The following is a 121,896-nucleotide window of genomic DNA, read 5'->3' as shown; positions in this document are numbered from 1 at the left end:
CATATGGAGGTTCCCAGGCTAGGAGTCAAACTGGAGCTATGCTGGACTACACCACAGCCACAGCAACGCTGGACCCAAGCCACGTCTGCAACCTACACCACAGCTCACAGCAATGCTGGATCCTTAACCTACTGCATGAGACCAGGGATGGAACCTGCATCCTCATGGATACTAGTTGGATCCATTTCCACTGCACCATGACGGGGATTCCTTTAATTTTATATCTATATGAGATGATGGATGTTCAACTCATAGGATATGTAAGTTCCCAGGCCAGGGGTCAAATAAGAGCTGCAGCTGCCAGCCTAAGCCACAGTAATAGCCATAATAACACCAGATCCAAGCCGCACCTGCGACCTATCCCACAGCTTGAGGCAACGCCAGATCCTTAACCCACTGAGGAGAGCAGGGGTCAAACCCACATCCTCACAGAGACTATGTTGGGTTCTTAACTCACTGAGCCGCAATGGGAACTCCTGTTCACCAAACTTATAGTGATAGTCAGTAGACCACTATCTCATACCATACACAAAAATAAGCTCAAAATGGATTAAAGACTTCAATGTAAGACCTGAAACCATAAAACTTCTAGTAGAAAATTTAGGTGGATAAGCCCCTTAATTTCAGTCTTGGCAATGATTTTTTGAATTTGACACCAAAAGCAAATGCAACAAAATAAAAAATAAGCACGTGGGACTATATTAAACTAAAAAGTTTCTGCACAGGAAAGGAAACCACTAACAAAATGAAAAAGCAATCTATGGATTGGAGAAAATACTTGCAAATCTTTGCCAAGAGCTCATAAAACACAACACCAAAAGAAAACAAAACAAACAAACAAACAAAAAAACAAAAAACAATCTTGCCAAAAAAAAATCTTATTTTAAAAATGTGGAGATCCCGTTGTGGCCCAGCAGGTTAAGAATCTGACTAGTATCCATGAGGATGCAGGTTCAATCCCTGGCCTGTTCAGTGGGTTAAGGATCCAGCATAGCTGTGAGCTGCAGTGTAGGTGGAAGATGCAGCTCAGATCTGGTGTTGCTGTGTCTGTGGCGTACGCCAGCAGTGACAACTTGGATTCAACCCCTAGCTTGGGAACTTCCGTATGTTGCAGGTGAGGCCCTAAAAAGAAAAAAAAAAAAATGGGAAAAGGATCTGAACACACATTTTCCCAAAAAAGATTTATAAATGGCCAACAGGTACATGAAAACCCGCTCAACATCACTGATGATCAGGGAACCACAATGAGAGACTACTTCACATCTGATAGAGCAGCTATTATCAAAAAGACAAGAAATAATAAGTGTTGGCCAGGATGTTGAGAAAAGGGGAACCCTCATATACTGCTGATTAAGAATGTAAATTTGCTCAGTGGTAATGAAAAACAATATGGAGGTTCCACAAAAAATTAAAAATAGAATACCATATGATCCAACATGTCCACCACTAAGTTATTCATCCTAAGGAAATGAAAATACTAACTGGAAAAGATAACTGTGCCCCCATGTTCACTGTAGCATTACTTACAACAACCAAGATATGGAACAACCTAAATGTCCATCAATGGAGGAAAGGATAAAGATGTGGTCTATAGATACAACTCATACTATTCATCCATAAAAAGAAGGAAATACATGGATTGACTTTGAGGGCATTATGCTAAGTGAAATAAGAAAGAGCAATAAAAATACTGTTATGATCTCATTTATATATGAAATTTTAAAAAAATGAAGTCATCATTACAGAGAATAGATTAGTTACCAGAGGCAAAGGGTGGGGATATCAAAAGGTACAAACTTCCAGTTATAAAATAAACAAATCCTAGGGATATTATGTATAATATTTGTGAAGATAACAGATCTTTAAAGTTCTTATTACAAGAAAAAAAAAGTGTACTGTATGTGGTGATGAATGTTAACTAAACTTGCAGAGATCAATGTGCACTATATACACATACCACCTGTTTCACACCTGAAACCAATACAATATTATATGCCAATTATATTTTAATTAAAAAGAAGAAATCGAACATATCTAAAAAAAAAAAGGACACCACAGTAATAACTGCTTTAGGGAAAATGAAAATTAGTGAGTCAAATTCTGGGGTGAAATAGGATATCTGCAGAGCCTCAAAATATTTACTAATATGCTGGTTTTAACAGATGTTCACAAACTCTGTGATACTCTTCTCTCTAGGTGAACCTCTCTTTCCCTCTCCTTCGTGTGCTGGACTTCCTTCTGAGTATAGAAACAGGAAAATAGTAGCTTCGTCATGGGGAAACTTGGCAGACAACCTTAACCAGGTCATTAAGGTTAACACCATCACTAACAGCTGTTAATCATGAAGCCCAGATAGGCCACAAGATGCACCTTTCGCCTTTGTAGTAGTCTTTGCAAATATCCTTAACTCTTGCATAACCATGGGAAAACATGAGGTATACATAAATTGAAGACCCCAGTGTACAAAATATCCAACCAGTACTCTTCTCTTCAAAACTATCAAGGTCATGAAAAACAAGGAAAGCTGAAAAACTATCATAGACAACAGAAGACTAAGGAGATGTGATTGCTAGGTGCAATGTGGTATCGTGGATTTAATCTGGAATAGAAAATGGACATTACTCAAAAAACGGGTGAAATCTGAATAAAGTATATAGTATAGTTAGTAGTATTGTATCAGGTGTGAATTTCTTAATTTGATAAATGTACTATGATATGTAAGACGTTAGCATTAGGGGAAGCTGGATGGAGGAGTACAGAGGAACTCTACCCTTACAATTCTTCTGCAAATACAAAATTATTTCAAAATAAAACATTACATGTATATAAGCTTTAAGAGTAATTTTTAACCATTCCTTTTACTTCTTGAGCTTCTCTTTCCATTCCATGTTTCTACTCACATTTGATCCTAATGTAATTATATATATATATATATATATATATATATATATATATATATTACTTAGTTTTATTTACCATCCTTGGCACACCTAGCAACAACATTTGAATTTAATGCCCTGTAAGCAAAAGTTTTAAATGTTAAGAAAAAGAATCCCTGGAGTTTCCGTCGTGGCGCAGTGGTTAACGAATCCGACTAGGAACCATGAGGTTGCGGGTTCGATCCCTGCTCTTGCTCAGTGGGTTAACGATCCGGCGTTGCCACGAGCTGTGGTGTAGGTTGCAGACGCGGATCGGATCCCGAGTTGCTGTGGCTCTGGCATAGGCTGGTGGCTACAGCTCCAATTGGACCCCTAGCCTGGGAACCTCCATATGCCACGGGAGCGGCCCTAAAAATGGCAAAAAGACACACACACACACACACAGAAAGAATCCCTAGACTAAGTTATCATTACAATTATTAATGAGGACTTGATCAAAGCATCATAAGATATTCTGATAGCCACTAAAGAAAAATATGCTGCTTTTACTGAAAATGCATTCCTTTATGAGAAAAATGAGGCAGGTTTTTTTCGCTCAATTAGCCCATGTATTTGTGGATGGCTATTATTCTTGCTATAATGAGGTACAGTACAATCAATTCAGCTGTTATTTTTCCATTTTCTCTAAAGCCATTTAATCCTTGAGAAACCTTTCCCACATAAAAAAGTAGAAGGGCATTTAAATTTTGTTACAACAATGCCACTCAATTCCTTTAAGTCATTGTGGGCTACAGGCCAAAACTTGTTCAGTAATTTACAATTTAAAATAGTTTCAATATCTATCTTCTAATACCTCCATTAGCCTCTGCTTCAACTTTCAGAGGAGCCAAGAACTGAGAACACCCACACAGTCTGTCGTGCATATATCATAGCTATTAGCTTTCAAAGCCCCCACCTGTTTTCATGATTCCCTGCGTGGCTCCAGGTGAGGCTTCAGCAAGAGTCCAGAGTGGTTTTTCGTAAACACGAAAGACACTGTGAGGTCAAACCTTGTCCACAGGCGCCTCTTCAAAATATACATGGGGACAAAGCGAAGGGTTTCCTTGAAACCACCCCCACACAGGTACCCCAGCAGCACCTCCAGGCGGCCTAGATAAAGAGGCCCCATTACAGTGCTCTGTCGGGAAGGTGGTGGCTGAGGCGGGGGAACGGAGGGCAGCAGCCAAGAGGGTGAAGAAGCACAGAATTGCACGAATTTACCTATCTACACCCCCAGGGAAGGCGGCCAATGGGCCTGGATACCACGCTCGGTGAACTAGGCTAACATCACACGGCCTTGAACGTGTGCTACGTTCGGCGGCGTCAGTCGCGGGGCTTTGCAGGCGGTGGGGTGCGGTGGGCACGCGCTGGCTCAGGCGCAGGCGCAGGCCTGGGCGCGGGCGGGGGGCGGGGCACAGGCCACGAAGACGGTTGGCGATTGGATGAGGTAGAGCGCCAGGACAGTCGCGAGGCCATTTTCGAAAGAAGCGGACCCGGGCGCGTGGCTCTCAGGCTGAGCGGTCTGAAGTGAGAGGTTGAGGCCGGGAGGAAGAAGCAACGGCGTCGTCGTCGGCGGCTGGCCGGCGAGCCCCTGGCCTGCGGCCAGGCCTGCGACTCGGCCAGAGCTGCCCGGCAGAGGGATCAGGCCAGCAGGGCAAGAAGGCCGATATTGGTGGGTGGGAGTTGGGCTGGGACTCTGGAGGCCGCCCACGGGCCACTGTGCGTCTCATGCTTCTGTTTTTTCTCTTTTTTCCCGACTTCCGAGTAAATGTAGGGGCTTTTTCCTGCGGACCACCTCCTCCCTTCTTTCCTCTCTGTAGTAGTGTTTAGGGGAGGGATTCAGGACAGACTTCTGTTGCCCATAAAACTCTGGCCACAAAGCCGTCATGACACATTAGAGATTTAGTGCTTGTTATGTGAATGTGTGTGTAAATTTATGGGAATGTGGTGGTGTTCTTTAAATTATTATTGTATTTTTACTGCCCTTTTTTTTTTTAAACAATTTGTAGGTGAGAAAATGTCTGGCAGCAATGACTGGTTTCAGAGTTCCCGGGTCCCTAGCTTTGCTCAGATGCTGAAGAAGAACTTGCCAGTTCAGACATCAGCCCAGACAGTAACTACACCCACAGGATATTCCTCGGAAAGTTACAGCATGTCGAACATGGCATCCAAGGTTACACAAGTGACGGGTACAAACTTAACATTTGTAATAATGCCTAAGCTCTTGAAGATTCTGGGTTAGCCAATGGGTTTTGTTGAGCCTCTGGTTTAAATGTTTCCTGGATATATATCCATTCACCTGTGGATGTCCCAGCTGAAACTTGGATTGGATGCCCAACACAGTAGAAATCCTTCCACTGGCTGCTCACTTAATTGTTGTTTACCACTTGAGTAGTCAACCACTTCCACTGTGTCTTGCCTTTTTTGATAATGAGGCTATATTATCCCCTTAACAGAAGGACTGGATTTATACTGGTTTGTATTCCACATATCATTTGGCATAGTGTTAAGTGCAAAACAGGGATAGACAGCCTAAAAATTTGAACTCAGTGAGAAAGGTTATATAAAATAGTTAATTGGAAGCAGGAATTAAGTTCTAGTCCCAAATTTGTCTTACCACATTCTAGGCCTTAGTGACATCATATGTAAAAATGGCTTAGAGTCTCTGAAGACTTGATTTTGCTAAAATTCTATGATTCTTTAATGTCACTTAATGACTTTACAAAATAGTTTTAGTACTCCAAAAGATATATGAAATAATATGAAATAATAAGTTACACTTCTTTAGAAGTAGAAACTTTTAATGAAAAGCTCATGACTAAGTGTATCTGGGACAATCTTACATTTTAGGGAAGGGCTTGGTGCTTTTGCTTATTATTCTTTTAATTTAACCAGATTGACAAGTATAAAAATTTATTTTTAGGTAATTTTCCAGAACCATTGCTTTCCAAAGGTCTTTCATCGATTTCAAATCCTGTCCTTCCTCCGAAAAAAATACCAAAGGAATTTATAATGAAATACAAACGTGGAGAGATAAATCCTGTATCAGCCTTGCACCAGTTTGCACAGATGCAGCGGGTTCAGCTTGACCTTAAGGAAACAGTAACAACAGGCAAGTGCAAAGTTGTATCTGGTTACCATATTACTAGAAAATCTTTTTCCTGTTAAAAGCAGAGTATATAAATGGTATTAAATTTGATTATTTTTTTGTTTACCTAATGTTCTAATTGAATTTCTACTATTGACAATTATGTTTCAATTTATATATATAGTTTTTTGGTTTTTTGAGGCTCTACATTTAACTTATATAAAATTTTTATAGTCACCAAATTTTAATTTTTGTGTATAGCTAGTTGAACGTAAATCTCGTCAGCTTTGCAGATTGTTTTCTGGTATGGATGAGTACTTTTGTAGTGTAAAGGTGCTTTTGTAGTCATGGTAAATATTTGGACTATGATTATTTTATGTCTATTCTGTGATGATGACTCCCAACAAAAGTTTTAGTCAAATTTGGCTCATGGAATTTAAAAATTAGAAGTGAAAGTAGCACTTACATCCTTGATTCTCTCTCTGCAGTCTTGTCCATGACTGTTTTCTCCATTTTCTCTTAAACTGCCCCCTTCCCCTGCCAGCAGAAGAATCTGTTACACCATTCATTGGGCCTGTGTAAGGCTACAGGAGTACAGATTAGTAAAAGAAAGAAGCTTCTGATAGCCTTACCTTATGACTAGTCTTTAGGAAAGTATAGGGATAAGAGGATAAAGTGCTTTTAAGAGGCATTAACAGGTTAAAGGCGTGGGAGTCACAGGAGCACAATCTTTAAAAATTTTGGAGTTCCTGTTGTGGCTCAGTGGGTTAAGAACCTGACGAGTATCCATGAGGATGTGGGATTGATCCCTCAGTGGGTTAAGGATCTGGTGTTGCTGCAAGCTGTACTGTGGGTCACAGATGTGGCTGCAGCTTTGGCCAGCAGCTGCACCTCTGATTCGCCCCCTAGCTTGGTAATTTCCCATATGCCTCGGGTGCAGTCCTTAAAAAAAAAAAACAAACAAAAAACAAAAACAAAAACCCTTAACGTGTGTATATGTTTGTATACACACACATTATCAAGTAGTTTGGTTTCTTTAATTCTCTCTTCCTTATGTTAACTTTTGCCAATAGGGGCCTCAGAGTAAGTATCTTTACAAAAGAATTTAAATCTGTTGAGATTTTAGTAAAAATGTCATAGTGAAGCCAAGTTTCTAGTCACTGTTTTGGATAAAATAACAGTAACAGGTGGTAAAAGTAAGGTCTTAATATCGAAGGTGGAATTTTTTTAGGTCCTGTCACTGTAGGTTGGATAACTTTAGTGGTGAATACTCCAGACTGAATTTCTGTGTTAACTAGTTAACTTTCCTCCATTCTTCTCAAACTCCTCATAGAAAATGTAAACTATTGGTTACAGTAAGAGAAAACTTATCAGGCTACGTCTCCATTGAAATGAGCAAAAACTGCTCAAAAACACAACCCAATGATTGTTAGTGGTATTCATTTTATGTGCATAGTACTAGTTGAATAATCTAGTTCAGTATATTAGGTAGAAAAACCAGTCTCGGTATTTATTTTAACAAGCTCTTTAGTATGGATTTAGATGATAAGTTTGAGAACCTGGGTTATAAACATGATGAAGCTTAAGTCTTAGTATTCTGACACAGAGTACTTGTTAACAAATTTGATGCATAATATCTCACAAGAATCATCTGGGCCACTTGTTAATATATTCTCAGGTCCATTAAATTTAGATTGGAACTCAGGTGATCATGAAGGAAGGAACTTGGGAAACTGAGGTCATATATGCTGGGAGGAAAGCAGTTTACCCTGATGCAATCTGGAGTTGCTTGTGAAATCTTAATGTACAGCTTAAAAGAAAAACCCAGAAGTTAATGTAATATGTGAGAAGATAATACAATAATGAAGCTTGGTGCTCTTTAATCTGAGTACCAACAAATAAAACTTGTACCAGAAAAATCTTTGATCAGTAAATTTATGAGATGATTCCATTTCATTTTTCATCAGGTAAATATGAAAACTAGGTAAATGTAATTGTGTGAAGATAACTTTTCTGGGAATTTTGTCTGACTGGATGTTCAGATATTGGCATGTCTTTTTTTTTTTTTTTTTGCCATGCCTGTGTCATTCAGAAGTTCCTGAGCCAGGGATTGAACTCCAGCCAGTGATGTCAAATCCTTAACTACTAGGCCACAAGGGAACTCTAGCATATCTTTTTGATTATCATTTATGTTTTGATTTTCCTCTTGAATCTCCCCTACCCCCCCCACCCCTGTCATCTCTGCCACACCAGCTACACCCCACCCCTGCCAAGGCTATGATGGGTTGGATTGCTTATCTTGACTCCCTGATAGAAGCACAAGATATCTTCAAAGGAATTCCTTCTGTTCTGGAGCTTATATAAGAGTATCAAGACACTCAGAGGATAGGAGAAATTCAACTGTATTGGTATTGAAATTTGAAGGAAGGGAGTTGTTGCCATATGCTGCACATTTTCCTTCTTGATGGTCCTTAGATATTTGAATGCTTATCATTGCCAGGCATTATGCAAGACACTGTCACTCCGGGTGTGACATGTACTCTAAAGCTGGAACTGCTGTTCATGCTGAATCTGGGAAACCAGCTGCTTGAACGGTTCCTCAGAACTGGTTCAAGGACCCACAGGCTTTACTTTTAACCAGTATAAGCCCTCAAAAAAAAAAAAAAAAACTGGTAGGCTAAGAGGGTTTTCTACAGTTGTCCTGGGATGTTTTCTTATATAACAGACATTTTTTTTTTTTTTTTGCAAGATACACTGTGAAGTATTACAGTATTCATTCTGAGTTATTTTTCAAGGTAATGTTATGGGACCATATTTTGCTTTTTGTGCTGTGGTTGATGGAATTCAATACAAGACTGGACTGGGACAAAATAAAAAGGAGTCTAGATCCAATGCAGCAAAATTAGCTCTTGATGAGCTTCTACAGTTGGATGAACCTGAACCAAGGATTTCAGAAACATCAGGTAAATATTCTTGCTTATAAAGTAATGTTTATAAAATATGTCATTTTCCAGAAAGGATTACCTTAAAGATGTGTATTAATGAAGAGTTGCTTGGCAACTATAAGAAGTAGCAAAATTTGAATAATTTCCTTCCATTGCTGATTGCTGACTTATTAATAGCAGTTAAAATGCTCTTGTATATTTCAGCATCACAGATGTAAACATGTTGCTAATCTCTGATAATTTGTCAGATTGTCATTGGGCCTTTTGTGTCCTAAAACTTAGTTTTCTCTGTAATTTATTGAATTCTTATTATGTACTTAACACAGTACGTTTAATACATAGATGTTTTTAACACAATTTTTATGAACTTACCCCATGTTAAATTTGGTAATGGTAGGGTTATTTGAGAAAATAAGGGCCTAAGATAGCAAATAGGTTGAGAGTACAAACTTTGGAATTAGATTACTCAGGATTGAGTATTATTCCTGGACAGACAAGTTTTTTGCCTTCTAAACCTAAAGTTTCATTATTTGAAAAATAAAGACAAGGATAGATACCTCCTGTGGCTGTCATTAGGATTAAATGAGCAAGGCATGCAAAGCCTTTAACCAGTGCCTGGTGAAGGGTAGCATAATCAAATGGCAGTGGTTCTTATTAAATATTAATCAATTTGAGGAGTATATATGTTAGTATAGTAAACAGTTTTGTCAATATTCATTTCATGTTAGATTACATTTTGGCTTACTTATAAATGAGGCAACTTTAATAAAAATAGTTAAATTTGATTTAAACAGTGACAGTAACTTCTTTTAAAATTCACATCATCAATTTATTTCACTACGGGACTTTTCTTGTTTGTAGCCTATTCATTTCTTTTGTAATACTTTTCTTGATGTCATTTGTTCTTTCTCTAAGTTCAGTTCTTGTTTTATATATTTTAATTTGTCTGGTGTTTAATTAAAACTATTTAATAATTAAAAGTGATTTATTATGCCACATTTCTCTTTAATGTGTAGTCTTATTGTTTCTAAATAGCTTGTCATACTTTGTATTTAATAAGTACTTAGGAAATTATTTTGTTAATTTTCATGTTTCTGTTCACTGTTTTTTTGATTAATTTTTTTAGGCCTATTTATGATGATTTTGGTATCTCATACATGCTGGCAGTTAATTAATGGAAATTCTTTATATGTGATTATTTTATCAGCTATTAATCCACCTAGATATGTCCCCAGCAATATTTTCCCAGTTTTCTTCCAACCATAACATGCATTCAAATCTGTAAATCTATGTTTTGAGGATATGCTTTGTTCCAGGGACTGTGGTAAATACTGGGAATCTAAAATCAAATAAAGCCCACCTTCTACCCTCAAGGAACTAAAATACTTTGTTGAAATCAAGTTAAAACATAGCTGGAGAATTTTCCAAGCATCTTATTTAATTATTAGAAAAGGATATTTATGATTGACATCTCATGATAAATGCATTTTTTTCTAAGGGTTTTCGAAATGTTTTATGTAAGGCTAGCAAGTGTTCTCCTCTGTGGGCTACAATTTTTTTGTTCTAAACATTTTTTCTCTTTTTGTGAAAATTAAGGTAACATTTTCCCACCTCCACTCCTTCACCATTGTTTTCTCAAAAAGTGCCAGTAATGCCTCAATTATAACTAAAAGTTATTTCATAAAACATTTTCTCTTGGCATAGAGCCTGATTCTTCTGTAAAATGTTTGTCCTAGTCTTTTTAGGGCCACACTCACGACATATGGAGGTTCCCAGGCTAGGGATCTAATTAGAGTATAGCTGCCAGCCTACACCAGAGCCACAGCAACGCCAGATTCAAGCCGCGTCTGTAGCCTACACCACAGCTCACAGCAACGCTGGATCCCTAACCCACTGAGCGAGGCGCAAGGGATCAAAGACGCAGCCTCATGGTTCCTAGTCGGATTTGTTTCCGCTGTGCCATAACAGGACCTCCGACAACTACATTTATTTACTTGTAAAGAGATGTGGAAGATAAATGTTGAGGATTTCTTTTCTTTGCTGTTAACATTACATTTGTTTTTCTAGTCTCCTCCCCTTTTACAATGTAAAATTTTAAAAACTTAATTTTTTCAAAATTCTGAACCCATAAGTACTTCTCATGTTTTTTTTCTTTCATATTTTGTGCATGTTTTTAAAAGTATAGTCTTATCATTTTATTAACTATAAACTTTTTGCTCTGACTTTTTTTCAAGGGCAGTATGATTAATGGTGCTATGTTAGGTTTTGAAAATCTAACACTTTTTGACACAGTAATTAAAGAATCTGACTCTTCAGTTTATTTCAGTACCTCTTAAGTCATTTAATACTGTGGTAAAAGAAACATGAACTTTTTATAATGCATTTGTTAAAACATAAAATTTACCAAGTTAACCATTTTAAGTGTACCATTCAGTAGTGTTAAGTACATTGACTTTTGCACATCTGATATCCAGAACTCTTGATCTTGCAAAACTGAAATTCTATACTCATTAAATGGTTACTCGAACCCCCCACCCGAACCCCCCACCAAGCCCGTGGCACTTAGCATTCTACTTTCTATCTATGTGAACTTGGCTAGGCTAGGTATTACCTCATATAAGTAGAATCATATAGCATGTATCTTTTTGTAACTGGCATATTTCTCTTAGCTTGATGTCTGCAAAGTTTACCCATGTTGTGGCATATGTCAGAATTTCCTTCCTTTTAAAGACCGAATAATAATTCTGTTATATGGATATACCACCACATTTTGTTTATCCATTCATCTGTTGATGGACATTTGGATTGCTTCAGCTTTTGGCTGTTGTGAATAATGCTGCTGTGAAGATGGGTGTACAATACAAGTATCTCTTTAGAACCCTGCTTTCACTTGTTTGAGTTTTATACCCAGAAGTGGAATCACTAGATCCTATGGTAATTTTATATTAAATTTTTTTGAAGAACTGCCATTTTATTTTCCATAATGGCTGTACCATTTTACATTCCACCCAGAGTGCACAAGGGTTCTAATTTTCCACATCCTTGTCAACATTTGCTATTTTTCATTTTTTCAGTCACCATCCTAATAGATGTGATATCATATTTCATTGTGATTTTGATTTGCTTTCCCTAATTATTAGTTATGTTGAACATTTTTTCATGTGTTTGTTGTCCATTTGTATATCTTCTTTAGAGAAATGTCATAATCAAGCCCTTTGCTCATTTTTGAATTGGGTTGTTTGGTTTTCTCTTGAGTTTTAGGAATCCTCTTTATATTTGCAATGTGATTTGCAAGTATTTTCTCCTTTTCTGATTTGCATTTTTATTCTGCTAATAGTGGTCTTTGATGCACAGAAGTTTGTACTTTTGAAAAAATCCAATTTCTCTTTTTTTGTTTCCTATGTCTTTGGTGTCATAGCCAAGACATCATTGCCAAGTCCAGTGTCTTGAAGCTTTTTGCCCATGTTTTCTTCTAAAAGTTTTATAGGTTTAACTCTTATGTTTGGTTCTTTGATCCATATCAAGTTAATTTTTGTATATAGGGTTAGCCAAGGGTCTAACTTCATTTTTTTTGCGTGTAGATACTCAGTTTTCCTAGTATCATTTGTAGAAAAGGCAGTCCTTTCCTCCAGTGAACATATTGGCACTCTTGTTGAGAATTGTTTGACCATATACATAAGGATTTATTTCTGCCCTTTCTATTCTACTTCATTGGTCTGTTTGTCTGTTCGCCATTACCACGTGGTTTTCATTATTGTCACTTTTGCACTAAGTTTTGAAATCAGGAAGTGTGAGTTCTCCAACTTTGTTCTTCCTTCTCAGCATTATTTTACCTGTTTGTATGTGATGTTTCTTATACACTCACATTTTCTAATTTATGAAAAGTATTTGCACTTGATGAACAGTTTTCATTATCTTTACTTTTCATTCCACTTGAGATCCTTACTCACTGATTCACTGAGTAAAAGGAAAAAATCCATCTTTGTGTGAGTTTTTGAAGTTCTGCTTTTTTGAAGTTCAGAGTATATATATCTAACTAGAGTCAATATTTGCTTAACTAATGTGAACTCCAAGATGACTTTGTCAGTCTTCCTTTGCTAATTTTTGTGTATTCAACTGGTTTCTCATTTTACTCAAAATGAAGTCCAGAGTGGCAATTGTATTTACTTTCTTTGTCTTTATGGATGTTTCTTGAGAAATATTTGCTACTTAAGTTGACACTTTGCTCCTAGAGTCTCTCTCTCTCTTTTTTTTTTTTCTTTTTGGGGCCACACACGTGGCATATGGAAGTTCCCAGGCTAGGGATAGAATTGGAGCTGGCAGCTGCTGGCCTATGCCACAGCCATACAATGCTGGATCCAAGGCCACGTCTGCAACCTACACTGCAGGTCATGGCAACGCCAGTTCTTAACCCACTGAGTGAGGCCAGGGGTAGAACACGCATTCCCAGGATATTAGCCAGGCTCATACCTCTGAGCCATGACAGGAACTCTTTTTTTTTTTTTTCCTCCCCTGCAGTCTCTTAATTTAAGCTTACCTGATCTTTTTTTGTCTCTTTGGTTTATTGTCATGTTCTTTTATTGTTTTTCCTGGATTCCCTACTTTGGAAAGCCATTGCAAAAAATGGGAATTAAAAGCTTGGAAAATTTTGAAGTATTCCCCTGCAAAATACCTGGCAAAATAGCATTAAAATAGTTGTTTTTACTTGTTAACTTAAATTCTTGGTGGAATATTAAGTTTAAACATTTTACCTAGTAATACTATACATATATAAAACATTTTACCTAGTAATACTATAAATATAAAACTGTTCATAAGCATTTAAAACAGGGTTTCATTTTAACCAACTTTCAGAATGTTGTATCTACTACAAAGCAAGCTATATAGTAGCCTAAGAATAGGGAACTCAGAAATGTGTTTGGTATTTGTATAGTTGACTTTAATATTTAGCACGGCTGAGCTAATGGATAATTGATGACCTAGAGTTGGCAGAAGTATACAGGAAAAAATAATCATTTTTGGATTGCTGTTTTATTACAGAATAGTATGATATTTGCTCTTTGGCGTTTTGAAACTTCATTTTTTCTTATGTTTTGTTTTAATTACAGGTCCTCCTCCTATCCCTGCAGAACCTATTGTTTCACCTGAACCAGTATATGTTTCAAAAGTACATTATGGTAGGAAAGTCCTTTATGATAATTTTTAAAGAAGATTAACCCAATTAAAAATAACAGCATATAATTAAAATATGCATAGGTATGAAAATATACCTTAGTATTTCATTATTCAAACCTGTCACACTTCTACAGAAATGAGTGTTTCCTTCCATATATGCTAAAAATTAGAGAAATAATAAAGTTGGAGAGGAATGATTAAAGAAATGGCCTTTTTCCTATAAAGAGATGATTCATTGATATCATATAACTGCTTTTTTGACAATTCTTCACTTTTGTGGGTGTCTCATGAATGAAAGCCAGTGGCATTCTGGTGCTTGATGGTTGGGGAATGCATTTCATATAATTTATTCACTTTGTTTTAATGTTAGTTATTTGTCACTCAAGCCCAAGAAAACTATAACTGCAGTTGAAGTTACTAGTGGTGTGAACTAGGACCAGTTACTTCTCTAGGCACCTTCATTGCTCTGTCTGTAAAATGGCTGTAATAATAATTACCTCATGGGGTTAGTATGAGGATTAAATTAATTTATACATCTAAAAAACTTAGATCATAGCCCAGCACACAATAAGTGCTTACTAAATAGTAACTACTCTTCCTGTAACATTTTATTATATTCAACATTATGTAGTGATTATTGTATGCTTTTCTCATTAGACTGAATCTTCCGAAAGGCAGGAAATCATCCTTAATTTCTATATTACAACATAGTAGTAACACTTTAGGCTTTCTAGTTTAGAGTGTCTGTAGAAGTAAAATGAAAAAGAACATTTCTTACTTCATCTTTTCCAAGTCTGAGGATCAGGATTTGAAAATACTTTCATCCCTAATCAGGCTTGGTTTCCATTGTCTTTCTGAGACAGAAAAAAACTCTGTACATTTGTGTGCTTGTTTGGTAAAAGGACCAAACCAGGGGATATTGGAACATTCAAAAGACAAAGTATAACAATAGTTAAATATAGTCAAATATAGTCACTTGACCTAACAGTAATAGGAACTGATTGAACAGAAGGGCAGTGAATGATCAGTCTAAGAGCAATTATCTCTTAATATGGAAAGGATCTCTAGTATTTCTTTTTAGCTTCTGTGGACATCTTTAACGAATGATGAGATATTCATTGAGGTGAGTGTTTCACAAATAATATAGATTACTATCACCCTAAGAAAACGGATCAATTTATGAGAAGAAAGAAAATGTGGTTATCAGTATGTTTGAAGAAATATATGAGTAGAGTCATATTTGGTAGGTTCAGGTAAGGTGTTAAAAAGTTTAACAGTTTTCTGTTAGAAAAAGTAGAACAATCATTACTCTTTGGGCTTATGGGTAAACACAGGAGTTGGATATTACCATTTTTTAAGGAAAGAAAGATCTGAGACACACAAAAATCTCCGGAACAATTCTTGTTGGGCCAGTTATGGAGGGTGTCACTATTTCACAGCCTCTCTACTTTGTTATGTTCCTTCTGGACTGTTTCTTCATTTAATATAGTGATATTTTGGCTCTGAAGATAGGTTCAGGATACTAAAGATCACTTGAAATTAGCAACTGGAAATAAAAGTGGTATTAATCAGTATTAAGTATTCTATGTTTTATCTTTCACTTCCAATAATTTGTGAGAACATTTTATTTCCTCAGCAACGTACATATCTAGGAAAAATGGTATTGCACTTTGTTCCTTATTCCTTCGTATCCGTGCTAATGAGGTGCATTTAGTAACTAAGATTTGATCATAGTCACGATACTCATTATTTCCTTCAACGCACTGAAACATTCTCTTGCCAAATACATAATTCTTATTGTCAGTATTAATTGCTGTGTATTTTCTTATTCTATATCACTGCACAAAATAATTGCTAAGTATGCTAACTATAAATAGGACATGATTAAATAAATTATAGAATGTTCATTCTGTGGAAGGATTAAGAGAAAAGGAGGTAGCACTAATGTCTACCCTTGAATGATGCCCAAGACCAAGTAAGTGCAAAGTGGTTTTTCTCATGCCTCAGTTTTTATTTTTTAAAGTGGTGTATGTTTGTGTTTATTTGTTTAATTTTTTTGTTTATCAGAATGTCCTTGTAATCGTTGTATTTGCAGAGAGAGACTTCTAAAAGTTTATCTCTTGTTTTGCTGTTTCAGTGGGGAAAAAGTCTGATTTTAAAATACCATTAAATGATATGCTTCTTCTGTATCAAAAGTTTTTGGTGAAAGGGAGTTCCTATTGTGGCACAGCAGACCCAAATCCATGAGGATGCAGGTTGGATCCCTGGCCTTGCTCAGTGGCTGGGGGATCCAGCATTGCCAAGAGTTGTGGTGCAGGTCACAGATGCGGCTTGGATTCTGCATTGCTGTTGGCAGAGAGGCTGGTGGCCCTAGCTCAAATTAGACCCAAAACCTGGGAACTTCCATATGCTGTGTGTGTAGCCCTAAAAAGGAAAAAAATGTTTTTGGTGATAAGCAGAGGCAAGTTGTTGAGTACTTCATGGTTTTACCACAGAAACACCTAAAATTCATTTTTATACCACATGTTGATGGTTTTACCAATTTAAGTGAAATACATGCTAGCATGCAGTTCTAATAATTTGTACCTTCACATCATATGCTTTGGGGTTACATAAAAGAATATAGCCAGTAGTTCATTCTTCTTTTCCTCAGAGTTTCATTTTGTGATTAGATTTATAATAGTCTTTAAATTTTTGATAATGTGACTTCACCTGTTTTTGCCAAGAAGAGAATTAACAAAGAGAAATTCAGGTTTGACAAAAACTTGGAAATGGTTGACCTAAATTGAATTTTATTAGCTGAGTCTATAAACATTAAATTTTTATCATTTGTGTGCCTTTTTAATGTAATTATTAAGCAGGTAAAAAGAATTTTATAAAAATATAGTTATTTCATATATATGCAACACATGAAAGCAAAATTATTTCATTACTTTTTTCCTCTGAAGATACAATGAACTATGACCCACCTGATAGACTACTTGGCAACCATCATCAAGAGCTATCAGTGGTTTAGTAAAAAACTAAACTCTGAGAAATATTATATTAAATGATTCTACAACCTCTCATGTTCTACAATAATGGTTTTTCCATGGGGATATACAAACATACATACACAAAGCAACAGATGGCCAGGGCCCTATCTCAGACCTCAAGCTCTTGTCATATTTTTTAATTCAATATGTAACTTTTGGTGTATATTCTTTTTTGGGAGGGAGTGGGGAGGTGCAGGTTGGCATATGGAAGTTCCCAGGCTAAGGGTCGAATCAGAGCTACAGCTGCTGGCCTACACCACAGCCACAGCAATGCCAGATCTGAGTCACATCTGTGACCTACATACACCACAGCTTGTGGTAATGCCAGATCCTTAAACCACTGAGTGGGGCCAGGGATCAAACCCGCATTCTCATGGATACTAGTCCAATTCCTTTCCACTGAGCCATCATGGGAACTCCTTGATGTATATTCCTGGTTAAAACTATTCTATGGTAATCCTAATTACTTAAAACAATCTTTATCTCCTTTCAAAGTTTGGGATTTTTTTTTTTTTAGGGGAACACCAAACTATATCAAGAGTGTAAGAATTTACAGCTTTGCAGTGGTTCTCAATGGGGCAGATACTAAAGAATGTTTGCATTTTTTTTTTTTTCTTTTTATGGCCTTACCTGCCACATATGGAAGTTCCTGGGCCAGGGATTGAATCAGAGCTTCCAAGGCAACATCAGAACTGAGCTGTGTTTGCAGTCTACGATGTAGCTTGTGGCAACACTAGATCCTTAACCCATTGATCCAGGCCAAGGATCAAACCTGCATCCTCATAGAGTCACTGTTGGGTCCTTAACCCACTGAGCCATGACAGGAACTCCTTTAAGAGTGTATTTTGATTGTCCCAAGGACTGGAGAAGACTACAAGCATTCACTGAAATGTTGCTTATCAGGCAGTGTGGGACAGTCCTATGCAACAGAGAAATGTCTTGGGTCCTGTATGACTTTTAAATAGATTCATCAAGTAGGAATTAGTAATTCTCAAATATGTAATACTTAATACATCTTTTTACAATATATCCAAAAAGCTTAATAACTTGTGTCCTTTTAGAATGGAACCCTTTAAAATCTTAGTCATGATGTAAAATAAATTTACTTAACATATCTCTGTGAATTATTAACTCATTCACTTGAAAGGTTATAAGAGGAATAATAGAGGCCTCTGGGAGAAGGCACACAGTGTTCTTCAAATTCATATTGCATTTGATTTTTTTTCTAGAAGGGAGACATATTCAGTTTGCAAAGATTTCACAGATTGTTAAAGAAACATTTAATCAACTAATTTCTAATCATTCAGAGTACCTGAAATGTAGCAACTCATTAGCTGCTTTTGTAATTGAAAGAGGTAAGTGCGAGTGTTTGGAATGTGTTAGTTTGTGGAAAACCTATTAAATAACTTAATGGTCTGAAATGTACAAAGTAGCATTTTAATTAATTGTCTTCCCCCCTCTTGACAATGCTCTGGCATTGATTTGAGGTGGTCTTTTCTAGTAGGTGTGGGTCATTAAACACATTCTCAGAGGTCTCTAGAAGTAAAGTATACTGATGAGGAACAACAGAAAATTTCAGAATGGTAAAACATCTGGTAATTAAAAAAAATAACTGTGTTGGAATCAGTACCAACCTGAAATCCAACCCCCTCATGACAAACATTGAGAAGAATGCTATATAAAAATTAACGTATTTTCTTCATTTTTTAAGAAAGAGAAGATTAAAAAATGAAAAATCACGAATCAAATTTTTCTTGTAAATATGTGATTTCAATTATATTTTATCTTTTATTTATCATTTAAGGTTCTATATTCATTAATTAAAAGTATTTGAATTTTATATTAATCTCTGAGTAAAATTATAAATGATATAAAAAATTTGGTATTTTGTTCCTTAAGGATTTTTTGTGACATAAGTGTGAAGAGAAGATATATATGATTGTTCAAGGGTCAACTTTAGTTTGAAATCATTGAGCATGATACCTCCATGCTTTTTTGTTCTCTCTCAAGATTGCTTTAGCTAGTTGGGTGTTTTTGTGTTTTCATTTAAATTATACAATTATCTGTTCCAGTTCTATGAAAAACACTGTCGATACTTTGATAGCAGTTGCATTGAATCTGTAGATTGCCTTGGTTAGTATAGTCATTTTAAGACTATTATTTATTCTGATCTGTGAGCACAGATATGCTGTCATCTTCAATTCTTTCATCAGTGTCTTAACAGTTTTCCTTTCTTTTCTTTTTCTTTTCTCTTTTTTTGTTAGGGCCGCACATATGGAAGTTCCCAGGCTAGGGGTTGAATCACAGCTGCAGCTGCTAGCCTGCACCACAGCCACAGCAACGCAGGATCCAAGTTGTGTCTGTGACCTATACCACATCTTAACCGAAACTCCGGATCCTTAACCTACTGAGCAAGGCGAGGGATCCAGCCCACATGCCTATGGATACTAGTCAGGTTCATAACCCACAGAGCCACAACGAGAACTGCACAATTTTCTAAGTCTTTTAGCTCCTTGGTTGAATTTATTCCTGTGTATCTTATTCTTTCTGATGCAATTTTAAATGGGATTGCTTTCTTAATTTGTGGTTCCGATAGTTCATTATTAGTGTATAGAAATGAAACAGACTTCTGTGTATTAATTTTGTATTATGCAACTTTCCTGAATTCATTTAATAGTTGTAATCATTTTTCAGTGGTGTCTCTATGGATTTCTATGTATAGTATGTCATCTGTAAACAGTGACAATTTTACTTCTTTCTATCCAATTTGTTTTCCTTTTATTACTTTTTCTTATCTGATTACTGTGGCTAAGACTTCCAGTACTGTGTTGAATAAAAGTACTGATGGTGAGTATCCTTGTCTTATTAATTCTTAATATAAGAAGAAATGCTTTTAGCTTTCCAGCATTGACTATGATATTGACTGAGGATTTTTCATATATGACCTTTATTATGTTGAGGTATGTTTCATCTATCCCCACTTTTGTTGTGAGTTTTTTTCCTATCATAAACGCATGTTAAATTTTGCCAAAAGCTTTCGGTGTGTTTTGAAATGATCATATGCTTTTTAGTTTTCAGTTTGTTAATATCATATATAACGTTAAGTTATGAATATTAAACAATCCTTGCATCCCTGGAATAAATCCCACTTGGTTATGGTATATGATCCTTCTTTTAATGTATTGTTGCATTTGATTTGCTAATATTTTGTTGAAGATTTCTTCTTACATCCATGTTCTTTGTGGATATATGTGTGTAATTTTCTTTGGTATCTTTGTCTGGTTTTGGTATCAGGGAAATGCTGGCCTTATAGAATGAGTTTGGAAGTGATCCCTACTCTTCAGTTTTTTGGAATAGTTTAAGAAGACTAGGTATTAACTCTTCTCTAAATGTTTGGCGGAAGTCACCTGTGAAGCTCTCTGGTCCTGGACTTTTGTTTGTTGGAAGTTTTTAAATTATAGATTCAGTTTCATTACTGGTAACTGATCTATTTATGTTTTCTATTTGCTCCTGGTTCAGTCTTGGGAGATTATATGTTTCCAGGAATTCCTTCCTTCCTTCTTTCCCTTCTTTCTTTGTCTGTTTCTGTCTGTCTATCTGTCATTTTAGGGCTGCAACTGCTGCATATGGAATTTCCCTGACTATTTGTTGAATCGGAGCTGTACCTGCCTGCCTATGCCACAGCAACACTAGATTCAAGCTGCATCTGCAGCTTACTGCAACTCTGGATCCTTAACCCACAAAGCAAGGCCAGGGGTGGAACCGGCATCCTCATCCTCGTGGACACTAGTTGGGTTTGTTACCATTAAGCCAAAATGGAAACTCGTGGAATTTACCTTTTTCTTATAGGTTGTCCTTTTTACTGGCATATAATTGTTCATAGTAATCTCCTGTGACTCTTTGTATTTCTGTGGTATCAGTTGTAACTTTCATTTGTGATTTTATTTATGTAGATCCTTTCTCTTTTCCTTGATAGGTCTTGAGGGCTTATCAATTTTGTTTATCTTTTCAGTGAACCAACAGTTTTATTGATCTTTTCTATTTTTTTTTTTTAGTCTTTATTTCATTTATTTCTGCTCTAATCTTTATCATTTCTTCTAACTTTTAGGTTTTGTTTCATTTATTTCTGCTATAATCGTCATCATTTCTTCTAACTTTTGGTTTTTATTATTTTTCTAGTTCCTTTAGGTGTAAGATTAGATGTTTTATTTTAGATTTTTCTTGTTTCCTGAAGTAGACTTGTATTACTTTAATTTCCTTCTTATATTTGCTTTTACCATGTCCCATAGATTTTTTTTTAATTGTTTATTTATTTATTTATTTATTTATTTATTTATTTGTCTTTTTGCTGTTCCTAGGGCCGCTCCCGCGGCATATGGAGGTTCCCAGGCTAGGGGTTGAATCAGAGCTGTAGCCTCTGGCCTACGCCAGAGCCACAGCAACTCGGGATCTGAGCCACATCTGCGATCTACACCACAGCTCACGGCAACACCGGATCCTTAACCCACTGAGCAAGGGCAGGGACCGAACCCGCAACCTCATGGTTCCTAGTCTGATTCATTAACCACTGCGCCACAACGGGAACTCCCATGTCCCATAGATTTTGAGTTGTGCTTGCATTTTCATGTTTTTTGATTTCCTCTTTGCTTTCTTCAGTGATCCATTGATTGTTTAGTAGCATGTTGTTTAGACTCCACTGTTTATGTTTTCTATGCCTTTTTCTTGTATTTGATTTCCACTCTTATAATGTTGTGGTCAGAAAAGATACTTTATATGATTGTATTCTTCATAAATTTATTGAGATTTATTTTTGGCATAGCATGTGATCTGTCCTGGAGAATGTACCACAGACCCTTGAAAAGAATGTGTCTTTTGCTATTTTGGTTGAAATGTTCAATATAGGTTTAATTGCATCTGGTCCGGTGTATCATCTAAAATCAGTATTTTCTAATTGATCTTATGTCTGGATGGTTTGGCCATTGATATAAGTGAGGTGTTAAAGTCCTCTACTATTATTGTATCATTGTCAGCTTCTCCTGTTATGTTTATTACTATTTACTTTATGTATTTAGGTGCTTCTATGTCGAGTGATTTAAAATTATTATATATTCTTTTCAGATTGATCCCTTTATTGTTGGGTAATGGCCTTTTTTGTCTCTTGTTACCATTTGAAAGTCTATTTTGTCTGATAATAAGTATTGCTACTGCAGCTTTTTTTTTTTTTTTTTTTTTTTTTTTGATTTGCATGGAATACCTTTGTCCCCTTCACTTTAGTCTCTGTATGTCTTTAGATCTGAAGTAAGTCTCTGGTAGGCTGAATATGTGGATCATGTTTTCTTACTCATTCAGCTACTTTATGTCATTTGATTGGATTATTTAATTCATTTACATTTAAAGTAATTATTGATAAGTATGTACTTATTGCCATCTCGTTAATTGTTTTCAGGTTGTTCTTGCAGGGTTTTTTTGTTTGTTTGGTTTTTTTTTTTTTTATCCTTCTTTTGCTCTCTTCCCTTGTGATTTGATTGTCTTTAATAGATGTGTGTACGTGTGTGCACCTGTATTAAAGGTTTTTGGTTTATGTCTACCATGAGGTTCATATATAATATATGTGTATTTATGTATGTATGTGAGTGATTTTTTTAAGTTGACGATCTCTCAAGTTCAAATGCTTTCAAACCACCCTATATTTTACAACCACCCCCCAAGTTTAATGTTTTTGGTATCTTATTTTTCATCTTTTTGGTATGTGTATTCCTTAACTACTTTATAGCTATTGATGATTTTACTGCTTTTGTTTTTTAACCTTCCTACTAGCTTTATTTTTTTATTTTATTTATTTTATTTTTTATTATTTTTTTATTACTCAAATGAATTTATCACATCTGTAGTTGTATAACGATCATAACAATCTGATTTCACAGCATTTCCCTTCCTACTAGCTTTATAAATGGCTGGTCTCTCACCTTAACTGTATGTTTGTCTTTACCACTGAAAATTTTCCTTTCATAATTTTCATATTTGTGGTTGTGATCTTTTCTATTTAGAGCAGTCCCTTTAATGTTTTTTGTAAAGTTGGTTTTGTGGTGCTGAACTCTTTTAGCTTTTGCTTGGTTGTAAAATCTTTATCTTCAAATCTGAATGATAAACTTGTTAGGTAGAATATTTTCTACTGTAGGTCTGTTTCTTTGATTGCTTTGAATATACTGTCTCTCTCCCTTCTGGCCTGCAAAGTTCCTTCTGAAAAGTCAGGTGAAAGTCTTACAGGAGTTCTCTTGTATGTAACTAGTTACTTTTTCTTTCTGACATTCTTTATTTTTATTTAATATTTGCCTTTTTAATTATAATGTGTCTTGGTTTGAACCTCTTTAGATTCATCTTGTTGGGATTCTGTGATTCTTGGACCTGGATTTCTCTTTTCTTCCCCAAGTTAGGGAAGTTTTCAGTTATTATCTCTTCGAAAAAATTCTCTGCCCCTTTCTCACTTCTCTTTCTGGGACCCCTACAATGCAAATAATAATTTGCTTGATGTTTCAGAGGTGTCTTAAACTACCCTCATTTTTTTTTCTTTTTCTTTTTTTTTTTTTTTTTTCTGTTTGGCTTAGGTGATTTCCACTACTCTGTCTTCCAGATCTCTTGATTTATTCCTCTGTACTAGTTAAACTACTATTTACTTTTTTCTAGTGTATTTTTAAATTTCAGTTATTGTATTCATCAGCTATGTTTATTGGTTCTTTATGTTTTCTACCTATGTTGAAGTTCATACTGTGTTCATTCATTTTCCCATTTACGGTGAACATCTTTATGATCATTATCTTGAACTCTATCAAATGTATTGCTTATCTCCTCTTCATTTAGTTCTTCTTGTGAAGTTATATGTTGTTCCTTGGTTTGAAATATAATTCTCTCTTTCCTCATATTGTCCAGTTCTCTGCATTTATATCTGTGTGTTAGGTAGTTCAGTTACATTTCCCCCTCTTGGAGAAGTAACCTTATGTAGAAGATGTACTATGGGACCCAGCAACACATTCTTCTCTGGTCACTAGGAGTATTTGTTCTAGGGGTGCCTGCCCCTTATCTAATTGTACTCTTCCACCTTTCTTTATCTCAGTAAATGACATCCACCCAGTTGCTAAAAATTTAAGTCTATTATTTAGTGCTTTCCTTAACATCTTATTTATCATTAAGTCCTGTTTAATATATCCCCAAACACTATTTCAGATCTGATCTTTTTTTTTTTTTTTCGTTTAACTTTGGTCATTTGAGTCTTACATCATTGTCTATTACCTAGACTATTGCAGCAGGCCCCTAATTCAGCTTTTTTGACTCTACAAAAAGTGTTTTCCACTTAGAGGAGTGAGCTTAAAAGGTAACCCAGTATGGTTTTTGCCCCCTTACTTTTCAGTAGCTTCACCATAGCTCTTGCGTAGAATCCATAAACTATTTCGCAGGGTTTGTCATACCTTTCTCTAACCTCATCTTATGCCTTTCCCTACATTCCCCTTTATTGGAGCAGCTACACCAGTCTCTCTTTGCCCAGAGTCTGCCCAGATTATGTCTTTTGATTGTATAGCTTTCATTTCACTCCTTATGCTACTAACTCCTCATAATGACACTTAAATTTTAGTTTCACAGGGAGATATTCTGGAACTAATCTGCATGAGGCAATCTTTCCTCTTGTTACCCTTTAACCCTGTATTTGATTCCCTCAAAGCTCTTATCACAGTTTGTGGTTTGTTTGGTCTTTTCTTTTTCTCTCCCATTAGAAGCTCCGAAAGGGCATGTCTTATTCATTGTTTCATTCCTACCATCTACTTAAGTGTCTAGTGTTTGGTAGGACCTCAACAATTTTGTTGGATTAGTGGACTAGCTTTGAAAGACTAAGTCCAGAAATATTCTGAATCTCTAGCCTTAAAGGTAAAATATAAAATGAGATATTCAGAGAATATTTTTTAAAAAATGAGCAATGGGGGAGTTCCCGTCGTGGCGCAGTGGTTGACGAATCCGAGTAGGAACCAAGAGGTTGCGGGTTCGATCCCTGGCCTTGCTCAGTGGGTTAACGATCCGGCGTTGCCGTGAGCTGTGGTGTAGGTTTGCAGGCGCGGCTCGGATCCCGCGTTGCTGTGGCTCTGGCGTAGGCCGGTGGCTGCAGCTCCGATTGGACCCCTAGCCTGGGAACCTCCATATGCCGTGGGAGCGGCCCAAGAAATAGCAACAATAACAACAACAGCAGAAAAAAGACAAAAAAAAAAAAAATGAGCAATGATCTAGCAACTAGGCTATATAAAGGCCACATAGTTAGAATATAAAAGGAAAAAAGAAATATCTTCTAAGCATAGAATTTCAGGAGTTCCTGTTGTGGTTCAGTAGTTAGCGAATCTAACTAGGAACCATGAGGTTACGGGTTTGATCCCTGGCCTCACTCAGTGGGTTAAGGATCCATCGTTGCCATGAGCTGTGGTGTAGGTCACAGACGCTCAGATCTGGCGTTGCTGTGGCTGCGGCGTAGGCTGATGGCTACAGCTCCAGTTAGACCCCTAGCCTGGGAACCTCCATATGCCGTGGGTGCAGCCCTAGAAAATCCAAAAAATAAAAATAAGAATTTCGATGAAATCTCACATGGAGTATAGCAAAAAAGTAAAAGAAGAAAAAGTACTGAAGAGAGCATACAGTGCTAGTTTCTTTTTTTTTTTTTTTTTTTTTTTTTTAATTTTTTTTGTCCTTTTGCCATTTCTTGGGCCGCTCCCACGGCATGTGGAGATTCCCAGGCTAGGAGTCTAATCGGGGCTTTAGCCCACTGGCCTACGCCAGAGCCACAGCAACACGGGATCCGAACCGTGTCTGCAACCTACACCACAGCTCATGGCAACGCCGGATCGTTAACCCACTGAGCAAGGCCAGGGATCGAACCCGCAACCTCTTGGTTCCTACTCGGATTCGTTAACCACTGAGCCATGACAGGAACTCCAACAGTGCTAGTTTCTTAAGAAGAGCTGTCTCAATAGAACAGAGAAAGAAACTATAATCTGGTTTGCAGAGCGTTTGAGTGGATTTCAAAAAATTAGGAACATTATATATAGATAGAAGTAGAATGGCAAGCGAAGTCTTTTAGCAAGGCAGATAAATCTAGATGTAGAAGAAATCAATCCATATTTGTAAACTAGTGCTATCTGTTGATTCTGTTGATTATAATAAAAATTTGAAGTATAATATTAAAAAAGCTTTTCAAATTGAGATGTTATTTAAGTACTTAAAAATTTTTGCTTATAAGATCTTCAAACTCTTGGAATCATGGAATTATTTTTCAATCTTTTTGTTTAATACATTTTACTAAGTTTAAGATGTTAAGATAGAGATGGAGATGCAACGTAGGGAAGAGGTTGGTGAGAATAACCTGCTTCTGTTAACCTTTTCAGCTGGACAGCATGAAGTTGTAGCTATAGGCACAGGTGAATACAATTACAGTCAGTGTATTAAGCTGAATGGAAGAGTGTTGCATGATACTCATGCTGTTGTTACAGCAAGGAGGTCTCTCCTTAGGTAAGTAACTTTCAATAATTGTGCTCTTAGTCTAAAGTTATCATATATGTATATATGTCTTTATTTACCAATGAAATTTTACCCATTATTTTACCAAGGATGTAACCATCTCTTACTTATCCAAGCCCTCTGATTATTTCCGTGTTACTTTTGGAAACCTTATAGTAATTGCAATGTCTGTGAAATTTAGTGGCTTCTGTGATCAAGACCTTATTAACTCAGCTTTAAAAGTCATATCTTTTTAAGATTAAAAAAAAAACCTGTCTTTTTTACTCATTAAATAATCGGAGAATATAGCTTTATACCAAGTAGTCTTGATAATAATTCACCCCTGAATTAGCCATACATAACAACCAAAGGCAGAAATCAGTGGGTTTCCGTAACAGCAGAATGTCAGTAAAGTATTCTTTAGATCTCAGAAAGAAAGGGGCTGAGGTGAGCAAGCCTAGTTTTTTCCAAACTTATCAGTCACTCTGCTCCCTAAAAGAGGCGTGAGTAGCAGCTAGTGGAGAGAGAAATCAGGACAGTTACTCTTTCGAAGTCCCTTTCTATTAAAAACATGAAAAATAGGAAATAAGCATTTCCTATTGTATCAGCTTTTGGTTCTTTTAAATTATCGAGTTTACTTTTTATAAAACCTTTTCTTTAATTTTTCATATATTCATAAACCAGATAAATAGTTCCATCATTTAGTTATCAGCATTCTGATACCAATATCCAGTGATTGTAGACAATTATTATATCCAGTTACTAGGATTCTTTTCTTATTTAATCTATGCATTGTCACTTTTTGTTGGTGGTGTTTTCTTTGCTGGAGTATTTTTTTTAATTTAAACATTTTATCTAAATAATATTTTATTTCTAATAATAAGGATAGAATCCTATAATCTTGAAAGCTTTTGGGAAGTCTTTGAAGATAATACATCTTGATATCCTCCCATCATCCTTGGTTCTTACTGAATTATTTGACCTGTTGAAAGATACCTTTTTTGTATTTATTTCTTCCCATGCTTGAAACTATTGTATGTTATTGGTGCTTAATTTTTTATTACATATTTCTGACAATAGGATTAAAATCATGTTTTTTAAATAAACAGTATTTAGGCCAGCACATCTCAGAAAGAGAAAGGGGCTGAGGTGAGCATGCCTGTTTTCTTTTTCTAGACTTATCATTTACTCTGCTTCATATCAGAGGTGTGAGTAGCAGATAGTAGAGACTACATCTGACTTGATAGTAGTTATCTTTCAGGAAGTCTGTTTCACTTCTCAATACAGCTTATGGGCTTAATTATATTACTCCTGCGTTCTTATATTTTTGTCTTCAGAACCAGTAAGTAGCAAGAAACAGTTGTTGTTTTTCAGCCTGTTTTAACAGGGAAGGGAAAATCGAAGTAAAGCAGAAAATAGACACTTTAGTTTGAAGGCTGGAAGCAGAACTGTCTGAGAAAGAAGGGAAGAATTAGAGAAGTGAGTCTTTTGCAGGAAGTGATAGTTGAGGACTTGAATGTGAAATGGGAATGGAATGGTAGTTGAAGAATGATTCTTTAAGGCAGGTCACAGGGCAGATTGGGATCTAGTTAAAAACTTCTCAGGGGACTTAATTCTTGATTAAGTAGGGCTAAGGTCATTTTAGAAGTTCCTAGGAATATCAAAACTTCTGACCTAAAGGAACACTAGTCATGACATGTTTAAAATACTTCGTTTTCAGGGCGTTACTGTCGTGGCTCAGCCAAAATGAATCTGACTAGTAACCATGAGGACGTAGGTTTGATCCCTGGCCGCACTCAGTGGGTTGAGGATCTGTCATTGCCATGAACTTTGGTGTAGGTCACAGACGTGGCTCAGATCTGGCACAGGCCAGTAGCTACAGCTCCGATTGGACCTCTAGCCTGGAAACTTCCATATACCACAGATGCTGCCCTAAATAGACCAAAAAAAAAAATATATATATATATATATATATATACTTTATTTTCAAATTTTCTTACTTGATAAAATTATATCATTTATTTTAGGTACTTTTATAGACAACTTCTACTCTTCTACAGCAAAAATCCTGCTATGATGGAAAAATCAATATTTTGTACAGAACCTGCCTCTAATCTACTCACTCTCAAGCAGAATATCAACATTTACCTCTATATGAACCAGGTGCCTAAAGGATCAGCCCAAATTAAGTCACAATTGTAAGTATTGTGAAGCTATTTTTTATTTATTTATTTATTTTTTTGTCTTTTTGCCATTTCTTGGGCCACTCCCATGGCATATGGAGGTTCCCAGGCTAGGGGTTGAGTCAGAGCTGTAGCCACCGGCCTACACCAGAGCCACAGCAACACAGGATCCGAGCTGCGTCTGTGACCGACACCACAGCTCACAGCAACACTGGATCCTTAACCCACTGAGCAGCGCCAGGGATGGAACCCGCAACCTCATAGTTCCTAGTCGAAATCGTTAACCACTGAACCACGACGGGAACTCCATGAAGCTTTTTTAAAAAGTAACTAGGATGGTCATGTCATACATTCTGAATCCATACAGCAAAAGAATAAATAAATTCCTGTCTATCCATATTCTCCTTCTAGCCTTTAGGTGTTATTTGTAGGCTGCAAGAAGCCACATATTCTTCCTCTCTCCCCTCCATTCAGTCTGATCTGTTACTGCTACTCAAAGATCCCATGTTCTTCACCACTTTCTTTTCTATTCTGTTGAAAATCTTCTACTCCTTTTTTAGTTGTAAGACTATAAAATTTAGTAAGTATGAATTTATACACTCTTCACCTACTAACACAGGAGTTAAGAAATGCAGTCTATTCTTCTAGTCAGTCTGTGGCCAAACTTCATTATATTGATGAATGGGTAGCATCAGTTAGCATGAAATTTGAGTAACACAGACAAGCACAAAAAGAAAGTAAAATTCACTTCAATTCTAACTGTCTGGAGATAACTGTGCTTTATCGTACTTTGTTAAAAGTCCTTCCAGTAACACCTTTGAAAACCAGGGTAATGAGTGTTCCTAGAGAAAAAACTTAAGAAAAGTAATTTTAGATTCTGTTGTTTTCACATGTTTTACTGTAAATGAATCTTGAATACAAATTTTTGCTTTTCTTTATTTCATTCCCTCATTTTGTAGTCTAAATTTTTTTCATATGGAGAAAGGAAATAATTCACAAACTATGATAGGGACAAAAATTAGATTTCCCTTCGATTTCAAGGAATGTAAAGAATGGTAATAATATGAAATTTATTCTTGCCAAACACTCTAAATGTTGTTGTTAATTTCTGTTTGTTTTTAATCTTGTGGAATGAAGTCACTCCGTCTTACCTTGCTTTGGGTTTGCATCCATTTCTGTTACTGAAATTAAATGTATACTGCTGAGTTAAATATGCTTGAGAAAAATTCTTAGGTACATGCAGATTTTACTTTGTCAGCTTTGTTTTTTAAAGGAAGAAACTATTTTCTTTCTCTAGACGTCTTAATCCACATTCTGTATCTGCATTTGAAGCCAATGAAGAACTGAGTCTCCACGTGGCTGTTGAAGGCAAAATTTATCTGACTGTCTACTGTCCTACAGATGTTGTTAATAGAATAAGCAGTATGTCCTCAAGTGACAAATTGACAAGATGGGAAGTGCTTGGTGTGCAGGGAGCATTGCTGAGTCACTTTATACAACCAGTTTATATCAACAGTATGCTTGTTGGTGAGTGGAATTTCAGTACCTCTTGGCCTCTTTCAATAATTATGCTTTATCAGCATAAAATCAGATTTTGCATGTGTGAAGCTTTATATAATGTAAAATTCCGATCCACTGTTTTGTTGAGGTTTTTGTTTTATGGGTAACTTGTAATCACACTTGGTATAATAGGACTTTTGTCATCTTGTCAGGAGCCCGAGAATTAATGTTTTAAGTCAGGCAATTCACTTACATGTATTCTGTCTTGAACTTACACCTTTGTTTGCACAATATTCAGTTTATCCTCTTTCTTTTGGAAAATGTTTATTTGAACTTGTCAAATTTAAAAGTTTATATTTAGTTATTCCTGAAGTAATAAAAATATTAAATGCCATTTTGGTTCTTTCCTAGTTTTATGCTTTTTTTGTACATTTGGTTATGATTTAGATCCTTTGGATTTGTGAAATGAGTAGGAAATAACTAGAGCACTGTGTCTGTTAAACTTGACACTCTTGAAAGGAGGTGCTTTGCCACACTTGGTCTGGTTTGTACTAGGAGATAAGTAAATGTATGAATAAATGCTTTGAGTCAGCATGTTTACTTTTGAAAATGCTTTTATTTTTCTTCTTAAACTAATTCTGCTGACTAGAACACTTGAAAAATAAATTTTAACTATTATTCTTTACTCTTGTTGCACTTCATGCTCAGCTAGAGAGTGTTTAACATAATGTGGGCAGTTCCCATCATGGTGCTGCAGAAACGAACCCAACTAGGAACCATGAGGTTGCAGATTCAATCCCTGGCCTCACTCAGTGAGTTAAGGATCCAGCATTGCCGTGAGCTGTGGTATGTAGGCCACTGACATAGCTCAGATCCTGCATTGCTATGGCTGTGGCGTTGGCTGGCAGTTGTAGCTCCAATTTGACCCCTAGCCTAGGAACTGCCATGTGTCGGGGGTGCGGCCTTAAAAAGCAAAAATAATAATAATAGTCATATGGAAATGGAATTGGTACTAATAGCCCAATTCCTAATGCTTCTAATGTGCATCCAGAGTTGATAATTACTGTTCTCTGATGATCTAGTCTTTTATATTCCTTTTTCATCAGGTGTTTATTGAGCCACTTACTATATGCTAGGTTCTGTGCAATGTTATTACATAACTCTCAGGGGCACCATTCATATAAAATACAGAATTAACATAAGGAATACAAAGATGAGATGATTCTTGCCTTTATGTCCTCTCTCATCTAGACATCATTTGTGTTTCATAGGAGCATGATTTGTTTTCTCCAGATATTCTGCAATATATGGATGATAGTGTTAAAATATAATGCCTCAGATCAAATATATGTTCCACATGTGATATGAGCAGTGCATTGTTCTACAATAATGTTGTATTCTTTTATTATTATTATTATTATTTTGCTTTTAGGGCCGCACCCATGGCATATGGAGATTCCCAGCCCTAGTGGTCTAATTGGAGCTACAGCTGCCAGCCAGTGCCACAGCCCACAGCAACATAGGATCCAAGCCGCGTCTGTGACCTATACCAGAGCTCACGGTAATGTCAGATCCTTAACCTACTGAGTGAGGCCAGGGATTAAACCTGCAACTTCATGGTTTCTAGTCAGATTTGTTTCTGCCACACCACGATGGGAACTCCAATAATGTTGTTTTCTTTGATTTAGACACTTTATTTTTGTTAATGCAGCCTCAGTTTATATGGGCACACTTCAAAGATATTGTGGGTTCAGTTCAAGACCAGTACAATAAATTGAACATTATAATAAATGAATCACATGAATTTTTTGGTTTCCCAATGCATATAAAAGTTATGTTTATGCAATATCTGTTAAGTGTGCAGCAACATTATATCTTAAAAAAGCAATGTACATACCTGAATTAAAAAGAACTTTATTGCTAAAAAGTGCTGTCATCTGACAATGCAGGATTGCCACTAACCTTAGTTCGTGAAAACCATAATATTAGTGAAGTGCAGTGAAACAAAGTACAATAAATTGAGGTATGCCAATATTATGTGTTTCAGCAACTGTTTCTGTTGACTTCTATTAATTTATGGTACACTAAGGTCCTGAGATCTTCTCTGCATGAAAATCTCTCAGGTCAGGTTTGCAAAAGTCTTTGATAAGATTTAACCTTTGATTTAGTCTTTGACAAGATTTAACCTTTGATTTGGTCTTTGACTTTCATGTCATTATTTCAAATCATTTTAGATGAATCAAATAGAAATTATATGATATAATTTTAGAGATATATTTTTCTAGAAACAAGATTTAACCTCAAAATATAATCAGAATCATACCTCAGATATAGTTAAAAATTAAAGCATACACATAAAAATGAAAAAAGTAAAATTTCTAATATAATATTAGCATACCTGATTTATTCTATTAAATTAACTTTTCTACCACCATGTTAAAACATCTAGGTGAAATAGTTTGATGTTTAGGGAGTCTTAATATGGAGTTTTACTGATAGGGTCTCTTTCTTTTTCCAAATGTGGTTTTGCTATTTTAGGCACAACTAGTGTCATTATCTTATTACAGTATGCCTTAGTCTGTTTGGGCTGCTACCAAAAAAAAAAAAAAAAAACCATAGACTGGCTGGATTAAATAATAAACATTTCTCATAGTTCTGAGAGATAGGAAGTCCATAATCAAGGGCCGACAGATTCAGTGTCTGCAGAGGGCTTGCTCTCTGGTTCAAAGTTAACTGTCTTTTCAGTGTGTCCTCATTTGGTGGAGTAAGGGTCTCTTTTATTGTAAGGGCAACAATCCCATTCACGAGAGCTTGAACCTTCATGACCTAATCACTTTACAGTGACCACCTCCAAATACCATCACATTGGGGATTAGGTTTCAGTGTATGAATTTTGTGAGGACAAGTTTAGTCTATAGCACAGTGTGTAATACATGACATTTTCTTTTGAATCCATGTCTTCTGTTCATTATAGATACAATGACTAATCCTCAGACCTTATTTCTTACCTTTTTTCTGTGTCTATCTTTAATTTAACTAGCCTTCATTTGTCAGTATCTCTTGATTTGGAATGTTCAACAGAGTGCTTAGAAAAAAAGTGTTAAAAGCAAATCATATTCTTTTTACATCATTTTATAGTTCCCAAATAATCATAATGAATGTAAGCTATGTAACCATCTCAACAATTCCAATAATGTAAACACAAAACTTTGTGAAATGTATCTAGTGACATTATAAAGAGTTGCTTGTTAGAACTTCAGACCCTCTGAAGAGGAAAGAGATCTGCTTTGGAATTACTAATTTTTAAATAGGAATTGACTATTCTCTAACTTCTGTTTCAAGTTTGATGCAGCCTATTATTTTATACTAATGACACTGCATTTTTTTTAACTCTCTTCAATAGTTTAAACTGAGAACTCAAAGTTTTTGGCATTGGCCACAATTTTAATCAGAAATAGTCATTCTTTAGTTTGTGTTATGAAACTGTAATATTTGGTTACTAGAACAGTTGCAATATGTGGCTCTCAGATGTGGAAAAATAACATACCTTAATGAGCTATTTCTGAGCCACATATATCTGCTACAGTATGTGTTGGTTTCATGCTGTAATTTCAGAAATCAAGACTGAAAGCCAATTCTCTTTGGCAGAACCCTGTAAAAGTATTGATTTGTTTCTGGTCAGCTCTGGCTTTTTGCTTTTTTATTCACTGGAATATCAATTCATTATTTTCTGTAGAAGATTCTTTTTCGAATGGAAATTCTGTTATTACCTTGTCTTGGTTCTGGTAAAAATTCTAGAAGTGGCTAATAGAATAGAAATAGAAAAGAAAAGGTTACTGGGTAAAGAAGAATGTTTACAATTATTTATTATCATATTGTGTAGTCTTTGATATTGAACTTCTGAGTATTTTGTTTTTGCTCTCTAGGTGATGGGAATTGCAGTGATACCAGAGGCTTAGAAATTGCTATAAAGCAACGTGTTGATGATGCACTCACTTCAAAACTTCCAATGTTTTACTTGGTGAACAGACCTCATATTAGTTTAGTACCTTCTGCGTATCAATTGCAAACAAACTTGGAATATAAATCCCTGAGTGTGAATTGGGCACAAGGGGACATTTCTTTGGAGATTGTGGATGGCCTAAGTGGAAAGATCACTGAAAGGTGAGCTTTACTCATTTCTTCAGAAATCACATATTACTTAAGAATACATTTTAATACAATTTTTTAAAAAACTTAATTTTTTAATACAATTTTTTGAATTCTGAGTAAATAATAATAGTTATCATTGAGTATGACTATGTTGCAGGCATTATAAACTTTTTTTCTGTTAAGATGACAGGCCTGCAGAAGTTATATAACTTATCAAAGTTACATAGAAAGTGATGGAGCCAACATTGAACATCGGTCTCCAGCACCTTTGTTTCTCAAATGATCATTAGCATTAGAATTATATAATTTATTTGTTTTAAAAATTCAGTTTTTCCTACTGAATCTGTATGTATGAATTTATGGTTTAGAAATCTGTATTTTTGATAACTTTTCCCAAATATTGTTTATGTGCACTTGAGTATGAGAACTGTTGTACTATGTTATACTACCTTCTTATTAAAAACCCTGTAGGTTAGGTGATACTGTTGTGTTTTTATAGAAAAAGAAATTGAGATTCAAGCTAGGTTAAATGTCTTAAAGTTACCCAACTATTAAGTGACACAGCTAGGATTCTAATCTGGGCATTTTATTTCCAAACCCTTTGTTCTTGTCCACAGTATGTTGTGCCTTTTAGACCTTTTTTTTGTAATATATCTGGCACTGATTATCAAGTAAAACTAAAATCCTTCTTTTAGTGTGAACATCTCTTTATAATGGAATAATGAATAATGTTAAAAATTTAAATGCCTAAATTTGCTTTCTTAGTGCAAGTGAATTTAAATTAAGATCACATACAAACATTTCTTGGTGTGAACTCAGAAGCATACTGTTGATAAATTATTTATGCTTTGAATTAGTGTAAAGAAGTTTATCACTATTAATAACAGACTACACACATGAAAGACATTAAAAAGCTGTTAACTGAAAACACAAAGATGAAATTAGTATACAAAGAGCTTAACTCATTTAAGGCCAAGTGTTTGCTAGGTGATTACAAACACAAAGCAGACATGCTCTAATTAGAATTACATAAAGTGAAGAACTATTTAGTAATATAATTTACAAGGAAGAACAGTTACAAGTAACCGTGCAACATTGCATAGTATCAAAACATTCATAAAGCAGAAATTACAGAAAACAAGAGGAAAAATGAAAACACAACATTAGTTGAGGCAATAATTCACCTCTTTCAGTTCCTGGTAGATGGAGTAGACAAAACAATAAGCAAGAATATAGCAGTCTTAAATAACAAGGTAGATTTGATTAATTTCTTTAAAATTCTGCATCATAAAAATATAAAATATACCTTCTTTTCAGGAACCTGCAGAACATTAACAAAAATTGACCGTATATTAGACAACAAAAGAAATTTCAAATTCTAAAAAGTAGATATGATGTAGACAGTATTCTCTTATTGTGAGGCAATAAAGCTCTAAATAACAAAGTCAAAATACTAGAAACTTCTTTCACTGGGAAAAAGTCTCTATGACTTTTGTATAATGAAAGCCAAGAATGTTTAGAAAACAAGGATATTTAATGTATTGCATTTCAGACCTTGTAGGATATATAGTTAAAAGCTGAATGGAAAAGCCAAATCTTTAAATGCTTATATCAACAAATAATACAAAAAAAAAACAGAAGAAATGTATAAAACTAGAAATTTAAAGTGCTAGAGAATATAAGTTAGAAAAAATCATTAAAAACTGATTCTGTGAAAACACTAGCTCATCTCATGTAAAATAATGAGTTAACTACAGAAAAAATTAAATCTTAAGAAACTTCTTTGATCAACCATACAAATATATTTGAAAATCTGGGTGAAGTGCATACATTCCTAGGAAAAAATTACTTCTAAAATTGGTACAGAAGAGGAAAATAATAATACCGAGAGGATGCCCTACCTCTTTCCAAAGAAAGCACCATTCTGAGATGTTTCAGAGAAATTTTATAGAACTTTAAATAGAAAAAACTTCTAATTCTGTAAGAAATTTTAATGCTGTCTAAAAATATGGAAAATGTTCATATGCTTTTATGAAGCAGTGTGTCATTTATACTTAAACCTTATAGAAGATTGCTGCCCACCTCACCACAAAAGTTAAAAGACCAAGTTCACTTTTCTATCCAAGCAGAATTGCTAAGTAAAACATTAGAAAGCAGAATCTTAAAATAATAAATGTTATACAATAATACCAAGTGGTATTTTTTTCTGGAAATTCAAGGAAAATGCCATAATAAAAATAATACCAAATTAGAAACTCTTACTAATATAATTGGTCTTATTAATTGATCTAGAAGAAAACACCATATATTCATCTCAGTAAATTCTAAGAAGGCATATAATACAACTCTACAACTATTCTAAATAAAAATACTCAATAAAAAATACCCTTTTGTAAAGGGTAAAATGTATCTTTATTAGTCCAAAAGCGTCGTCATGATTAATGGTGAAATCTCAGTCATTTATACTAACATTTGGCAGAAGGAATGATTGTTTACTGTTATTGCCATTAACATTTAATGCACTTCAACAAGAGAAAGAAATTAGAGAAAACATTGGAAAGGAGAAGGTAAAATATGACTTTATATATGGTATCATTTGTGAAAAATGCAAATTATGATTCTTTACATATGGTATCATTTTTTTTGTGAAAAATTTCTGAAAAACCACCACCACAAAAAAAAGTCATGATGGAAAATTGATATACAGAGATCAGAACATTTCATTACAGGAGTGTTATGTTAACTATTGCTGCCAATAAACTATCTCAAAACTTAGCAGCTTTAAACAACAACCATAGGTCAGCTGAGCTGGATTTGATCTGGCTCTCTCATGTGTCTGGAGTCAACTCTAGATCATCTAAAGGGCATCTTGGCTGGTCTTAGAGAGTCAGCTGGGCTCTGGTCCATGTGTTCTCTCATCTTCTAGTACACCAGTCTCAACTGGCCCGACATGGCAGAAAAAGGGTCCTAAAAAAATGAGAACACAAAGCCTCTTGAGGCCCAAGCTTGGAACTGGCTTGGCATCTATTTTGTTCACCAAAACAAGTCACAAAGGCAGCCCAAATTCAAGGGGAGGAGGAATCAACTATAGTTAGTGATAGAAGAATCTGAAAAGATACATTCTAAAGAGCATGGAGACAGGGAGTGATACAGGATTTTGGCAATTTTTGTCATCTGTCACAGGAACAACTAGCGAAAAGATATAATAAAGGGATAGAGTTAAAATAGCAAGAAAGCTCATGATCTGTGGACTTTTATTAGAAACATAAAAATTCAAGTTCCCTGGTGGCTCAGTAGGTTAAGGATCTGGTGTTTTCACTGCTTGTGGCACTGGTTGCTGCTGTGGCATGGGTTTGATTCCTGGCCAGATAACTTCTGCATGCTGTGGACGGAACCAAAAAAAAAAAGAAAATGTATATCTACATGCATGTACATACACATATATATATGGCGGGCGGTGAGGTGAGTGTATATATTTTACTTTTTGTAGTGAGTCAGAATTTACATACAATTAAATGCACTGTAAAATTTAATGAGTTTTTGATGTATTTATATACCTTTATAACCATACACCTTTCTTCATCTCAGAAAATATTTCTGTGCCCTCTTCTGGTCAAGCCCTGTTAGAACCACTCTTTTAATTTGGATCACCATGGATTAATTTTGCCTCAAACAATAGAATTGTTCCAAATATCCATTTCTACTTTAATTTTAATGCAATATTTTGATAAATTATAATTTTATAAAAGAAATTTGCTTAGAAAGCAGTTAAATATTCAGAATAATTTTTTGTAAAGAACTTCATTATATGCACTGCACATAATTGAGAAATATTTGTAGATTCTGTGCTGATTTTAATCCCTGCAGTTTCCAACATAAATCATTGAATAATGATTAGTGAATGTTTCATTCCTTTCTACTTTAGTTCCCCATTTAAAAGTGGTGTGTCAATGGCAAGTCGGCTTTGTAAGGCTGCAATGCTAAGTCGATTTAACCTGCTTGCCAAAGAAGCTAAAAAAGAAGATTTACTTGAAGCTAGTTCATATCATGCAGCTAAGGTAAGTCTCTAAAGAAATGAAGTTGATCATTGAAATAAAAATTTAAGGATAATAATGTAATATGATGATGGTACATAGCAAAAGTTGGTTAAATAGTTGCTGAAAATAAGACACTGCCATGTAGTGATAAAATCAATTTTTAAATGAATATGCCAGAAATTGGATATGTTTTGCCACTTAAAGTAACTACCTCAGTATGGTATGTACCTTTTTTGACAATACTGCTCAAAATCTACTGTTATACCCAGAGAGACAAAATGGTAGTAAAATTTCTTCTGTGCATAAAACTGACTATGCTAATTGTAGCACTTAAGTATTCTAAAATAATACATTAGTATATTCATACAAATTAATTTGCTTATTTTAAAATTGTGAAACACCTTTAATTTGCATATATGATTTGGGATTAATTGAGCGATGTAAATAGCCTTTTACTATCTTTAAAAATATTTTTATTCTTTTGTCAGTATTAAAAACATAATGCTTAAGTAGAAAATTCAGAATTTTTTAAAAGTACAGAAGGGAGGAGTTCCTGTCATGGCACAGCGGTTAACGAATCCGACTAGGAACCATGAGGTTGCAGGTTCGATCCCTGGCCTCACTCAGTGGGTTAAGGATCCAGCATTGCCTTAAGCTGTGGTATAGGTTGCAGATGCAGCTTGGATCCCGCGTTGCTGTGGCTCTGGCGTAGGCCGGCAGCTACAGCTCCGATTCGACCCCTAGCCTGGGAACCTCCATGTGCCACGGGAGCAGCCCAAGAAATGCAAAAAGACAAAAAAAAAAAAAGTACAGAAGGGAAATAATATAATGTTACATACTATTCAAATATAATACTCCTAATTTTGTAATGTAAGCATGTTATTTCAGTTTCTTTCATGTTTTTTTGTATATGCATATATTTTAAAATATTAAGCTCATATTAGATGCTTTTAATCTGTCTTTTTTCATTCAACATACTATGACCTGAGCCATGTCATAAGATGATATATCCATGTTATCAAGTTATTAAATACAAATTGTTTCTGATAACCTAATTTCAGTTCCAGTAAACATTATAATGTTGTATGAAAATCTCTTAATTTAACCAACATCTTAATGTTCAAACTGTATAATTCCAGCCTCTAAAGCAAGTGATATCACATACAGGTTTGTTTGTATGTATACATGTTTTTAAGTATAAAAGCTTATCTAAGCAATCTCTGGTTTTGATGACATAAAGAGGTTTCAAAGTCATCTCTGTAAAAACAAAAAGTATACAGTTGGAAAAAATGTCAAAAAAAAAAAAAAAACCCAAAAACCTTTCCACAACTCTGGAAAACATTGAAAAAACATATATTCTTGGGAGTCTCCTGGTGACCTAGTGGTTAAGGACTCAGTGTTGTCATTGCTGTGGCTCTGGTTGCTATTATGGCTTGGGTTAGATCCTTGGCCCAGGAACTTGTGTATGCCATGGGTGCAGCCAAAAAAAAAAAAAAAAAAAAAAAAGTGTCTATTCTTGGAAAACATGAAGAACTTGAGGTAAGAACAATAGGAGTTTCTGGCATCTTTGCCCAAAGTTGTTCCTATTTTCTCTCCTCCCTCTCAGCTACTTCAAATGGCAGGAGCTGTAGTCTTATCAGATTGGGGATACCACCAAAAGTAGTATATTTTCTACTACAGGGTTGAATTGAATTTGGGGGCAGAGGGTGAGAAATTATGGCTTTTTTAGCTAAATGTGCCAAATCAGGTAGGGAGATAAATGGGGAAAACAGTAACTTTGCCAGCCTAAAGTTTCAGTCCTCTTTGGGGCAAATGGTGTACCAAATAGTAACTGAACATGTAGGTTTTGGAAATGAAAGAGCCATGGAAGAGGTGAGAGAAATTCTCGCTGTATCCTTGGTTGACTGAGAAATTGCATTGATTCGCAAGGGAGCCCAGTAAAGAGTGAAAGTGTGAAGTAGAACTATCTGCAACATTAAATACACTCTACCACCTACCCTTTCCCAAACAAATTGATCAGAAGAAGGTGGAAGGTTTATAGCTGTAAGGTGTTTGAGCATAATGTCTACTGAAATTATTTTCCTATCACTAAGCTACTTGCTTTATCACTATGCTATGCAGATATACGGGGTAACCAATAGGAAGCCAGGCTAAAACATTAAAAAACTGGGAAAAGACAATGCACATCATAGGGAAAACAGAACTCACAGTTTTAGCAAGCTAAAAAAAAAAAAAAACTTAGAAAAATAAAACAGAATCCAGAGTTGCTATATCATCTTAAAAGTCATTTTCAACCAAAAATTATGGGATACTTAAAAAACAGGAAAGTAAAATCTCTACTTAAATAATAAAATTCAGTAGAACCTGGTTCTGAATAGATTCCAATCTTGACTACAGGAAAGTCTTCAAAGCAGCTGTTATAAATATGTTCACTAGTTAAAGGAAAATATAACAGTGTTTCAGTAAATAGGTAATCTCAGTAAAGAAATAGAAACTACAAAAAAAAAAAAAAAAGCCAAATGAATATTCTAGGATTGAAACAACATGTAATAACTAAAGGGAATAATTCTCTAAATGGGTTCAGTAGTACCTTTGAGATTGCAGAAAAATATCAATGGACTTTGAAGATGGTAAGAAATTATTTTAAAGGACACAATGCAAACAAATTAAAGAAAAATTAACAGAGCTTCAGAGATTTCTGGAATAGCATTAAGTGTACCAACTAATGTATACTAGGAATCCTAGAGGAAAAGGAGAGAGAAAAAGCGCCAGAAAAAATATTTGAAGAAATAATTGAAAAAAATCCACATATTAGGTGAAAACCTTTAATAGATCCAAAAAGCTCAGGAAACCTCAAGAAATAAAAAAAATAAAGATTCACACCTAGATACATCATATCAAACTACTTAAGACAAAAAGAAAATCTTGAGAGCAGCCAGAGTGAAAATATCAACCATGACCTATGCATTTGAAGGCTAATTTCTTATTAGCAATAATTGAAGCCAAACCAAAATAGCCAAAACAATCTTGAAAGAGAACAAAGTTGGAGAATTCATACTTCCTGATTTCAGAGCATACTGCAAAGCCATAATAATAAAGATAGTATTATAGCAGTATTAACATAAACATGTTTGTAGATCAATGAAATATAATTGACAGCCCAAAAATGAACTCTGGCACTTAAGATCAGTTGATTTTTAACAAAATGCCATGATTATTCAGTAGGAAAAAAGTCTTTTCAGTAGATCTAGGACAACTGAATATCTCTATGGAAAATAATGAACTTGGACCTCTGTGTCATACCATATACAAAAATTAGCTCAAAATAGATAGACCTGAATAAAAGCTAAAACTGTAAAACTCGGGGGGAAACAAGGGAGGAAATATTTGTATTTCTAAGTTAGGAAAAGGTTTCTTAGATCTGATAACACAATGCATAAGAGAAATATTTTAAACTTTATTAAAATTAAAAATTTTATATTTCAAAAACTATCATTAAGAAATCTGCAAATCAGATATTTAATAAGGGACTTGTATCCAGAGAATACAAAAAAATTTTGCAACTCAGTAATAAAAAGGCATTACCAAATTTTTTGAATGAGCAAAGGTTTTGAACAGACATTTCTACAACATTTTAAAATAGCCAATAAGCATATGATATTCAATATATCACTCATTAGAGAAAGGTAAGTGAAGACCTCAATGATATATTCTTTACCCACATTAGTATATTCCATAATAAATAATGGCATTTAAAAGTATTGTCAAGAATGTGAAAAAACTGAAAATACCATGCATTGCTAGTAGGAATGGTACAGCTCCTTTGGAACATAATTTAACAGTTCCTCCAAAAGTTAAATATGAGTTTATTTGTAACCTAAGCATTTCACTCCTAGCTATAGGCATAAAAGAATTGAAAACATTTATCCAACCAAAACTTGTACATAAATGTTCACAACAGTATTCATAATACAGAAAAGGAAGAAACAATCCAAATGTTCTTCAACTGATGAATGGATAAACAAAATGTGTCATGTCCACACTGTGGACTGTCATTTATCCATGAAAGGAACTCTGAAGTACTGTTAGGTTCTGCAACATAGATCAACCTTGAAAACATTAAGTGAAATTAAGTTACATTAGGTGAAAGAAGCCAGACACAAAAGGCTGCATATATAATATAGAATAGGTTTGAAGTTAGACAGAAAACAGGAAAATCAGTAGAAAAATCTATGAAATCAAAAGTTGATTCATTCAGAAAATTCAACAAAATATATAATCCCTTAGCCATACTGAGAAATAAGAGACAACACAAATGATAAAAATCTAGAATGAGAGAGAAGCCCCCAAAGAGCTAAACAAATTATAAGAAAATATTACAAACAACCTTTTGTCAATAAATTAGTCAAGTTAGCTGAAATGGACTCATTCCTTGAAAGACAAATTATAGAATTTGACTAAATAGAACATCTGAATTGTGCTCAAGTAAAGAAATTCAATTATTAATTAAAATTATTTATATAAGGAAAAGCACAGGTGCAGTTATGGCTTCACTGATGAATTCTATCAAACATGAAAGCAAAAGTTAATAAAAATCCTAAAAAAAACTCTTTAAAAAGAAGGAGAGAATGCTTTCCAACTCATTTTATGAAGCCGGTATAATAACCCTGATGCCAAAAGTGGGCAGAAACATAGCAAGAATTAAAAACTACAAATCACTATTTCTCAGGAACATAAGTGCAAAATTTTATCAAGAAATTGACAAAGCAAATCCAGCAACATATAAAAGGGATTATACACCATGGAATACAAGGTTGATTTAACATCAGAAAATCATTCGATATATTATATGAAGATATTCAAGTTCAGAAACGATATACTTATCTCAATAGATTAACATAATGTGTTTAACACAATCTAACACCTATCCATAATAAAACACTGAACAAAAAGAAACAAGTGAACTTCCTCAACCAGATAAAGGGTATCAATGAAAACTTTCAGTTGACATGACAGTGCTGAAAGGCTTCTCCTTCCTCAGAGTTTGGGCAAGAAATTCTGCTCTTAACACATCTAGTCAGCTTTAGTCTGTAAGTCCTAGCCAGTGCAGCAAGGCAAGAAAAAGAAATAAAAGGCATCTGCACTAGAAAGAAAGTAGAAAAACTCTTCTTATTTCTAAGTGATCTTGTATGTACAATATCCTATGGAATCCTGCCAAAAACTACATCTTGTGTGAATTTAGCACACAGTTTTAAGAGTAATATAGAAAAATAAATTGTATATCTGCATACTAGGACTGAACACTCCAAAATTAAAATTGGGAAAGCAGTTTCATCCACAAGAGCATAAGAATAAATTTAGGAGTAAATTTAACAAAAGAAGTCTAAGATATATACACCAAAAATGATGAAACATTGCTGGAGAAATTCATAGGTTGGGAAAGTCAATATTTTTAGAACGTCACTTGTCTCAATAATCTGTGAATTCAGTGAAAACTCCTATCAAAATCCCTATAAGATTTTATGTAGAAATTGACAAACTCATTTTAAAATTGATGTGTAAATCCAAATGACATAGAAGAACCAAAACAATTTTTCAAAAGAAGAAAATTGGTAAGAGTTACCCTACCTAGTTTCAACAAGTTATAAAGTCACAGTAATCAAGACAATGTATTGATATGATAATAGACAACTAAATCAATGACACAGAGTAAGAATCTAGAAATAAACCCACACACTTATGGTCAATTGATTTTGTACAAAGGTGCCAAAGTAATTTAATGGGAGGTCAAAACATCTTTTCAACAAAGTGTGCTGGAAGACTTGAGTATCTGTGGGCAAGCTAAAAAAATAACTTAGACTTCTATCAGTCATACAAAACTTCAAAATGGATCATCAAACTTAAAGAGCTAAAAACAATAAAACTTCCAATGATAATGGAGGAAGAATTTGTTTTCTTAGGCAAATTTTTCTTAGATATCACACCAAAAGCACAATCCATAAAAGAAAAATTGACAGACTCCAAATTTTAAAACTTGGATTTCAAAAGTCATGTTAAAAAAAAGTGAAAATACAAGCCACATAATGGAAGAAAATATTTGCAAATCATACATTTGACAAAAATCTTGAATCTAGTATAAAGAACTCTTACAACTCATTAAGTGGGCAAACAGCCCAATTTTTCAAAGTAGTAAAGAATATGTACAAATGACTGATACACATAGAAAAGGTGCTCAGGAGATAAAAACTGAAAATCAAACCACAGTAAAATACTACAGTAGGATACCACTGCACACCTAAAATCCAAGAGCCTAACTGTACCAGGTGTTGTGAAGAAACTAGAAACCTCTCATGCTGTTGACAGGAATGTATAAATAGTATAAGGTGCTTGGGAAAGCAGTTTGAATGTTTGTTTCAGAGATAAACTTATGCTTACCATGTGATCCAGCACTTCACCTGGTATCTATCCAGGGGAAACAAACTTATGTTCATACAAGACTGATTTATTAATGTTTACAGCATTATTATTTATAGTAGCCAAAACCTGGAACCAGTTCTGATGTTCAGCAGCCAGGAAAGCATAAACATTATGATATATCCATATGATGAAATAGTAATCAACGATAAAGAGGAAATAACTGGTAATCAAACCACATGAAAGAATCTGAAAATGTTATGCTAACTGAAAGAAACCTGATAAAAAAAGAGTACATGCTAGAGTTCCCATCATGGCTCAGTGGCTAAAGAATCCGACTAGGAACCATGAGGTTGCGGGTTCCATCCCTGCCCTTGCTCAGTGGGTTAAGGTTCCGGTGGTGGTGTAGGTCGCTGACGTGGCTTGGATCCCGCGTTGCTGTGGCTCTGGCATAGGCCAGCGGCTACAGCTCTGATTAGACCCCTAGCCTGGGAACCTCCCTATGCCACGGGAGCGGCTCTAGAAATGGCAGAAAGACAAAGAGTACATGCTGTGTTAATCACTTTTTATAAAATTTTTAGGAAAAGCAAAACTCTAGAGACAGAAAGTAGATTCATGATTGCCTGGGGCTGGGGCTAAGAATCCATAATGACTATATATGAGTGCAGAGGAACTTTTTGCAGGTGATGGTTGCAGACCTATATAAATTTAGTTTTAAAATATCAAACTAAATACTTTGCAGTGGGTGAATTTATGGTATACAAATTATACCTGAATAAACCTGTTTTTTTAAAGTTCATCAGTATGTTCATTTATTAAAATATGAAAGAGAATAAACCAAAATATTAATGTTGGTTATCTGTAGTTTGGGGATTACAGTGATTTTTATTTCTATTTTCTTTATTTTTCAAGTTTTCTGTAATGAGTATGATTAGTCTTTAATTTTAAAGCTTTTTAAAAGAATAAAAATTATCTTTTAGAAGTATTGGGGAAAATGGGAATTCAAAAGAATTTTTATTAGTTTTTAACATTAAAGAAGATTAGGGCTACTTAACTTTTCATAAGCCAAATTCTGCCTATATTCTATAATTTAATATTTTTTCTTTCTGTAGCATATGTCTGGATCCTATCAAGAAGCTAAAACTTTGTTGAAATCCTACTTACAGCAACATGGCTATGGCTCCTGGATTGTGAAATCTCCCTGTATAGAGCAATTTAGTATGTGAATTAAGCAATCCATTGTCATATTAAAAACCTTTTTTTTTCATGTGTTTTGACTGCTAAAAGTGTTTTTTAAATATTAGTGTTTTCAGCTCTCAATATCAGATTCTTGCAACAACTGTTCAGAGATTGCTGAAAATTTGTAAATATGTCAATTTACATTGAAACATTAGGGTTTTAAATTTTTTTTTATTTTTTGAAAACTAATTACCTGCTTCATTTTGTAGTCATTTTGTATATATATTCTTATAGACATTATAAAGCTATTACTCTTTTGTAATTTAAAAAAATTCATTTTCTTTCAAGTTTTTGCTTTAGAGTTATTTGTTCAGCAGAGATACTCAAAATTGTGTCTTGGTATCTCAAGTTTTTGGTTTTGTTTTTTTTTAATTAAAAATTGGAATCTAAGGAGTTCCTGTCTTGGCTCAGTGGTTAATGAACACAGCTAGTATCCATGAGGACACAAGTTTGATCCCTGGCCTTGCCCAGTGGGTTAAGTATCTGACGTTGCCACAAGCTCTGGTGTAGGTTGCAGATGAGGCTCAGGTCCAGTGCTGCTATGGCTGTGGCATAGGCCTGGAGCTACAGCTCCTATTTGAACCCTACCTGGGAACCTCCATATGCCATGGGTGCGGCCCTAAAAAAAGAAAAAAAAAAAATGGAATCGAAGAATACAAATAATAATTCTTGCTCATTTGTTGATTAAATCAACAGACAGTTGATTTAATGCCTAGTATTTTCCAATAACGATAGTAAAAAATAGTAATTAAAACATAATTTCTTTTTTTAAACATCATTTCTTCTGTCATATAAGCTCATGAATGCAGACTGAACATTATAAATGAAAAAAATGATAGCCATGTTAGGGAATAACTTGATAAATTAGTTTTTCTGATTAATAGAGGATTATAAATGCTTTAAGATTGCCTGTTTTCAGGTATTCTGTAAGAACCATTCAAATGTTATTCCTTATAATTTACATTAATCAGTAGGGATTTCTAATAATAGATCAATAAAAGATTATTGACCTTGATATTTTGGTTTATACAGTTAGATGAAAAGGGAAAGTTTAGTTATTCTTGAATTGGGATAAATATCTTTAGTGAAATTGTGAGTCTGTTCTTACTTCAGCCACTTCAGTCTTTTCCTTAGTTTCAGTCACAGGTGAACTAAACATTGGCTGTCTGACTTTGTCCCTATTAGCTTGAATCTTTTTTAAATTAATAAGTCTTACTCCAACTTCAACCCTTTTGAACTATTATAATCTCTAATAAGGTTAATTTAGGGTTTTTGTTTTGTTTGGGGGTTTGTTTTTTGTCTGTTTTATTTTTAGATTTTATTGGGGTATAGTTGATATACAGTGTTGTATTTGTGTCATGTTGACAGCAGAGTGGGTCAGTTATACATGTATCCATTCTTCCCCCCACCAATAGGTTATTGAGAACTTTGAGTAAACTTCCTGCACTGTGTAGTAGGACCTTGTTAATTATTTATTTTATATATAGTAGTGTGTGGATGTTAATCCCATCCTCCCAGTTTATCCCTCCTCCCTGCCCATGGTTTCCCCTTTGGTAATCCTAAATTTAATTTTGAAATCTGTGTGTTAATTTGTGTTTTCTAAATAAGTTATTTTATATATTTTTTACTAAATTCCACATGTAAGTGATACCATATGATATTTGTCTGGCTTACTTAAATATGATAATCTCTAGGTCCATCCATGTTGCTGCACATGGCATTATTTCATTCTTTTTATGGCTGAGTAATAATCCATTGCATATATGTACCACATCTTCTTTATCCAGTCCTCTGTCAGTGGACATTTAGGTTTTTTCCCTGTCTTGGCTATTGTAAATAGTGTGGCAATGAAGTCTTTGAATAATTATTTTCTCTAGATGTATGCCCAGAAGTAAGATTGCTGTATCATATGGTAGTTCTGTATTTGGTTTTTTAAGGAAACTCCATATTGTTCTTCATAATGGTTGTACCAGTTTACATTTTCACCAACAGTAGGAGGCTTCCCTTTTCTCCACACCCTCCCCAGCATTTATTGTTTGTAGAGTTTGCGATGATGGCCATTCTGACTGGTATAGGGTGATACCTCATAGTAGTTTTGATTTGCATTTCTCTAATAATTAGTGATGTTGAGCATCTTTTCATGTGCTTTATGGTCATCTGTCTGCTTTGGGAAATGTCTGTTTAAATATTCTGGCCTTTTGTTTGATTGGCCTGTTTGTTTATTTGATATAAACCTGCATGAGATATTGGTACATTTTGGAGATTAATCACTTGTTGGTTCCTTCATTTGCAATGATAGATTGTTGCTTTCTTTTGTTTATGGTTTCCTTTGCTGTGCAAAAGCTATGAAGTTTACTTAGGCCCCATTTGTTTATTTTTGTTTTTATTTTCATTATTCTAGGAGGAGGGTCAAAAAAGATATTGCTGTGATTTATATCAAAGAGTGTTTTGCCTCTGTTTTCCTCTGGGAGTTTTATAGTATCTGGCCTTATGTTTAGGTTTTTGATTCATTTTGAGTTTATTTTTATATATGATATTAGAGAATGTTCTAATTTCACTTTTTTTACATGTAGCTGTCCAGTTTTCCCAGTACCACTCACTTGAGAGACCTTTTTCCATTGTATATTCTTACCTCCATTGTCATAGATTAGTTGGCCATAGGTGCATAGGTTTATTTCTGGGCTTTCTATCCTGTTCCACTGATCTATATTTCTGTTTTTATGCCAATACCAAACTGTTTTGATGACTGTAGCTTTGTAGTAAAGTGTGAGGTCTGGGAGCCTGATTCTTCCAGTTCCATTTTTCTTTTTCAAAATTGCTTCAGCCATTTGAAATCATTTATGTTTCCATACAAATTATAAAACTTTTTGTTCTAGTTCTGTGAAAAATGCTATTGGTTATTTGATAGTGAATTACATTGAATCTCTAGATTACCTTGGGTAGTATAGTCATTTTGACAATATCAGTTCTTCCAATTCAAGAATATACATATTTCATCTGTTTGTGTCATCCTTGATTTCTTGTATCAGTATCTTGTAGTTTTCAGAGCACAGGTCCTTTTGCCCCTAGGTAGATTTATTCCTAGGTATTTTATTCTTTTTGATGTGATGGTAAATGCAATTGTTTCCTTAATTTCTATCTCTCTTTGATCTTTCATTGTTAGTATATAGGAATGCAAGAGATTTCTGTGTATTAATTTTGAATCCTCCAGCTTTACTGATTTTGTTGATGAACTCTAGTAGTTTTCTGATAGCAAAAGTATGGTGAATTTAGTTGATGGAACATTGAGGTCATTCTGGAAAGACACACATGTCTTTCAGTAGACTAGATTCTACACTTATTAATAGGTTGAACTGTGTGAAATTGCTATGGGGGTAGGATAAAAATGGTCAAATATGGGCAGTTTCCTGTGGGTCAACATAAATATGCCATTATTAATAACTTTCGTTTCCATTAATTAGATGATATTTATTGCTGTTCCTCTAAATTGGTATTTCCTTGTTAAATCATTTTAGTGTCTTTTCTGGATTGTTTCCTTCTGAAGCTAATTTCCATCCTTTATTTCTATTACTTTACGTCCCTTTGATTGTAAATTTCCGTTGAAAATATAAGATCTTTCATATTCTCTTGTCTCTTCATATTTTAGATATTTTGCTTTTGGCTGACACAGAATTAAAAAAATCACCAGGTGGTCAATTTTGCCTAAATACTTAAAGGTCATATGTTAAGACAATTTATTGCCTCAGGAAATTTTTTGTTTTAAAGGTAATATAAAACAACTTTACTGAACTATTTTACAGGCAGAGTCTACTATGTGCCATTTATTTATTCAACAGGTGTTCACTAAATGTCTCTGTGTAGTATGTCTAATTATATATGGTGTTTTAATTTAAAGAAAGGTTATATCTAGAAGGAGATAAGCTATATAAAGGATAAAGGAGATGAAATTTAGTAGAAGGTAGTCATTTTAGTAGAAGGGGCAGGCTATAAATTTGAAACCCAACATTGGCTATTTAACTGTGTCAGTTGTAAATGTTTATTCTCTTTTAGCTTAGTTTTTTTATCTTTTGCAAGGGTGAAATTGGTACTTGGGGTTGTTATTCTCTGTTCAGGGATGGAAGCTTGATAGAAAAGGCTCTGGGTTGCCTTCATCCAAAGTGGCAGTGCTAATTATTTCTTCTACATATGATTTATTGGGGTTGTACAAGATATTTTGCTTGAGGAAAAGAAAACTTCTTTTTCTTACCATGTAACATTTACTTTATAAGCATGCTGAACACATTATTTAATTTGTAAATAATACATATTTATGGCAAATATTTGTCAAAGACTTTTATAAGAAAGGTTGATAATTATGAAATACTTCATGGAGAAGGATCATGGGGTAAGGTGTTTTTCGATAGGTAAAAAAACATTTTTTTTGCAAAGTTCTATTTATTTTTAAATTTATGTTGTCGGAAAAGCAAAATTCTAAATTTAGACTTCCAAACTTCTACTTCTGAAGTTGTTCAAAACCCATGAAACTAGTTGCATCTAAATTTAAGTCCTCTTTTAGCTCTAAAGTTCTGTTCTCTGAAGTAAGCATTGAATGATGGGTAAAATTTAGAAGACTGCAATGGGAGAGAGAATGCATTCCACTTGGAACTAATAAAGCAAAGGTTAGAGGGGAAACATTACAATGTTTGAGGCTAGAGTATAAAACACTGGATGGAAGATTTGAGAGTTGGAGTCTAGCAGATGTTTGCAATTTAGTAGGCAGAAGGGAGTTCTTAAAGAATTTTGTATAAGGAAGTGACCAACCTTAAAACATGATTTTACAGCATTTTCTTTGTTTGCTTATTATGGAAATTTTCCAACATAGAAAGGTAGAGAGCAGAGTAAATGAATCCCCATGTATCCGTCATACTAGCTTATTTAACGTGGCGATTGCATTTTCATACATACCTCCCCAAAGTGGGTTATGTTAGAGCAAATATCAGATGGGTTCTTTTATTTGGAAGTACTTTGATACGTATCTATAAAATGAGGACTCTTTAATACACATGTGTGTGTAACCATAATTTAGTTAATATACTTTAAAATTATAGTAATTTTCTCATCTCATAAATGTTATATACATTGTTGGGAAACAAGGTAAAAATTACAACCATATATAGGAATTTGAATTTTGTGAAGTATCTGTTAATCTGTAAATTTCCTCTCATTTTTTTCTTTTAATTTAGTTCTTGAAAAAACTGCATCATTTCCCACAATCTCATTTCGCTGCTTACACCTGTCTCCATGACATCTAACATGTTTGTCTGTCCTCTATATTTCCAGAAAATAGTAGATAATCTAGAGCTTTCAAATTAAGGTTCAGTTTTTTAGAAAAAATACTTCATAAGCAGTATTGTGCATTTCTGGGTTGTCTTTCTTTTTGGGATATAGCAGTCATTGATGATTATTGCCTAAATCCATTATTTTATTAGGGGTTGCAAGTGATAGTCAGATTTTCTCATTAGCTGGAATACTTCTATTAAAATAAGTGTTCACTTACAAATTAGTTGATTATCCGGAGTATAGTTGGAACAGAAAAACCTGGGTTATTTCTGTTCATGTTTTTGAAATGATTGATTCTGGGTAATCCTTTTTAACATTGACTAATGAGGATTTATTGTAGTGTCATCATGAATTTAAACATATTTGTGTTTCAGTAATTACAATTCATATTCAGATTTTTCTCTTTCACCAATAGGCACCTTTTCTAAATATATCTTAGTATTTTTCCCCAAGTTCAAGTCTCTGATGCTAATTTAAGTAATATCATTTTGTATATTTTATTTTGTCTGTTGCTGATATATAGGCACACAACTGATTTTTTTTTACATTGACTTTATATCCAGTGACCTTTCTGAATTAATCTAATAGTTAATCTGTGGAGCTTTGGGGGTTTTCTTCATACACAGGCAAATCATATGTGAATTATTTAATCGGTCCCAATGTTTTTCTTCTAATTTCACTTTCTTTTTTTCCACTGGCTATGACTTTCCAATTCAGTGTGAATAGAAATAATGAGTGTGTACTTGTCTCATGTGGAAGCTTTATAATATTGGTGCCTGTATCTTTTCAACATGATCCCAATAGTCTTTGTTGGCTCCTTTTTTTCTCTTAGGATGGAATTTTCTTGCCTCATCTTGTGCATTTGTCCCCCCATACTTCATATTGGCCATTTCTCTCAAGACGCCTAGTTCCTTTTTATGGAAGGTTGTGTTTGAAAACCATGGAGTTCCCATTATGGCTCAGTGGTAACGAACCTGACACGTATCCATGAGGATGCGGGTTTGATCACTGGCACCCTGCTCAGTGAGATAAAGATCCAGCATTGCCATTAACTGCAGTATAGGTCGCAGATGCACCTTGATCCTGCATTGCTGTGGCTGTGGTGTAGGCCAGCAGCTACAGATCTGACTCCACTCTTAGCCTTGGAACTTCCATATGGCATGGGTATGGCCTTGAAAAGAAAAAAAAAAAAAAAAAGAAAGAAAGAAAGAAAAGAAACTGTAACTCAGATGCTGAGGGTACCTGTTACTGGCTTGGTTATTTTTCCCTAGGTCTTTTAAGAGAAAAGAGCTTGGAAATATATGTATTAATTTAAGATAAAAATATATTTACTTTGTATTAATATTTCTGTTTCCAATTCAGGTCCACGGGGTTTTAGTTGATTCCTATTTATACCAACATAATTTCTTTTTTTTTTTTTTTTTTGAGGACATGTTCCACATTTTAGTTACAATTTCAGACTAACTTTAATCTCGGAATCACATTTCCATACACCTATTTCCTTTTTGTTGATTTCACTTAAACATAAATGAACAGAAATTCATTCACCTCCCCCACAACATTTTTTTATTATAAATACAGGTATCAAAACAATCTTGAACATATTTTTTATATTATTAGTAGTCAGCACCCATACCACTTCAAAACTTAACAGTTTGTGACAATATTCATTGTACCTGGTACTTTAGACAATTTTAAATAAAGCTCTTTCACTAAGCAAGATGGATGAAGCATGCCAATTCAGTTTTTACCCACTTGAGATTTTTTACTTTTCAGAAACACACATGCTTCCACAGCCATCTGATACTTCTTGCCATGCTTTCATGTATAAACCTGAGTTCTATTCGGAGTACTCCAGATTTATGCTTAAATGACAGTGCCTTAACAAGAAAAAAAATGTGCTTCATCTTCCTTCTATTACCTGAAAACATAATGGGTGTACCTATATTAAATATAATCTTAAAAATGTCCAGGTCATGTTTACCAGCTGGAATTATCTTAATGTGTGGGTATTGTGCATCGTGATACTTAAGACATTAACATGAGTAGAAGGTTATTGATTTAACAATAATTTAACCATATTGATTTAACAAGTTTGAGATCCACTGAAATTAATTGTTGTATGTTTGTCCTTCTGGTGTCTGTGGAAGCTTCATATTTTCTTTGGACCTCGTTAGATGTCTTAGCTCTTGAAGTACAACTTTAATACTATGTGAATTTTGTCACTTTGCTAAAACTGGTATGCTCTATGCAACCACAATTCCACTGGAATTATTTATTCCATTCATGCTAATTTTGGTTACAAATCTAACTGATGGAGGAGTTTCTGGGTATTTAGGTCCACATTCTATTTTCAGGCTATATTCTGTTTTCATAATTTATGTATGGAGACCACCATTTTCTCTTGCAGCCCGATGCACCACCTGAACGTAATTTCTTATTTACATTTTTTTAAATGGTTGCACCCTGGGCCAGGGATTGAATCTGAGCCACAGCTGCAACCTGGGCCAGGGATTGAACCTGAGCCACAGCTTCAACCTACACTGTAGCTGTGACAATGCCAGATCTTTTAACCCACTGTGCCAGGCCAGAGATCTGACCCGCACCTCTGCAGTGACCCAAGCCACTGCAGTTGGATTCATCACCCACTGCACCACAGTGGGAACTCCTTTATATACTTTTTTTTTGTAATTATTTATTTATTTTTTTTTTGCTTTCCAGGGCTGCACCTACAGCATACAGAAGTTACTAGGCTGGGGGTCGAATCAGAGCTACAGCCACCAGCCTACACCACAGCCACAGCAACGTGGGATCCAAGCCTCATCTGCGACCCACACCACAGCCCACGGCAACACCAGATCCTTAACCCACTGAGCAAGGCCAGGGATCAAACCCGTATATTCAAGGATCCTAGTCACTCACATTCGTTAACTGCTGAGCCACGAAGGGAACTCCCTAAAAAAATTATTTTTTCAATTGAAGTGTTAGTTGATGTACTTTATATGTTACGTGTGTAAAATATAGTGAGTCATAATTTTTAAAGGTTATACTACATTTATAGTTATAAAATATTGGCTACCTTGTGTTGTATACTGTATACTTGAAGCTTATTTTATACACAATAGTTTGTACTTCTTAATCCCCTAAACCTCTATTGCCCTTCCCCATTTCCCTCTCCTCACTGATAACTACTGGTTTGTTCTCTATATCTGTAAGTCTTCTTCCTTTTTTATTATATCACTGATTTTATTATTTAGACTCCACATATAAATGATAATGATACAGTTTTTATCTTTATCTGACTTATTTCACTTGGCATAATACCCTCAAAGTCCATCTGCATTGTTCCAAATAGTAAATTTCATTCTTTTTTTTTAGTATTCTACTGGATGTATATAACACATCTTCTTTATCCATTTATCTATTGATGGACATTTAGGTTGCTTCCATATCTTGGCAATTATGAATAATCCTGCTGTGAACACAGGGGTGCATGTCTCCACACTCTCTTCTATAGTAGCTATTACCAATTTATAGCTACTGTGAGGAATCACACTCCCTGATTCAGTTTTATTACTGGTAATTAGTATGTTCATACTTTCTGTTTCTTCTTGGTTTAGTCTTGGGAAATTGCACATTTTTAAGAATTTTTCCATTTCTTCTAGACTGTCCATTTCATTGGCATTTAATTGTTCATAATAGTCTTTTATGATCTTTTGTATTTCTCTTGTGTTGGTTGTAGTTTCTCTCCTTTTTTCAATTTTCGATTTTATTGATTTGAGCCTTCTCTCCTTTTTTTGACAAGTCTGGCTAAAGTTTTATCAATTTTGTTTATCCTTTCTTCTTTTTTCTTTTCACAGCTACACCTGTGGCATATGGAAGTTCCCAAGCTAGGGGTTGAATTGGAGCCACAGCCACAGGCCTGTGCCACAGCCATGGCAACACTAGATCCAAGTTGCAGATGTGACCTACACAACAGCTTCCGACAAAGTGGGATCCTTAACCCACTAAGTGAGGCCAGGCATCAAACCTGTATCTTCATGGAGATTATGTTAGGTTATTAACCACTGAGACACAATGGGAACCCTCTTGTTCATCTTTTCAAAGAATCAGCTTTTAGTTTCATTAATCTTTTCTGTTGCTTTTTGGGGTCTCTGTTTCATGTTTTTCTCCTCTGGCCTTTTAAGATTTCTTCTGCTAATTTTGGGGGTTTTATCTGTTATTCTTGCTGTAGTTCCTTTAAGGTATAAGGAGATTTTTCTTGTTTCCTAAGATAAACTTGTATCACTATAAACTTTCCTCTAAAAGCTGTGTCCTATAGGTTTTAGGTCATTGTGTTTTTGTTCTCATTTGTTTCTTGGTGTTTTTTTATTTCTTCAGTGAATCATTGGAATGTTGAGTAGCATATGGTTTAACCTCCATGTGTTTGTGTTTTATGTAGGTTTTTTTTCCTTGCAGTTGATTTCTAGTTTCATAGCAATATGGTCAGAAAATATACTTTTTTTTTTTTTTTGTCTTTTTGCCTTTTTTTCTAAGGCCGCCCCTGCAGCATATGGAGGTTTCCAGGCTAGGGGTCCAATAGGGGCTGTAGCTGCCAGCCGATACCAGAGCCACAGAATGGGGGACCCTCAGCATAGCTCACAGCAATGGTGGATCCCCAACCCACTGAGCAAGGCAAGGAATTGAACCCGCAGCCTCATGGTCTCTAGTCAGATTCGTTAACCACTGAGCCCTGATGGAGACTTCAAGAAAAGATACTTAGTATGATGTCACTTGACTTAAATTTACCTACGCTTAAATGTTTTTTGGCTTAGCATGTGATCTGTCCTTGAGAATGTTCTACATGCACTTGAAAAGAATGTGTGTTCTGCTATTTTTAGATGAAATTGTTCTGTTTATATCTACCAAGTCCATTTGGTATCATGTGTCATTTAGGCCAACATTTGCTTATTGATTTTCTCTGTATGGTTGTAAGTGGGATGTTAAAGTCTCCTACTATTATTGTGTTACTGTCAGTTTCTCTCTTTATGTCTGTTAATATTTGCTTTATGTATTTAGGTGCTCCTGTGTGCATATATATGCATATATATATATATGCACAATCATTACATCATCTTCTTGGATTGATCCATTAATCATTTATGTGCTGTCCTTCTTGGCCTCTTGTAATACCCTCATTTTCAGTCTATGTATGTCTTTAAATCTGAAGTGAGTTTCTTGTAGGCAGCATATAGACAGATCTTGTTTTTGGATCTGTTCAGCCACTATGTGTCTTTTTATTGGAGCATTTATTCCATTTACATTTAAGGTAATTACTGATATATGTCTTCTTATTGCTATTTTGTTAATTGTTTTGGAGTTTTTTTGTAGGTCTTTTGTTTTCCTTTTTTCTTTTGTTTTCTTGTGATTTGATGACTATCTTTAGTGCTATGTTTGGATTCCTTTTGTGTGTGTATGTGTGTGTGTATCTGTTTTAGATTTTTGGTGTGTGGTTATATAGTTTTAAGTTGCTCATCTCTTCATTTCAAATTCATTTCGATAACCTTGTATTTGTACTCTCCTCCACCACAATTTTACAGTTTTTTATATCATATTTTGCATCTGTTTTGTGTATCCCTTAACCACTTATTTGTGGGTGTAGATGATTTTGTGACTATTGTCTTTTAACTTTTCTATTAGGTTTGTATGTGGATGATTTCCTGCCTTTACTGTATGCTTTGCCTTTGTGGGTGAACTTTTTAATTTCTTAATTTTCATGATTCTAGTTGTGGCCTTTCTTTTGTGCTTAAAGTTCCTTTAATAATTCTTGTAAATCTGTTTTGGTGGTGCTGAATTCTTACAACTTTTTCTTGTCTATAAAACTTTTGATCTATCAAATCTGAATGAGAGCCTTGCCAAGTATTCTTGGTCATGGGTTCTTTCCTTGCATCAATTTAAACATATCATGCCCCTCCCTTCAGGCCTGCAGAGTTTCTGCTAAAAAATCAACTGATAGCTTTATGAGAGTTCCCTTGCTGCTTTTAATATTCTCTTTATAGCTTTAGTTTTTGCCATTTTAATTACAGTGTTTCTTAGTATGTTAACTCTTTGGGTAAATCCCGTGTGGGACACTCTGTGTCTGGACTTCGATGTCTGTTTCCTGTCCCAAGTTAGGGAAGTTTTCAGCCATTATGTCTTTAAATATATTCTCAGCACCTATCTCTTCCTTGTCTCCTTTTGGAACCTTTGTAATGCAAATATTAGTGTTCCCAATGTGGTCCCAGATGTCTCTTAAAGTGTTCTTGTTCCTTTTCATTCTTTTTTTTTTTTCTATTCAACATCAGTGATTTTTACTACTGTTTTCTAGCTCTCTGATGCATTCCACTACATCATTTAGTCTACTGTTGATTCCTTCTAATGTATTTTTCATTTCAGTTATTGTATTCTTCATCCTTTTTGGGTGTTCTTTATATTTTCTGAATCTTTTTTTTGAAACTTCTAACTTCTTGCTCTATACAAACATTCTTACATACATCCCAAGTTCTTTGATCATCTTTATGATCATTGTCCTTAACTTTTTCTCAAGTAGGTTGCCTAACTCCACTTCACTTAGTTCTTCTTCTAGACTTTTATCTTGTTCCTCCATGTGGAACATGTTCCCTGTCACCTCATTTTACTCATGTTGCTGTTTGTATTTTTATGTATCTGGTAGGTTAATTATGTTTTCTGACCTTGGAAAAGTGTGCTTTTGTGTGAGACGTCCTGTGCATCCCAGCAGCACACTCCTCTCTCATCACTCAAACTGTGTGTTCCAGGGGTTCCCCTGTGGGGCGATGCAGGTCCCCAGTCCAGTTGGTGTCCAGGTCTTGTCTTTTAATAACCTGACAGCTCCTAATTGTGGGGGATGGGTCACAAGGCAGCAACTGCAGAAGGCCAGGGAGCCACAGGGTCAGTGCTGGCTTACTGGTGGGCAGCATCAGGATCCAGAAGACTTTTGAGGCAGTTGTCTGCCCACTGGTGGGTGAAACCAAGTCTTAGGGTTAGAGCCAGACTACTGGAAAGCAGAGCCAGTTCCTGGAGTCTGGTCATAGGACCTAGAGGTCCCAGTGATGGTGTCAGATCACTGGCTGAGGGAACTGGTTCCTGTGACACAGTTGGATATAGGACCCAGGGTGTCCCAGAGCTTGTACTGGCCAGTTAGTGGGCAGGGCTGTTGCCCAGCTGTTCGCAGGAAAATGTCTGGTCTGTTGATGGGTAGGCTGAGGCTGCAGGATTGTGTTTTTCTTGCCTCTGGTTTCTGCTACCTGGTGGATGAGACTGGTCCAGAGGCTATAGCAGGTTTCCTGGGGGCAGGGCTGGGGCTCAAGGGATTTAGGCCTGGTGCCTGCCCACTGGTAATTGGAGCTGGGTCCTAGGCCCTCTGGTAGACAGGGCCATGACGGAGCAGCTATAGGTTCAGCAGATCTTAAGGAAGCCTATCTGCTGATGGGTGGGGCTGTGTCCCTGCCCACTTAGCTGCTTGGCCTGAGGCATCCCAGCAGTGGCACCTATACGCTTTTGGAACAAGGCAGCTGGGTCCTGGGGCTAACGATCTAGAAGGATGATTCTACAATGGCATCCACTAGCACCTGTGTTCACTGATAGAGCGAGCTTCCAAGCATGGCTGTTGTCAGCATCTGTGTCCCCATGGTGAGCTGCAGCTTCCTGCATCTCCAGGAGACCCTCTAAGAGCAGCAGGTAGGTCCCTTTCAAATTACTGCTTTTTTCCTGGGTCTCAGAATGTGTGAAATTTTGTGGGTGCCCTTTAAGAGTGAAATCTCTATTTCCCTCAGTCCTTTCAGTCTCTCTAAATTAAGTCCTGCTCCCTTCAAAGCCAAATGCTTTGGGGGGCTTATCTTTCTGGTACAGAACTCCTGGGTTGGGGTGTTTGATGTGGGGCTCAGACCTCTCACTGCTGTGGGAGAACCTCTGCAATGTAATTACTCTCCAGTTTGTCAGTTGCCCACCTGGGGTGTAGGACTTGACTATATATATCATGCATCCACACATCCTATCCATCTTACTGTGGTTCCTTCTTAATGTCTTATGTGGTATAAGATCTTTTCTAGTAGGTTCTGGTCTTTTTTTCAATGATTTTTCTGCAAATAGTTATGGTTTTGGTGTACTCATGAGAGGAGGTGAGCTCAGGGTCTTTCTACTCCACCATCTTGGTTAATCTCGTCTTCTTTCTCTTATTTACTTGTTTCCACAACACACAGGCAGCAGTCTCAGAATAATAACAGCATCACTACCATCAGTAATATGATTTACTTGAAACAGTTTTAAAATTGTTTTGCTCTTTAGGATATAGCCTGCCAAATATGTAACTTGTTTCTGTGAGGTATGCCTCCACCCGCAAGACACATTTCAGATTGTTCATTTAATTTGAACTTTAGTATTTAAAAATTGCAATTTAAAAATTACTGTATAAAATAATAACATTTATAATACATGCTATATGCAGAGAAATCTAGCTATTATATTTCTTCCTTAGAATGTGTGTCTCTATCCACGCAGACACATACTTAAGTACATATACTTTGCATGTATGTATATAAAATTATTTAGGATTTGCATTTGTCTTTCCATTATTCTTAGTGTAACACTCTAAACATACACACACTCACACACACAGATATACATATCAACATTGGATTTTTCTCTTTTGATTTTTATTTTTTGCTTTTTTAGTGCCGTACCTGCAGCATATGGAAGTTCCCAGGCTAGGGGTCGATTCGAGCTACAGCTGCTGGCCTACACCAGATCTGAGCCACGTCTGTGACCTACACCACAACTCATGGGAATGCCAAATCTTTAACCCTCTGAGCAAGGCCAGGGATCCAACCTGCATCCTCTTGGATATTAGTCAGATTTGTTTCCACAGAGCGACAATGAGAACTCCGGGGGTTTTCCCTTTTCTTGATGTTATAAGGAGTGTTCTGGCCACAGTGTTTTTAGGTTGTTTAAAGAGGAGATTGTAAAGTCAGAAGACTATGACAGTAGCCTGAGCAAGAAGTTATGGTAATTCTAACCTGGGTTGTGACCCATTATTAGGGAAAAGGTAAATTCAAGCAGTGGTGGGGAGGTAGGACTAGAAAATACAATATATGAGACAAAGGACGTGTATAAGTCACAGATGACTCAATGGATAACTATAGGTACTTTTTTTTTTTTGTCTTTTTGCCATTTCTTGGGCCACTCTCGCGGCATATGGAGGTTCCCAGGCTAGGGGTCCAATCAGAGCTGTAGCCACCAGCCTACACCACAGCAACGCAGGATCCAAGCTGCATCTGTGACCTACACCACAGCTCACAGCCACGACGGATCCCTAACCCACTGAACAAGGCCAGGGATCGAACCGAAACCTCATGGTTCCCAGTCAGATTTGTTAACCACTGAGCCACGATGGGAACTCCAACTATAGATAGTTTAAATAGAAGTACAGGAGTCAAGAATTGAGTCTGATTTGTCTGAAAAGATTTCAGGCTTTGACATTTTTTAAGGTGTTGGTAAGATTGTCAAGTGGAGATACTCAGCAATTGTGAGAAAACATTTGCCTCTTCTTAGGGAGTGTAAAGAGACATTAGGAGACATTAGGGTTAGAATCTGAAGGAACACTTATATTTTGAATTTGGAAAAAAAAAGAGGAAACATGGAATTATTAGATAGGTGAAGAGTGAGGATAACAAAAAGAGGAATTTCAAAAATAGAATAAGCATTTTCAAGTGCTGCCACAGGGTCAATGAGAATAAAGACTACAGAAGTGTTGAATTTGGCACCCAGGAGTCCACAAAACTGCTGTAACTAAAACAGCAGTCCTCAAACCTGGTTACTTAGTAGAGGCACCACTCCAAGTTACTTTGATTCAGCAGAGTTAATAAAAGGCCCCAAATCTACATTTTAATAAGTTACTACAGATAATTTTATGTGTGTTGTACTTTGACATCACTTTAAAAAAATACCACCATACAGAATGAAAAATTGGTGGGATCAGGGATAAAATTGCCTGCAGTCAAGAAGTAAATGGGAGTTGAGGATTTGAAGGCCATGACTGAATTCTGTTCTTTAATAGCTTGATGGTGAGAATAATATGACTTTGGTTAGGTGGTTTTTCTTTGTTTGTTTATAAGACTGAGGAGATTTCATCAATATGCACTAATTTTATTTATTTATTTATTTATTTATTTAGTCTTTTTGCCTTTTCTAGGGCCACACCCGTGGCATATGGAGTTTCCCGGCTAGGGGTCTAATCGGAGCGGTAGCCACCGGCCTACGCCAGAGCCACAGCAACATGGGATCCGAGCCACATCTGTGACCCACACTACAGCTTACAGCAATGCCAGATCCTTAACCCACTGAACAAGGCCAGGGATGGAACCCGCAACTTCATGGTTCCTAGTCAGATTTGTTAACCACTGCGCCATGACAGGAACTCCAATATGCACAAATTTATAGTGGAGCCACCTAATGTTATATTTTTGGCTTGTTTGAGGGGATGGTGAGTGTTAGGTCAGAGAATTTTCCCAGTTGCATTTGGGTCAGATCTGCTTAGGGAACCTTGGGTGATGCACATGCATTGCTTGAAATGACTTAAGCCAAAATGGAGGAGAGAGAAAAGAAAGGAATTGAGTAGAAGTAAAGCAATTTCACTGAATAAGGGACAGATATGAGAGAACAAGAGATTGTGTTTAGAGTATTTTCAAAGTTCGAATTCTTAGGAAGTTTAACTCTGGCTTATATCTTGTCATGCTCTTCTCACCCTCACTCTAACTCAGTTATTAGTAGAAATAGTACAGTAGTTCAAATGTCGGCATAAATGGTGGATTATAAATGGAAATTTAGTGTTCAGTCTCTTCAGCCTTTGAGGAGTCTTTGTGGACCCAGAGACAGGTAGAGGCCTGGATAGTCAACTCTATACTTAGGCACCCTGTTATGCACCTTCATATTCATTGTCTGAATATGCTAGTTTCTTATCTGTGCCATGATATGAAAAAGCTAGCTTTTTTAATAAAAATATTAGGTGGTGTTGATTGTGAATTAAGTCATTGCCTATTGAAGTGGAAAAGACAATTATAGCTGTTATAAGAACTTAGAGATTTTTAGTTGGGAGGTATTTTTAGATAGTTACATTTCATTTTGCACATGAGGTAAAGTGACATGACTGAGCATTATTTTAAGGGAGCCTTGGATGAAACTTAAAAATAATTTGAGGAGAATGTATATATGAAATAGGGAAAAAATGCTTTAAAAATAATAATGAGGGCTGGATATGAGTATTGTCAAGCTTCATGATAACAGTTAATGAAGAATCACTGTGACTTTCAAAAGCGAGTTTATTTTCTTTGAGAATGAGCTGAAGTTGATGGTTCCTAGATAAAGATAACCGTACTTTGATGTGAGAAAGGAGAAAGAATATTGTTAAGTAAACAGGAAGCATGAGAATTTCCTCTTTATAAATCTTTTGATCCTGATACCATCATCCTATATATTAAGTTGATTTAAAATACAACTTACTACTCTGTTACTTCTTATGTTTTAGTAGATGTCAAAAATATTTTTCTTTAGTTTAATAGTTTTAATAGTAGTACCAAAGGAGCATACTAACTACCAAAACAGTATTTGTTCCTAGAAATAATATACATGCTTCTATTGTTAAAAATTCTGCTGAGCATGAATTCCCTTTCTTTATGTATTTTAAATCTGGATTATTTTCTTATAAGCTATACTTTTTATGTGTTACATAGTGGTAGAGGTTAAAAAGGTATACTCCTACTAGAATGTCAGTATTACCATTTAAAATCTTTAAATGGGTTATTTCCTGAGAGTTGTGGTAAATTGTTCTACATGTATTAATACATTTGTCAGAGTTTTGATCTTGGTCATCCAAGCAGCCTTTTTTATTTTGTTAATTTTTTATTTTTATTTTTGTCTTATTAGAGCCACACCCATAGCATATGGAGGTTCCCAAGCTAGGGGTCTAATCGGAGCTATAGCCGCCAGCCTACACCAGAGCCACGGCAACATGGGATCCGAGCCACATCTGTGACCTACAGCACAGCTCACAGCAAGGTCAGATTCTTAACCCACTGAGCAAAGCCAGGGATCAGAGCCGCAACCTCCATGGTTCCTAGTCAGGTTCATTAACCACTGCACCATGACGGGAACTCCGCCTTTTTTATTTTGAATAGCTCTCAGTGGTTGGTGGTGTTCCAAGACCAGTTTATATCCAAAAGGGGAAGATCTTAGCATCTAGAATCTAGACTGATTAAAAGCCAGACTAGCAACTATGGAAGTATGCAAATATATATTGTCCTGTGGGACCACAAGCCTTAAGCCCCAGTGGCTTCCAGAGCCAGACAATCTGGAGGTGTCCCCTGGGCAGCAGTCACAAAAATCAGGACTCCAGACAAGTGTATAAGCTCCTTTCTGTGAGATATCATTGAGATGAAGTGAGACAGAGGGAGAGTTCAAAGATGGTATCCCCTGGCCTATGTTCCCTGAGAGCACCTTTGTATCCTTTAGATGTATGCCAAACCTGAAGCCTGCCCCTAAGGCCAAAGGTCCAGGACTATCAAGTAGGCCTCATTCACAGAATGTCTGGGGATACTACTCTGCTCTCTGTGTAGTACCCTGGGAAGTGACCTGCCAAGAATTATCTCTTCAGTGTTACAGTTCCATGGTACCTAGGAATACAAGTCCCCTTGGTCATTAGAGCCAGGCATTCAAGGGCAGCAACTACTAAAACCAGAGCATCACATCAGAGAAGGGTATAAGCTCCTTTCTATGAGACACCACCAGCAAGCTGAAGTGAGTCAGAGTCAGAAAGCACAAAGATTATATCCACTGACATTCCCTGAGAGCACCTCTTTAGGTCCCTGTAAGTCTGACAAATCAGAAGCCCCCTCCTCAGACCAAAGCTCATGAATAAGGAAATAGACCTCTTAGAAAGACTGAAGGTGTGTTTCAGTCAACAACCTGTACAGTGCCTGAGTGTGATAGACTTCCAAGAACCATCTTTGTGATTGTTACAGTCCCTTCAGACCAAGGAGTGTAGGCTTCTGGTTTCTCTAGAGCCAGGTGATCAAGGGCCATCCCCTGGGGGGCAGCCACAAAAACTGGGTATAAAAAAGCAGAGCACCAGATATAAAAAAGCAGCGCACCAGGTATGCGTAGAAGCTCCCTCCAGGAGGTACTGGTCTTCCGAAGCAAAGCAGAGGAAAATGTGAGGTGAAGATGGTGCCCTCTGGCTTTAGCAAAGCAGTGCGAAAGCAAGAAGATGGCACCCACCAGCCCCTATTCCTGGAGTGTGTCCCAACAGGCCCCTTCCCCTCAGACCAGTGCTTTAAAATTAGAACATGCATCTCCTTTATGTAAATTCTGGCACTTTTCAAAGGACTACTTCTACACTGGGCCCTGGGACAGATAGGTCTGTGCACAAGCCCTCATTTTACCACAGCTCCACAAATCTCATGGGTGTGACCTGCACTGGTCTTCAAAGTCAGATGTTTGGAGGGCTGATTCCTCAGGTTCTGGCCTTAAGAGTTGAAGGTTCCTGTGTGGGGTATGATCCCTCTGCCACTCAGTGGAAAACTCTATGTTTTGAGTTTCCTCCCAGTTGTGGGTCACCTCGCAGAGGATGGGGTTTATGGTGAGATTGTGTCTTAGCCTTTCCTAGCCACTTTGGTGTGGTATCCCTCTCATTTGCCCAATGTGAAGGGACAGACTGGTTTTGGTGGTTTTTAGTTTTGTTTCCAGAGCAATTATTCCTTATATAGCTATAGATTAGGTGTGCCCATGGGAGGATATGAGTTCAGGAGCTTCCTACATAGCCATAGCTTCTTGAATTGGAGCCTTTCCACTCCATCTTTTTCCAAATTCTCCCTATTTTAAGGATAGCTCCATTATAACTTTTCCATGAAATTTTTTCTGAAACCACCTAGTTTTAAATATCCTTCCTATCTCTGAACTCATACATCCCATCCCTCTCTTAATACATTTATTTTTCACTGTTATTAAATTGTTAATGTATTCATTTTTTACTTAATGTTTCCTGGGCAATGACTTTCCTAGTAATTAGTTAATAAATATTTACTTATTGAAAATTTACCAATGGAGTTCCCATCATGGCGCAGTGGTTAACGAATCCGACTAGGAACCATGAGGTTGCGGGTTCGGTCCCTGCCCTTGCTCAGTGGGTTAACGATCCGGCGTTGCCGTGAGCTGTGGTGTAGGTTGCAGACGTGGCTCGGATCCCGTGTTGCTGTGGCTCTGGCGTAGGCCAGTGGCTACAGCCCCGATTGGACCCCTAGCCTGGGAACCTCCATATGCCGCGGGAGCGGCCCAAGAAATAGCAAAAAAAAAAAAAAAAAAAAAGAAAATTTACCAAGTTTTTATATTTTTCCCCAAGAATGAAAGATAGACACATATGTAGGCATGTGTGGAAACAGCTAAATTTACCGCTACAGAATTTGGAGTATCTCTGGATCCTTAGATATATATTGTTATAGATAAATTATATTATTTGGTCATTTACTGTTAAAATTTTAATGATTTTACCTCACTTATAACTTCACTTATCAAGATGACTGGTAATTTTAAAAGCCAAGAACTTTCTGAATTAAGAAAGTATATGAAGGAGTTGCTGTTGTGGCTCATTGGGTTAAGAACATGGTGTGTCCGTGAGGATGAAGGTTTGATCCCTTGCCTTGCTCAGTGGGTTAAGGATCTGGCATTACCACAAACTGCAGCATATGTCACAGATGTGGTTGAGATCTGGTTTTACTGTGGCCATAGTGTTGGCTGGCAGCTGCAGCTCCAATTTGACTCCTAGCCCGGGAATTTCCATATGCCTGCCACAAGTGGGCCCCCCCCAAAAAAAGTATATGATAGCAAATTTAATGTGTTTTTTGTGTATAAACTAGAAGTTTTATTTTTAATTTTTTATTATAGTTGATTTACAATGTTCTATCAATTTCTGCTGTACAACAAAGTGACCCAGTTATACATATATATATTCTTTTTCTCATATTATCTTCCATCATGTTCTATCACAAGTAATTGGATATAGTTCCTGTGCTATACAGCAGGATCTCATTGTTTATTCACTCCAAATGCAATAGTTTGCATATACTAACTGCAAACTCCCAGTCCATCCCACTCCCTCCTCCTCCCCCTTGGCAACCACAAGTCCATGAGTTTGTTTCTTTTCTGTAGATAGGTTCATTTGTGCCGTATTTTAGATTCCGCATATAAATTATATCATTTGGTATTTGTCTTTCTCTCTGACTTCACTTAGTATGAGAATCTCTAGTTCCATCCATGTTGGTGCAAATGGCATTATTTTGGTTTTTTTTATGGTTGAATAGTATTCCAGTGTGTATATGTACCATATTTTCTTAATCCATTCATCTGTCAGTGAACATTTAGGTTGTTTTCACGCCTTGGCTATTGCGATAGTGCTGCAGTGAACATAGGGGTGCATGTGTCTTTTTGAATGAAAGTTTTGTCTGGATATATGCCCAGGAGTAGGATGTGTTTTTTACTAAAAAAAAAAAATTTTCTCTCAAGAATTTTAAAAACCTTTTATTTTGAAATAAGAGCCTATTTCTTATAGGCTTATAAGAAATTTAACTAGACCACAGAACTTATATTTCAACAGTTTTCGTATGTGCTCCTTTTATATGTGTACAGTTTTATGAAATGTTTTCATATGTATGCATGAAAATAAATACCATCACAAAGGAACTCTCTCAGGCTTTATAGTCAAACCTTTTCCTCCAACATCGGGCAGTCTGCTCTCTCTGTATATAAAATCTTGGCATTTTTAAGTATTATATTAATGGAATCTCATAGTATGATATTTGGATATTGGCTTTTTTTCACTCATTTATAATGACCTTGAGATAAGTCCAGCTTGTTGCAGGTTATCAATAGTCCTTTTTAAATTGCTGAATAATACTTCACTTCATATATTACCACAATTCGTTTATCCCTTTATCTATTAAGGTGAACCCATTTGGGTTGTTTCCAGTTTTGGCTATTATAAATAAAACTGCAGTGAACATTCATGCATTTGAATTGTGGTAAAATATACATAACAAAATTTGCTGTTTTAATCATATTAGGTGTACAATTCAGTGGTATTAAGTATATTTACAGTGTTTTGCAACCATCACAATTTATCTATTTCCAGAACTTTTGTATCATTCCAAACAAAAACTCCGTACTCATTAAACAATAATTCCTTGCTCCCTTCTCCCAACCACCAGATAAGCATGAATCTGTTTTCTGTCTCTATGAATTTGCCTATTCTAGATACCTCATCTAAGTGGAATCATAACTATTTGTACTGTTGTGTCTGATTCATTTCACTTAGAATAGTGTTTGAGAGGTTCATTCATGCTGTATTATACGAGTTTCCTTTGTAGACATGAGTATTATTCCATTTCTGGGTATACTGCATTTTTGTTGTTGTTTGTCTGCTCATCTGTTGATGGATATTTGGCTTATTACTACCTTTGGGCTATTGTGATTCATGCTGCTGTGAACATGCGTATACAAGTATGTTTGAGTTCCTGCTTTCAATTCTTTTGGACATACATCTAGAAGAGTAATTGTTAGATTATATGGTAATTCTCTGTTTAACTTTGTGAAGTTAAACCACTGTGGCTACATCATTTCATGTTCCCACAGCAATGCATAAGGGTATCAGTTTCTTCACATTGTATCAACACTTGTTATTTCCCTTTGGGAGATGGGAGACGTAATGCTCAAGGATTTAAAAAACATATATCCAATTGTCCTGGCAGAATTTATTGAAAAGACTATTTTTTTTTCCCACTGAATTATTTGCAGTTGTATATCTGATGTAACTTTATATATGTTGGTCTTTTTCTTTGCCACTGTTCTGTCCTAATGTCAATACCACACTTAATTATTACGTAGCTTCTTACTGCTATTTGGTAATATGAGCCCTCCGTTTTGTTTTCTTCAAGAATATCTTGGCTATTTTACATTCTTTATCTTAACATACAAATTTAAGCTTCATTTTTTAAATTTCATTCCACCCCTCCATCACAAACATATACACATTTAAAATCTACTGAAATTTTGGGAGTTCCCATCATGGCTCAGCAGAAACAAATCTGATGAGTATCCATGAGGACATGGGTTCAATCCCTGGCCTTGCTCAGTGGGTTAAGGATCCAGCATTGCTCTGAGCTGTGGTGTAGGTGGAAGACAAGGCTGGGATGCAGTGTGGCTGTGGCTGTGGCGGGCAACTGTAGCTCCGATTCGGGCTCCTAGCCTGGAAATTTCCTTATGCCACAGGTGTGGCCCTAAAACAAACAAAAAAAAAACTCCTGAAATGTCAAATAGATTGCATTAACTCTATTGATCAGTTTAGGAAGAACTAAGTCTTAAGTCTTAAATTCACAAATGTAGTAGATACTTTCATTTATCTAGGTCTTTTTTTTTTTTTTTTTTTTTTTGCTTTATAGGGCCACACCCAAGCATATAGAGGTTTCCAGACTAGGGGTCCAATCAGAGCTACAGCTGCTGGACTTCACCACAGCCACAGCAACGTCAGATCTGAGCCGTGTCTGCAGCCTACACCACAGCTCACGGCAAGGCCGGATCCTTAACCCACTGAGCAAGGCCAGAGATCAAACCCACAACCTCATGGTTCCTAGTCAGATTCATTTTCACTGTGCCACAACAGGAACTCCTTATTTATCTAGGTCTTAATTTCTCTCAGTAATGTTTCTTTTCAAGATAGAGATATGTATATTTAATGAAATTTATTCCCAGTTTTGATGTTTTTTGGCACTATTGCAAATAATATTGTTTTAAAATATTCTCTGTTTGATTCTAGCATATAAAAATACAGTTAACATTTTTGTATTTTTATCTTGTTACTAGTAATCTTACTATGCTCACCCATTAATTCTAATAGTTTGTAGTTGCAAATCCTTTTGGGTGTTCTATTTTGTACAATCACATCTCTGAAAAATGATAATTTTATTACTTCCTTTCTAATCTTTTGCTTCTTTTCCTCATTAAATGGTGATGTATACCCTTATTTTAGTCTTAATTTCCATACTTCATCTTTAACATATTGGCTGTGGTTTTATGACAGAGATACTCAGATTAAGATAATTTCCTTCTATTCTAAATTTTATGAGCACTGTTAATTTTTATTTTATTTTCCTTAACATGTTTTTATACACTAATTGATTCTGTAGTCTATATAGATTAGTTGATTCATGCAGTCAACAGTGTCAGTAGCCAGATCATCATTTGTGAGTGAAAGGCCGTGATGATGGGCTCAGACATATCTCTCTATACTTGCTACCATAGCCATTTTGTTCCTGGACCTATGGAATAAACATTGGACTGGCCAGGAAAAGGCTTGCTAGCATCCTCAGGAAGGGTCATCATTTCCACCTTAATAATGAGAGCCTCCTTTGCTATGGGGCATTAATATCTTCAGATTCTCTCTGCCCATTCAAAGAGGCCCATTTGCTTACCTCTTCTCCAGACCTCCTTGTCTCCAGTTTTACATTTTCTTTTTCAGGTCCCCAATCATCTGGCAAACTCATTTGCCACCTCCCAAATCTGTGTCCATTTCTCCTTCAGTATGAAATGAACAACCAAATGTACAAATTTCAATAGAGTTGTTCTGAGATCATTCATTCTGGCTGGTACCAGCATCTGGTGCAGATCTCTTTGTGAACCAGACTCTTACTTTCCTCTCTAAATTTGTCATAGGAAACTCCTCAAGAAGCCAAAGGAGTGGGCTAAGGAAGAGGGGTTAAAAGGAGATACTGTGAGAATCTAAACTGTCTCCTTATGCAGTTGAATTGTCTTTCTTGGACCTGTTTAGACCTACTCAACTTGCATTTTTAAGTGAAATGCTGCTCTTTTGTCCAATATTGTGTTTCAGTATATCAGTTAATAACTCATTCATGATGGGCAGTTCAGATTGCATAATCATTTGGTGTCCTATAGCCAGGCATTTGTCTCTACCAGGATTTTGTCACAAGTCAGGAACTGCTTTTAAATGGAGAATTATCTGCAGGGTAGAGCATGGTATTTTCTAAAAACTTAGGACTCTGTGGTCATTATCTTGCAGGGGCTTTGTAGAGGCTTTTAACAATATCCTTATCACAAACACTTTGAATGCCACTGGATTGGCTGGATCATATATCTCACGTGGCTGATGAATTTCACTTGAGGCCTGGACCTGCTATATTGCCCCTTCTTGCTTCAGGCCTCATTGAAAACTGACAGCCTTATGCACTACCCCTCAAAAAAGTGTAAGAGTAGTATATGTAGTGTACTTTCAAATTCCAGAGGTCTCACCAAGATTTATACCCCTTCGTAGATTACTTTCAAGGCACAGCATCTTGTGCTCCACTCTAAAGGAATCTCCTAAAATCCATGAAACTGCTGTACCCTTAGAAACTTCATTTTTGTGACACATCCCTAAACGTATCTCCCTTCTTCTGTCCCACATTTGCCTTACTCAGGCATGACTCCTACTTGTTACTTCTCAACAAATCCAGTTACCATAACATCACCAATGTAATGGACCAGCTTGATCCTCTGTGAAATAGTAAAATGATTAAGTATCCTCCAGACTTATAAAGCAGAGAGCAGTAGAATTGATATATCAATAGGACAACACTTTAAGGTATTCTGTTGCCCATGTCATGTAATTGCAAATTACAACTTAGAGACTGTTAGTTAACTATGCATCCTGGAGATATGTTTTCTTGAAGGGCGTCTGAACAGAGCACCTCCCTGGCCACTATAGGGTAGGCTACCGGAGAGTCTGTGATCGCTTTGGGCTCTCCTGAGAGGGACTCAGGCTAATACACCATTGGGCTAAGTCCCCATTCTGACTGGTGGCTCACAGTGGAGTTTCAGAATTATAGGGTCCGTTAGAGCCATTATCTAATAGCCCTCAGAACATCTAGATATTTCCCGTTCCTGAGTGAAATATCCATTGTAAATAGCTCTTCCAAAATGTCTTGAGAAAATATTTACAGTGTATATCTCTGGCTATATTACAGGATCTTTCCTTAAAGGAATCCAGCATCCTCCACCTGAGGCAGGGATACCAGGTCTATGAAGTGGCTTAAATCCAGAAACTGTTAACAGGTCATGAATTCCAATTTTGTTGACTTTCACTCATTTCTACCCAACAGAATTAGAGCCTTCTAAGTTTTAGGGATCTTAGCCATCATTTAGGATCTTTTCAGATAAAATACTTTGATTAGCACTCTGCCCTCTGGTTTATTATGGTGATTGCTTCCACTTTGTCTTTGAGGGGTAAGTGCTGCCACCTTGCCTTTATCATTACAGGTTTATGTTATTCCTGGGGAGATTAGGGAAACCAGTTCCATTGCAGCAGCATCTATCATTTCTGGCCTAATGAAATATCCACCACAGAACTCTGTTGGATGCTAGTGTCCCCCTTACCCATGCATTTCTCAGTATCTTCCTGGGCTAAATGAAAAGACTGCACATAATGGATCTATTTCAACAGTTCCATTTCCCTTGTCCTCTGGACTCCCTCTTCCACAGGGAAGCTCTGGCATCCATTTCAACATCATTTAAAGAGGCCATGGTAGAGTCCAAGTATTTACTGAGCCTATTAATGCCATTTGCAATATCTCATTAAATTTGGAATATCAGGGAGTTGTATTCATCACAATTAGAGTAACCCAGACATGACTTATTTTTTACCCCATTGGTCTAAACACTTTTTATCTCATCACCCCAACAATGTTGAGATCTTAACTGCCATTTTAGTGTGTTTAAGAAATTTTTTTTTTTCCTCAGAAGGGATAATATTAATGAAAAGGAGATGCTTCTGTCAACAGGAAAGACAGATGTTTAAGGTTCTTAGCTTCTATGTCTGACAGAATATCCACATCCTATATCTCAGAGCCACTCCTTCCCTTCCTTAGTGTAAGACCCAGAAGGCTTAAGGTTGTAATTGGCACTACATCTTTGCAAACCTTACATCAGACCCTTGGCTTTGCCCTCTTCATATATGCCTTTTGACTACAAGAGATAAGGAATCCCTTCAGAACTGCCCATGTAGACTTCTGGTTGTCTGTGAATATTTCTAATTGTTTATTCATAACTTCAATTTTTTTGCCTTTGTTCTCTTCTGGGACCACAAGAACAATCCAGGTAATAATCACAATTTTTATAACTACTATTGCTATAGCAATTAAATGTCACAGTCATTTCATCTCACAACATCTTGCTCTCCATTTGCATTTTATTCTATGATACCATCGGTTATAATTTGAATAATCAGGTTACTACTACATCCCATAGGTTTCTCATGTCCTAATTTCGTTGTGCTCCTTAAATATATGAACTACTTAGCCCCAGAATTCTATTCTGAGGATCCATTTCTTAGAGCTATTTCTAATACAATCACTGTGTCTGACTCAGAAACAGATGGCATACTCAATTAAACTCAAGGAGAATCTAATAAAGAGACAAATTACAAAACTGTGATCAGGATACAGGGAAGCTTCAAGGGATAGTATAGCATCCTGGAGTTGCTAATATTACAAATGTTGCCATCTTTAGGCTAGAAGGGAGGAGTGGAAGGAAAGTGTAGCAGAACCCAGAAGGGAAAAGTCCAAAGAGAGCCACCTTGAGAGAAACTGGGTTCTTCAGTCAAGAGGCACAGCCATCAAGTGGCTACTCCACAGGGAGAGTCAGGGGAATATGTATAGTCATCAGACCTCCTACCAGTTTCCCTAATGCAGGACCCAATGGAAAGCCAGAAGGCTGTCCTGCAGGTGAGCTGTCTGAGGTCAGAGTGTGATATAAGATGTTGGAGAATGGATAGAGAGAGACACCAATTAAATAAAGGGTTTCAAGAATGTTTTTGTTTTGTCATCTTGTGTAAATTTTAAGGCATGACCTAAAGAAAGAAAATAGTATAATTTGATGGGGTTTTCTAAGATTAGAATTAAGAATCTAATTGGAACAACATTGTAAATCAACTGTACTTAAATTAAAAAAAATTAAGAATCTATTCAACTCATGAAAGAAGAAAGCAAGGACTTTGGAGACGCCCGTTTCCCTATTCCTTATCTCTCTTCAGGGAAAGAGTGACTTTTGTAAGCATCTTAACCATCTTATGAGTTTACATTAGTAAATCAGAAATATTTTACTGCTTACTCTATGCTGTTCCCAGAGTAACAGACATTTGGGCTTGGAGTTTCCTGGTGGCCTAATGGTTAAGGATTTGGTGTTGTCACTGCTGTGGTTCTGGTTTGATCCCTGACCCAGGAACTTTTCATGCTGTGGGTGCAGCCAAAAAAACACCTGGACTTGTTTTTATTCATCAAATTTATTAAATACTTTTGTTAACTGACCTACATAGACATTATATTTAATAATTCAGTATAAAAATAAATACTTCAGGATAAATAATTTAAGTGAGTTTTTTAGAGCCCGTAGGGCTTACAGAAAGAATCTTAAAACGATCCATATTTATCATCTGAAGACTAGTATTACAAAAGTTAGAACACCATGCATCAAAAAATAAATATAAAATTTAAATATTTAAATAAATAGAAAGCCTGATACATTTAACATGAGAGGCACTTAATTATCAAGTCAGTGTTGAGTAGATGCTTTGACAAAAGGTAATCCATTTGTTCAGAAATTCAACAGCAGTTACTGTCTCATCATCATATTCACATTTGAAACTTGTTTCAGATCCCTGTAAAAGAAAACATTTTAATTTTGTTTAGTTCAGGGTAGTTTACCTTATATCTAATTATTATCAACTGCAGTCTTAAAGACTTAATGGCCCTTATTTTCAGTTGTGTTAAACATATTAATCATTTACATTTTCTTGAAATTGATCAAAATAACATGCCAGAATTGTTATGATACCCAGTGATAATGACATGCAAGCTGAACTTTTCCTCATTTGTTAATTCTGTCAGTCTCAGTGAACATTTTAAAATAGTTAGAGACAAATACTTCATTAAGTGCTGCATGCAAAATTAAAGTTGTTAAACCTCTTTTCCTCTGGGAATGTGTATTTTATATATATATATATGTATATATATGTAGGTTACATGTATGTAGTGATAAGCACATTATAATTTCTTCATTTCTAAACCTAAATCTCCTATTATTCTGCTTGAGTGAATCTCATATTTTCCCCAAAGCAGGATAGAACCAGCCCAGAGTAAGTTAGCATAAGCATTTGTTTGGGGAATAATTTGAACGTTTTCATAAATACTCATACCCACTCCCATCCCACCTAAGTATCAATGCAGTTAAGTTTACCAGCTTTTAAAAGTCTAAACATTAGACTGTGATTCTAAACCAGTGTTTAAATGTCTAAACATTAGTTCACTGTAAAATTCTGTGAACTAACTTTTTAGATGTTAACCTCCTCTGCTGATAGGAACTATTTCAACTATGCTTCTAGCTAATAAGCTAACAAGAAAATATTTTGATATGTAATGAGATTAAAAGAGAGGGCTTTTTTAAATTTGAAGTAATTCCTGTCCTGAAAACATAATTCAAGTGAGATAAAGTGTTTAATGAAATAAACTATTGCCGTGTTATATACCCTCTTATAGATAATCATTTAAAAATTGTAACCTCTTGGAGATTTAGATTTTTTAAAGTATCGGCTTTTGAAACTCATTTTCTGATTTTCACGTTATTTTATCCTGATTTTGCATCTAGAATTTAGAATGAGTTTTTCTGATGTTGACTCGACATAGATGATAAAATGAGTCCATCAACCACTAGATGACATTGATCTCAATGTATTTTTTAAATTAAAGGGAAAGAGACAGTCTACTAATAAAGAGACTCTTATTTGGAATCAACTGGAGTTACATACTTTTAGAAACTTGGTTGCTCTGTAATTAAAATTATGCTGTTTATTTAGGATATCTATTAATTCATGAACTTTGTACTTTGGCAGATGGATGAAAAAATAGAGCCATGAATCTCTCACATCACCTGAGTTCCTTGTATATTTCACACTTCCTATGCGTTTAAAAATACTTACGTCCTGAAAGTGAGTATTACGTCTAAATAAAAATTAATTATCTGGTCCATTGACCATTTTACTTGTTGCCATTTCTTTTAGTCAAATCTCTTTAGTCTTTCTGTCAAATGATAGGAAACCCCATTTTAAAAAGCTTTCAGGTAATCAGAATTAGCTATTCTGGAAAATGATCTGAAGGAATTAAAAAAAATATAATGAAACTTGTCTGTTTTCTGTGGAATTCAATTCAGTGTCTTCTTCCACCCCCCAGTTTTGTGTTAATGTGAGAGGTGACAGAGTACAGGGGTGGGGGCTTGTCCCTGAGTAGATGGTAGGTGGAAACTCTCTAAAACACTTCCCAGCTCCACAATTTATCACCTAACGTAAAAATAACTTAATGTTCACAGTGCGCTTAGAATACATGAGTACTTCACAAATACCAAAAATTTTATACCTCCTTGAAATGCCCTTCCATTTATTTTATTTCCAGGAGAGCAAATAAAGTAATATCTTACCTTTAGTTCCAAAACTGTTACGTTGATATTGTTCATTGATTCCTTGATATTTGCTGAGTCAGAGTTTTTGCTTTGACCTAAATTTAGCACTCCCTCCAGAGCTTTGAGTTCTTCTACTAAACACTGAAGGTGTTTCAATTCTGTAGCCTTGAATAGTAATAAAAATAATTAGCAAATTTATTAATAGTGGCAGTTCTCAGTATTCTTGGCACTATTATAAAAATAGACCAATATGGTTTACATTATACAACTGGAAAAACTAGAGTTTAGCTGCCCATGGTTAGCATTAAGTATTAATTAACAAATAATGAGTCATTAATTTCAGCTTAATTTGGCCTTGCAAAGTTAACATTTCCACACCCAAATGCAGATCACCAATAGAGATTGAATTCTTTTCTAGTCTGCATAGAAATTATTAGAACCAGAGTAGCCATGTGGAAGTATAGGATCACATTTTATGATTCTAATATTGAATAATCTAAGAGTTGAGAATCATAGACTGTTAGAGACAGAGGGAGCTCTTGGATGCCATCTGTCACAATCCCAATATTTTATAGATTAGATCATTGTATCTATTTGGTAAGGGTTCAATATAGCAAGTCACATCTTAATTTCTTACTTTCCTATTATAAGTACATTAAGATGCATTTTAAAAAATTATTTGTCCCAGTTAAATAAAAACAAAATATATGAAGCATTTGGGGATGGGCCTCCTGATTTAGACCTACACACAAACACACGTGCACACTCATATATAATGATAATATTCCATACTAGTATGGTACATTATAATTTCAAAATAATTATAATTTTGTCCTAAACAAGCCCATTTTAGCCACTTTGGAGATAGATACTGCAGTGTGTTACCTACGTTTTACAAATAAGGAAACCAAATCTCAGAGTTTAAGTGTCTTCCCCAAGACCACATGACTAGGTGGAGCCAGGACTAAATTTCAGTTCTTTTTTTTTTTTAAATATCATTAACATAATTTAAAGTAAATGTTTTTAGCTCTCCAAATTCTTTTGCAAACATAGGATGGTTGTAAAATGAACAAATGAATGGAGTTTATCACATTACTTTTGGTTTCAAATAGATTTTGCATTGTCATTTAGAAACTGGTTTCAAAGAATTCCACCACCCTTTAAATTATGTACATAATCTCGTTATCTAACAGTTTTTAGAGGGAGAGGTAAGACTAGAGCCACATACTTCTTAGGACATTTTCATCTAATACCCTTTCAACTTGCTTCTACAAATTCAGGGTTTATGGTTTTGGCATGAACAACTTAGAGTTATTTCCCTCAAAAAAACAATCTAGTGTCATTATGATTATGTTGGAGGAGCATCGGATTTCCTTGTTATCTTTCAGAAGGGCAGTTTGAAGCATAACTTCCTTGAATTTATGAGTTGGATCAGCAGGATTACATCCATGACCCATAAATCTCAATTTTTTCTGGGCTATTCATCCTGGGACATGCTCTTTCTAGCACCAAAGTTTTGCACATTATCTGTTGACTGGCACAACCACTAGGAAAATTTACATGCCTAAGGTAGCTCTGGGAGCTTGGATGATGCTTATCTAACTATCTGAATCCCTAAATGACCAAATGAAACATAAATCACATCAGAAGCCTCTAGATCTTTTGATGTAAGAGATGTTTGTGAGTCCGAAGTTTTACTTTATACTCTCCAGGGGGAGTTTTGTCTTTATTATTACTACTCATACCTAATGCTTTATGGTATTTACCATATGCCATATACCAGACGCTGTTTTGAGTACTTTGCATTTACTCACTAAAGCTCACAAAAGTATAAACAATTATCATTTACATAAGGAGGTAAAACTGAGTCACAAAGAGAATAAGTAACTTGCCCAAGGTTACAAGAGCTCAGACATGGCAGAGCTGAGATTTCAGTTCAGATAATTGGGCCCTAGAATCTGTGCTGTCAATTACTGCTATGCTCCCTCTTGAAGACAGATCCTTAGGAATCTTTCCTAAAACAGTAAAGGATTTTTTTAAATGGGGCTTCTGAAATCAGTTTTGCTAATTTGAATGGTAAAGTGATAAAATCAGATATCTCTTTGTTTTACATATTTTAATTAAACAGTAAGTCAACACAATCTTTTTAAAAACTGTCCCAGCAGTAAAGTGAGAATACTATTCTTCCCACTTCCTCTACCCCTAAACACACACAAGTACATATAAAAAAAAAATATTGGCAAAGGCATTTTTCAGAAGCCTCATTATCAAACTTGGTTTTAAAAAAGATGCTGAAGTTACTAATTCTCTTCAGATGAGTGCTATTAATTCAGCCAGTGTGCATATTTTCATATTATTTTCAATTTTATTAAAATGTAAATTGAACATAGAAAGTTGTACTTACCTGCTTGGGCATGTAAAATTTAAATGTGAGCATCCTGGAGAGATCAGCATTCTCGTAATTCTGAGAAAGCATAACAGATGTTATTTTAAAAAAAGCTCCAGTTAGAAAAATTAAATGTAATAATTTTAGTAAGAAAGGAAATAAACTTACCTTAACTTCCTTCAAAAGCAACTGTAAATCCAGCAGCAATGGCTCCAGTTGTTTCTTTGTGTTCTTTGTAGAGCTTGAAGTAGGTGCACCGTTTGCCATGAGTGCAAGGGTTAGTGCAATGCAACACAAGAGCTGCATCTTATACATTGTGGCAGGAGTTGAGGTTACTGTGAGTAGTGATTAGAGAGGCTGATAGGAAGCGTTTGAACAAGAGAAGCAATTTATACTGTTAATTCTGGAAAAATATTATGGGGGTGTCAAATGTTTTACATATTACACATATTTTCAAAGATTCTACCTGTGTGGCAAAAAGCATTACCTTTATTTTTCCTCTTCTGATGACTCTTTGGAATTTCTTTAAACCCCCATAAACTGACTGAATGGATGTAGGTGAAATCCCTCTTGGTTACATTAGCCCACACTTAGGTGGCAGTTCTAATTCATACAACTAACGCCTTCTGTATGAAACAGTTTTTCCTCCCTCTTTCTTTAAGGGGGTGGGGATACAAAAGTGGCTCATGAAAAATTTCTTTTGTCACAAACTATGGGGAACATGTGGAGCACCATGTTGTGGCGGACAAGAGCAAGAGTAAATAGTTGAAAAAAAATAAATGTTTAGATTTGTTGATTAAACAGGAAGAGTGTTGGTTTCCTGTTTCAGGATGGCTTTACCTTTTTATCTCCACAATGACTGAGCTAATGAGTACAACCCGATAGATTACTTCTTACACAATCAGCTAGAGATATTGAGATTAGAATATATAGAATGCCCACTGAGCTTGAGGTACTATTTTATGCTATTTTAACATCTGTTTAAAATCTCTTAATGTCTGATTATATATATATATACACACACACATACATATCATATATTAGGATATGGTGTTTAACAACCCTTAAAAACCCAGAAAAGGGTTTGCATAGGAAGGACTACTAATGCTAGATTTGATGGGGTTTTGTCTCTTTTTTTGACAGATTTGGGGGGGGGTGCGGGGGGCTCCTTTATTATTTTTGCTGGGCATCAGGTGGCTATAATGAGAGTTGGAATGTTGCCAGAACCGATAATGCTTTTTCTTCTCAGTCTCTCAGGAGCTGTCTGAGCTATGAGAGCTTTCTCCCTCTTCATGTCCATTTCATTTATTCTCTTTATTGGACAGATTGCTTTTATTTCTTTAAGTAAAGGCAGAAAATGACCATTATAGTAAGCACCCTCAAGTTTATTTGTTTATAGGAAGCTTACTGACTGGAATTTCTGGAATACCACTTGTATATTCTTTAGGAGAAAGATAATATGGCCAGCTTGAGGAGTACCAGTACTGGCCTAATTATTGTGAGCAGGGGTGAGAAAAGCAGGGTAATAAGCAGTCTAGAAGGTCACAGTGAGCCACAGTATGTTTGTATGAGTATGTTTTGTGGAGTGAGAGCAGTTCTCTAAGCTGAAGTATTTGGGCTCAGTTCTTCCAAGATTACTCTTACAATTCAGAGACCAGAACTCAATCAACAGAAGTTACTAAGAGGGGTATCCATTGTTCGTCTTAGAACATCGTTATGAAAAAATGAATAAAATACTACAAAAAACTTGTGACAGATACTCAGAGAAGGGTTTAAATCCAAGGGTAGTGATGCTAGTTTTATAATAGGCTTCATGTGTGTGTCATTTATAGACCAATCCAGAAGTTTCTAGTTTTTATGTTATTACTTTTTAACACAGCCTCTGAAGCACCTGCAACACTATGAATGTAACAGTAATAATAATATTACATATGTATGAAATAATAATAATCAGATCAGTATTTTTCAGTCATTAGATCAGGTAGGACATTTAGGATTGTGTTCATTTTTTTCTTAACTATGATGCCTGAATGATGGTATACATATATCTAATTTAAACTAGGAGGAATTGGGGAAATCCTTTTTCAAAGATATTTCTTGTAACTTCTCTGTTGTTACTGCCTTATTCATTTCTTGTCTGTTTTTTAAACAGATATTTACCTAGTACCTATGATGCCATCAGGTATAGAGAAAGAAAAAAGTCTGAGCAGGCACAGTCTAGTTTAAGCCATACCTGTTAAGTCATGGTACCATTTTGTAGGTTAGAAAACTGAAGCTCAGGGAAGTTAAGTAATTTATTCTGGGTTGTTTGGCCCTTACTGACAGTTTAGGGCAGAACAAGGATTTGAAATCAAAATATTCTGTCTCCAAAGTCCACACACTGATCATTTGTATTCTTACTCAAAGAACCTTGTATGTAATAGAGGAGACATACATATAGACAAGTGTAATCCCGGGTAAAAGGTGATTGCTGCATCAAGAAAGGTGGTTATAAAGAATTTTGAAGGAATATGTCTTTCAACTGAATTTTGACAACATGGTTTAAATGTTGATGTGTAATTTTAGAATTAAGATGAGGGTGGGTAGGCAGGAAAGGTTACACATTCTAGGGAACACTTAATTGTACTTAAAAAGAACGGAGAAAAATGGTTCATTGCTTTTTTTCCATGCATTAGGGAATACTCTGAAGAATATAAAACGTCTTCGTAAAATTTTAAAATAAGTGTACAGTTCCTCAAGGGGAAGAAATGAAGAAAAAGCCTGATTAGAGGCAAATATTTTTTTTCTTTTAGAAATAGAGACAGACACAAATGATCATGGTCTTTTCCCTTTTTTACTAAAAAATACAGAATGTCTCTCTGTACCTTTCAAATCAAAACCACAAATTTAGCATTAGTTCTAAGGGAAAGGCTATTTGGTAATCCGTGTGTCAACTTTATTATGCTTGTTTCGCTTCTCTAAAGCCTTCAGTGTCTCATCCCAGCATCATCAGCTCAGGCCTTTACCCTTCCAGAATGGAAGAATTCACACCCACACATTTTTCTGTGTGGGGGCTTTTCCAGTGAGGCCTTTGATGTTCTCATAGTCTTGATATTTATATTTCTCCAGCTAGTTCCATTAGAGAATGGGTCAGTATATGGCTATATTGATGGGACTCTCTAGAAAACTGAATTCCTAGGCCCCTGGTTTGTCCTTATTGTTGTATAACAGGCATAATTATGGAAGTTGGCCTTATAATTTCTTTCTTGAAATACCTGAGGAGAAAGCTACATGCACTGTGGCAAACTTTCACTTTTTAACATGTCTGACACGTCAGCAGGCTTTTCTGGCTATGGTGGTGTGATAGAGTCAGTAGTAGACTGCTAACTACCATGTCTGTCACACCCCCTACTTCCCCTTTGAAAATTAATTTTCCTCTTCAATAAGAAGCTATTTTAGTTGCTTAGCATTGTTTGTGAGTCAGCCTCTTAGACGCAGGAATAGCCCAAGTCCATTAAAAAGAAAAGCCCTAGTCCCTGAAGCTGCCTCCCGGAAGAGGTTGGTCAATCAGTTGCATAATTGTCTATCCATCAAATCCATCAAAGCTGGCTTTCAAGGATTCTACCTTCTGCAAGAATTTCTTCTTTCTGGGCCTCTTTCACAGCTTTGGGAAACTTTAATTTGGTCTGGAGCTTGAAGCCTGAGTTAATGCATCTCTTGTTGGTTTCTCTAAAGGCCTCTTCACTTTTCAAGATACAGTTCTTTCCCTTTGAAGTTAGGACATATTGTTGGATAATTTTCATACCACCTAAACAGAATTTAGCTAGGAGCTCTGTGTTTCCTGTGAAAATAGAGCTTTCTTCAGGCATAGGTTGGTGTCCATTCTTTGTCTTTTTTCGACCTGTGATTCTCTGTAATATGATACCATTTCTGTATATCTGTCCATGGATCATAGTTAGGTCTCTGTGTGAGCTCTTCCATGTTGTAAATTTTAATGATGTTCATAACCTTTGGGGGTGGAAGAATTATTTCCTTGGAACCTTTAATTTTGCAGTGTTTCTTCAAATTCATTATCTTATTGAGTCACATTTTGCTGATAAAAAATTTGACATTTGTAGAGGTTTAAGTGACTTGTGCAAGATTACATTCTTAAATTAGTGGTGAAGTTAGAACAATACAAAACTCAATACTTTCTGATCTCTAATCTCATATATTTCCCATGTTAAATAGTCATGCCATGTTCTAGACCCATTATACTATATAGAAAAAGTTCAATTAAATTGTGCCCATCTTCCATCTCAGTTCACTCTTGTCAGTGATAGCTGATGAGTAAAAAGCACTGGAGCGGTTGATATTTCCTGACATTTCTCCCATACCTAAAGTAAGAAAATGATGGTATCCCATGTGGATTTGAGCAGCATCGTACTTTTAGGAGTGCAGTGCTCTACAGTTGACATGCTATCACACAAGGCAATTGTCTGCATTTGTCAACCAAGAAATGGGGTGAGAATGAAAGTATCTTCAGAATCTTTGGAAGTTTACTTTTTGTGTAATATCAGATCCCTGTGACAAGTCACATAGCAGTTTCTAGAGGTAGAACATGACAATTGTCTGATGGTTATAGTAATGGATTAGTAAAGCACTTCCATACCCATTTCACAGCAAAATTAAGGAAAGAAATTTTCTGGCTCGTGTATATTTCATGAAGACCTTTATTTTCTCTGTACATTAAGAATTAAGTCGTACAACTTACAAATAAATATTAGAGTTCTTCTCTACCAAGATAAATAATTGTGAAAATAAAGTTATTTACATTCACTTAAGCTCATCTTCATCTAATTACTTTTCCTCCCTAACTTTGTTTCTAAGTTCTCTGTGAACTATTTGTTCTGTTTTCTCCTACAGTGGTTTTGGATATATCATTGACAGTCCATTGTTCCATCATTCCCGATGTTGGAATATAAACTGTGGCATACTAAAAATGTTAAGTTTATTTGCCCAAAAGTCAATTTGAATCAGGCAGTATCTAATCTAGCAGTTAGAAGGGAACTCTGGGGAGTCATACAAAATGAAAAATTTTTATAGCTGGAAGGGAATGAGAATAAAGTTAAACTAGTGGTTTGGTTATTGTAGTGTTACTTTCCTTTAGGATTTCAGGGGTCTATCAGACAGATTAATTAATGCTAATTAGGCAGTTCCTGACTGGAATTTCTGGGAAAGCCAAAACTGTAATTAAGTCTTGATTTAGTGATAAGTGACTCCATTTTGGGGCCGTTATTACTGTTTTTAATACAAATATATTTTTTAAAGGTTATAACCTGATTTTTTTGTTTAAAAGCTATATAACATCTAATTACAAAAGAATACATATTTATTATAGAAAATTTGGAAAATACAAAGAAACTGAAAAAAATTGAGAATCAGCTGTAATGTTACTAGGTAGATTTAACTATTATTATCACATACTGGTATTTATGTCCATCCAATCTTTTTTCTGTGGATCATGTATTATAAATATCTCATATTAAGTGTTCTAAAATATTTTTAATAGCTATATAGAATTATATTGTGTGACTGTATTCTGTTATTGGAATTTACATTAGTTCCAATCATTCACAATTATGGATAGTGCTGTAATTCACTAAGATATTTTGCACATAGATATTTGTGCCAGTCTTTTAATTATTATTATTAATAAAATAATATGCAAAAGTTCCCAGGCCAGGGATCAGACTTGCACCATAGGAATGACAACACCAGATCCTTAACCAGCTGAGCCACCAGGGAATTCCTGTGCAAATTTCTGATTCTTCTCTTAGGATAAAAATCTTAGAATTGGAATTATCGGTTCAAAGAACATGAATATTTTAAGCCTTTTGATATTTATTCAAAGTTCTTAACGACGTAGCACCTCTTATCAGTGGTATAAACCTGTATTTCTGTATCAATTACATAGTTCCCATATTATCAAATAAGGGTGGAGCAAGAGGGAAAAAGGAGTGGGAATGATGAAATGTATGTCACTTGGCATTTATATTAATACACTCGGGTCCATATTTGGAATTGGAATCAGGTAGACCTAAGTGCCAATCTTCTTTATCACTCACTGTCTATGTGACCTTGTACAAATTATCTTCCCTGAACCTGTTTTTTCATTTCTAAAATGACAGTATGGACCTAAGTGGACTCTTGTGTGAATGACAAAGTAGCATAAAAGAAAGCACACAACACTTACCTTTGAATGAATGAGTAATCCCATGACCTGTGTCTGATATGCTACACCCTCTCCCTTTTCCACTCAGTTATTTTTTTACGTGACGGCATTTGCTTTGCAAACTTTTTTATATCATCCACATTTACCAATCTGCCTAACATGAAGGTTGAAAAAGAACCAAGTGGGGAGTTCCTGTCGTGACTCAGCAGAGACGAATCTAACTAGGAACCATGAGGTTGAGGGTTTGATCCCTGGCCTCACTCAGTGGGTTAAGGATCTGGCGTTGCCGTGAGCTGTGGTGTAGGTCGCAGATGCAGCTCAGATCCGGCATTGCTGTGGCTGTGGCATAGGCTAGCAGCTATAGCTCCGATTATACCCCCTAGCCTGGGAACCTCCATATGTTGCGGGTGCGGCCCTAAAAAGACGAAAAGACAAAAAACGGAAAAAAAAAAAAAAGAACAGGTGGAAATTTTTACCATGACAGCATTACCCAGATTAAATGCAGGTAAAATCTAATTTACTGAATATTTTTTAATCATTGCATTACTGGAGGTAAAGTATAACAGATATTATTCCATAATATGTCAGTCCCATCTAAGGAGATCTCTGTTCATTATAGAGGAGGAACAATCATGTTCCCTCCATCCTTCTCTCTGAGAGCCCTCCAACCCTATAATAAAAGAGTAACAGGAGAAAAAATAAACAATTTTAAGTACACACACACACCTACAGGAGCCCTAAAAAGATCTGAGACTCAAGAGGCAGCCAGATGACATGCTTAGATACTATCCTAAGCTAAGGAAAGGGATCTAGGGGTCTGAAGCTTCAAAGAGGGGGAGGCGTTTCTTGAGAAGGTGAGAAGAGGAGACTTATGGTAAGCAAATGTTGCACTGCCATGCAGAGAAGTCTCTCAGGTAAAGTTGTCTTTGGTAATGGCTTTCTTCCTGATACAGGTCCCTCTCTCATGTAAATTTCCTTTATCAATATAGGTTTCTCTTACAAAAGAGTAACTTCCACTCTGTTTTCAGAGATGCTCCTGTGTCTGCAGTTTCTCAAAGTGATTAGCTAAAAATAGTCCTTAGGGCCAAGGCATATTTTGTGGTGACCTATCATGGTATGAATTGAAAACAACCTCATTTCTCTAAAACAACTAAAATCCTGAAGGTTAATTTTTAAAAAGTCCTTTCATGTGCTGAATTTTTAGCAGTGTCTGCTTGGAGTGCTATATTGAGAATAATTCTGTGTCCAGTGGAGAAGTACATATGGATATTTAGTCCCAGCCCCTTGGATGTGGAGTTTTTAACATTTCTGTTCTGCTTATAATTTCTTTAGGCCTAATTCTATATGTTATTTGTTTTCAAGACCAGGATAGATTTTAGAAGCAATTGTGGAAATTGGGCCGTCTGCAGAATAAACAATTATTGATAGTTTAAAAGGATGAGGCATAGGAGGTAAATATAAAAATAGAAAACAAGTGTTAAAAAGTTGCAGGGGATTTCCCATCAAGGCTCAGTGATTAACGAATCCGACTAGGAACCATGAGGTTGCGGGTTTGATCCCTGGCCTTGCTCAGTGGGTTAACAATCAGGCGTTGCTGTGAGCTGTGGTGTAGGTTGCAGACATGGCTCGGATCCCGTGTTGCAGTGCCTCTGGCGTGGGCCAGTGGCTACAGCTCCGATTAGACCCCTAGCCTGGGAACCTCCATATGCCACAGAAGCGGCCCTAGAAATGGCAAAAAAAAATCTGTCTTTGGAGTTCCTGTCGTGGCACGGTGGTTAACGAATCCGACTAGGAATCATGAGGTTGCGGGTTTGATCCCTGGCCTTGCTCAGTGGGTTAACAATCAGGCGTTGCCGTGAGCTGTGGTGTAGGTTGCAGACGCAGCTCGGATCCCGCGTTGCTGTGGCTCTGGCATAGGCCCGTGGCTGCAGCTCCGATTAGACCCCTAGACCATATGCTGTGGGAGCGGCCCAAGAAATGGCAAAAAGACCAAAAAAAAAAAAAAAAAAGTTGCAGGAAATATGAGGGAAGGGAGTGGATGGACTGGGAGTCTGGGGTTAATAGATGCAGACTGTATAACATTTAGAATGGATGAGCAGTGAGGTTCTATTGCACAGCACAGGGAACTGGAATAGACCATGATGGGAAAATAATGTTTTAAAAATAAGAGTGTTAAAAAAAAACCACTTTGCCTATGCAAAGTTAACCTGGAGAAACAGATTCTCATGTTTTAGATTTCTCACATTGTAAGTCTGCAAAATAAGGCATTCTTACAAAACCATTGAGCTAATATTGAAATATGGACCATACTAGAAAACCTAAGTATTTCTGGTATCCCTTCTTTTCTAAGGGGAGGGAGTGAACACTTGATGCAACCCATGTACCACTTGACAGGCATCCTAGATGTGGGTATAATGAATGTCCTTAAAAGTTTTATTATTCTGAGTTTGGGTATGTTTTAGGAGAAGCAACACCATGAAAAATTCTCAGAGTTGACTACTCAGTTAAGATGCAGGTACAGTTCCTAAAAAGAGTAGCTGCAGGTTGGCTGCCTCATGGCCCAGAGTTATGAAGAAATGTTTTGAATGTAACAGGTGATAACATAATAATGTTCAAGAATTTTACTTCTTCTGGAAGTGAGGAATCATTGCTGTTTCACTTAGAACTACCTATAAACATGGTAAGAGGCAGTAAAGAAGTTCAAAAAAATATTCTTGAGATGAGGCAAAAGTGACTTATGTTTTCTGTGTAGAATATATAGAAGACAATAATTTTTTGTTGCCTCAAATTGAAGGCAAACTGTGTAATCCAAGACAATATATATTCTTCTCCTCCAAAATTCTCCCTCTGATTGATTGTGTCGGCTGTGGTGGTTAAAATCCCAACTATTAGAAATAATTTTGTGTGGCTAAAACATCACAGAAAGTTCTGTGAACATGCTCATATACTACTTAGAAGAATAAATATAATAGAGCCCTAGTATCCTTTAGATTTCAAGATATTAATTCATTGTTCTCCACATGAGAGTAGGTTTGGGGGGAAATGGAAATTTAATTTAATTTGACTAGGTATTTAGGGATGATTTTTATTTAGATTTTATGGTACTATTTCTTAGGGAATATAAATTCAAGTGCCAAATCACAATGGTGAGGATAGGACCGCATGAGGATCCCAGACAGCTAGGGCATGAGAGCCTAAAAAATGAAGAGAAGTTTCATATCCATTCCAGGCTCATCTCAGTTTAGTCCTAGTGGGGCAACTATGAGACTCTGAAATACTTTGGCGTTTACTAAATACTTCACTTTCTTCAGACACAAAGAGATTTTTTAAAAGTTACTCCACTATTTTTGTTGTAGAGAATGCTAATTTCCTCCTAATATCTAGTCTTCCTTCCTGCATGGAATAAGAATCCTGAGTTTTATCTGGATGCAGTGCCATTCCCTGGTAGAGACCACATTCCCTAGTTTTCCTTTGCAAAGAAAGAGATGTCATCATGCAGATATAATGGTGGAGCTCTAGCAAATTCTTCTGGACCTAAAGACAGGACACCACACTCTAGGGATATTAGAGCTGAGAGCTAGGATACCAGTATTTTCATGGAGCTGCCAAATCAGCTCTGATTTTGTCCTAAATTGTTTTATGAGCAAGAAATAAATATCTTGTTTAAGCCACTGATATTTTGGGTTTCTCACTATATCCCCTAACAGTACTGTATGAGTACATACATTATGCCTTGTTCTTTTTAGAGAATTCTATTTGGTTTTCTGACTGTGAAATATTTAAGGTACATTATTGACTATCATCATGGGCTATGAGAGTACAAAAAATAGTTTCTATCCCTAGCCTATTATAGAATTTTTATATTCTAGAGGGAGTGGGATGGATTAGGAGCTTGGAATTAATAGATGCAAACTTTTGCCTTTGGAATGGATTAGCAATGAGATCCTGCTTTGTAGCACTGAGAACTATGTCTAGTCACTTATGATGGAGCCTGGTAATGGGAGAAAAAAGAATGTATATGTGTGTGTAACTGGGTCACCATGCTGTACAGTAGAAAAAAAATTGTATTGGGGAAATAACAATAAAAAATTTTTTTAAAGAATTTTATATTCTATCAGGAAAAACAGACATATATAGGGATGCTACAATATAAAACTGTAAGTGCAAGGGGATGAGTAAGTAGTTAATTGCTAAGTATAAAATTTTCTAGCATCTACTGGCGTAAGAATAGATAAAGAGATCAATGGAATAGAACTGAGAATCCGGAAATAATATTCTTAATTTATGGTCAATTGATTTTTGACAAGAACGCCAAGACAATTCAATGGAGGAAGAATGGTCTTTTCAACAGCTGGTGCTGAAACTACTAGACACCTACATGTGAAAGAATGAAGTTGCGCCTCTACTACATACCATATACAACCAGTAACTCAAAATGGACCATAAAACTGCATTTTAGAGCTAAAATTATAAAACTCATAAAATAAAATATAGGAGTAAATATTCTTAACTGAACTAGGCAGTGGTTTCTTAGATATATCCCTAAAAGTATAATCAACAAAAGAAGAAAAATAAATTATGCTTCTTCAAAATTTAAGACTTTTGCATTTCAAAGGACACCATAAAGAAAGTGCAAAGATGACTTACAGAATGGGAGAAAATATTTACAAATCCTATATCTTTATAAGTGACATATCCAGAATGTATTAAGAACAATGAAAAGACAAATAACCCAACTTAAAAGTGGCCAAATGATTTGAATAAATGTTTCTCAAAAAAAAGCGTTTGTACATGGCCAAAAAGAACATGAAAAGTTGCTCAATATAATCATTAGGAAAAAGGAAACCCAAATCACAATGAGATGCCTCTTCATGCCAATTAGAGTAACTTAAAATTTTTAAAAATGCTAACAGTGTTGGCAAGGACATGAAGAAATTGGAAACATTATGTCTTGCTGGTGGGAATGTAAAATAATGGTCAGGTTGTTTGGGAAAAGTTTGGCAGTTCCTCAAAATATGAAAGAGAGTACTGTATGACCCAACAATTCCATTCCTAGGTATACTGTCAAGAAAACTGAAAACATATTCACATAAAAACTTATACACAAATGTTCATAGGAGCATTAATCAAAATAGCCAAAAAGTGGAAGCAGCCTAAATTCCAATCAGCTGATGAATGGATAAATAAGATATGGCATCCCATATGATGAAACATTATTTGCCAATAATTACTGAAGTACTAGTACATTCTTATACATAGATGAACCTTGAAAACATTATGCTAATTCCAAGCAACTGGTCGCAAAAGTCGAATATTGTATGATCCCATTTACATAAAATGTTCAGAAAAAGCAAATCTGTCATTGCAGAAAGTAGATTAATAGTTTCTAGAGGTTGGAATAAGGGAGATTGGGGAGTGACTGCGAGTGGGTTATAGGGTTTCTTTTGGGGGTGATGAAAATGTTCTAAAATTAGGTAGTGGTGATGGTTTCACAACTTTGTGAATATACTGAAAACCACTAAAAACATACAGTATGTAAATTATGTCTCAAAGCTGTTAAAATTTTTTTTCTAGCTTCACAATTGTGGTTGAAACATATGCAATATGCTTTTGACTTGTGGCTAAACCGAAATAATATCCCCAGGTAAAACTTTTTATCTCTAAGAACATCATATATAACCAACATATATAAAGCAACTATATTATTACAATTAAGAATGAAATGGGTTAAAGTTTTATATCATCTTTATTGTTAAATAGAAAAGATACGACATGGTATTCAATCGTTACTCCTATTGCCAGTTATCATAACCTAATTAAGTTCCAAACAATGTAGAAGTGGTATGGCTTTCACTTTGAGTAGTAAATGAAAATGGTATCCTCAAACACATCAGTATATTTGAATATTGAAAAATACATTTTAAATAACTGCACAATACTAAAGAAATGTGGCGGTAGTTTCAGAAAAGATGTTTGCATTGTTTTCCCTATCACTGTCTGCTCAAAACAACAACAAAAACAATGCAGTTATCTTTGTCTTCTTTCTTTCTCTTGTACCCCACATTCAGTCTTACAAAAAGTCTTGTTGGTTCTGTCCTCTGAATGTATCCTTATCCTTGATCCACCACTTATCACCACAGCTGGGCCACCACAGAGACAATGCAAGATTCATTAACTCACTACTGCAGAGGGAACTCATTTGCTTCGTATTTTAATCAGGTTATTCATTTTGTTTTGTTACTGAGTAGTAGGAGTTCCTTATATATTTTGAATATTAACTCCTTATCAGATATGAGGTTTGTAGATCTTTTCTATCATTCTGTGTGTTGCCTTTCATTCTGTTGATTGTTCTCTACTATGCAGAAGCTTTTTAGTTTTGATTTAATCCCACTTGTTCACTGTGCTATTAATGTCATGTGCAAAAATCATTGCCAAGACTAACATTAAGAAGCTTCTCTTCTATGTTTTCTTCTTGAAGTTTTACATTTTCAGGCCTCATATTTGGGTTTAATCCATTTTGAGTTGATTTTTGCATATGTCTTAAGGGTCCAATTTCATTCTTTTGCATGTAGATATTCAGTTTTCCCTACATAATTTATTGAAGAGATTATTCTTCCCCATTGTGTATTATTGGTAGCTTTGCTGAAAAGTAATTGACTGTATTTGGATGGGTTTATTTCTGTGCTTTCTGTTCTGTTCTGCTGGTTTATATGTCTGTCTTCATACCAGTATCATATTGTTTTAATTACCATAGCTTTATAATATATTTTAAAGTCAGGAAGTGTTATGGCTCCTGCTTTTCTTTATCAAGATTGCTTTGGCTATTCAGGGACTTTTATGGTTCCAAATGAATTTTAAGATTTTTTTTCTATTTCTATTTTAAAAATGTCCTTGGGATTTTAATGGGGATTACATTAAATCTGTAGATCATTTTGGGTAGTGTGGACATTAAACAAAATATTATGTCTTCCAGTCCATGAAATTGAATGCTTTTTCATTTATTTGTATCTCCTTTAGTATCTTTTACAAGTGTTCTATGGTTTTCAGTTTGCAAGTCTTTCACTTCTGTGGTTGAGTTTATTCCTAAGGATATTCTCAAACCTTTTCTATGAATGTGCACACTCTATTCCTCTCCCACCTTCCTAGGAGGAAAAAAAAAATCTGTGGTGTTATTTTTTTTTCCTGTTTTCAACCTGCAAAGCTCAAAATTATTGGGCTCTCAATAAACTTAGATTATAGCCCATAGAGAGAAAGAGACTTCTTCCTTCTCCTCTATCAGATGGGCCACCTCTAGTCCCTGCTCCTCTCTTGTAGGATTTTACTAAGGGCAAGAAGCAGTTGATCCATTCCAACAATCCTATTTTTTTCTACCATTTCCCTGAATACTACAGCTTTAATAGGCTTATGTCTGCCCCCAAGGTAAAAGAGTTTACCAACTTTTTCCCAAACAAGCTTCTAGAATCTCTTAATGATGAACAATATCAAGTATCCATTGTCATTAGTCCTATGTTTCTTACTCGACAAATTCCATATCACATTTTAGAGTCTGAGACTTGTAGCACTTTAGTTTCATGTACCAAATTCTGTATGAGGTAGGGTACTTCCAGCTTTAAGTAACAGAAGCCCTGCTTTGACTTGGCCTGAATACCAAGGACATTCTTTTTATATATATTAGGAAGTCTAAAAGTAGAGTAGGCTCCACAGCCAACTGATTCAGCACCTCTGAGATGTCATCAAGGACCCATATTATCTGCTGCCAAACATTTAGCTTCCTGATAAGAGTAGTCACTCTCATGAACATAATATGGCTGCCAGCAGCAACTGGAATAATATACTTCCTTGTTTATATCCAGCAGGAGAGTGAAACTAGCTCCTTTTCCCAGAATCTCAAGTAGTCCTTGACCTAAATTGGCTTAGGCCTGCCTGGTCCCTAATTAACCAATTCCAAGGGTGCTAGTCTCATCAGGATTGGCTTACACTGACCTCAAACAGAGCAGAAATTAGAACATTAGCTTCAATATCCTCTAGCCAAGCCTTTTCTAATGTGCACTTATAAGCAAATGGGGTTTCTAACTTCCTAATACCTCTTCTCTCAATGCTAGCCAAGTTTCTCCCTGTGTTCTCCTACACCTGAGATCTTAGAGAAGATTGTATTGTGTATATGAGTAACATTAGCAGAAAAATTGATTGACAAAGCTATGCATTTGTCATTTCACTTTTGGCTTAAGTTACTATCAACAACCAACACTCTAGTCAGTAACGCTAGCTGGACTCCCTGAATCATTTAGGAAAGCTTTAAGGTTGAAAGTACATAACCCCAATATAGTGCTTAAACAAACAGGCTATTATTTGTGTTATATAAGAAATCTGGTTATATGTTCTTGCTTATGTTGACTCGGTAGCTTGACAATGTCAAGGTTAATATCTGATTCTAAGCCTTTTTTACATATATCCATCACCTTATGGTGACAAAATAGTTGCTGCGATTCCAGATATCACCTTTAAACAGAAGAGGGAAGGGTGATTTTACTTATATGTTATCAGCAGGCTCTAATGACCCATGGCTACCCGTAGCTGGTAGGTGACTGTGAAGAAGGGGTCTGGGTAAGCCAAACACAATGTCTGCCACACACTGACAACTGGATAAAGTATGTAAGCATTTATAATTTAATGTAGAGTAATTTACTTTCTTCCAGAAGCTAGAAATGAGTTTATAGCTGGTGATACTCATAAGGATCTAGATATGCCCAATCCAGCTGCCTCATCCTGTCATGTAACTTCAGGCTGTCTACCCATGGTGGCTCTCCTGGACTTGGGAGGATATATGCTGTCCATAGCCCCTGCCACTTTGTGGTTTTCAGCTCATCTTCCTGAGTGCCTGTCCATAGGAGTCCAGTTGATTGGGAAATTTAGTTGCAACTGATGCTACAGGAAGCTGTGGTGGACCTTGTTCTTGTTATCCCACAAATAGCCTACATGATCTATTTTTATAATTCCTCACAGTGTCCATGTCTTGAATAAAGGATTCCTTGAGCCTCTTTTTCTTCCCATGCCCCCCAAAATAGCCTTTGTTCTTTTAGGACTGGTAAGCTCTGACAGACTATGGAGAGGACTTTGCCTCCTTGCCTAAGCCTCAAGAGTTGCTCTCTTCTTTCCTTCAACTGTCTTGTCTTCTCTGTTGTTATCTTTATATCTCACTGTATAGAGGCTTCAGTAGAGGGAAAAAGGATTATAGCAAGGGGGACTTCATTTTGGCCTTCATTAAGTCCTGCTTTGTTCCTACAGCAGCTGGGAGCTGGATGCTGAATAGGGTAAGACTGGAAGGCCTACTTCCCATACCTCCACCATTCCCAAGCTAGCCCTACTCTGAGCAGAGGAAAGGTTGAAACCTCCCTGATAATGTAAAAAAAGGCAAGCCCCCTTAGAATCCCAGAGCTACTTGGAACCAAGGCAGCAAATAGGAGGCAAATGTCTTCTGTTGCCTTCAGTTCCTATTCTCTGTCAGAACAGAGCATCACTCTATGAGCTTTTCTTCTGAGCCTGCTAAGTAAATTTTGTCATGAAATTCCATCCCCTCCCACTACCACCACATGCACACACTAGTCCTATTCTACAGAAAACAGAAGTAAAAAATTATTCTAGATATCTGAATCTAAGGAACTGACTTATGGTTTTTCACAATTGTAGCCTGAGGGAAAATGGTGTTTTATTTGTTTGCTGAAACTGGACATTCATACAGAGAAGTGATATACAAATACAAGTCATCACACAACTCTTGTGAACAGATTAGGTAGTAAGAAGTGTCCAGAACCAAAAAAGCTAAGTGATGACAGCCTTTTTCATGTATCCAGGACTCCCTGTGCTCTTCTGCAAACTCTTCAGATTAAGAGGTGTAAGTTTAAAATAGGTATAGATTTTTGAAAGGGTAGAATTCTTATAAGGGTTTGTTGTTTTCATCCCAGTGCTGAAATATATCTGTTTTGCTATACTCAGAAGCAGCCCTGTGTTTTCTGGATCCTTCAACAGTTGTTGGTGTTCTAACAGTCTCCCAGTACTTGCTATTATAGGAGAGAAAAATTTAAGGGTCCTTGATTTTTTTTTTTTTTTTTGATTTTTAGGGCCTCACCCTTGACACATGGAGGATCCCAGGCTATGGGGTCTAATCAGAGCTACAGCTGCCAGCCTGTGTCCACAGCCACAGCAACATCAGATCCAATCCTCATCTGCGAGCTATACCACAGCTCATGGCAATGCCAGATCCCTATCTAACCCACTGAGCAAGGCCAGGGATCAAACCCACAACCTCATGGTTCCTAGTGGGATTCGTTTCTGCTGTGCTGCAATGGGAACTCCCAAATGTCCTTGATTTTAAAACAGACCCCTGATTCCCTGAATAGGTAATTAGCTGCTCAGGAATGAAGCTTAAAGACTTCATAAAGGTTAAGGGGAAGGAACTCTTAAAAGTCATTTAGTTTATTTTTGCTATTTCTGGAAAGAGACAGCCCAGATCTTTTCACACATGTGGACCTCCGAACCCCATATGTCCAGCAGTAGAGTCCAGAGCTTTTGTTTTTAAAGTGATTTTTTTCTCCTGATAAAAAAATATTGCATGTTCATTGTAGAATATAGAAAGTACAAAGAAGACAAAAATTATGTGCAGTCCCATATGGCCAGCAGTTATCAACCCTGACAATTTGATGCATTCTTTCCAGTCTCCCACTTCTTTCTCTGTCTCTCTCAACTTCTATGTGTTCATGCCCCTTATAAAATTGGGATGATAATCATATACATGATTTTATATTTTACTTTTTTTTCACCCAACATTGTAAGTATTTTCTCAGGCAAATAAATAATTTTTAAAATCATTTTGTAGTACTTCATCAAATGACTATCAAATTTATTTAATCATTCTCTTGATAATCTATCTCTTTTATGAGATCTAAATGTTGAAAGTACTTATAGCATTTAAATAGCAGGTATATTAAAATCAACAGAATTAAGCACATAAAGTGTTCAGTGTCCTCTGCTAAATGCTATATATAAAGCATATAAAGAATTTATTTTAAGGCCGGTTCTCTGCTCTAAATGAGGATTTAGGTTTATCATGGTGTGATTTTTTAAAAAATAAAGACTACCATGTAGCTTAATACTTAATACATATAGATTACAATGAAAAATAATCAGTATTTAAAATTAATTATTTTTATTATAGTTGATTTGCAACGTTCTGCCAATTTCTGTTAAATTATTTATTTTAAAACACTATTTATTTTACATTCACTTCACTTTCCAAAACTCTACAAGGCAACTTATAAAAGAACAGCTACGATAAAAGTGAAAATCATCATATGTAGAGAAAAAAGTTAAGAACCAAGACATAAAGGAAGGTAAAGGAAGAAAGGAGAAAGAGACTAATGAAGTCAGCCTAATCTAAGAAAAATTACTGTGTGGGCTGAGAGGCACCCAGCTTTTATCATCTAATTCATTTATTCATTTGTTCTTTCAGCTCACAAATATTTATTTAGCACTTCCCTTATGTCAGGCACTGAGCTAGGAGCTGGGAACAATGAGGAACAAAATAGACTTCTTATTCCGTTTTGTGAACCTATATTTCACAAAGAGAGACAAACTTTCTCCTAATTCCTAATGACAGTATCCTCAGCAGAAATTTCAAAGCTCTTCCATACTTCTTCATCTCTTAAAGGTCCTCAGAAGAAGCAATGGACACTACATCAAAATGTTCAATATAGTTTGAAAAATATAGTCCATCAATGCAAGATTTGCAATAGAAATAATAAAGCTTGAATCATCTAGAATGTGAATGTTGAGCACATTCTTTAAGAGATTTCTTATGTATATTAATTATTCTAGCTAGTTTTTTGATAATGATAATACAGTTGACCTTTTAAAATGTTTCCTGTTGTAAATTATCTAAGAAATATGAACACATTACTAACATTTTGAAAAAAAGAAGAAAACTCCCTCTTAAGGTCTTGACTGGACATAACCATTAATAACATATATATCTCTTTATAGTCTTTTAGATTGCCATATTTTACATAGCTGTAATCATGCAGTACATAAAATTGTTCTTGAAATTTTTTCACAAATCATTATATCAAAATATTGCATTAATCAGGGCTCTCCAAAAAGAATATATGCATACATTCTGTATACATATTAATTCTGTATATATAAAGTGAATAAATGAGAGAGAGAGAGAAAGATACTGAGAATTGAGAAAGAGAAGAATTAGCTCACCCAATTATTGACTCTGAGAAATCCAGAGAGCTACAGCCAACAAGGTAGAGACCAAGGAGAGCCAAGCGTCAGTCCAAGTGCAAAGGCTAGAAAAGACCAATGTTCCACAAAAGCAGTCAGGTGGGAGGAGTTCTGTCTCCCTCAGCCTTTGTGTCCATTTAGGTCGTATACTGACTGAGCGAGACCTTTCAAGATTAGGAAGGGCCTTGTGCTTTATTCAGTCTGTGGATCCCAAGGTTAATTTCATCCAGAAGCACCCTCACAAACAATACTGAGAATAATGGACAACAGCTAATCTAGGCATCCACAAGCCAGTCAAGCTGACACATTAAATTAACCTTTCAGGAGTTCCCGTCGTGGCGCAGTGGTTAACGAATCCGACTAGGAACCATGAGGTTGCGGGTTCGGTCCCTGCCCTTGCTCAGTGGGTTAACAATCCGGCGTTGCCGTGAGCTGTGGTGTAGGTTGCAGACGCGGCTCGGATCCCGCGTTGCTGTGGCTCTGGCGTAGGCCGGTGGCTACAGCTCTGATTCAACCCCTAGCCTGGGAACCTCCATATGCCGCGGGAGCGGCCCAAGAAATAGCAACAACAACAAAAAAGACAAAAAGACAAAAAAAAAAAAAATTAACCTTTCAATCATTCTGTATGGAATAAAATAATCTTCATGAGCATAATTTACTTAGTCATTTGAGATTACTGTATTTTTTTATTGTTTACTGTTTTTTCTCACTTGTATTTAACACATGATGGACATGTTTGTGGTATGAATGTTTCCATATTTTAAACTGTTTCTTTGGAAAAGCTCCCCCAGATGGATTTCTTTGTGCTTGGAGTTTGGAATATATGTTAAGTTGCCTGGGACTGGTGTAACAAAATACCACCCATTTGTTGGCTTAAAACAGTAAAAGTTTTATTATTTTGGAGTTTAGATGTCTAAAATAAAAATTTTGGATGAGTTAGACCTGAGGAAGAATCCATTCCTTGCCTCTCTTCTAGCTTCTGATGGTTGCTGACTGTCCTAGGTGTTTCTTGGCTTAAGGATACATTACTCCAGTCCCTGCCTCTGTAGTTATGTGGTACTTTTTTCTCTGTGTCCTCATAGGGCCTTCTTGTAGGAACCAGTCATCGGATTTAGGGCCCTCCCTGATCCAGTATGGTGTCGTCTTAACTAATTACATCTGCAGAGGTCCTAATTCCAAATAAGGTCACATTCACAGGTACCAGTGTTAGGACTTCAACATATCTTTCTAGGGGGACACAATTCAACCCATGGCAGGGTGTCTGGCTATTCCTGATAGATAGTGTCAAACTGTACTCTAAAGGTCTGTATTTATTTAAAATATGCCAATAGGAGAGTTCCCATCGTGGCGCAGTGGAAACAAATCCAACTAGGAACCAGGTTCCTAGGATCAAGGTTGCAGGTTCAATCCCTGGCCTTGCTTAGTGGGTTAAGGATCTGGCATTGCCGTGAGCTGTGGTGTAGGTCACAGACGCAGCTCGGATCTGATGTTGCTGTGGCTGTGGCACAGGCCAGCAGCTGTAGCTCAGAGTAGACCCCTAGCCTGGGAACCTCCATATGCCGCAGGTGCAGCCCTAAAAAGACAAAAAGACCAAAAAAATAAAAAATAAAATATGCCAATAAGGTATGAGAGTAGTTTTGTTATATCTTACCAATGATTTGACTCTTTTATCATTTTTGTAAATAACACTTTGTCTCTCAAGTAAGCATTTTTGGCTGGGGCCAGAACTGCTGACAGTATTCTTGTGGTAGAAAAATGTGTAGGCTCTCACAGGCTATTCAGAGTGCTAGAATAGCCAGCAAAAAAGTTCTAGGTTACTCCAGCCCTTCCAAGTTGCAAGGAATGTGTGTAGGTTACGTCAGGAGGTAAGGGCATGCAGCAGATCAGGAATAATTGGGCAGTCTAATGAAGACTTGAACATCATTCTGGAAAAAACTGCAGCTACTCAGTCAAACCTCAAGAAGTAGCATGGAATGCTCATTCAGGGTACAGTGCTTGCTCCAGTGGCTGGCAGTTTTAATTTTCTCTTGGTAGCGTCTGTCCAATGCTCCATAGTAAAATAAGCTCCATCTAGTAGGTGACTTTTTGTCTGTGTCTGTGTGTCTTCTGCTGCTTAATTTCCTTACAGGTTCTGTTCTGTTATGGCTTCTATTCTACCATAGCTTCTATTTTTTTGCCCCCTCTTGGTATCTCTTGCTTCCATCCATACTGTTTTTCCACTGATTCTCATGCTGAGTATTCTGAATTCAAACTCCCAAGAGAGAGGTTCCCATCATGACTCAGGGGTAACGAATCTGACTACTATCCATGAGGATGCGGGTTGGATTCCTGACCTCGCTCAGTGGGTTAAGGATCCAACTTTGCCATGAGCTGTGGTGTAGGTTGCAGATGCTGCTCAGATCCCACATTGCTGTGGCTGTGGTGTAGGCCGGTAGCTGTAGCGCTGATTGAATCCCTAGCCTGGCAACTTCCATATATTGCAGGTATGGCCCTTAAAAAAACGACCCTCCAAGAGAGTGATTCAGATTAGGTTGGTCCATCCTCACTCCTGTTGAGCACAGTTCTAAGTAAAGCTCATATGATAGGCCTCATGGGTAAGGGCCAGTCTGTTGGTGACTATTTGAATCTGCTGGCTGTCCCTAGTGCAGTAAACCATGAACATGGTGGTTAATCCTGTATTTATAAATACGGTGACCCAGGCCAAGAAGCCCCTCTCCAAAGGGGTAGCAAACACTGAGCTTTCCCAGTAGGATTAGTGCAATTATCAGGTTGTCGGCATGGTCTGTCCACTTGACAAGTAACTCATATAAACAGCTCTACATATGTGTATGGTTTGGGATAATTAACTCTTAGGTGATTGGAAGTCCTCTAGAGAAGACTTCCTTGAAGAGATGACAATAGAGCAGAGTCTTAAAGGATAGTTAGAGTTGTTTAAGGAGCGAAGAAAATACCAGGCACGGAGTATATATTGAAGAAAGGCATAGACAGGAAACATTACACCATGTGCAAGAAACCAAGTAGTTCAGTGTTACTAGAATACAAATATTGAGACAAGAGAGTGTAGGCTGTATTGGACCCGATTAATGAAAACTCTGTTTACCAAGTTATAGAGCTTGGACTTTTGGTAAAAGGAAGTAACTGTAGCATTTTAAGCAGGGAAATATAATAGCTTTTTTCTAGTTCAAGTGTAAAATATAGGTTTAAAGGGAGCAGAACTAACAGCATATTAACTGGTTAGGAAGCTATCAAAATAGCCATGCAAGAGACAGCAAGGGCAGTGGAAGTACGGTTGGATAAAAGGGTACAGATTTGGGAAATGTTCAGAAGATAAAAATGGCAAAAGTTAATAACTGAAATGATCCAGAGACCAAGTGTCAGGAATGAGTTCAGAATGACTCCCAGGTTTCTAGCATGGACAACCTATGAGTAGTATCCCTTTAACTGAAGTTTAAGGAATTAGGACAAAAACCAGTTTGAGGGGAGGAGATGAAAGGTACATACTGTGTTCAGTTTTGGACATTTTGAGTTTTGAGTACACTAAGTACATATATATGGATATATACATCCAAGTTAAAATGTCATTTCTTCAAAGTTTTCTCACTAGTTCTAGGGTCCAGATCTCTATCTCATTCTCTGCTTTTCTGTTGTGCCAATCAAAATTTAAGTGACGCAGCAGAAACTAATCTGACTAGGAACCATGAGGTTGCAGGTTTGATCCCTGGCCTCACTCAGTGGGTTAAGGATCCGGCATTGCCGTGAGCTGTGGTGTAGGTCGCAGATGCAGCTCAGATCTGGCGTTGCTGTGGCTGTGGGTGTAGGCTAGCAGCTACAACTCCAATTAGACCCCTAGCCTGGGAACCTTCCATAGGCCACGGGTGAGGCCCTAAAAGGACAAAAAAAAAAAAAAATTAAGCAACCAATTGGGTGGCTAACTGTTCAATGTAATCTTCAGGAGGATGGGCTCCATCTCCCTGGTCTAAGCCAGAATTCTCTCCACAGTAGGCAGTCAATAAATATCTACTGAATGAATGCTAGGTGCATCTTGGTCACCTAAGAGTTATTGTTATCCTGTACCTTACATATATAGATCTGGAGATTCTGAGAAATAAAGCAGCTTGTGCATTGTCATACAGTGAATGAGTGAGTGTAGGGTAGCAAGATTTAGCAAATAAAAATACAGGATGACCAGTTAAAATTGCATTTCAGATAAACAAGTACTTATTAGTCCCAAATATTACATAAGATAGACTTTCATAATTCAAAGTGAGTAGTGTTTGACTTGGAACTGTGTGACCCCAGCGTCACTCTTTCCCCTCTGCCCCTAAGAGTGAACACCACTCTCATGCTGAAAGCTTTGCTGGGGATTATACCAGCACCAGTCCTCTTCCCTGTTGATAAAAGTTTTGTTTTGCTTTGTTTCATCTTGTTTTGTTTTTTAATTCCTGCTTGGATGAAAAGCGAGTGAGTTTGTCCTGGATGCAAACCAGCAACCAGTGGATTCCAAAAGTTTTATTAGGGCTTTTCTGGGATGTCTTCTCCAAATGCAAAGGTAAACTAAAACAATTTGGACATTCTGTAGTATCAGATGCGGGGGAAATGAGTTAAAGGACTCTCCTGAGTAGAAGTGTTCCCCACCCACTTCTGTGATATTTTGAGCCACTTAGGGGCTGTGGCTCCTATCAGATGATTATGTACGTCAAAGACAATGCTTTATACTTTATGAGTTTCCTCACAGATTTTCTGAATTGTTCTGGAAACAAGATAACAATGTGGTTCTGGCAATTTTCCTGAGCGATCTTTAGGGCTGTCCTGTGTGGTTAATTTGATCTGTGAAGCTGCTGCGTTATGGGTAATTTTGAAACACGGGGTTTGCTTATCTCTCTCTCCTAGGTGACAGTGTTTAGGCATTGGTTCAAAAGACAATATCAGGCTTTTCTTGAAGGACCTGGAAAGTCTTTTGTGCCCTCTCTCTCCTTCTCTGTCTGTATCTACATAGAGAGACGCATGTAGATCATTTACTAGAACATTAATAGTGGTTATCTTCTGAATAGTGAATTTTTACTTTTCTTTTATATCTATTGTTTGAATTTTTGACATAAGTATTACCTTTATAATAACAACAACAATAAAGACTATTCTCCTTTGGGGAGAAAGATAATTTCAGCGTTCCTTTTACGGGCCATTGATTGGTCCTCATAGCTGATACTCTTCTGTTTCTTCTTCGCTTTTCTACTTACAAAAGAAAGAGAAGAGAGAAATGAGGTAAATAAAAGGTAGAGAATCTTCTAAAACATTGTTCAATAAAAAGGAAAAATCAAAACAAACAGCTTTTTGAAAAGGAAAGTATAATATTGGTCAAAACCATTACAAAGATACGTACATTCTTTGATTTTTCTGGTTTTTGTGGGGTTTTTCTCCTTTTTTTAAATGGCCATACCTACAGCATATGGGAGGTTTTGCGCCTTGGGTCTAAGAGGAGCTATAGCTGAGGCCTACACTACAGCTACGGCAACACTGAATCCAAGCCTTTTTTGTGACCTATACCGCAGCTTGAGGCAACACTGGATTCTTAACCCACCAAGTCAGGCCAGGGATCAAACCCGCATCCTCACAATGATAATGTTGGGTCCTTAACCAGCTGAGCCCATTCTTTGGTTTAATATAAGCAGTGAACACATGTAAGCTCGGGACTTGATGCAAAGGCTCTTTTCAAGAAAAGTTTATAAGCAAATATTCCCAGAAATTGACATTTTCACGTGGTAAAAAAAATTTCCGAGCTGAGAGCACCTATTAGAACCTTGAGCCTCAAGCATGAATACATATTATCATGGACAAAACAACTGTCATCTTTCAGTTCCTAATGCTTGGGTTTTACCCAGAAATACAGGCCCATTTTCCCGATTGATTTCTCCTCGCTCAAGCCCCCAAGAAGCTGCTACCATTTATAAAGATTCCTGTCAAACTGTTTTGAAACATTTTTATCCATAGAAAGCAAATGGAATACAGAAGACCTGGCAGGTTTCCATAGAGCACATTTTTATGCTTCAACTATATTTTAGGCTTTGTGTCCTCAACCCAGACTGGGATACAAGCAGAATCACAGTAACAGTCACAAAACAGTATTTCTTTTTCTATATTTCTACCTTCTGCACAGAAATTCCTCCCAGCTGATTCTGAAAGGCCGGGAGCAGGATCACTTGTGTTTGCTGACTTCTACTCTGTGCATCACATGGAACAATTTTCCATTCCTACCCTCTTTTCCAGCTCACTGTGCTGATATCCTAAAGCTGCCAGTATTGTCAGGGTCATAGTGGCTTTGACCAAAACCCTGATTGTCGTCTGCAAAGCACTGCCTAGAGTTTCTTAAGGTTTAAAAAGTTCAGTGAAATAACTCTTTTTGTTTTTATTCACACTTACTTCAGGATTACATCCATAGGAGTTGGATTGAAGGACAGTCTGGTCTACTCCCTCTCTTGACTTTCTTCCCTCCCCATTGCCAACTATGATCTTTTGTTCTTGGACCAAACTTGAGGATGTTCAGATGAGTTCTTGTGTATGTTTGGATGAGTTTTTTCTCTCCCAGAAGTCTCTTCAGTCCTTTGGGCCAATGTGCCCATTGTGGGCCCCCCTGCCAGCCTCTAGGCATGCTCAAACATACTTGACTTCCAAGATAAATGTGGCTTAAGGCACCAAACCTACTCTGCTTCCCATGAATTTAGATCTGGGGTTCCAGCTGTAACAAAAGTGCTTTTTAGGGTAGAAGTATAAGAACTCCAGCCAGCACTTAAAGGCGACAGCAGTTCCCTGGCATAAGTGGCCACAGAGGGTCTTCTTTTTCAGGACAGTCATTTGAATGATCCCAAATGGTTATGCAAACAAAAGGTACACAGGAACCCATTGTTCCAGGAGGTGGATTCAAACAGAATCTCAATATAAGACATCTCTCAGGACTCCTTGGTGTGTATGGCCGGTTGCTGGAGAAGAGGTAGCAATTTACACAGATGCCAAGATAGATAGCCTTTTACATGATCTATGCCAAAGTATAAAGCCTTTTAAATTTCAGTTCGTTAGAAATTTTCTGATGGATTGGAATGGTACTGACTGAGATTTTCCTGCAGTTTGAAAGGATAATGGCTGAGAAGAGAGCATACCATAAGGGATGAGGATCCTAGGCTGATGGATTTATGGGGCAAAGGGGAGATCTATTCACACAGATCTTTGGAATTAATCCAGATTGTCTCTGCTTTGACTTGTGCCACCACTTCTTGCCCAGTGATTCCTGGTGCTTTGATTTGATTCCATCTGAATACCTCAGCTTTCCATGCCTAGTCCTCTTGGACTGTTCTGGGCTAAATTTTCTAGTCTGGCAGAGATACTCTCTTTCCAGCCAAGCCTTTGGCAAATGTTCACCTTTTTCCTGCTCTTGGCTCCCACGACTGATCTGCCTCCTTGTTAGTGGAGGAGGAGAAGTGCAAACTGGGAAGCAGAGTTCACTCCAGTGCCCTGTATCTCTGTGCTGGGCACCAGCCTTTTCGAGCTATTCCACACTCTGCCGCCTCACCTGTGGAACGTAGGGATTTAACTAGATGGTCTCACTGTGCATTATAAATTAAGAAACAAACATTAATTTTTGTGCCAGTAGTATTCATAATAATTTTGAGATACATATACAAAAAAATGTTTACTTCACATCAGATGTGAATTGTTGCACTTGAGTATTCATACTTGAGTATTCATGCATTCAGAGCTCTCAGTTTTTGACAGGATCAAGATGACATGGTATTTTTCAAAAGTTAAACCCTTGAAAAAGTGGATTTAAAAAAAAAAAAACTGTATTTCCCCTTCTAAAGAGGGAAAGATGGAGGTTGATTAGGGGTTGATATAATGGAAAGAAATGCTGAAATCCTGGTATTAATTTTACCTTAAAAATCTGGAGTTTTTCACATCAACTTGGTAATATAAGCAAAAGTAATGGAGAAATTTGCCCAAGACTTGGTCTTCCCACCTTTATTCAAATTACTGTCTTTATTACTTTCCATATCTTAACAAGGGAAAAACTGAAAGTAAGGGAGGTGTGTGCACCACAGTGACTGCACTCATACCTTCCATCACTGAAAATGAGAATGAGCAAGCAATTTGTTTTTCCACATCCAGAATCATATTAAAAAAAAGAAGAAGAAAAAACCCACCTCAGTTTTTAATGGCATTAAGATTAGAAGCAATCGGCAAAGGTAAGTAAATTCACTGTGGAGGAAAAGAAATTCCATCTTAAATCTCAAACCCAAGAAGGCATAGTCTACTGGTTTGATCATATCAGCAATCCCCTGCTTATACCTGAAAACAGTCCCTTCCCTGTAACAGATCGTTTTAGTCATGCGAGAAGGTGTGTCTCAGGCATATAGTCATCAAGGTATTTTTTAAAGAAAATTTTAAGAGACTTGTTAAGTCAGAACTGCTTGTATCTATCTTACTTTGAGGTTGTTTTGACAAGAATTATCAACTAGAAAAACTTTCTAAGATTTCAAACCTGAAAAGATTGTGTTTAATTTTTCTTTGGGTGGCTCAGGGGGAGGCTAGTAGATAAACACAGGTCTACTTTTTATCTTTAGTGAAATCACAATGAGTAAACTGAAAGGAAGATTGGGTTGGGGTTTATGCAAACTCAGTTTCTTCCTCTCTACCCCTCTGCAGCTCTGCCTGCAAAGAGATTTACCTTTGCATCTCTACATTCCAGCTCTTCACTCTCAGAGCACTGCTAGTCAGTCCTGGGCAATTCTAGCATTTCTGGTATGAAGTCTTAGGTTGAATGAACAAGGTCAGCATTTCTTAGGATCAGCCTATAAAACCAGAGTCTCCAAACTGAAAAATATAACAAGACTCACTGTTCGTTCAAATTGACATGAACAGGAATCATTTGGAGCTGTACAGCCATAACTGTCAAGAAATATTTTAGATCCCCATTTATGTATAAAACTGAATGAAATAAAATGTACGGTGAATACTATAGGCACAGTCCTGACCCTAAGAGGCACAACTTGATAATAACAGTGATGTTAAGAGAAATTAATACTTAGCAGGTACTCACCATATGCCAGATTTTTTTATTCTCATGTAATCCCTATAGTGAAACGGCTCTGATAATTAGATACTATTATGACTCTTTTATGGAGAAAGAAACTGAGGTTAGGAAACATAAAGCAATTTCCCCAAGGCTGCATGCCATACACTTATTCTCTCTGAAGAACACACCTACTGAATTGTATTTCTCTTGGGCTTAAGTGAAGATTGAGCATGTAGGACTGGAGATAGCCTCTTCCCCCCAGCTGTTTGCTGGATCGTAAGTATTTAAGTGCGTGGGGTCCTTGGATGGAGAGAGAAATAGAAAAAATAACAGAATTTCTTCCCCACGTGGCCTGATACAGGCCTCCTGGAATGACTCCCTAGAAAGAAACCAGGAGGAAGCAAGGTTCCTGTGGCCCTGCAGGTTAAGGATTCAGCATTGTCACTGCAGCGGCATGTTGCTCTTGTGGTTTGAGTGTGATGCCTGGCCTGGGGAACTTCCACATGCCGTGGGCATGGCCATAAAATATCTATATAAGGTTTTTTGGCGGGGAGGAGGAAGTTTACATAAGAAGTATATCCTAGTTAAAAATTCAAACAATACAGGAATGTATAAAATAAAACCTCACCAGAAAAGATTGCTATTAATGGTTTATGTATATTCCTCTAGATTTTTCCCACATACGTAATTATTTAAAATAGGATCATAATAGACATTTCATCTAATAAGATGCTTTATAATTTGTCTCATATCTTTACCTCCTTTTTCCCCAGAAATACTTAGTATTTCACTGTATGGCCATACAAAAATTTATTTATCTAATAATTCTATTTATTTGGACAGTTAAATTTGTGTACAAAATAGCCGATAATAAATGTTTTTATGCACACATCTTTGCAATGTGTGTAAAGTAAATCCCTGGAAGCAGAACTGCCAAGCAAAGGAGAAGCATATTAAAAAATTTTAAGGACTATTGTCAAATGCCTTCCAATAAGATGGTATCATTTTGTATGTCAACTATCACTGTAGGGAGTGCCTGTTTCCCACACTTTTGTCAGTACTGAGTATTACTAATCTTTTTAACATGTGCCAATGTGATGGTTGAAAATTATATCTTGTTACTTTTATTTGAATTTCTTTCATTGTTATTAAGTTTTAGCATCTTTTCATATGTTTATTTAGCTGCTTGTATTTGTCTTCTGTGAATTCCTAATTCTGTCTTCTTTTGATGTTGGGGATTTAATGATTTTCATATTGATTTTGACAAATTTCTTCTATATTGGGGTAGTTTAGCATTCACTTGCTATACAGATTGCAAATTTTGTGTCCTAGTTTGTCTTTTGTCCTCATTTTCTTTTTCTTCTCCTCTTCCTCTTTCTCCCTCTCTTGTACTCTTTCCCATACAGATGTTTTACATTTTTATGTCAAAAGTTTTTCTAATCTTTGGACTTCAGATATTTGTTAGAAAGCCCTTCACAGTTACAAGAGTATGCAAGTATCAATTCATGTTTTCTTCTAGTACCTTAATTTTTTTGGTATTCAAATACTTGATCTAACCTTAATTCATTCAGATTTAGTTAGGAAGGTAGATATTCAGGTAAAATCATTTGCTTTGAAATGTGTATATTTTCAGTGTATGAGCTAAATAAAACTACCTCAGTGGCCAGATTTGGCTGTGGACTGCCATTTTGTGACTTCTAGTTACAGAGATTCCACATAAGAAATTAAACAAGGGCATTCCCATGGTGGCTCAGCAGTTAACGAACCCAACCAGTGGCTACAGCTCCAACTGGACCCCTAGCCTGGAAACATCCATATGCCTTGGGTATGGCCTCAAAAAGACCAAAAAAAAGAAAGAAAAGAGAGAAATTAAACAAGACCAGACTCTTCCTGTTATACCAGATGGATAAAAGGAGTATATATAGCATTAAATGCAGGGGAAAACTGTATAATTACCTGTTTGAAGAGAGATAGATAGATCTTCACCCTCTGTCTCCTGAGGAAGATTACTTAGTGTCTCTCAGTTTCTCCATCTGCAAAATGAAGACAGTAATAGATTTAAGGGAGCATTAATTGTGTCTGGCCTTGTATAGGATCTGGCACATGGGATAAGTCATTAAGTGGTGGTTATTATGAGATGTTTCAGTGAATTGCAAATATGATCTCTACCATTCCTGTAACCGTTATGGTATGTTCTAAACTTGTTTCAGAAAGAACTGACTCAAGTAGAGATTCAATTAAAGTCAAGTAGTGCTTATGGGTTCCAAGTTTGTGTATCTTATAGTGATGGACTCTGTTGGCAATAGGGAAGAAGCATTAGATATAGTCTCCTCTCAGAAAGTCTCCAATTTGGTTAGGAAAATAAGGTTTTCATTCAGAAAACAAAAACTCAAATAAGGATACTATAAATAAACACCAAATTGATATAGGTATGTTTTAGCTCAAGAAGATAAAGTCGTAGGGGCAATGGAATTGAAGGCATTGAAGAATGAAGGATTTATGCGTCCTGAGAAAAGAGCATTCCAGCTTGGGAAACAGCATGAACAAAGACAGAGATTGGGGGTTGCATATGTCATTGTGCTCCACTGCAGATGGTGGGGGGCAGGGAGAGGAGGTATGAATGGGGACAGAGAGGAAGGCGTCCTGGCCAGGGCAGAATTGTGGCAGTATGCTGGGGCAGATGTGCTGAACTCAGTATACAGAGAGGGTCACAGTTGTGACCTGAATATTTGGGAAGAAGAGGCACAAGAGTCTGTGACCATACAAAGTTTGTTCATAGGGCTGATCAGTACTTGGAAATTATGGGCATTTACATGGAAGTTGAAGTTGTGACTATGGGTGAGAATGTAAAATTAATAGCATTTATGTCACTAACATAGTCAATAAGTCACTAACATAAAAATGGTTTCAAGAGTTTATCTTATTTAAGCTTATCACTTAACCATTGCAACAACTGTAATGAGTTGGGTGATATTATTCTCATTTTACAGATGAAAACATTAAGATGTGGAGAGGTTAAGAGATTTTCTCTGGAAGAGACAGATGTCCTCAGTAAAAGTGAATGAGATGATCTTTGGGATCATCTTTGGAAAAGCCACTCATAAAATCAAGCCAGACAGAGGCCACATTTCAAAGGATGGATGTCAAGTTCTCATCCTTTTTTGAATGCACTTAGGACATAAGTTAAGATGTGGATGAGGTCACAGTATCTTGGTGACATCTGTATCCTCAGTATATGATATATCCAACAGCCTTTCAGAGGATTAGAAGTGTGAAACAAGGTTCACAGAGCATAAAAAGTCTGTTCAGGTGAGAAAGTGTTCATTTTTGACTCAGTGATTTTCTCTGGTCATTGAGTCATGATTGCTTAATGCTGTCAGGTGTTTCAGTAATTCCCTTTTTCCTTTTTTGACTATTAGGTACTTTCTCTTACTTTTCCTCTTCAGTTTTGGGGATTTTTCATATTGTAATTTACTACAGGAGAGAAAACCATTGATTTTTATAATTATGTAACGTTTAAGTAAATCAAGTCAAAGAATAACCAAAAAACTTGCCCTAAACAAAAGAGTTAAAGTTTATCAATAGGACTAAAATGTCTTAACATTCCTCCTTGGATTTTTATTAACCAAGCACATTTAAATATCACTTTCTGGGGTATTGTGCTAATTTCTTTCCTGAGAACCAATAAATGCAGCTTTTATAATTCTCAAGTTCCTAAAAGCAAAGCAAGTCACTTTTTTAATATCCATAGGCCAGTTAAATGACCATGTGGTTAAAAAAATTTAGAAGACAAGTATGACAGATCATTTGCCTAAAGTTTACCTCCTCAAAGGCAATCATGAGAAAATCTTTCCTAAAATGAGCAGAAATCTGTTTTCTGAGAATATTAACTTGTGAATCTAAGGCTGAACCAAATCTAGTATTTAATAATGTGAACCCAAGATGAGCCTGGGATCCACTGATCTACTCCAGGAGCAGAAGAGCATAGCTTCCATGACTATTTTGGATTGCACTTCTTTTCATCCATGTTTTCACAATAGATGGTACCAGATATTCCAAATCTGGAATATGAATGGCCACTTTCTGCCAATGCAAACAGAAACCCGGCTACATATTGTTTGGTTTTTTTGTTTGTTTGCTTGTTTTTTTAAAGATGACAATAAATCAGTTTATTTATTTGATGTGCCCATGGTTTCATGAAAATACCCCTTTTTGGTTTGTTAGAATTCATTAGTAGATGCATATTTTTGATAGGACATGAGCAAACTGTTGTTTGGACCTCCATAACATACATCAAATTTATCAACTTATCTTCAGCCCCACTACAAGCCACCCAGGTCAAAGCCACTCACTAGCAACTCTTGCCTAGAGCAAAAAGGAACTGCAATGCATTTTTGCTAGTCATTTTTTTGATAATAATAGTTTCAGATCTGCTTGTTGTCAACAAGCTCTACTTTGAGAAGACAACCAGGTTTGGGTTCGTAATATTGGTAACTAAGACATGCCTATGTGTCATTTGAGACACTGGTCTCTAGGCTAAAATGTTAAAGTGTCCCAATTAATCAACAGATACTCTCATTGGTGATATTGTAGTTACCAAAGACTGTGGCAAACTCAAACGTGTTCAGAATAAAACAGCTAAGTTGAGGAAGAGTGTGCAGACCATGGAGATGTAGTAGAGGCTATACAGAGAAGGAAGAACAGAAAATGAGAATTTTAATGTTATCTAGGGATAAATTGTTAAAAAAAAAAAAAGAGAGAGAGAGAGAGAGATGAACATTAAAGTGCTAGTATATGGAAGAGGTATCTGATTTACCCTAAGTTGTTCAGAGGAGACTTAGATCAGAAAAACATACTTCATACCATCATAAAGAAAAACTCTCATGGTTGCCCAAAAATGAACTTCCTTGTTTAAGAACTAAGCTTTTTGTCATGACAAATGTTCAGGCAAGACCAATAACATCATTGAATATATTGGTGTGAAAATTCTTACACATAATAACTTGTACAAAATAAATATTCAATTCATGTTGATAAATAATTGCGACTAATGAAGTGATGAACATGTTAATTAGCTTGATTGTGGTAATTTCACAATTTATGCATATGTCAAAACATCACATTATGCACCGTAAACATACACGATTTTTGTCAATTATAATTTCATTCAAGCTAGAAAAAAATTCATGTTCGGTAAATGAATGAGTGTATTACTGTGCAAACTTACACCCGGTATACACGGAAGTCTAGATGAACACTGACACTCCTTGAGGTGTATCATATCCACTCTGTACCATGTGGGAAATGCAGAGAGAGAGAAATCATCCCTTGTTCCTTGCCTTAACAGAGGGTTTTAGAGAAGGTAAAAACTCTTTAGCTGTTGTAGAAGTTTTCTTAGAGGTTTTGTATGAGTTGGTTCTCAAAGGATTAAGAACAGAAAAGAGCCGTAGCATTTTAGAGAATCAGTACAAAGGATCAGAGATAAAATTGAGCATGACATAAAGGACAGTGAGCAGACAAGCTTGTTTGAATGATGTGTCCCTCTGGGGCAGGAAGAAATGATGCAGGCCAGAGGCATATTGGAGCCAGACTGGGGAGTTTGAGCTTGATGCGGGGCACACAGGAAAGTTATGTAAATTATTGAGCAGAGGATGTACATCATTAGAATGCGTTCGAGACACATTTGCCTGAGAGATGCTCCTCAGATAAAATAGAGCTGTGCTTTGTAAACTGGGTACACTTCCCTCACAACACACACCAAATTGTTCATTGAGCATTCATTTTACTCGGAGATTTGGGGGTAAAAGATAATGTAGCTGTAATTATTGAAGACATTGTCTTGTATTAAACAAATACGATAAAACCAAAGACTTCAGAGAAACGACATTCTCTGCATGTTGCAAAATGGCTATAGGTTCTGGTCCAGAAGCTCTCCTGGGCTCTCTGTGGCTGCTGGCCCTTGGATGGGAAAGTATGAACAGCCTATGAGAGGAGTTGAAAGAGAAGAGGACAGTTCCTGATTAATAAATACTGAGAATGAGCTGCTCTGGGCACTGTGCTAAGTGTATGGGGCGGGGGGGAGGGTTGAGAGATGAAAGCAGTGCTTCCCTGGAGTAGCTGTCCATCTGTGGGAGGAGACAGCTAAATAGACAGATAACGTCACTATATTTTGGAAACCAATAAAAACCAATTATGCATAGGATGGGGCCTGAGGTATGTTAAAAGAAACAACTAGAGAATATAGTGGCACACTGCATGCAGAGGCTTTAAGGGGGTGAAACAAAGACCAGACCAAGATTTCTCTTCTGAACAAATAATGAAGCTGCTTCTAACAGAAAAGATAGAGATGTGATTAAGTGCCCAAAGTGGTATCTGTTACTAAACAACTTCTGTATAGTATGAGAATTCATGTCTGGGAAGAAAACAGCAGATGAGAAAGACAAACACCCACTTAGAGAACATGTTTGCACCCACACTGTCTAACCTTGCTCTGCAGCTCTCCCACCTACCTGTGTACGAGAGCTCATTTCCATTATTGGTCCTAAGACCCAAGTTCTGATATTTTCCAATGTTTAACTTACCTTGCCTGTTGAGAAAGAAAGCCAGTTTGAAAACTCCAGAATAACCTTTTCAATAAAAAACCCAGAGGCCTGCAGGTCTTGATAAGAATTAGAATAAAGATTTAATATGTAGAAATGGAATATTTCTTGCTGAGGTTGGTATTTGAACTATATACATGATTTAGATTTACAGGTTTTTTTCAAAGAAAGAATTGTAATAAATTCAAAATACAGTTGCTACTTTTTATAAAAAAAGTATAAAGAGCAGTGTTTTACATTCACTGAATTGAACTGAGTTGAAAACCAGTGGCACACTGGTGTATGAAGTCATTTCTTACTAATAATAGTTTTCAAGTAATAACCACAAGTAAACAGCTATTGCTACTAGCTAAAACTTATTGAATGTTTAGTGCTTGCTATGGACTCTTCTAGCTCACCAGTGGTGCAAGAGATGAATTCATTTAATTATCACGCAGCAAAATTTAGGGGTTATCATTATTACCTGTGTTTTATAGATAAGATAAAGGAAGCAGGAGAGATGAAGATGTCTGTCCAAAACAGTGTAGTTAAAAAATGTCAGAATCTGGATTCAGAACTCCACAGCGTAAATGCTTAAATCCTGTACTTGGCTCCCCTAACAATACTAATAATTTTTGCAAAATTATTAGTATTTATAATTTTCAAAAAAATGCTTCCCTGTGTGAGTCTCTCAGTAGACATTCCCTTGGCTAGGAAAGAGAGGGAGAGAATGAGCCTGTTACCTTGAGGACACAAGGAGTTGCACCCCATCTCAGGTAAACCTATGGGAGTATATGATACCCAGGTATGTCATGTTGGTATGCATCTCAGGGTGAGGGGGAGTTTCAGACTTCTGACATAGAGAATGAATTGATGTTCATTTAAATGCTGTGCTGTGCAGAATTTTCAAAAACTCAGCAACGTTTTATGTCCGTTGCCAGTACACAGCAGTGGATGCCATATGTTTGAGAACATTTATCTCAAAGGATTTGAGAAATTATGAACCACCTTTAGGTAGGTATCTCAAGCTATCAACAGGTCACCCTCAGCAATCAGTCCTTTGGTGACTGCATCAGACCTGGTTTACCTTCCTCCCAGATTTACCCCACCCACTCACCCCCACCATCAGGGTTCTCACTGGTCAGTGGAGTGCCCTGGCCACCATTATGGTCACCCCATCACCTTGCACCAGGCTGTCACTGCCTCCCCAGAGTAATTGTTGGTCTCTCTGTTAGGCCTGTTGGGAACATAGATGAGATCTGCCCAGACCTACAGAAGCTCTGGCCTCTCTGATCACACAGGTTGCAAATGAGGCATCTTACCGTAAGGTGTGGTATCCACCTTCTCCAGCAGCTGCCTGGACAAACCAGGGCTGAACAGCCAAGAACTGCAGGGGTGTGCATGTTACCTGTGGCAAACTTTGACCATTGAGGCATGGGAAGTGGAAAGGGTTGGCTGATAATTCCTTTCCTTAATGTACTGTTTGAAATATTGTTCCAAAGAGCCTGTTTGAAATATACCCTTTGCAACCAAGCAGTCAATTATGTTTTCTTCTGAAACTAGCCAACTTGCTCATACAAAAACTTGTATTGGTTTTATGTCCGTTCCTGACTCATGTCCTTTTCCCCTCACTTTTGCTGCCCTAAGATTGTACTACCTAACAAAGCCTTCACACTCTGGTTTCTGGGAAACTTGGACTAAGTCGCTTTAATTATCCACTATATAAATGGCTGTTGATCTTATGGATACATGTGCCTTCAGATAATCCCTCTCTTCAATAAACTTCTTGCTCCTGAAATTCTATTATTTTGTTTTTTCGTTTTTCTATTTTAGCCATTCCTAAAGTATTGGTTGTATAGGAGTTTTAAATATATAACATGAATTTTTGAGATAGCTGGGTAATGAATGAAGTTTGAGAAACATTTAGGCCTTTAGAAATCTGCTAGAATAAGAAATAAAAGTGGTAAAAGTGGACATCCTTGCTTTGTTCAGGTCTTAGGGGGAAGGTATTTAGTCTTTTACTTTTGAGCATGTATGACATTAGATGTAAGTTTTTCATAGGTGTCATCAATAGGATGTTCTCATTTATTCCTAATTATGTAAGAGTTTTTATCATGAATAGGTGTTGAATTATGTCACATGTTTTTTCTGTATCGAGATTATCATTTGATTTATTCCTTTGGTCTATTAATGTGGTGACTTAATTAATTTTTGAATGTTAAACCAACCTTGCACTCATAGGTTAAATGCATTTGGTCATACGTATTGTCATTTTTATATCCTTCAGGATTTCATTTGTAAATATTGTATTCAGAGTTTTTGCATTCATATTCATGAGAGATATTGATGTGTAGTTTTTCTTTTCTTGCGATGCCTGTCTTTGATTTTGGTATCAGAACAATACTGGCTCTGTAAAATGCATGTGGAAGTATTCTTTCCTCCTCAGTTTTCTGATAGAGATATTAATAAATATTTAATAGAATTCCCCAGTGAAGAAAGTATGCTTGAAATTTTCTCTATGGGAAGGTTTATAGTTATGAATTCAATTTCTTGTGTAGACTACTCAGTTTCCTATTTCTTCTTATAAGGGTTTTGGTAATTTGTGTCTTTCAAGGAATTTATCTCTTTCATCTAGCTGTCAAAGTTTTCGGCATGAAGTTGTTTATAACATTTCCTAATTACTCTTTAACATCTGTAAGATCTGCATTGTTGTTTCCTTTTACATTTTTGAATTTGGTAATTTGAATTTTCCCTTTTTTGTCTTGATTCTTATAGCTAGAGGTTTATGAAATTTGTTGGTTTTTAAAGAACTATCTCTTTGTTTCATTGATTTTTATCTATAGTTTCTTCATTATATATTTAAGTGATTTCTGCTCTTGTATTTATTACTTTCTTCCTTGTACTTCCTAGCCAGTGAGGACACAGTTTTCAAAAGGGAGACTGGAGGACTCATTCACATCTCTAAGGAAAGTCCACCAGACTGACTCTAATACTGCTTGGGTTTTCGTGATAAAAACTGGTATAGTTTTTTTTTTTTTTAAATAAACTAAGAAATTACTTTTGATTACCTGATGGACTAGTATTCTGATTACTTTAACAGCTGTATGGAAGCTATTTTCTGATGTCTGTTTTTAATTTTTTTCCAGCTTTACTGGAATATAATTGACATATAACATCGTGTAAATTTAAGGTATACAACATGATAATTATATATGATTACTATAATAAGGTTAGTTATCATATCCATCACCTCACATAGTTACCGTGTGTGTGTCTGTGTCATGAGAACATTTAAAATCTGCTCATTTCAAGTATACATTACAGAATTGTTAACTATAGTCACCATACTGTTCATTAGATTAAATGCTTTAAAGGTTGGAATTAGAGGACATGAGAAGAATTAGTGTGGAAGGGAGGGAGACTTAGGCAAATAATTTTCACTGGTGAAAACTGTCTCTAAATGAATTCTTTCTTATTTTTAAGTCCTACCAAAAAATGGTACAATGGGAGTTCCCCTCATGGCTTAGTGGTTAACAAGTCCGACTTGTATCCATGAGGATGCAGGTTCAATCCCTGGCCTTGTGCAGTGGGTTAAGGACCCGGCATTGCTGTGGCTGTGGTATAGGCTGGCAGCTACAGCTCCAATTCAACCCCTAGCCTGGGAACCTCCATACGCCATGGGTGTGGCCCTAAAAAGACGAAAAAGACCCCAAAAATGGTACAACTATAAATATAAAAAAAATTCGTTGAGTTAAAAAAAATTGGCCTGTGAAAAATAAACAGTACTCCCCCTAAAAGTCCTGTATTATCAGAGGAAAGATGCTAGGTCACTTTCTCTGTTATTGTTACTTGCTAGAAAAATCTAACTTGACTATATCACATTTAATTGAAGTTTCTTTTGGATATATAGTTTGTTTCCTCTAGCTACCCTTTCCCTCACAACCATTTTTGGCCCATAAGGAGAAATAGAAATTTACTAACAATAACATCAGGGTTAAAGGAGACATCTCCAACATGTACCCTGTGGCATTTTAGAAAATATGCGTATGACATGTTGTCAAAGGGAGATGTTGGTATTAAACTGTCTTCAAAGCCTAGCTCTAGGTCAATGGTCTTGGCCAAAATAAATGTCCTCAACTACAAAAAGGAAAAGATAATACCCACCTCAAGGTTATTGTGAGTTCATATATATAAAGTGCTTAATATAGTGATCACAGGGAATTCCTCTAGAGGCTGTAAATGCAGTCTGGAAGGGAGACATCAGTGTAGCAGAAGCAGAAGCCATAGATATTTAAGTACTTCTTCTAACTTGCTTGTGTCTTCAGGGCCTGCTCAGATTTGATCCGTTTTGTACCACTTTCATTTGATAATGGAGTGCTTTTGTGCATGCCCAACTTAATAGTTTGGTGATTCAGAGAAAACCCAGTTCATGAGAGACAGCCCAAATCACATGGTAGCTTGGTGTCACATGGTTAATCATTTAGTCCCTATTAAAGCCAAGAAGCAGGCCTAGGTCTGTTTCTCAGAAGAGTAGTTGTTATCTGCAGAGATTGGCAGGGTTTGCTCCCAGATAGAAGGGCCTGGGCTGTAATTCACCAATAGGGGCCTGGCAAAGGCTCCAGAAAGCATCCCTATTTGCCACCAACACTTTAAGCACCATTGGACATCTGCTGGGTCATGTGGCTCAAGTGGTAGAGCAGCTTGCACAGCAGCCTGGACCTGATGCAGAGCCTTCTATTCTGGGACCCACTCAAAACTACCAACCTTTTGGGTCACCTGGTAAATAGGCCAAAGTAACAAATCCAAGTGAGTAGTATGTGGCCTCTAAAATTCAAAGGGGCTCATCAAGCACTGTGCTTCTCTTTCAGCTGTAGGAAGAGCCAGATCCAACAACGTATCCTTTACCTTAGATATGATATGTGGACATGTCCTACACCACTGAACCCCTAGAAATATCATTAAGGCCCCTTAACTTTTGTCAGATTTATTTCTCACACTCTGGCATGCAAATGACTTACCAATAAGACTAGAGTAGTTGCTAGTTCTTGCTCACTAGGTCCAATCAGCATTGTGTCATCAATCTAATGGACCAGTGTGATATCTTGTGGAAGGGAAATGTGATCAAGATTCCTGCAAACTAAACTGAGACATGGGGCTGGAGAGTTAATATACCCCTGAGGTAGGACAGAGAAGGTATATTTCTGGCCTTGCCAGCTGAAGGCAATGTGGTCCTTATTGACAGAGATGGAGTAAAAGGCATTTCCAGATCACTAGCTGCATACCAGTTACCAGAGGATATGTTAATTTGCTCAAGCAATGAAGCTACATCTGGTTCAGAACCTTCAATTGGAGTCAACATGGAAGCTTATGGTAGTCCAATATCATTCTCCAAACCTTCTAGAGGCCAGATAGGCTAGCTGAACGGGAATGTGGTAGAAATCACCACCCCTGTATCTCTCAAGTCCTTGATGGCACTAATCTCTGCAATCCCTCCAGCAAAGCAGTATTGTTTTGGCTTACTATTTTCCTACGTAGAGATAGTTCTGGTGGATTCCTCTTGGCCTTTCCCACAATATTAGTCCTCACTCCACAAGTTAAGGAATCAGTGTGGGGATTCTGTCAACTGCTGACTATGTCCACTCCAATTATGCATTCTGGAACTGGGGAAATAAACATTAGATGAGTTCAGGGACCCAAAGGGCTCACTGTGAGACAGACCTGAGCTAAAACTCCAATCATCACCTGACTTCTGTAATCCTCTGGTCTGACTAGTGGACGACAATGATGTTTTGAGTCTTCTAGAATTAATATCAGTTCAGAGCCAGTGTGCATTAGTCTCCAAAATGTTTGATTATTTTCTTTTCTTCAATGCAATTACTCAGGTAAAAGGCTATAGATCCCTTTGGGGAAGGCTAGGAGAAAGACTGACAGTGTAAGTTCTTGGCAATGTACCAGGGTCCTTCCTTAGGGGACCCAGCCTTCTCTTCATCCAAGGAGTTCTGAGTAACTAAACTTGCCCAAGTTTAGGAGTTGATTGAGGGTCTGTGACTCTCTGTTTTTGTAATTCAGGTGAGACTTTTGTTCACCTGACCTAGAACTTTTCTGCTTATACAGATCAAGTTAGAATTTTGTTTGTTTTATTGGAGTATGGTTGCTTTACAATAAATACCATGTTAGTTTCAGGTGTACAGAATAGTGATTCAGTACTTTGGTGGATTATACTCTGTTATGGGTTATTACAAGATAATGGGTAGAATTCCCTGTGCTATACAGTATATCCATGTTGCATGTCTATTTTAAATACAGTAGTTTTTATCTGTTAAGTCTAAACATTTTAAAATGTTCTTAGTCTGTGTGGAAGGGAAAAAAATAAAGAATATCTTCAATTTAACTTGAAGTTAAATTGAATATCTTCAATTTAACTTGAAGTTTAAATTGAATATCTTCAATTTAACTTGAAGTTTAAATTGAATATCTTCAATTTAACTTGAAGTTTAAATTGAATATCTTCAATTTAACTTAGTTTTACTCCAAACAGTTGCTCGAAAAGTAATTCACCATTTGAGGGCAAAAAACTCCCTTTTGAAAATAGTACTTTGGGGTTTGTTGGGATTTTTGCATGAATTTTTTTCAGGCTTTGAAAAATGCTAAAAATATAACTTACTGAACTCATGGGAAAAGTGAACCACTATGATCAGATAGAGCCTGCTCAATCCATGAATGCTCTGGAAACATTTCTTAATTTGACAGGAAATAGAAAGTTTTTCAGTAGAGTCTCTCAGGGCTAATTATAATCAACTTATAGAACTGAAGGACTGGTAGGGACTTTGGGAGATCAATTTATCTATTCTCTGTCTTCTAGCAGGCACAATGTTTAAACCATCCCAAGAGATAATAATCTATTCTATTTTAAAAAGGTCTGTAAAATACTGGAAATCTTAAATCCTAAATGCTTTTATAGACACTAATAGTATATCCCCCACAGGGATTTCCAGTAGCACAATTAATCTAACATATGAAGAGCCTGGGACATAAGTGGTCAATAATTATCAGCTATAATTATTTTTACATAATTAAGATGGCTAGAAAAACTAAGCATCTTCCTAGGGCTAAGAAAAAAATTAGCTTCTCTTAATTTAAAAAAGCAAATTGGGCTTACTTGCCTATGTAATTATTTTGTAACTGAATATTACACATGAAACACTGGAAAACGTATAAGCTATAGAGCCCCTTGTAGATGTGGGTTTAAATTCTATCTCCTGTAACTGCCATTTTTTTAAATGGGGACATTTATACAAACCTACCTTGTGGGACTGTTGTAGAGATTAAATATATTATTTGTAAAGTGTTTTCTACAGCACCTGCCCATTTGGTCCTTCCAAATATTTCCTGTTAATAGGGCAGGTACTCACTTAAGCATTAACAAGTGCTTGCAGAAAGATTGAATGATGAAGTTACTATAAGATCAGTCTGTGAAGTTATAAGCACGACTACAGAGAAGGTCTCATTTCTTAAACTGTTCCGACAAAAGCTGGATGTTCACAAGACGAGAATGTTAGATATTCTTCCATCTGAAGGGAGAGGGAACTATATCACTGGATCAGACAGCTAATCCTCTGAATCACCTAGGGAAACTTCTAAAAGTACAGATTCTTGAACTCCTAGTCAGAGCTAGAAAATCAGCCTCTCTGGGGGTGGGAAGAAGAAGGAAGGAATCCTTTATTAAAAAAAAAAAAAAACAAAAAAACAAGCTAGGTGATTCCCATGATAAGTCAGTGAGATGACCTCTCTATTCCCTTCAAGATTTAAATTCTGTGATTCTAATCACACCTTCTAAGTGAGTCAGAGCTCAGAATTATTGTGCAGAATGAGGTAATTTGTGGTTTCCTGTCTTTAGATTATTGTAGAAGGAAGAATCACATAATGGACATTATCTGATAAATTAATGAAGATTTGTTATAACAGAAAAATGAAAAATTGCCTGATCTAACTCCTAAGCTTTAGATCCCTAATATTCTGATGAATAAAATGAACAAAGCAAACTGGATTTGAAAGTGATATATTCTGTGCCACAAAAAACCATGACACAAAAAGGAAAATACCCAGGGAATATTCAAGCAAGCCACAGTCACAGGAGCAATGGAGAAATAAGCTGAAGGTAATGACAGACAGAAGGACACCTAGTTTTACCTTATAACTGAACAACTGCAGTCTCTAGGCTGAATCCATGAAGGAAAAGAATAAGCCTTCATTGAACCAGATCAATAGTTCATATAAAATTATGGAGCACGATTGCTGTCTGAGACCCACCCGGTCAAGGGAAACATCGTTAAATTAGAGGTCACAAATGTATTTAATTCAATCAAAGGAAGAAATCTTCAGATTTGTAATGTGTCACAGACAAATGCAGCATATCATGACCCTCAGGATAAATCACTCTTCTAAGAGTGGACTGAGAACAAGCTTTTATATTTCCAGCGCCATGTCTGGCTTCCAGAAGGAAACTAGTATTTATCATGGCTCTTGGTTTCCAGAAAGCAGATAAAGTTCTTGGTATAGTCTCCTTACTCTGGGAAAGAAACAAGAGAGTTGCCTTTCACTCCTGAATTGATACAGACAGAACTAAGATATGGGCAATTGAGGACACCACCCCTCAGAAAAATTTGCCAACTGCATTGACTTACATGGAGTCAGCTCCTTTGTGCCTGGGGGGGTGCTGGTCACTCCATACACTGACCTTGGGAGAAAGTGGTACCCGAAAGACTCCAAGTCTCAGCAAAGCAGTAGAACCACATCATTCGTTCAACCAGGTGTGTAATTTTTTTAAATTCTCGTTAATTTTTATAATAGTAAGTTTCCAGCTGCAGGGGTATTAACATATTCAGAAAAGGCAAGTACCCATGTAGTGCCGTCTCCAGGGCCTAGATCAGAAAAATCAGTCATTCACAAGGTGAAAAGGAATCTGATTCTTAGATTCTGGCTACAACTCTCAAGCGCGTTCTAACTTTCTAGTTGTACACAGTCTCATAGCTAGAAAACACTCTCCTGTCACTTGCTAGTCCACATTATGATGATCTGCATCCACGTTGATAAAAGTGAGGTCTGAAGGCCAACAGTGACTTCTTTACAGGAAGGGAGTTCTCGAGGGCTCCATATCTTGTCCTGTTTTTAACTCTCTGAAATGTATTAACCTATTCACCCCTTGTGTAGGTGACACAAAAAAAGGAAACGATCAGGTTTTATAACTATTTATAACTTTCTGATTCATTCTTGGTCTCAGAAATCTGTGG

At 36.3% G+C, this 121,896-nt stretch overlaps 2 protein-coding genes across 6 annotated transcripts; one reads left to right on the top strand and one right to left on the bottom strand.

Moving 5' to 3' along the window:
• ADAD1 (adenosine deaminase domain containing 1) lies at positions 4,360-75,694 on the top strand. Of its 4 annotated transcripts, XM_005666892.2 has the most exons (13): positions 4,360-4,590; positions 4,928-5,107; positions 5,842-6,030; positions 8,802-8,969; positions 14,060-14,128; positions 18,391-18,516; positions 26,578-26,701; positions 28,717-28,887; positions 30,170-30,399; positions 34,299-34,536; positions 38,450-38,582; positions 46,088-46,193; positions 75,544-75,638. In XM_005666892.2, exons 2-13 carry the CDS (start codon positions 4,936-4,938, stop codon positions 75,549-75,551), a joined length of 1,734 nt encoding a protein of 577 aa, XP_005666949.1. In that variant the 5' UTR covers positions 4,360-4,590; positions 4,928-4,935; the 3' UTR covers positions 75,552-75,638. The 4 variants fall into 4 exon arrangements, with proteins under 4 accessions (XP_005666949.1, XP_005666951.1, XP_003357085.1 ...); XM_005666894.2 differs by lacking the exon at positions 46,088-46,193 and having other exon boundaries at positions 75,544-75,694; XM_003357037.4 differs by lacking the exon at positions 75,544-75,638 and having other exon boundaries at positions 46,088-46,244.
• Positions 74,095-78,840, bottom strand: IL2 (interleukin 2). Of its 2 annotated transcripts, NM_213861.1 has the most exons (4): positions 78,661-78,807; positions 78,511-78,570; positions 76,125-76,271; positions 74,095-74,313 (listed from the first exon to the last, which is right to left on the bottom strand). In NM_213861.1, the coding sequence occupies exons 1-4, from the start codon at positions 78,805-78,807 to the stop codon at positions 74,203-74,205; spliced, it is 465 nt and encodes a 154-aa protein (NP_999026.1). In that variant the 3' UTR covers positions 74,095-74,202. The 2 variants fall into 2 exon arrangements, with proteins under 2 accessions (NP_999026.1, XP_020956095.1); XM_021100436.1 differs by lacking the exon at positions 74,095-74,313 and having other exon boundaries at positions 75,814-76,271; positions 78,661-78,840.

This window comes from Sus scrofa, chromosome 8 (assembly GCF_000003025.6).
Source record: "Sus scrofa isolate TJ Tabasco breed Duroc chromosome 8, Sscrofa11.1, whole genome shotgun sequence".
NCBI lineage: Eukaryota > Metazoa > Chordata > Mammalia > Artiodactyla > Suidae > Sus > Sus scrofa.
Note: the sequence above shows the minus strand (reverse complement) of the source record. Positions and strands in the feature narration are given on the sequence as shown.

Excerpts from the sequence above, each read along its gene's own strand:
- ADAD1 (XM_005666892.2), top strand. The coding sequence starts at position 4,936 with ATGTCTGGCAGCAATGACTGGTTTCAGAGTTCCCGGGTCCCTAGCTTT. Across the intron at positions 6,031-8,801 it reads TAAGGAAACAGTAACAACAG|GTAATGTTATGGGACCATAT; the intron begins GCAAGTGCAAAG and ends TTATTTTTCAAG. Across the intron at positions 18,517-26,577 it reads TGCTTTTGTAATTGAAAGAG|CTGGACAGCATGAAGTTGTA; the intron begins GTAAGTGCGAGT and ends TAACCTTTTCAG.
- IL2 (XM_021100436.1), bottom strand. The coding sequence starts at position 78,807 with ATGTATAAGATGCAGCTCTTGTGTTGCATTGCACTAACCCTTGCACTC. Across the intron at positions 78,571-78,660 it reads TGCTTTTGAAGGAAGTTAAG|AATTACGAGAATGCTGATCT; the intron begins GTAAGTTTATTT and ends ATGCTTTCTCAG. Across the intron at positions 76,272-78,510 it reads AATTTTACATGCCCAAGCAG|GCTACAGAATTGAAACACCT; the intron begins GTAAGTACAACT and ends TTACTATTCAAG.